The 144,179-nt window shown below is 33.6% G+C and overlaps 3 protein-coding genes across 10 annotated transcripts; 1 reads left to right on the forward strand and 2 right to left on the reverse strand.

Annotated features, from left to right (window-relative positions):
* Positions 1-9,848: 9,848 nt before the first annotated feature.
* LOC123535485 (coiled-coil-helix-coiled-coil-helix domain-containing protein 2-like) lies at positions 9,849-18,001 on the reverse strand. The gene is made up of 4 exons (XM_045318192.2): positions 17,839-18,001; positions 13,530-13,689; positions 11,952-12,165; positions 9,849-10,190 (listed from the first exon to the last, which is right to left on the reverse strand). Exons 1-4 carry the CDS (start codon positions 17,868-17,870, stop codon positions 10,180-10,182), a joined length of 417 nt encoding a protein of 138 aa, XP_045174127.1. The 5' UTR covers positions 17,871-18,001; the 3' UTR covers positions 9,849-10,179.
* A 122-nt stretch (positions 18,002-18,123) lies between these two features.
* LOC123535484 (leucine-rich repeat-containing protein 74B-like) lies at positions 18,124-92,164 on the forward strand. 8 transcript variants are annotated; one of them, XM_045318191.2, is made up of 17 exons: positions 18,125-19,064; positions 22,991-23,032; positions 63,938-64,127; positions 65,996-66,028; positions 69,122-69,157; positions 74,494-74,666; positions 75,009-75,116; positions 75,851-75,944; positions 77,060-77,109; positions 77,728-77,895; positions 78,811-78,926; positions 79,284-79,362; positions 80,438-80,533; positions 81,290-81,532; positions 83,583-83,615; positions 86,210-86,295; positions 88,855-92,164. In XM_045318191.2, exons 1-17 carry the CDS (start codon positions 18,750-18,752, stop codon positions 88,946-88,948), a joined length of 1,956 nt encoding a protein of 651 aa, XP_045174126.2. In that variant the 5' UTR covers positions 18,125-18,749; the 3' UTR covers positions 88,949-92,164. The 8 variants fall into 8 exon arrangements, with proteins under 8 accessions (XP_053374992.1, XP_045174126.2, XP_053374993.1 ...); XM_053519017.1 differs by lacking the exon at positions 83,583-83,615 and having other exon boundaries at positions 18,124-19,064; XM_053519018.1 differs by lacking the exon at positions 22,991-23,032 and having other exon boundaries at positions 18,126-19,064.
* A 35,939-nt stretch (positions 92,165-128,103) lies between these two features.
* On the reverse strand, positions 128,104-131,235 carry LOC128545977 (uncharacterized). The gene is made up of 2 exons (XM_053519025.1): positions 131,120-131,235; positions 128,104-130,498 (listed from the first exon to the last, which is right to left on the reverse strand). Exon 2 carries the CDS (start codon positions 130,432-130,434, stop codon positions 129,010-129,012), a length of 1,425 nt encoding a protein of 474 aa, XP_053375000.1. The 5' UTR covers positions 130,435-130,498; positions 131,120-131,235; the 3' UTR covers positions 128,104-129,009.
* Between the last annotated feature and the right edge of the window lie 12,944 nt (positions 131,236-144,179).

The following is a 144,179-nucleotide window of genomic DNA, read 5'->3' on the forward strand; positions in this document are numbered from 1 at the left end:
TTTTTGTTACTATACTGTATACATACAGTCTATATACATACAGTCCACATAATTATGCAATCTTGTGTGCGTCAAATTGCAATGTACTGTGTCAGTGCATGTGGGGGGTACATTCATCACCTTTAGTGATAGCTCTAGTTCATATCAGAAGTAGTAAAAATACATTTTTTGAACCCCAGAATCAAAATTTTCTTCACGCTGGAGGCCCGCACCTACCCCAAATGAATGTAAATTAACACGAGTGTTTTTGTCAATGTTCAAAAAAGTATATACATGTACTGTGGTTTATGAAAGTAGTTTGGATTCAGTAGGTGCATCTTTAGTGCATTCAATTGTGAACAGTGAAATGTTGTTTATTCCAGTGCAAAAGCCCCTTTTTTGTCCCAAAAGCTCTTTTTTTTCAAGGTTTGTAGCTTACATGAACTTCCTCTTTTTTTTGTACTTTTCTCCTACTTTTTTTGCCACATTTATTCCTATTTTTCTCCTACTTATTTGTAGTGCCTGACTAGAAAGCCAGTTTCTGTTTTACAAGGTAAAAATGGTTTAATGTGTACATATTTCAGGAGATAGGAGATGCTTTGTGACGTGTTAGTTTCCTGGCCATTCCCATGATTTACTGTAAAAGCAGAAATTTTTGCGAGGGATTAATTTTCGCTATATTCTCGAGACCTAAATCCCGCGAAAATTAATCCTCACGTAAATATTCGCCATGAAAATAATGCTGATTCAAGTTTTACAATTTCGCGAATATTAAACCTCGCGAAAATATATGCTTTTACAGTAACTCAAAGAAAGGGGTTGGCTGGCCTGTTGTTTAAGTGTAATTCATACTCTGTCTTATCTTTATATAATAACTGAAACAACTGTTCAGAGGATGTAAAACGCTCATTGTTCACTCGCCAGCTTTACATCATTCATTTGTATTATTCATCAACATAGGTAGATGAAAGTGTTTCAAAAACATTAATTCCAATTCATAAGAGAGGTTGCTATTTATCATACTTGTGTGTTTACATACTGTAAAAATATGTATATGTTGTACAGTAAATGTCCACTGAATCTTACCCAGCCAGTTTCATTGAGTTTTTACTACATGTTTAGCTACATATTTAAGACTTGAGCTTTAGGTTTTACGAGCACTTGTTGAATTTGTACCACTAAATTTTGTTGAAATTTTTATTGTTCTTAATTTTGACACCTCCGAGGCTTATTGAAATGATGAATGAAATTCTTCTATACTTGTACAAGTATGAAAACACTTCCTCTACATTTTTAGCTCGACTATTCGAAGAATAGTCTAGCTATTCTACTCACCCTGGCGTCGGCGTCGGCGTCACACCTTGGTTAAGTTTTTGCATGCAAGTGCATACAGCTATCATTTAAAGGCATATAGCTTTGAAACTTATTTATTCTTTTTTCTAGGTCAATTACCAACCTCACTGGGTCAAGTTCCATAACTCTAACATGTATTTTGAGCAAATTATGACCCCTTTTGGACTTAGAAAATTCTGGTTAAAGTTTTACATGCAAGTTACTATCTCCAAAACTAATGCAGATATTGAATTGAAACTTCACATGCGTCTTCGGGGTTATAAAACTAGTTGATAGCACCAAGTCCCATAACTCTGACCTTCATTTTGGCCAAATTATGCCCCCTTTTGGACTTAGAAAATTCTGGTTAAAGTTTTGCGTGCAAGTACATACAGCTATTACTAAAAGGCATATAGATTTGGAACTTATTTTTTCTTTTTCTAGATCAATTACCTACCTCACTGGGTCAAGTCCCATAACTCTGACTTGTATTTTGGCCAAATTATGCCCCCTTTTGGACTTAGAAAATTCTGGTTAAAGTTTTGCGTGCAAGTAAATACAGCTATTACTAAAAGGCATATAGATTTGAAACTTACTTTATCTTTTTCTAGATCAATTACCTACCTCACTGGGTCAAGTCCCATAACTCTGACATGTATTTTGGGCAAATTATGCCCCCTTTTGGACTTAGAAAATCCTGGTTAAAGTTTTACATGCAAGTTATTATCTCCAAAACTACTACAGATATTAAATTGAAACTTCACATGTGTCTTCGGGGTTATAAAACTAATTGATAGAATCAAGTCCCATAACTCTGACATGTATTTTGGGCAAATTATGCCCCCTTTTGGACTTAGAAAGTCCTGGTTAAAGTTTTGCGTGCAAGTACATACAGCTATTACCAAAAGCATTTAGCTTTGAAACTTATTTTTTCTTTTTCTAGGTCAATTACCAACCTCACTCGGTCAAGTTCCATAACTCTTAACATGTATTTTGAGCAAATTATGCCCCCTTTTGGACTTAGAAAATTCTGGTTAAAGTTTTACATGCAAGTTACTATCCCCAAAACTAATGCAGATATTGAATTGAAACTTAACATGTTTCTTCGGGGTTATAAAACTAGTTGATAGCATCAAGTCCCATAACTCTGATATGCATTTTGTTCAAATTATGTCCCCTTTCGAACTTAAAACTCTTTTGATATTTAAAATTTTGGGTAATAATTTCCTGCTTCTCTGACAATATTTCGAATAGTCGAGCTTGGCTGTCTTACGGACAGCTCTTGTTACGAAGTGGACTCGTATCAGCACTCAGCAATTTCTGTGCGATTACATTTTCTCCGCATCATACTTTGGCATTTTATTGGTGGTCACCAGCTCACTAAATTTTGTACTTGCTGGGAAATGTCTCATTACCATAAGAATACAGAATTAAGTGGAAATTGCTGATTGTTGTTATTGGTCCACTACATTAACCCTTACCCTGCTAAATTTCTACAATGAACTTGTCCATCTCCCAGTTTGGACAGTACCATTAACTGTTAAAAGGGGTGCTTACCAAAAAGATACTGGCTGGATAGCGAACAGTGCATATCATGATCAGACTGCACAGATGTGCAAGCCTGATCATGATCTGCACTGGTCGCAATAGCAGAACCAATAGTGTACAGCATGTTGAGGGTAAATGTAAGATTCTTCATGCATTGTGGACAGCCAGTTGGGCATTGCAGATTTTCATTAACAGGTCCTCTATCTTTTAAAAGTTGATATTATTTATGATTATATGATATGAACTTCAGTTTAATTCCTTCTATTTAACCTTCATAATGTGCTACTCTCAGTAGATACTTTGCAGATGCGAAAAGTTTTCATGTCATTAAGTACTGCATAGAACATTATGATTTTATTTCAATTTTACTTTCTGTTAACAATTAGTATCAAATGACATTACTTTCTACATTTGAATAAATTTGATATAAATATGGAGAGGTGCTAGTTCAACTTACATATTAAGGGCTGTATTAATTGCTAATCTGACAAAATGCTAGCAAAATAAATTATCTCTGTTAAAAACAAGATATTTCATTTGCGATGTCCACTCGTTGTACATAGTATTGTTCTTTTAATGTGTCTCAATATGATAATGTTCAAGATCTTTCTTGCATATACAGAGTTTTATTATCTTTAAAGATGTACTATGCAGAACTTTTAAATATATTTTGTCATTAAATGTTGATATAATCTGTAAAATCCTCAACAAACAACTTGGTTATATACACTAACTGTGCATGTAATGCTACAGTCATAAATAGCAAATTAAGATCTTGTTAAAGAAACTTCCAAGTTTTTTTTATTTAGAGGCTGTACATACTAATACTGCGTTTACTTATTAGTAGGGGCCTCCATGGTCGAGTGGTTAAGGGCACTGACTTCAAATCACTTGCCCCTCATCGATGTGGGTTCAGGCCTCACTCAGGGCTTCGAATTCTTCGTGAGGAAGCCATCCAGCTGGCTTAAGGAAGGTCGGTGATTCTACCCAGGTGCCTGCTCGTGATGAAATAATGCACAGAGGGGCACCTGGGGTCTTCCTCCACCATCAAAGTTGGAAAGTCGCCATATGACCTATAATTGTGACGGTGCAACAATAAACCCAACAAAATGAATAAATATAGAGGATATTACAGGAGTGTCTTTTCATATTGAATTTATTAAATGATTTGAATAAAGTAATAAAATGCAAGGCTCTACCGAGCACTTTATCTGTTTTATTCGAGTTTAATAAATTCAGTGTGGAAATATTCTTTTTATCACATGTTAGCTTTTCCTGCTGAAACATCAAAAATTCTTCTTTCTTTTATAAACAAGTCAGTTTGACCAAACGACGTCAGCATCAAAGCTTTATTACACTAGTGTATTATCATTTTTATGTAATGGCTTTATTTAACTCTCGCGACATCAAACGTGATAAAAATACTTATTAGTGTGTAGTACTGTTTGTTTATATTTTACATAGACTGTGTTCAAATGTGAAGTTTTGGCATAATATACCGTATTTTCCCGTATTAAGGCCCCCCCTCTAATTAACGCCCCCACCCGTTTTGGAGGGGAAAAAAGTCAACAAGAACGAAAAAAAAATCACCTACCTCATTTTTATAAGTCAACATAATAAGTTATTTACAGTATGTATCCAATGTATTAAGAAATAAACACACTTTTAAACAGTCCATGTACCGTAAATCCAAAACGTTTATACTAAGTACGGTACGTATCCAATCATCAAATAGAAAATTAAATGGTAAATCCATTTTTGATTTGTTTTTGCACCACCCGCGCACAAGCTAAATTTGCGGCAAAGTGTTAACCTTTTCTTCGGCAGTTTTAATAACTTTTAATTTAAAAGCTGGCACATAAGCAGCGTGTCAAACCACTGGCATTGTGTATTGCTACCCGCATGTACTAAGGAAAATATTATCGGAGTACACAGCTGTTTGGGTATGATGACGTAATGTGTAATGTCGCGAGCGTGTCACGGAATACATGAGGTACCGTATTTAAATGCATAATTTTAAGACACACTGCATTAAATTGGATGCCAAATAATTACGTTTTGGGGGAATTAAACAACACAGAAACACTTTACAGTTGGTTTGAACGATGTTTTTAAGTTTTGTAAAAATTTTCATTTTTTATTTTTTTACCTCAAATGAACGCCCCCTCTTTGGAAAATGTAACGCCCCCGGGGGCGTATATTCGGGAAAATACGGTATCTCTAAAGGTGAACCTAATGAAATAAAATGTTTAACTTGTACATAATGTGAATATATGTATATGTGTATTTTTGTATTAAAATGAACAGGTTTGTTAGGCTAATGTGTAAGATTACAGTATTGAAGGTGGGGTAATGTTCACCATGTTTTTACACCCTCACGAAAAAGGTTTCGGGGTGTATATCGGAGTGAGCTTGTCGGTCGGTCTGTCTGTCTGTCTGTCAGTTAGTTTTCATAGTTTCCGGGCAAAAATCTTGAAAGGCTTGACAGATTTAAATACATTTTGGTATACAGGTGTAACATCATAAAATACAGGTCAAATTCAATTTTGCCTACAAACCACTATTTTTATCGAGCCCGCTTGCGTCGACACTTTTGGCTGGTCGGTGTATGTGTGTATCCGATTTTGTCCAGACCGTAACTTTGACATGCATGGACCAATCTTGTTTATATTTGGCTTGAATGTTTACCTCAATGATAAGGAGTGTCGTTCTCAAACCCCATGTTCCTATCTTAAAGGTTTGAAGTTTGTCCGGAGCATTTCTTCATGCATGGTGGGATTTTGATGTAACTTGGCATGAATGTTCACCATTATGAAACAGAGTGTCATGCGCAAGAACCAGGTCCCCAGGTCCAAGGTCAAGGTCATTCTTAGACAGCTGGTGGGCTGGACATTCTGCCCTTGGGCATATTTGTTTTACATAGTTATGGCCCCTTTCCAACTTAAAATTTGCCAAACTCGTGGTTCCAGACAATAACTCCTGAAAGGCATGACAGATTTCAATAATTTTTGGTACACAGGTGTAACATCATAAATAAAATACAGATGAAGTTGTACTTTGCCTAAAACCACAATTTTTGACATAGTTATGGCCTCTTTCCATTTTAAATTTGCAGATTGGCCCAATATGTGGTTTCCGAACTCATGAAAGGGTTGACAGATTTAAATAATTTTTTTATATGCAGGTGCACCTCCTTGTGGCCATTTCTTTCTTATGGTTGCCATACTTCTTTGACAATATGGTATTGTGGGGGTATAATACTATTATTCGTCACTCTTGTGACAGTTCTAGTTATTTTTGCTAATATTCATTAAAATTGCCACTCGCGAATTTCAAAATATTTGTCCTAAAACACAAACATTTCGCAAATTTGTAACATGATTAAGTTTTCTAACCTTGATATTGCTAAAAAAAGCCTACTCGAAAATTATCCAGTCTGCGATAGTAATTCCTGTACTGAACTATGCTTTCTTTAACATTGCTATCTTCTCAACTATCAAGCTACATTTTCAAGAGGCAGATGTACGAAATTTAAACTATTCTTCAATTTTGTTCTAGTCATTCATCAGTGTTGATCATATTTTGAATGCGAGTTCAGGTGAGCGATGTAGGACCATCATGACGCTCTCTCCATTTCTTTTTACATTATATCTTTAGCATCACTCTTAGTCTTACTGTTAAAGATTATACATAAATGGATGAAATTATTCTTTACTGTTACAAATTATTTTACACATACATTGATGAATTTTATATGATATTATGCCAAATTATATGCAACCTACAGAACTGAATAAATTATTTTTAGACAATATCCGAATGCATTTTTATGCCCCCACTTTGGGGGGTGGGGGGCATATAGATTTGCCCTTGTCCGTCCGTCCTTCCGAGAATGTTATGTCGCGCCTAGCTCCAAAAGTATTTGACGTAGAGTCACAAAACTTTACAGGAATGTTGGTCAGCATGTGTAGTTGTGCACCTGGGGTTTCGCGTCTGGATTCATTCATTCATGTAGAAGTTATGGCCCCTGACTTTGTAAAAATTGGTCATTTTAGTGTTGTGTCGCGCCTAGCTCCAAAAGTATATGACATAGAGTCACAAAACTTTACAGGAATGTTGGTCAGCATGTGTAGTTGTGCACCTGGGGTTTCGCGTCCGGATTCATTCAGTCTTGTAGGAGTTATAGCCCCTGAATGTTAAAAATTGGTCATTTTAATGTTGTGTTGTGCGTAGCTCCAAAAGTATTTGACTTAGAGTCACCAAAGTTTACAGGAATGTTGGTCAGCATGTGCAGTTGTGCACCTGGGGTTTCGCGTCCGGATTTATTCAGTCTTGTAGGAGTTATAGCCCCTGACTTAGTAAAAAATTGGTCATTTTAATGTTGTGTTGTGCGTAGCTCCAAAAGTATCTGACTTAGAGTCACCAAAGTTTACAGGAATGTTGGTCAGCATGAGCAGTTGTGCACCTGGGGTTTCGTATCTGGATTCATTCAGTATTGTAGGAGTTATGGCCCCTGACCTGGGAAAAAATTGTCATTTAAATGTCATGTAGTGGGGGCATCTGTGTCCCATGGACACATTTCTAGTTCATCTATCATTTGAATAAGCAAAGTGAACGACAAGTCTTTTTTTCCTTTATATATTTTCACACCTGGAAGCTAAGCAATTTTTTCCACTGCAGAAAAGATATTTGTAACTACATATTTTCAAAGAAAGTGATTGGGACATTGGAATAGGCTCCATCCCACACATTTTGTGTCTGGTCCATAACTCTCCCCATCAAGGAAACTTAATATTTGGCCCATATGTTCTCCATAGAGACAATATTGAGACCCCAGACCCATAAGTTTGAAGTCAAGGTCAAACATGGGGTCAGATGCTTACCAGGTCTGTTTTGTGTTAGTCCTTTCTCAAAATCTGAATCCTGCAATTACTTCAAAAGTTGTATTGTATTTTAGTGAACCTTTGTATGCTGATCAAGTCCTCCAAGTCTATTTCTTAGCAGTTATTTCCTTCAGTTATCATTGACCAGAGGAATGTTGAAACAAGTTTCATTAAGATTGGGCCAAAATTGTGACTTCTAGAGTGTCAACAGTCAAATTGTTGACGACAACGGACAACCACTGACGACGACGGACACGGCGATCACAAAAGCTCACCTTGAGCACTTTGTGCTCTAGTGAGCTAAAAATTGTATTTTACAGAATATAAATTAAACATAATATTACATTAGACCGATAAAAAAAGAAAAAGCTAAATTTTTAAATCTATAGGAAAATAAATACAGAACTTCAACTGCTAAAACGTAATTTAACGGGTTTTTAGCTCAACTGAGCACAAAGTGCTCAAGGTGAGCTTTTGTGATCACACTTTGTCCGTCGTCGTCAACAATTTGACTATTAACACTCTAGAGGTTACAATTTTGGCCCAATCTGAATGAAACTTGGTCAGAATGTTTCCCTCAATAAAATCTTGGACGAGTTCGATATCGGGTCATCTGGGGTCAAAAACTAGGTCACCTGGTCAAATCAAAGGAAAAGCTTGTTAACACTAGATTATCTTGATGACCTCTAGGCCAAGTTCGAATCTTGGTCATGTTGGGTCAAAAACTAGGTCACCAGGTCAAACCAAAGGAAAAGCTTGTTAACACTCTTAGAGGCCACATTTATGAAAATATCTCTATGAAACTTGGTCAGAATGTTAACCTTGATGATCTTTAGGTAAAGTTCGAATCCGGGTCACGTGGAATGTGACCTACTGACCTACTTTCTTGTTTTTAGCTCGACTATTCAAAGAATAGTCAAGCTATTCTACTCACCCTGGCGTCGGCGTCACACCTTGGTTAAGGTTTTGCATGCAAGTACATACAGCTATCATTTAAAGGCATATAGCTTTGAAACTTATTTATTCTTTTTCTAGGTCAATTACCAACCTCACTGGGTCAAGTTCCATAACTCTAACATGTATTTTGAGCAAATTATGCCCCCTTTTGGACTTAGAAAATTCTGGTTAAAGTTTTACATGCAAGTTACTATCTCCAAAACTAATGCAGATATTGAATTGAAACTTCACGTGTCTTCGGGGTTATAAAACTAGTTGATAGCACCAAGTCCCTTAACTCTGACCTTCATTTTGGCTAAATTATGCCCCCTTTTGGACTTAGAAAATTCTGGTTTAAGTTTTGCGTGCAAGTACATACAGCTATTACCAAAAGACATATAGCTTTGAAACTTATTTATTCTTTTTCTAGGTCAATTTCCAACCTCACTGGGTCAAGTTCCATAACTCTTAACATGTATTTTGAGCAAATTATGCCCCCTTTTGGACTTAGAAAATCCTGGTTAAAGTTTTACATGCAAGTTACTATCTCCAAAACTACTACAGATATTAAATTGGAACTTCACGTGTCTTCGGGGTTATAAAACTAGTTGATAGCATCAAGTCCCATAACTCTGATATGCATTTTGGTCAAATTATGTCCCCTTTCGAACTCAAAACTCTTTTGATATTTAACATTTTGGGTAATAATTTCCTGCTTCTGTGACAATATTTCAAATAGTCGAGCTTGGCTGTCGTACAGACAGCTCTTGTTTAAGATACAGCCTTGAAATTTAAATGACATGTACAGTTTAGCACACCAATCTTAAAACTGACTTTCAGAGATGCAGCCTCGAAATTTGGATGACATGTACAGTTTTAAAGACTGATCTTAAAACTGACTTTCAGTGACCATAAATGTGACCTACTGACCTACTTTCTTAATATTTTAGCATCAGTTTGACATTTGAAACATGTAGTGCATATTACTCAGGTGAGCGATTCAGAGTCATGACCCTCTTGTTTTACAGTCATTACTAAAATCTTTCAAGAAATCATTTAGTCATTGTTACAATGTAACGGGCAACAAAAAATATATTCAACCAATTCCACACAAGTTACATGTACATATACATATTGTGCAAGGATCTGATATAAAAGCAAAACCTTGACTTTCGATGATTAAAATTCTGTTTTATTTCATTTATTTTCACCAGTAATTACTCAATATATTTATTAATTTCCAACACCTGTGTATTCCATATCTGTAAACATCCCACTATGATTGGTTGGTTGAATTAAGAAGATGTACAAGGTATGTCTTTAAAACAAAGCAAGCACAGCACAAGGTCTTTAAATAGTGTAACGGGCACTAAAACTTCATTTGAAATGTTTTCAATGTAGTACCATCAATCATTCAATGTGATTTTTTCGTTATGCACATACTCTGATGAAATTATCCATGTAGAGAAATCCCACTATTGTTTGTTGTATCTTCTTCACTTCATGACTGGCCTAGAACCAAGCAGAAAGAATAATTACAAATACATCTGGATGCAATCCAATATACAGGTAAATAAACTTAACATAAGCACAGTAATTGCGTAGCATTAATTTTTCAAGGTATATGGTAATATAATAAACCTGGTTATGAAAGTGTTGGGTCATTAATACAAAATACATGTATACAAAATATGTGATAGTGCTAGCTTTTATTAAATGTTAAGATAAAATATTTACTGTACTTGCAAAAAAATTTGTAAACATCAAATTTGAGTAACAATTTCACAGAGTAACAACATTATGGAAACAGCAGCACAAACATTTTTGCGGCCTGAAAAAATATTTTACAGTCACTACCAACATACAGAAAAGAAATATTTTGAAATCTTGGAAAACAGTAGATTTCATCTCACGATCTGTAACTTCCTAAGTTTCATCCTTTTTCTAACCTAAATTTTGAATCATTCAAGCTCTTGTGAACTGGCCTATTTTTATGCCCCTCTTCGAAGAAGGAGGGGTATATTGTTTTGCAGATGTCGGTCGGTCTGTATGTAGACCAATCCGTTTCTGGATGATATCTCAAGAACGCTTGGGCCTAGGATCATAAAACTTGATAGGAAGGTTGGTCATCACCTGCAGATGACTCTTATTGATTTTGAGATCTGTATGTCAAAGGTCAAGGTCACAGTGAACCTGAACAGTTAAACTGTTTCCGGATGATAACTCAAGAACGCTTGGGCCTAGGATCATGAAAGTTGATAGGGAGGTTGGTCATGACCAGCAGATGACCCCTACTGATTTTGAGACCAGTATATCAAAGATCAAGGTCACAGTGACCTGGAACAGTTAAACGGTTTCCGGATGATAATTCAAGATTGCTTGGGCCAAGGATCGTGAAAGTAAATAGGGAGGTTGGTCATGAACAGCAGATGACCCCTATTGATTTTGAGGTCAATAGGTCAAAGGTCAAGGTCACAGTGACCAGGAACAGTAAAAGGTTTTCCAGGCGATAACTTGAGAACGCTTGGGCCTTGGATCAGGAAAATTAATAGGGAGATTGTTAATGGCCAGCAGATGACGCCTATTGATTTTGAGGTCATAAGGTCAAAGTTCAAGGTCACATTGGCCAGGAACAGTTAAAACGGTTTCTGGATGATAACTTGAGAACGCTTGGGCCAACGGTCATGAAAGATTATAGAGAGGTTCATCAAGACCAGCAGATGACCCCTATTGATTTTGAGGTCAGTAGGTCAAAGGTCAAGGTTACAGTGACCCGGAACATTTAAACCGTTTTCAGACAATAACTTGAGAACACTTGGGCCTAGGATCATGAAACTTGATAGGGAGGTTGGTCATGACCTGTAGATGACCCCTATAGATTTTGAGGTCAGTAGGCTAAAGGTCAAGGTTAATTGACCAGGAACAGTTAAACCCTTTTCAGACGATACCTGGAGAACACTTGGGCCTAGGATCACTAAACTTAATAGGGAGGTTGATCATGACCAGCAGATGACCCCTGCTGACTTTGAGGTCAATAGGTCAATGTCACATTGAACATGAACAGTAGAACTTTTGTTTACAGTGAGCAAATAATTTCTGTTCCTTGTGCAATTACTGAATGCATTAAAGGGGGGGGGGGGGGGAGCATTTCGTGTTCAACGAGCTCTTGTTGACATCATAATTACTACAAAGAAATACTTTCATGTTTGTTTTGAAGAAATATTCATTAAGTCTGACCATTTCACAAGCAAAAATGATATTTTTCTCACTTACCAAATCTAACTCTACATTCCTTTAGAGCCTCATTAAATCCATAGCACATAGACAGGTCTGACTGATTCTTAGAACAGTTTATAAACTGATCAAGTTCATATTGGCAAGGGTTGTTGTATTGTTGTTGTTGTTGCTGTCCTGCTGGGGCTTGGTACTGCTCTACTGGTGCTTGCTGTCCACCACCCCCAGTCATTGCATGACCAATTGTGTGACCCTAGTGATAAAAAGAGAAAGAGAATAATTTCACATTTTTAGAAAGTTCTTTTCGTGGAAGTATTCAAGTATAACCATGTATCTTCTGAAAAATAATGGTTAACCCCCTCTATATAATAGTGTTATTTCTAGAGCTCAAAAAGGGCAGGGTGCTGCCAAAAAGGGGCAGGGTGCTGTCCGAAAGGGTCAGGGTTCCCTTTTAGATGTGAAAGTTACCATAACAGTAGTTGCATTTCTAGATGTCTATAGTTAATACATGTATGTATTCCATTTATCTTTATTGCACACTTAAAAGAAATGTCACAGAATAAAGTGCTAAATCTTCCCAAAACTAGTAACAAAGTTTACAAAGGCTTTTTACTTACTTTATAGTTTAGGTTAAACCATTCAAGCCTTTCTCTTAAAAATGTCACCAAGAATGTCAACTTATTCATATGAATGTGAAATAGTGGATGGCCTTAATATAAGCTTAATCTTGAAACCAAGATCATGTTGTAAACAACATAGTTAAAGGCCTGTTTCAGGTCACATTGTGAACTGATAATTATCAAAAGTCCTAATGTATTTATCAGGTCTTTCATCAATATTTCATTAACAGAAAAGTGCTATTACAGTAAGGTTAAAGTTTACTAAATCGCATATCCAAAATATACTATCCGGATACTGGTACACTTTCGGAATGTTGTCTGAAAGTAGTTTTTACTCAGTTTAAATGACCCACTTGGGTAAACCAGAGATAGTTCCACATATTTGATGTTTCTCATCAATTAAAATACACGGACTGTCAGCTTTTTTGAAGGAAATATGGAAAAATTGCATACGACATCGGGAGTAATAAGAGTCGTGAACGGACATTCTAAACTTTCTTTTACTTTCGATAATCATTAAAATGTGTGCATTTTCTAGTTTAAATTACAGTAGAATCAAACTGCATTGATATATACTTGATATACTAAACGACGGTCTAATTTAAATTTTGCCCGAAGAAATCTAGGGCACTTTTCACGTGCTCGGTAATCAGCTGGCAGCTTACGCACGCTTTTTTGACATTTCACAGGATCCATACTCTTTATCAATTTGTTTTAACACTTCATTGATTCTCATTACCTGTGTGCACTCGCCGTGACGTAATTTGCTGATCAAAAAATCGTCGAGGCATGTCAACTGGGAATTTGGCGGGATTTAGCATAAGATCAAAGGCAACAGGGCACATTTTACGGGCAGCGTGGCGGCAGTAAAAAGGGCAGGGCGGGGCGCCCCGCTGCGTCGCTCTAGAAATAACACTATATAAAAATTTTTTTTTGGATAAAACACATTTCTATTAAATTTTCTGATTGAATATCAAGTTCGGAAACTGGAACTTACCACAGCAGATCCGATAGCAACACCACCAGCAGTAGCTGCCATCTGTGCCATCAGACCTGGTTGTCTTGGCTGCATTCCTGCAGGAGCAGGTGGGTGGCTTGCTGGTGCGGGGGCTGGTACACGAGATCTTGGGGCAGGAGCTGGGGCTGGAGCTGGGCGTCTGTAAAACAACAGTAGTAGGGTTAATAAGTAAATTAAGTGTGAAAATCAATAAACTAAGGACCAGACCTGGAGTCAATTACTTTAAAATGTAAGTAATTAAATTACAATTACAGTGTGAAATGTTCAATTAAATTACAATAATCATTACATTGATTTTAGCAATGTAATTAATTAAATTACAATTACATTGCAAATTGTAATTAATTACTTTCAATAACAATACCAAACGTTGTAACAACCTAACATGCTTCTTAAATGAACACTGTAGCAATGTTCTTAAGTAAATTATAACATGGTGAAAGTTGTCCAAACAGTCTGTTACCTATAATGTATCAAAATGTAGCAAATATATGTATAATATATGTAAGAATCTTTCAGAATTTGGAACATTATAAAGTACCAATATGGTTCTGATTTACTCTTCTCAATATAAATGTAAACTAACAGTGACTTGTTGAATAACTGACTTAATAGCAAGCCAAAAAAAAAAAATTATAATAAACTGATAATTAACATTATTATAATGTATGTTACTATTTACAAACATAAACAATTAACTGATTAAATTAATACATTTTTCTAAAATGAAAAAAGACAAAAAAAAAATGTAAAAGGATCCCTAATGCAGCACCCAAGACGCATGACTTTGAGTATATGTAAACACTTCCCACTTAATTACCGTGAAAGAAGCATTTATGGAAAATAATATGTCATAACACTTAGCATCTGAACATAATAAGTGTTTGGTAATGTTCGTATGAAGTAAACACTGAGTAATTTTGTAACAAAATAAATAAAACTAAACACTGCCTGTGCAAGATCCAATGAAATGAATAGTACTAGAAACAACTGAATGTGCACAAGACACTCCTTCATCACTTTGAACAAAGAAGTATAAAATACACAGAATGGCAACAGGAGATAATTTTCGCATAAGCTCGTGTCACACGTTATTTTATTGAAGCGTTTGCGGACTTGATCACTCATGACCAAATCAACAGACACTTATTAAAGAAACACACTGGCGATACAGCCAGCACATAATTATTAAATAAACCGAATTTTCAAATGACTCTGTTGATTTCTCAGACTTCCAATAATAAATTCACTCCTTCCCCGTGTAGAAAATACTAATAACTTTAAAAAAACACCATCATCATAAAGAAACGATCTGATAGAAAGTTTTTCACTACACAAAATTTTATCCTTTTGCTGTCTGTTTTACACACCGATAAAACGAGATCTTATTCAGTTCCCATGTGATGTTGGCCAGATTTTCTCTATATGCATTTCAAGTTGCCGATCTATTTATTTTTATAGCTCTTTGCTTTGAAGATTATGTGTAGATGCTCAATTAAAAAATGTTAAGGCGTTTTTAGCTCGACTATTCGAAGAATAGTCTAGCTATTCTACTCACCCTGGCGTCGGCGTCACACCTTGGTTAAGTTTTTGCATGCAAGTACATACAGCCATCAAATAAAGGCATATAGCTTTGAAACTTATTTTTCTTTTTCTAGGTCAATTACCAACCTCTCTGGGTCAAGTCCTATAACTCTGACATGTATTTTGAGCAAATTATGCCCCCTTTTGGACTTAGAAAATTTTGGTTAAAGTTTTACATGCAAGTTACTATCTCCAAAACTAATGCAGATATTGATTTGAAACTTCACATGTGTCTTCGGGGTTATAAAACTAGTTGATAGCAGCAGGTCCCATAACTCTGACCTTCATTTCTGCCAAATTATGTCCCCTTTTGGACTTAGAAAATTCTGGTTAAAGTTTTGCGTGCAAGTGCATACAGCTATTTCTAAAAGGCATATAGATTTGAAACTTATTTTTTCTTTTTCTAGATCAATTACCAACCTCACTGGGTCAAGTCCCATAACTCTGACATGTATTTTGAGCAAATTATGCCCCCTTTCAGACATAGAAAATTTTGGTTAAAGTTTTACATGCAAGTTATTATCTCCAAAACTAATGCAGATATTGATTTGAAACTTCACGTGTCTTCGGGGTTATAAAACTAGTTGATAGCAGCAAGTCCCATAACTCTGACCTTCATTTTGGCCAAATTATGCCCCCTTTTGGACTTAGAAAATTCTGGTTAAAGTTTTGCGTGCAAGTACATACAGCTATTTCTAAAAGGCATACAGATTTGAAACTTATTTTTTCTTTTTCTAGATCAATTACTAACCTCACTGGATCAAGTCCCATAACTCTTACATGTATTTTGAGCAAATTATTCCCTTTTTTGGACTTAGAAAATCCTGGTTAAAGTTTTGCGTGCAAGTACATACGGCAATTACTAAAAGGCATAATTATAGATTTGAAACTTATTTTTTTTTCTAGATCAATTACCAACCTCACTGGGTCAAGTCCCATAACTCTGGCATGTATTTTGGGCAAATTATGCTCCATTTTGGACTTTGAAAATTCTGGTTAAAGTTTTACATGCGAGTTTCTATCTCCAAAACTAATGCAGATATTGAACTGAAACTTCACATGTGCCTTCGGGGTTATAAAACTAGTTGATAGCAGCCAGTCTCATAACTGATATGCATTTTGGTCAAATTATGCCCCCTTTTGAACTTAAAACTCTTTTGATATTTAACCTTTTTGGGTAATATTTTCCTGCTTCTGGGACAATATTTCGAATAGTCGAGCTTGGCTGTCTTACAGACAGCTCTTGTTAAAATATCAAATTGTACAAGTGCCAAACGATAAAACATTCAAGTGCCTAACGATAAAACATTCCAAATTTTACCTCATTAAAACTTTATACAATGACAGATGTTTAGAGATGGAGGGCAGAGATTAAAACAAGCACAGTGATAAATACTTTGAACGAGTCAACTGCAGCGTGCGACAGCGGGCAACATGTCCAACTGACCTACTATTCTAGGGAAAAACTGACCATTTAAAAGAATCTTTGAATGTGCCGATGTGTCTGAAGCTGAATATGTTATCACAACCATGCCTTATTCTTGGATCAGCTGGAATTATTAAATTCTTTTCCGAATATATTGCTAAGTACTACAAGATGGTCAATCTTGAAGAACATTATTAAGCGGACTCTAGTTCTTCTTATCTCCAAGGATGGCCAATTTAGATCTGTTAACATTGGAAACTGAGCTTGTATTATTATAGCTATAGGAGAGATCATGTTTGTATACAAATCCATTGCATTTTCTATTTTTAGCACTGATAATACAGAGATTGGATGGGCAGACGTCGAGCGTCCATGTTTTTGTAAACAGTGATGTTTTTCTAATGGCTTAAACTTCCTTAAAACACAAATTATATCAATAATTTTTTGATCAGTGGAAAGGTTATAAAACAAGCAATTTATTAATAACTTTTAATTATTATTTTGAAGTAAAATGGATTAATTATGAACGCTTAACTTACAGTGTTTTTCTAAAAAGTTTGAACATCGCTACACCGCTATTAAAATCATATGACATTTAAAATGGTAATTCATTTTAAAAAAGATAATTGCATAAGAAAATATGAAAATTGTAACCATTTCAAAACTTTTTGAATTTTTAAAATCCTTAAATAAATGAAAAAGTTATTAAAAATTAAAAATTCTGATCCCATACATAAACAATGTAAAAACAATTGTTTTGCCAACCACCAGATAAACAGGTGTTAATGCGTGACATCATGGCGATCTGTCCTATTTGTGACAAATCTAACAGCCCTTCTCTGAACTATCTCAATCTGAACTATATGGATTTTAGTATGTGGGTCCCAGTTTAAGTTAAAAATAGATTCAAAACACATAAGAAAATCTGTATCACAATGGACAAATGTACAAGCAAAAAGGGTAGGTTTTTGACAGCTCAGCCTGACAAACCAATTTCTGTGAATATATCCGAACTGTGTGTATCCTTATATCCTAACAGTTTACAAGATAACTTCAGGTATTCAGTGTTGATCTGAAGTTGGATATTATACAGAGTTAAAAAAGTTTGGTAAATTTAAATGATATTTACAATTTAAACATTTAATACGAGTTAAATATAAAATTGCATAACCAATTTGTTATCGACGGATTTACGCAACACGTTTTTGAGTGTCCTTGATTTTGCATCTCTCAAAACCTCTAAAAATTACTATGTTACAAGCAGCAGAAAGCCCTTACCCCATGCCGCCTGATCTTCCACGTCTAGGCATAATTGTAGCTATTCAGATGTGTTTATCTTTTGAAATGTGCAAGTTTTTTGGTCTATAATCGAAATTTCGTCAGTCTCCTTCAAAAGTTTGTTTACAATGCCACTGCAGAAAAATCTAGAACGTTTTCTGATTGGTTAAAAATAAAATCGGTGTCTTTCTACGCTTGATGATGAGAATGCGTCTGTAGTATAAGGACGACAAGTACTCGAGCATGTAATCCCCAATAATTATTATGCCATCAATGTTTAATCCGGATTAATCGTGCGTGTCACGATTGTGCAATAAATCAAAAGGCAGACAAGATCAGTCGAATACACTAAGTGAACTTCACACTTTAATCTAAAATGTAACAGGCCGTTAATTGGAGAAAAAAGAAAGAAAATGCCCTTAGCAACACATGACGCTAAAATGTCAAAATTTACAAGATATGATATTTAGCCTACAGTTTAAATAAACCGTTAATGTTTTTAAAAAAATAAAAAAAAAAATGCCTTATAAAAGTGTAAACTTGGATTGTCCAATAACCTGATAAGAAATTGGTATGCTATTATTGGATTTTATTTGACAACTATTTAATTGAACAAACACTCATTCTTTCGGCTGTTTAACTTCAGATACTATCAGATTGAGGGAGTGACAATGGTAAACTGTGTGTCTATGGATATATTGTTTTGCACAAAATATTAGCCTATAAATTAATGTTTTGCAGTAGAAATACTGGAAGTGACCATGATATTTGATCAATACTGTAGAGCTTTATCTTTTTTGATTTGATACTTGGACTATTGATTTTGTAATACAGCTTTTGATTATAAAAGTGTCAAGATTTTATCAGTCTGATAAAGAAAGAAAAGCTTTCTGATTACCAGAGATAAAAAAATGATGGATGCTCAGAAAAACTTAACAGTCTCTAGAGGTCAACCTAAAGAAAGTAAAAGACAGTGCAGGCACCACCATGGTAAAAGAAAGCCTTCAATTGAAGAACCGACCTCTCCACCAAGTCCGGTAAATGAGGAATCAGTTAGTGTTGACATTTTGAAACTTGATGATAGGCCTACAACAAGTTCTAGTGAGAAAAGATCACCATTGTTGAGTATTTCACCAAAACCTGTTAGTCGCAGACCTGACAGCAGACCAAGCAGTACTAGATCCACCTTCGAACACATACCTGGTACAAGACCTGCAAGCAGGAGGGTAAGAGTTTTGTTTTTAGTTTTCCTCTTAAAGTGAAATATCCCTCTAAAACTGAAACCCCAAAAAACCTCCAAATGGAACAAGCCTACTGTGGTCCCGAAATTTGGCCTTTTTTTATTAGAAAATATCCCTGTAAATCAGAACCCCTTTACTCTGGAAATTGAACATTCCAGACTGAAACCTCTATTTATCATCACAAAATTACCACTGAAATCAAACAATTTTAAAAGAAGTCAGAATTTTGGCACTTAACTTCTTCATGTTTACCAGAATGTATTCTGTTTGGTAGCACATGTGGGTAAAAACTGTAATATATTCAGTGCTTTTCATATGGTAACTAAACAAGATCAAGATTTAAAATGAATCAGGCTGCTTGGTAACTGTTTACTATTTATGTAATATAGTACTAATACACATTTCACTGACAAAACCTCTCTAACAGAAAACCTCTCCAAACTGATCTCCTGCTCTGGTCTGAAGGCTGTTCAGTTAAGGATTCCACTTTAATCAGTCATGGCGAAAGAGTTTCAAGACTTGTCTGACATTTGGTCCGACGACCAAGAACAACCCATCTCGATCTAATGGAAACTTGTCTGACCGAAAACACGTCGTGAACTGTAAACAAAAATGATAAGATATGTTAATAGCCAATATTGTTATGATGTTTTGCCAGAAGTAATGAAAAATGAATATGATAGTGTGTAACAGACATTTCAGTGGTAGTAAAAGCCAACACACTCCATACCGTATCGAACATACGGTCCAACACCACAAACATCCGTGTTTGACCTAGCCATTTTTGTCAGACAGGTCTGACAGTCCGATGCGATTTAGCCAGGACTGCTGTTATTCAGTCCTATTGTTTATTTGTACTTACACAGCCTTTGCAAAACTGTAGGAAAGAACAATATTAATACATTTAACAAGGAAAGGCAATCCTAATGTAGAAGACAGTGTTAATTACTGAGGCTGTAATCAGATCTGATGTGTGAAATAACAACTTAGAAAATTAAAACATCCATGTACATTTCATAAAGAAAATTAACAACTCTTTTTTCAAGTTGCACCAGCTTAATTAAAAAAAAAAAAACTGATTTGAGTTAAATCAATATTCTTGCTGTAAATTCAAGTGCTTTGTAATATTGTCTATTGACTTTAGTACGGCTGGCGTAATTCATTTGTTTACCATACACAGGTATGATTTTGATAAACAATTAAATTTAGTATTATAAAGGAACATTAAAAAAGGGGAAAAAAGAAACATGCTGAGATTTTTGTAGAAAAACATTGCCCATAATTAATGTATAGATGTAATTACTTATATTGGTTTTAACTTAGAAAAAAAGAGACATCAGCTGTGATTAAAAGATACACTAGGTCTTGTCTTTGAAAATTACTTATAGAATCTGTTTGTGAACTTAACACACAGGAGAGCTAATGAAAAATAAATGACCTACTCTTTTTGTCATGTGTCACATAAATTATTTCTTCTATTATTGATACAAAGTTTTCATTATTATTAATTTTTTTAAATGAGTTATATTTCATGACTTGATTACTACATTTTTGATTTAGCAATTAAATGTTTTAAATGGAATGTGTTATGGCTTTCAGACTATGCTTTAGACACCATTCACTGACATAAAATTCCATTATATTACATTAAATCTCTATAGAAATTACATAAAGAGACCTTTATTTATTCTAAACATTATGTCTATAACAAATAGGCCAACCTTTCAGCAAATAGATGTATGTTTACCTAATACCATGTTATAATGTGGATTTACCTTATCGAATAATGGTTTAAAATGAAAAAAGATGAATGAAATTGTTTGAAACTTTAAACAAAACTTGTAAAACAGAAGAAAATTGTCGAAGTTTAATGCCTTTAACCGTTATCCTGCTAAATTTCTATAATGGACTGGTCCATCATTCAATTTGAGCCGTACCATTTATTATTCAAATGGGTGTTAAATGAAATAGCGAACACTGCACTGGTAGCAAAGACAGAATCACTTGCCGCCAGCAGACTAAAGGTTAAGGAATTTGCCACCAGTGATTAACACCAAACTATAAAGGTTAGGATTATAAATTTGAGAAGTATTTCAGACCATGACTCATGTACATTGTTCTTTGTAACAACTTTATACTATACCCCTGGTGTCCGTTAGCGATTTCGTGCCACTCTGTAACTCTTGAACCTCTTGAAGGATTTTGAAGAAACTTTACACAAATGTTCACCACGTTGAGACGACTTGCTGAGCACATGTTCTAGATGGCTTACTACAAGGTCAAGGTTGCAATTAGGGGTCCAAGGTCATATGACTTTCAGTTTCATGTGTATATTGCTCTGCATTGCGGTGCTCTTGTTTGACAGATCCCTTTTTCGTTTGCTTACAATAATTTTTAGCTCACCTGAGCACAAAGCTTCTGTGATCGCCCTGTGTTTGTCGTCCGTCGTCGACAGTTTGACTGTTTACACATTAGAGGTCACAATTTTGACCCTATCTTAATGAAACTTGATCAGAATGTTACTCTCAATAATATCTTGAACAAGTTTGATATTGGGTTATATGGGTTCAAAAACTAGGTCACCAGGTCAAATCAAAGGAAAAGCTTGTTAACACTCTAGAGGCTACATTTATGACTGTATCTTCATAAAACTTTGTCAGAATGTTAACCTTGATGATTTTAAGGTCAAGCTGGAATCTGGGTCAGGTAGGGTCAAAAAATAGGTTGCCAGGTAAAATCAAAGGAAAAACATCTCTAGAGGCAACATTTATGACATTATCTTCATGAAACTTGGCCAGCATGTTAATCTTGATAATCTTTAGGTCAGATTTTAAATCTAGGTCAAGTGGAGTCAGAAACTAGGTCACCAGGTCAAATCAAAGTTAAGGCTTGTTAACACTCTAGAGGTCACATTTATGACTGTATCTTAATGAAACTTGGTCAGAATGTTAACCTTGATGGGTCAGGTGGGGTCAAAAACCAGGTCACCAGGTCAAATCAAAGGAAAAGCTTGTTAACACTCAAGAGGCCACATTTATGACTGAATTTCATGAAACCTGGTCAGAATGTTAACCTTAATGATGGTCAAGTTTGAATCTGGCTTATGTAGAACATGACCTATTGACCTACTTTTTTTGTATTTTAAGGTACAGCATGACATGTACAGTTTTTCACACTTATCTTAAAACTGACTTCAGTGACCATGAATGTGACCTACTGACCTACTTTCTTCAGGTGAGCAATACAGGGAATTCAGGGCCCTCTTGTTTTATTGAACTACTTCCTTTTTATGTTACTATAAATACTAGCTTATTTAGTAATTTTTTTATTATTGGCCATAGGGAAAAACCAAGACCACTTTTCTTTGGTACCACATGGATGGTACCTCCAATTTTTATATGCCCTTCTCTGAAAGAGTGTGGCATATTGTGTGAACACCCATGACGGATGGGCAGGTGGGTGGCGGTCAGCGTCCAAAAGCATGTCATCTCTCTAAGTCAAACAGTTTTCAACTTACTGATAATGTTTGTGGGCATAATATCTTGGATAACAAGACAAATAGCCCCATCCTCTGATATAACCCTTCGGCTGTCACACTCTTGAAGACTGTACCTCTGAAACCTTGTAAACATTTGAAACACAAGACAGTAATGCATTTATGACCATTCTTTTTTCTTAAATGTAATATTTTAATAAAGTATAATTATGATTTTTTAAACTAAATCCCAATTTAGATGTGTTAAAATCAGTTGCAATGGCCCCATCCCCAAATCACTGGGAAAAAAACACTCAGAAATTAACCCTTATGTTGAATAATTATGAAATGAAATACATGTATATGAATAATTTTTATTTTTCTGTTGGTATGATTTAATTATATAATATTATGTGATTTTCTGTTGATTTGGCAGACAGTCCCAGAATCCTGTGGAAAGCATCTCTCTACAACTAGTGTAAGTCTAGATGTGTTCACAATAATATAATTGTTTTTTGGAATTATCCATTGTTCATTAGCTTTGAAGATATATTGTTTTCATGGTGATGATAAAACTTAATAAAAGTGAGAAGGGATGAAAGTATTCACAAGCCTTTCGGGTGCAAGTATTCTTCAAGACTTTCAGCTGATCTCTTAATTATTACTCTGCAGATATACTGCAGATATATTTAAAACAGGGGTCGTCACTATTACCGGTATATGTTTTTCATAAATATAATTATACTGGTACACTCAAGGACATTAAAAACACCCTATCTATGCATTTAGATATTACAAATTTTAGTGCAACTGCTAAATTGATTTTTCCTTATTAATAACTTGAGAATTACTTTAAGCATGTCTGTTATTTTTTTGCATAAAAAAGGTTCACTGTGAATATCTCTAAAATCCTTTAAAAAAACTGAAAATACAACTTGAAGTTCACAAAAATCTAAAAAGCTGATGAAACAATGGATTAATGAATTGTTTTGCACTAACAGTTGTTGAGTTTTGTTCACAAACTAGAGTTGTTCACATGCAGAAATTTGAAAAGCAGTTACTTTACAAGTCTCCGACTTGAAATAAATGGTGAATGGTTGTGTCTTTCATACCATTGGCAGTCATTTAGCTTGCCACTTGTGGACAAAACCAGACCAGGTTTCTAGGTACCCTTAATCCTGATTATTTATTAAGTGCTTGAGCTGTAGTTTCTAATCTTAAAAGTGTCGAAAAACTGCCTCTATTATAAATGCTGTTATGGTTTGACCAAGTTGAAATAAAGCAGCTCAAAGTTCATGTTTGAATTTATGCCTTGTTATCCAAACAAAAGTTATCAATATTTATTTATTCTATTTGATAGAAGTTTTCAATATTTGAAGTAGTTCTGATCTAGCTCATTCAAATTAAGGTCATATAGACACTGAATTAAGGTAATAGTATGGCCATTTTGTACGCAGCAATTAGGGATCATTTCTGTGGAATCATTAATATTGTATGGGGACTAATTTTCGAGGATTTCATGGTTGATTTAACCCGCGAAGTTAAAGCCAAACAATCGATCTTCATTTTATTTTCAAATATTAAAATCCATGAACTCATATCCCCACAAAATAGCTGTTTTGACGAAAAACGCAATTAAAATTCAGTGACAGTGGAATCAGCATTTCTAAAATGGACAGGTCTGTCATTCAGTTTGGACAGTAACATTTATTTTTCGAAGGGGTGTTTCCTGAAAATTTACAGACTGAATAGCGAACAGTGCAGATCATGATCTTTGCTGGCTGCATGATCTTGGTCTGTACTGGGCCCAGTTGTTCGAAACTTTAACAGGGGATTAAGCTAACGGTTGATTAACTTTTAGGATTAGTTTTCGACATTTTAGAAGACTTAGAAAAACATGTATGAGTTAAGAATTATGAAATTCGATAATTCTTTACAATAAAATCAAAACATCATACTAGTGTTTCCCACCAAGACTAGCGTTTTGAATCAAAATTAAACCAGTGGTTGGTTTAACAGCCGGTTAAAGTTTCGAACAACTGGCCCCTGGTCGCAAAGGCAGAATCACTTGCTGCCAGCAGGCTAAAGATTAAACATTGGGAATAGTCTTATTCTGTCATCAATCAGTGAAACAGTGAAACACTGTGCAAAGAAATATTTCAGTATTTGATTGTACCAGTATTTTTTCTGGGAACCATAGGCTATGTTTCTCATCTGTCAGTTCAGATACCTAAAAAATCAGTTATATTAAAACAAAATAACTATAGCTTCCTAAAATGTAACAGCAGTGAGAATCCGGAGATAATACCTTTCGAGACATTGTAATTTAATGTATAAAAACATATTAACAACTGGTGGATGCACCATTAACCTTAATTCCAGATGTGTATAACTTCTTTTTTTTTTCATTTTGAGAAAAACAGGTTGAAAGAATTGACTGGAACATACAATGGATGAGTTTGTCGTTTGTGGTACAGCGATTTACCCTCTTCATGTTAGAGATATACATGCATATAAGATAGTGCATGTTGTAGAGCGTTCGGAGACGAATCCAACGATACCAAACACTCCAATTTGTCAAAAATGAACTTGTACGCTTCTGGAATTAAGGTGACGCATTTACTGACACTAAAATATGGATGACATCAAAAAGGGCCTTTCAAACCATTTGCTGAGGTTCCAAAAACATCTATTTACGGTCCATATTTGTTACAATTCTAGTAGAAGTTGAAGGTATTCTGCTGTCATTTTCTGTGTTAGAAAAAACATACTTATGCCTTTTGGGATATCCTTAGTATGGCTGTAAGGAAAAAATTTTTTAAATGAGTGTTTTTTTCTGGATTTTTAGCTCACCTGAGCCAAAGGCTCATGGTGCGCTTTTGTGACTGCTAAATGTCTGCCATCCATAGTCCGTCATGCGGCATGTATCTGTCAACAATTTCTAAAAAAAATCTTCTTCTCGAAAACCACTGGGCAGAATTACACCAAACTTCACAGGAATGATCCTTGGATGGCCCCCTTTCAAAATTATTCAAAGAATTGAATTCCATGCAGAACTCTGGTTGCCATTGCAACCGAAAGGAAAAACTTAAAAAATCTTCTTGTCCAAAACCGCAAGGCGTAGAGCCTTCATATTTAGCGTGTGATATTGTCCAAATTGTGCCCCTGGGGTGAAAAGAGGCCCCTCCCCGGGGGTCACAACCTTTACATAGACTTCGTTATGTAAGGAAAAGACTTAAAAACTCTTCTTGTCTAAAACCACAAGACCTAGGCCTTTGATATTTGGTATGTAGCATTGCCTTGTGGTCATCTAACAAAATTGTTCAAATTATAACACTGGGGTGAAAAGAGGCCCAGCCCGGGGGTGGGGGGAGGGGTGGTTGGGTCTCAAGTTTTACATAGACTTATAAAGGAAAATTTTTTAAAAATCTTCTTGCCTTAAACTACAAGACCTAGGCTTTTGATATTTGGTATGTTGCATTGCCTTGTGGTCCTCTACCAAAATTATTCAAATTATGACCCTGGGGGAAAAAGAAGCCCAGCCCTGGGTGTCCCAAATTTAACATAGACTTATATAGGGAGAAAAAAATCTTCTTGTTTGAAAGTTCAAGGCCTAGGCCTTTGATATTTGATATGTAGCATTGCCTGGTGGATTTCTAACAAGATTGTTCAAATTATGCCCCTGGGGTGAAAAGAGGCCTCGCCCTTGGGGGGGGGGGGGGCACTTGTTATATCATTATATAGTAATAAATACTTAAAAAATTATCAGATTATATTTCCTAGACTGTTTAAGGATGACATGGTGTAATAGGCCTCAATTTCTCAATTGCTTAAAAATGTCAAACGATAGAAATAAGGTGCATATTGACAAGTAATACTGTGACAGAAGTTCTCAAAATAAAATTCCTTTAGATAACCTTCACTGATAATTTTAGTTTTTCATGAGTTATCTCCCTTGAAAACTAGATATTTGTATCAGAATCATATAATGCAGCTTTCTGCCACAAAATATTCTCAAAACTCAAGTTCAGATTCTCATAATCAAAGAAATTATATATTTCCCTTAGGCGTCAGTGTTAACTTCAATACCAATTATTTACCCAAAAAATGATAAAATTTGAAAAATCTCTCGGTGAAAAGTTTTTAATTTTGAATGTCTTTAAAGTGGCCAAATTTCATTTAAATATTACCGTCCAGTTAGAAGATATGAACTGTTGCTATTACACCATGTTATCCTTAATTATAATTACCTGATGACCACAAGCGATTGGGGGTCACTTGACTGTGACCTTGCCCCACTGACCTACTTTCTCGTTTTTTAAGATACAGCCTTGAAATTTGGATGACATGTACAGTTTTGCACATCGATCTTAAAACTGACTTTCAGTGACCATGAATATGACCTACTTTCTAATATTTTAGCATCAGTATGCCATTTTAAACTTGTGGCTCATATTACTCAGGTGAGCGATTCAGGGTCATCATGACTTAATATGTCCTTACAAAAACAGCTGCTTGAGACAAAAATAATGATAAATTTAAAATGCATTTTAAGAAATATGTTTATCCTTTCCACACCTGTTACAAGTGACTGATGGCCCAATCATACTTCCGTAGAATCAACATAATTGTAGCATGAAAGTCATTTTGAAAATTGGGAAATCATTAATATTGCTTGTGAATTGACTTTCATTTATTATCTACAAAACTGAATCCCAGCAAACGTCATTTTAGAATTAAGAATTAAATCCATGAATTCACAATCATCCCCTGGCGAAATAGCTGTTAATTGGCTAAAACCACAAAATTCAGTGCTATCGGTGAATTGAATTTTTCTATGAAACAATGTTCAATGAAATATTTCAATATTTAATGACTGGTACCATGTCTGGAGGCAAAGTTTCTTGTCTGACATGACATTTTCTCATTTTAGGTGTACATTAAAATGTAATAACTAGCTTGTAAACTGTTACTTTATCAACAACAGCAGTGAGGTACCCACAAATGATTAGATTGAAACAGTGGAACAATCATCTGGTCGTCACAGTTTTGATAAACAGTTGCTGATTACTGTTCTATGATTATAATATTATAATAGATTCATGGTCACTAGCTATTATTTTCTAGGTTCTAAAGGCACTAGCTGACCTACAGATCAATAATCAACTGATTTTAAATTTTACCATATTCATTTTTTTGTCATTTTTTTGTAACCAAAACAGATTTAAGTAGTGCCTCAATATTGCCATACATTGCGTTTCGGTTTTGTCTGAATTTATGGCTTTTAAGTTTAAAAATATTTTAAGTTTGAGTCTTATAAATCATCATGCCGCAATATCTAGAAAAACTGAAGTGTTGTCAAGTTTTTAAGAATGATATCATTTTCTCGTTACAGTAATTATTTTTTTTAAACAACAATGTCAGTTTAATTTGGGGGTTTTATTGTACTGCAAGATAGTTCAATATTTAAATTATGACTCAAGGTTATCAGTTTTCTCAAAGATTTAGTGGTGTATATCTTGCAAAACATCTAAGATTTAGGGGTGTATATCTCAGCTCCTTGCATGTTGTGATGTGTTGATCACATTAATAATGTAGGGAGAGTAGATTGTTTCCTCAGCTCAAGTGCACTCCATGGTCACAGAACGTCTCCTGATACAACAGTTTATCTTCATGTTATCTCACAATAGCATTTATTTTTTTATTACCTTTGATCTACCGTAATTGTTCTAATAAATTTACCAAACATTCTTTTGTTTCAGCTTACGTCACAACAAAGAGCATCAATAACAGATCAGATTTTCATCAGAAAGCAGTGAAAATGACACCCCATAATTTTCTGCAAATGATCTGTTATTGTTGCCCTTTATTGCTGCTAGATATCATAGTTCTTTTCTGAAATCGTAAAATTTTATTGTCTTGAAATATTTTAATTGTGTGTGTGTCGATTATGACTAATTTTCAGACACAGTCTTCGCAGAAAATTGAGGCCAAGAAATTGACACTTTTGTATCTCCTGTGTAACATGACAGACATCATGAGGACATCTCTTTATTAGTCTGTTTAAGTTGTGTTTTGACACAAGATAAATGATGTAAAGATGAACGATTTAGCTTGTTTTTGGCACCTTTATCTCTCTTTAAATTACCACAAAAATTTGGCTAAATTTATCAGTCTTTTCTTACCCAATAAGCATTCAGGGTAACTGTGAATATAAATTATTTATTACATTTTAGATTTTATCACCCATTGAAATGTTATATATTTATACACTTTGTAAAAAATTTCCCTTTTATGCAAATACAAATGTTTCCATCCTACGTTTGACAAAAATTTCATCATAATCTAAAACAATTTTTTAACACTTTTCAGCCAAAGCTCTTACTACATGTATATCTAAACACAAGGCAATGCAGTCTGTTTAGACAATTATAACTGAACAATTCGCTTCTTATATGTAACATTTTGATAAAAGATGCTACTTTAGTTTTGTTTGATATTTCCTGTTCTTCAGTCATTTTGGCAAGATTTTCCTCCTTTTAAGGGCCTCGACCCCTTTTACCCTCAAAGCAAAAAAACATTGTATATTACACATTTTAATTATACATGTAGTTTTGTTTTAACATGTTTGTATCACTGTTGTAGCGACTGCAGAATCCGTCTGGATATGTTGATGCCCCTAGAGGTTCAACTGATATTATATGTTAACCCTATATGTTTGATCTTACACTGAAACAATTAAATATGCTTTATAAATGGTAAATATGGTAATATTGTTGTCTAGTAGCATTTGATATGGGAAGCACTCGAGATTGTTTTACTGTAATAAACATGAATCTCCTTCATAATTTATTACAACTTCTGTTACCATGAACCACTACTGTTTTGGCGTTATAAACACAGCCCAAACTAATCTCAAACATTTTCATTAAAATATTTCTTGTCATATACAAAAGTATGTAATTTAGAAATTGCGATCGTTCTTGTTTTTGATAAATTGGTTTTGGAGGAACAGTTATTTTTAAAATTTGAAAAATAAAATACCTATTTGTTCAAAACATAAAATATTGTAAAGTGACAATATTTGTTTCTGAGTTTTTATATCTAATCGACAAATGGAATTGTATTGAATGGAATATTCTAGTGATTGGATTTGAACTTTTAGCGGGTACATATTTTAATGTTATTTTTAAAAGACGCAAAATAGCTTTAACAAGATGAGCGAGACAGAAAATGTTGCTGAAATGCTCGAAAGACGGAAAAGTTACCTTCTCAATAATCGTATTATAATGAGCACACCAAGAGTATCATTCAAACAACCCAGAGATGTTAAGGTAAGAATCACATTCATTATTTAGGCACTGTTATAGATTTTTTTTTTTTTCACAAAAAAATACTTTTTTCTCACAAAAATTTTTTTTTTTTGTTCTAGGAAACAAATAAAAGTTAAAAATCAACTCTCTTAATAATTTTTTTTAAAAGGAATAAGGTACATGGAACAAACAGACAAGATGGGTCAAGTTTCAATACTTTTAATATAATACCGACGTTTCGACTATTTATAAGAATAGTTGACTGAAGTGCAGTTTCTGCTTTTTTTAAGTGTCATGTGACTTGGTCTAGTTTTAGAAATATTGTCAGAGTTTTTCAGTTGATTTCATTACATTTACATGTATATTGTTGAGAGATATGACAATAAATATTTGTGAAAAGGTTTGAAACTGTCTTACTTTATTATTATATAATAATTTACTGGTTTTGAAAATATCATAAATTGAATATAATTATGTCTCCTACCACACAGTGGTGTGGGAGACATATTGATTTACTCCTGTCTGTGTGTCTGTCTGTCACAAAGCTTGTCTGCACTCTAAGTCAAACATTTCTCATCCGATCTTCACCAAACTTGAACAAAATGTGTTTGCCAATAAGTGCTCGGCCAAGTTCGATAAGTAGCCAAATCGGCCCAGGCACTTCGGAATTATGGCCTTTGAATTACCAAAAAACGCTCAGATTTCTTGCGCATTTTTGGCACCAAAAGGAACCGTATACTACTTATCCAATCAAAAATGCGCATGCACTCTAGTAGTATAGGAGTCTTTTTGGGGCCCTTTATATACATGCTCTAAGTAAACAGTATATATAAAGACTGACTTACTATTTAGATGATTAGGCAGTTGTGGGAGACATACGCTTTTCTCAAAAGCAGCTCTAGTTTTTGTTATATTATTGTTATATTATGTTGATCTGTTATTTCTGGAGCATTTGCAAAATTGTCTCTTTCGTCTGTACAGATGGTTACATTGCTGTCAATTTCCCCAGGGTCTTGTGACATTTGTGAATTGTTGCATAGAGAGACATTTGTGAATTGTTGCATAGAGATAGTGGTAAGGTGATAGGGGTTCTCCCACTGACATCTCTTGTGTGATTTTGTCACAGTCTAAAGACGGCTTGAATTTACTGGCAAGCCAGTCTTCTTCTGGCCTCAACTATGTGGAACTTCGGAATGAGAAAGGGAGATACCCAATTTTTAATCGGTTTGGCGTCCTCCTTTTTAGCTCACCTGTCACATAGTGACAAGGTGAGGTTTTGTGATCACCCTTCGTCCGTCGTCCGTGTGTCCGTCAACAATTTCTTGTCTGCACGATAGTGGTTTCATTTATGATTTTATTTTAACAAAACTTGCACACAACTTGTATCACCATAAGATCTCGGTTTCTTTCTTGAACTGGCCAAATCCCACTTGTATCACCTTTCTTGAACTGGCCAGATTCCATCATGGGTTCTAGAGTTATGGCCCCTAAAAGGTCCAAAATTGGCTATTTTGGATTTTGATATAGAGACTTCATTTATGGTTTGATTTGATACAAACTTCTAAAATATCTTCAACAACAATAAATCTTGGATTCCATGACGAATCTGTCAGATCCAATCGTAGGTTCCAGAGTTATTTTATATCTGATTACCTCCCCAGATTGTAATCAAAATGGATTTAAATCAGTAAGTACTTATAGGACTTATTTGAAATTTCATTATTGTCATTAGTTGGACTGAGACAATCAGGGTAGATGACTATGGACTGATTTTATGTCAAATTACCTCCCTTTATTTCAAATTAAAATTGGAATATCTCCGTAACTAATGAAGATACTGATCTGAAATTTCATTTATGTCAACAGATGGTCTTGGACAATCAGTGAAGATACATATTGACTAAATTTATGACAAATTACCTCCCTTTATTTTTCATCTAAATGAATACACCTTAGCAGCTTCTAATGAGATTGGTTTGAAACGTTATTTATGTCTTCCATGGTAAGAAATAGTCATATTAGATAGCTCTTGATATAACATTTATTGATATGAATACTTTACTTATATAGTGTTATATAGGCTTGTACTCTGTATCTTCTACATGCATAAACCAATGCATGATTACCTCCCCTGATTTTAATAAAAATGGATTTATCTCGGTAAATATTTATAGAACTCATTTGAAATTTCATTATTTTCTTTAGTTGGTTTGAGGCACTCAGGGTAGATAGCTACGGACTGATTTTATGTCAAATTACCTCCCTTTGTTTCAAATTAAAATGGGTGTATCTCAGTAACGAAATTTCGTGGGCTGAGCGCGAAACTATTGTATCTTGTTCTTTATTCATATACAGTTACAATAGTTTCGCGCTCAGCCCTCGCAATGAAGATACTGGTTTGAAATGTCATTTGTGCCATCAGATGGACTCGGAAAATCAGGGTAGATAACTTTTGACTGAATTTATGACAAATTACCTCCCTTTATTTTATGTAAACGAATATATCTCGGCAGCTTCTAATGAGATTGGTTTTAAATGTTATTTAAGTCTTCCAGGGTAAGGAATAGTCATGTTAGTACAAAAATGCAGCATTTGAGCCTAGGACCCTCAATTTTGGTATGGAAATTGGCCCTGACTAGGTCAAAAGGGACTGTTACAAGAAAATGTTTATCCTGATGATATTTAATGTATATGCCTATGTGCTCTATGTCAAAACTTGATCATAACATTTTGAGCAATGGTACTCAGGTGAGCGATACAGGGCCATCATGGCCCTCTTGTTTATGATTCTTGTTTTTTTTAGTTGTCTGGAACCGTTTCATTTCTATCCCATGGGTATTTCTGCAATGTCTTTGTAAGTCATAATGGTGTCATGTATGTCAGCTCATAGTAATAGCAAATATATCATAAATGTTACCATTTTTGCATGGGTTCTGTAGTGCCTATTTATGTTTGATAGTGATCCTTTTATGAATTTGTTGCATATCTTGCACTGGCAAAGGTTTTTATTATATAAGGTATTCTGTGTAAGGTTTGGATGGAGCAGGCTTCTATTTGGTATAAGTTCTTTTCATCTTAATTCCCTCATCCATTTTTGAATTAGATTGAGTCCCTTTGGCGATTTTGTTTTGAAGATTTCTGTTATAATAGTAAGTTTCTTCGGTTCTGAGGTGAGTATTTGTATTTTTTGGGCGTTGTCAGGAGTACCGTGACTTCAACGTCATTTATGTCATGTTCGTTTCTTAATTAATACACCAGTTACAATGTCATAGTGTCAGAAAAGAACCTTAAATTGATATGAAATATTTCAATCAATTTTTAATTATTAATCTATCAGTTTTTTAACAGCATTTGTACATTAAATTCAGACATAGAGAACTTTTAAAAGAATAGAGTGAAATAAAAGTAATCCCTTTTAATTTAAACAATTTGAAACTATTTGTTGATGCAAAATATTTAATTTAGGCTTAACAAAGACTCAGGGTGCATAAAGATTAAATTTCAATTACATTTCTAATTAACATTCAAATTCTCGGCTTTTCTAATTTAAATGCTAATGTTAAATGATAAAAATGTATATAAGCTGTTAAGTTTATTGTGTACACTATAAGAATTAAGTTATACATTCAAAAAATTCATATAAATTGTAACAGACAGTGTGAAATTGTTATGTCTGGCATAAAATTGAATCAGTATAAACAGAATCGAAATTTCAAGTACATAAAATATTACGGATTACGAAGCCTCAGACCGTTTGGCCATTTATAGCTGGATTGAGAAACATTCCTGTTAACAGTTAAGCTAATTGATGCTAATTGACATTTTTTAAAACTGTGGTAATGCCAGTGTCTTCTGATGAAGTCTTTTCGTTTCATCTATTAATGGCAGCTAGTACAGTTAGAGAGCAAAAAAAGTGTGATGTCCAAAATATATTGACATTTTTCACTTGAAGTTTAAAGCAGAAATATTGTGAAAAAAATTGTGCATTTTTTTCGTGTTAAAAATAATATAAATCATCAGTTAATCTATATTTAAACTTTTTGAAGACTTTTAATGATTAACAGATTGAACTGGCTTTATACGAACCAAGGCTAACAGGGTAACGTACACCTTAAACGGTCCTAATTGGTAAGATAGTAACTTTAAATTGTAAATCACAAGTATTTACAGATAGTATTCAATGAAAATGGAGTGCCTTTGGTCCGAAAGATGATTAAAATGTTTCCTATATTTGATTTTTTGAGTAAACATGAAGATTAATTGAGATCGTTTGTTGACTGGAATGTCAGAATAATGAATTTGTTTACATTTAAAAAGCTTTGATGTGTTTTACGAGCTTTGGTATTGACTAGTTTAATAACGATTTTAAAAAGGAGTCAATTTTCTGTCACATATTGGAATTGTTGTTGAGGAGACCAACAGATTTGTTCAGTGGAAATGTCTCCAAAATTTTGAGGATTATTTAAAATTCCTTTCTTGTTTGTTTATTTTTCTTTAAGCTTCGAGTATTAGGGATCTAAAATGTGTTTAAGTTACCATATATGCAAGGATGTTTAATATGTATACAATTAAACATCAACTGCTTCTTCAGTTAAAAAAATAAATACTGTATTAAAATACTTAAAACGATTCAATTTGTTTTAAATTTTATTTAAAAAGAAACAATTTATTTACATTACTTTTAAAGCAGATTATAGTGTAGTATTTGACATAATATTATGTTCCTGGAAAAATGTCAGTTGGTGGTCGTGGATGGAAAAATGTAGACATTATTTTATAAAGTCTTCATTCTACACTTTCCTAAAATTTGAAATGTTTGAAAATCCATAGGTACTGTCAATGTGAATTAACAAGGTTTGTTTGACTTAGAAATTTTCTTGAAATTGAGTGACGTATCTATGTATGCTGTTTTGTGAACTAACAAATTAACTGGACATGTTTCATTCGATCATAGAAGTTTCATAGTGATATACAGTCAGACTATCAGCCAGTCAGGGAAGAGACACAGTCTATCTGCTGAAGGCAGGTGACTGCATGCTAAAAGACAAGTTGAAATCAGAACAAAAAGTTAATTTTGGAATTAAGTTGACTGACTGCTTAAGGCAAGTGGCTGTTTAACACAGGTGGCCAATAAGGCAGGTTTAACTGTATTTTAAACAAGATCTGAAACATGTTTAAGAAGAGATCGAAACAGTCATCACTTTCGGCGGATGGAAGTCAAGAACGTTCATACCAATATCACAATGTTGGCAACAAGAAATTTGTAGCTGTAAGTATTGATTATTACTCAGAGTCCATACAAGACATTGTTACTTCCTCTCAGTACAGTAGACACTGCCTCCATGTATAATTTGGGCTGAATTTCTGTTGTGATTATTTTTAGGTTTGAATCTTGTTGTGCGATATTTATATCTCGATCAACAGTAAAACTATGATATATTTTACTTGTTATAGAAATAGAACTGGACAAATTATACCATAGCTGTCAAGGTCTTAAGGTGTGTAGGAGTGAGATGGGGTTCAAAGAGGCGGTTGCCCCTTGGTTATGGGTTCTGGGGGACGAAAGTCCACAGAAGCTGTAGACACCCGAAGATTGATTTTGGCTATTTTTCATACTTAAAATTAGAAATAAATTGCCACTTACGAGTTTGAGTTTGGTATGAAATATTGTATTGGAACTTGGTGTGAAGGTTTCTATGCTTTCTTACAGAGAAAGGCTTGGATTCAATTTGGGGTCAAGGTCACTGTTACTAAAAAGGGAAAATCAATTTCTAGCCAATTTCTAGCCAGTCATTTATTAAAGTTTGAAGTGATATTTTTGTATCAAACATAGTATATATATTATAGCAGGCTTATATGAAATCTTTGAGATTCTGAAACCAGGGTTAAGATCAGGTTACTTAATTAAAATATCAGAGTAGAATCTCTAGCCTTCTGTGTGCCAGCTGGATGAGTGATACCCATGACAGAATAGATTATATATGCCTTGTGGAGGTTTAAAACCACAATGGTGACAGCGCAAGAGATTTGAAATGACCACTTTAAATACCATGACATCAGAGACCCTCTCATTAACAGAGAGAAGTTCAAACTTAATCAGAAGTTTTAGTGATATGTTTTTTTTTAGCATATATAATATATAGTCACCACCTTGTCTACCATTACACTTCTTGTCTGAGGAGGATACCGGTAACTCAGAAAGTATTGAAGGTACCAAGTTGTTACTTTATACAATGATAGAGCTCATTGAGAGAAAGTGCAGTGACAATGAACCATAAACTCCAGGTGGTCCTATTTATGAATTATCTCCCTTTTTTGAAAAACCTTGTCCGGGGCAAAACTTGAATACTAAGTACAGTATTGACTGCGTACTTTACATATTGATGTCAGTGTGAGGGAGTGCAGTGACAAGGAACAATAATGCTAGGTGGTGCCATTCCAGTTTTAAAAATGATTTTTAAATTATCTCCCTTTTTTGAAAACTGGAATGCTATGTATGGTATTGACTTGACACTTTACATATTCATAAAGGTCAGTGATAGAAAGTGCAGTGACAAGGAACCATAACTCTAGGTGGTCCCATCTTTGAATTATCTCCTTTTTTGTTAATGTTTTTCAAAAGCATGACTCCTATCCTGAAAACCCTTGGATGGAATTTATTCAGGGTACAGAACCAATTCTTTATAATACTTTAAAAAAGGTATAGGTTCTGTCTTGATAGTGTATATATTTGCTTTAAATTCATTTGGTGACCCTACTCAAAGTCTGATAAGAATTACTGTTGTGCTACTTTCAGACATTTATAACATTACCCACAACTTCTTGTCACATAACTTCATCAAATATCAAGTCTACTGTTTTGTTCTGCAATAAATAAATTCATTTTCAAATAAAATACATGTTCTTCATTTGTTATTTTCCCATCTCACAGATACATTTCTTCTTAACACAACCTCCGTGACTGAAACACAGTAATTTCGGGGAGCCTAATGTTTAAGATTTTTATACAAGGGTAGTTAAAAGAAAGGAGTATTTTGCCTTCCACTATTATTAAGTCTGTAAAATTGTCAGTGCCAGAAGCAAGTCTGTTGTAAAAATTCAGTAACAGAGAAGTAATCAAATTTATAGTAATTCAAATGTCAGATTTACAGATCTCTTCATATTTTATTGCCATTTAAAGTTTAATGTCAAGGGAAGTAACTGTATATTGGAATGCAGCTATTAAGCATTAGTAATATTACTTCCCTTAATTTAAAGATTGAGGTTTAGACATTAAAGAATTTAACTAAATGTGGATGTATTTATTTAAAATATTATTCATTTTTAAATTGTTTAGAAATGGAAAACATTAGTCAAACATGAAATCACTTATTTTGCATAATTCTGTAAAATAAGACATTTTCCTAAGGGATATTTTTTGCTATATAATGATGATGACAATCAGATTTTGGTCAACCAGTGGATTTCTTCAGAACTGATCCAATTGCATGATCATTTAGACTTATTTATGTTCACCGAGTTGTTAATACACCTCAGATTTTCACTGGAATTATTTTTAAAATTTAATTTTCCTATCATTGTTCAGGTTGCCCAACCAAGATAGCACTTAACTGTATAAAAGTTGTCAAAGATTTGCATTGACAAGTACATATTTTGCCAGAATTAATTAGAAATGCAATTTTGTAAAATTATTATTACCTGCCTTGTCTGTCTTGTTTGCGCAACCAAGATAGATTGAAAATAGATGAATTATGAAACTTGCCTTTTGTTTCAGGTTGTTGAAATATCCCAGCATTAATCAAAATTAATGCAAATGTAAAACTAGAAATGGTATTGAAATCAAAGAAGTAGTCCACTTTTTAAATACTTTTATAAGAATTAAGGGAAGTTAAATTACAAAATTTCATAAAAAGTAGCAAAACACAGTCACATTTTCAATACAGATCAAACTCTATTCAATAGGTCTTTTTGTTCCTTAAATAAATCTAACAGAATAATTATGTAAACTGAAAAATTTTGTTCAAATGTGATTGACCACCTTTAAATTGCAGTTGCATGCAGTATTGATAACATGTCACAACTTAAAACAAGGGCATAGCCAGTAACATGGTAACCACAGTAAGAGCGCTAATAACCACTTAACACACACCATTGCTGTTTAACCCTTACACTGCTGAATTTCTATAATAAACTTGTCCATCTTTCAATTTGGACAGTGCCATTAATGGATGTCACCAGGATTCTGCACCATTCAGATTTGTTACTAATAATTATACTGAAAGGATTCAAGTAAAGTGCAAAAAAAATAAAGTCAATTGAGAAATTGGAATGAAAGAAAGAAACAGCAGGGAAAAAAAGTTTTGTAATGTTAGAAATTGAATTGTATGAACATTTTCTCTCTTCATTGAATTAAATATGATATTGATAACACATACTCAAACACTTCCATTGAGCAGAAATATAAATTTTGAATATATATCTAATGGTCCGTACCTGCTGAACAAATTTTAAAATTCAAATTATTTATGATCTATATGATAAATACCTATCATCTTTTTTATAAATATCTATCAGATATTTAGTGAATATCTATCATTGATTTTTTTTATTGATTAAAACTTAATGCAGGTAAAATTACTCTTTTTGCGAGAAGTTATTAAAATGTTTGATTATACAAACTGTTGATTTCAATGGTAATCCGTTAAATGCTGATGAAAGAATTATTAATATAAAATACAAAAAGGTCATAATATTTATTAGCCTTTCACTAAGAGGCTTTTCAATAATTAAATGGTAATATTTTTGTATTGTTAATAAATCCAATTGAGAGAGAATTAATATATTAATAGATAAGCATGTTTGTTTGGAGGCCCTGAAGTAAAACTTTTAAATAATGGACATCAGGTTCTATTTTGGCTGTTTATAATAAGGTTGTGGATCAGCTTTCATACTTGTGTGGGTATGTGATATTGGTATGGGTATGTGGTGCGATGTATGATGTAAGGGTATATGTACATGGTATGGCTACAGTGTTTTTATACTGGCACGTATGAGGGTGTATGTGGACTGATATAGGTATTTGATACAAGCACAATGGCATGTGTAAGGGTATGAATACCAATCAGGGCTTTTTCCCCTGCTAATCTATCTCCCGTAAAAGGAGGCAGTCTCAAAGCAACAAGTATGTGTTTTTCCCAATTTCTGAACTTTAAATTCCCAAATGAATGTAAACTTCCAGGATTTTTGCTGTTTTACAATAGTTTTACTACTACTTTATCTGTTTTTATTTTGGTTATGTAAACAACATGTTATAATAATTATACTGTTGATCAATTATTAATATGAAGTAAAGCAGCATGCCTCCAGATCATTCCACAACAACAAAAATTTTATTTTTTTAGATGTCTTGAAATAAATGCTATATTTCTTAAGAAGGCTTTAAAACTTAATTACTGACAAACTTTATGTTACGGAAACACATGAGAATTTGCTGTTTTTTTTTAACTTTTTATGATGAAAATCGAAAAGCGTTTGTCACGCTTTTACTCAAGGTAAACTGTCTCTATTATAAATATCTATAATTATTTTGAAGTCATTATTCACTACTTCAGCTATAGCGCTATTGGTTATGACGACGGAAAAATGTCTTTATTGCCGCGGCAGTCCAGGGTTCGATTCCCGTCGCGGTCATATTTTTTTCTTGATTTGGAACTTTTAAAATATTTTAGAAACAAAAATTCATATTCTAATGTTCATAATATGACCAAACATACTTCAATTTGAAAGAAAGATTATTTTTTAGCCAAATCTGGAGGCATGCTGCTTTAAACCCCATACTTGAAAATATTGTACTTTATATTCGATCATTATGGTAACTTTCAATTTTTCCCAATTAAGACAATATAAGAGAGCCAGCCATTTTCCCAATTCCACCGGTGTTGGTGATGGAAAAAAGGTCTGCAAGAATGTGTAGTATTTCATTATAATAGTAAGCAAAATTTAAATGAGGTGTCAAAATTATATATAATATATTATAAGAGCAATTGAACAGAATTTAACTGTACACATTAAAAATTTTAACTTTGAAGATTTTTGTACATTAATTTTATTCTATTAAATTTTCAGAATTTGCATATTAATACTAAGATATATAAGTATTTAGGTGGTTTGAGTATTCATCAGGGCCTCACATTTTATTAACATGTCTTCATGATTTCATATTAGCTGATAAAATAATCTGAATTAAAAGTCTGGACGTTACTTTTCATGGATTAACATACCCAAAATTCATTCAGTTGGTAATTTTTTGTCTAGATAATAATTTTTTCATTGAGAAGAGATAGTACCTGCGTTGTTTTTTTGAGATACGTGTTTGCCGAGGATCTGAAAGATAGATTTGTTTTTGTTCAAGTTTTAATGTTGACTTTGATCTTTTATTAATGGGATTCCTATGCTAATGCAGTGTTTCCGCAGTGAAGTACTTTCACCAGGAACTCTATTGATATATATCTAGAGACAATTTCATTGATTTAAGCCTAGATAAAGTGACAGTTCACCAGTCGAAGATCAATGGTTGTTATGTACGAATGTTTTAAAAACTTAATTGCATTTTATTGATAAATAAACAAAGCAAAAAAAAAAATGTCTATGCACATTATCAATATCAATTACCAATTCACTAGTTGTTATATGTCTGTAATACGTTTCGGTCATTAGCAGATCTCTACATTAATATTTTATGTTTGAAAACACGTTTAATTATGTATGAAGGATTTATTTAGCTAAACGTCTTAAGACTTTTCATGTTTGTTTTGAAAAATGATGTTTTTCAGTCCGGTGGATGCTTTTAGAGTATGAAAAGGCTTTAGGTATCAACTTTAATTAAGTGATTTTTATTGTAAAAGTTCATCTGGCTATTTTGGAAGTGGATCTTTAAAACTGGATGATTGTTATCATACTTATTAAGATCCTTCTTGTGGACACGAGGTTGTCTTTTATATCTTAATCTTCAGTTGGGTTAATCATTCAGAGAATATTGTGTAAGTTTGTAAACACAGTCACCCCAAAGACATACAAATTCAACATTGGTCAAATTCAGTGGATCTTTTTTTTTTTTGACATTTTCTGTGTGGAATATGTATATTGGTGTAAAACAGGGCAGTATGAAGCATTGTTTACAATAGAGTTGAAAATTAATTAAGAATTATAAAAGAATCATGCAGTACAAAGTTGATCAATATTTGAGGAAAATGGATCTATACGTTTTGAAAGGATAGCGTAAAATCTGTAGTAGCGAATACAGAAAAAAATTAGAACAATGGAGGTTATAATGGAAACGTCTACCCCAGTTGATGACATGTACGAGGAGAGGTGTGTGAAATCAGCAGGTGCTCGTGTGTTTATTACTGATTTAGATTTACACGACAATGATGATGATGTAACTGAAGATCTTATTGACAAGATTTCTATTGAAAATAATTGCTTTCCTGTAAGTATATTACATTATAATGTCTCAGGTGATTTCTAGATGTAGAGGTTTTCTTAATTTATCCAGTTATTTGTAGTAACTTGGAGTTAATAAAGAGTTATGGCCCTTAGAGTTATATATCTAAGATTCCTGAATATCAGTCTGTGTTTATATAAACTTAAATTAATTAACTTAGATTATGTAGAAAACTTTAAGCTTATTTGAATATTGCTACTGGGAAGAAAAGCATCACATGACGAGATATAGCCATATCAAAGGGTGGAATCAAGGGAGACAATTTTCCATGTTTTGTCTTGTGACAGAACGTTGAATCTGTCTCTTACATTTGATGTCAACCCACTTCTGACTAGTGTCAGATTAAGGAACTCATTAAGCCTTTTTTATTTTTGTCTTCAGTGCATTTTAATATCTGTTAATGCATTTTTATACCTGGAGCTGAAAAGTGAGAGCTACCTTGACAGAACAGGGGAGGTAATTTAGAAAAAATAAATTGCAATTACTTTAACCCTTAGCCTGCTAAATTTCTATAATGGACTGGCCCATCATTCAATTTGGGCAATATCATTTATTATTCGAAGGGGTGTTTACTGAAAATTTACTGACTGAATAGTGAACAGTGCAGACCATGATCAGACTGCACGGATGTGCAGGCTGATCTTGGTCTGCACTGGTCGCAAAGGCAGAATTATTGCCGCCAGCAGGCAAAGGGTTAATTGTCATATCTTAGTCAATTTTGATGAAATAAGCTGCCATATGCTCTTGATGATTCTTCAATATCATAAAAAAAATGTCGGTTGATAGTCTGGTAAGAGGAAATGAGATTGTGGCCTTATAATATAATTCAAACATGCAACTGCAAAAATGGGCAACTCCACCAGGTCACATGTTTGTTAACTCTATAGCTGAGGTTCTTTATTTTGATGTCAGTGAATTATTTGAGAAAGCACTCATTAGAATTTTTGCAAGCTTGCTCAGTGTACTTGGATTCAAAAAACCTTTAGATAGAAACTGTTGTCCCTTAACCGAGTCAACGACTGTGTTTTAAGTATAATGTACTAGTTAATGCTTTGGAAAGTTAAATATTTTCTATTGAACAATTTTGCTTCTTAATGGTTGCCTGTTGCCAAAAAATTGTCATCAGTGATTAAACGGTTCTGTGTTAAGGGTGCATTGATAACCAGGACATTAAATTTAAATCGGGTAATCAATTTGTCGTTTAATCATTGATTAAACAGTGGGTATGCGGTTTGTGGGAGGTAGAGAGGAGTACACCTGGCAGACAGATTTCACCCACACTGTGACAACCATTATGAGAATAGCAGACATTTATTAATAGTCTTTTTGCGTATTGTTACTTCAACCCAATTTATTTTCAATCTGAGTTGCAGCTTAAGCATCTGTGCCCTAGTAGCTGCTCTCCTGGGAAAAAAAAGCAGTCCTATGTGCTTCATGAAGAAGCAAAGTTCAGCTTGGAGGTTGTGACCCCAACTGGGATTGAACTTGGGACATTTGGGATCAAACAGTGGGCAACTTAAATATATCCTAGCTCACCTTCAGTATCCTTTAGCTCACCTCATAGTGAGCTTTTACAATCATTGTCTGTCTTTAATCTTTATATATAGCCTGCTCAATTTCTAAAATGGTCTGGTCCGTCATTCAGTTTGGGCAATACCATTTATTATTTGAAGGGGTGCTCACTGAAAATTAACTGACTTAATAGCAAACAGCGCAGACCATAATCAGCCTGCACATCCGCACTGGTTGCAAAGGCAGAATCACTTGCCGCCAGCAGGTTAAAGGCTAAAGAACACATCTCCTGAACCACTTAACCAGTTTCAATCAAACTTCACTGGAATGTTCCTTTGATAGTCCCTTTTAGAGTCTTCCAGATATGGGTCATCTGTGCAGAAATCTGGTTGCCATGGCAACCAGGAAGAAAACTTTTTAAAAATCTTCTCCTTAGAAACCATTGGCACAAATTCAAAATAATTCCACAGAATTAATTGTTCCTTGGGAGACCCTCTGTCAAATTTCTTCAAGTTATTGTGATTATTTTGTCTAAAATCATGGCAGCCAGGGGCCCGACTAGACTTCTCTCCCAGTATATGGCTATATGAAAAACTTTGAAAATCTTCTCAGAGACTGCTTGTCTGATTTCAGATAATTCACCAATAATTTCCCTTTGATGAACCTAAGATTTAACAATTTGTTCAATCCAGCTTTGAATCTCAGGTGATCAATTTGAAACCACCACGGCTTTCTTGTTATTGATACAGACAATTTCAATACCATATAATACTAGGACTGAACTCTGCAAAATAGCGAAACATAATGTTAAAACTTTGATTATTGTTGGGTTTTTTTGCAAAATGAAAATTGAAAATAGTGATAGAAATCAGTTATTATTCACTTTTTGATTATTCATCCTTTAAGTTACAGACGTTCTTGATAGAATGTCTTTCAAAAATACTTGGTATGACAAAGATTGCAGTGAATTGAAACTCAAAATGAATAAGCTTCTAAGAAAATTCCGCACTAGTAGAAGCATTAATGACCTTAATTTATACATGGGCTGTAAAAAAACAATATAAAGCATTATGTAAAGAAAAGAAAAAAATGTATAAAAATCAGTGTCTATATAAACTTGAAGCTTCTGTCAAAAATTCTTAATTGTTTTAGAATAAGCTCAGGAGTAATGTAGGCAGTGGGAGTCATACTCCGAATATTACTTCTAGTCAGTGGTTTGAACATTTCAAACAAGTGTTTAGCTGTGATCCAGAAGAAAATGATGTAAATGCAGAGATATTTGTTGAAAATATAACTATGGATGAAGTAGAAGATACACTGTTTAATAACGATATAACTGATGATGAAATTATTGAAGCAGTTAAATCTCTTAATCCAAATAAAGCTTCGGCAGGCAATCTTATAGCAGAACATTTTATTTATGGAATAGAAATCTTATTACCATATATAAGGAAACTTTTTAATAAAATATATAGATCTGGTCACTTCCCATCAACTTGGACTAAGTCTATAATAATTCCTTTGCATAAAAAAGGTAACATTGATAATCCTGATAATTATAGAGGAATTGCTCTTGTTGATATTTTTAGTAAAGTGTATATAAGTATATTGACTACACGAGTAACTTTTTACTGTAATGCATTTAAAATAATCACCGAAGCACAGGCTGGTTTTCGCTCTGGATACTCTACTATTGATAATGGTTTTGTTTTATATTCTATAATTAGTAAATACCTAAGTATGAGGCGTAAAAAGTTGTATGTGGCCTTTGTTGACTTTAAAAAGGCATTTGACTCTGTTCATAGATCAAAATTATATACAGCATTGATTCAAAATGGTATAAAGGGTAATCTGTTGAAATCAATTGTAAGTATTTATCATTCTGTAAAAGCATGTGTAAGAAGTAATGCATCATCAACTGCAACATTCGATTGCCCCCTTGGTTTAAGACAAGGTTGTAAACTTAGTCCAATTTTATTTTGTCTATTTATAAATGAGTTAGATAATGTAATCAGAAGTAGTGGAATTCATGGCATACAACTTTTACCAAATGATGTTGAAATTTTCTTGTTGCTGTTTGCTGATGATGTGGCCCTAGTATCTGATACTGTTAATGGATTACAGAGGCAACTTAATGTCTTACATCAGTACTGTTTAGAGTGGAAATTACAGGTTAATGTTGACAAAACTAAAGTTGTTGTATTAAAAAATGGTGGTACTTTATCAAAAAATGAAAACTGGATGTATGATGGCCAGACCATAGAAACTGTAAATGCTTTTAGTTATGTTGGTTTAAATTTTACCTGCAGATTGTCATTGTATAAAATGTCTGAACATATGGCACTTAAAGCAAAAAAAGTGCTCGTATCCCTTTTAAAGAGTATGTATAATTTGTTACCAATGTCTTATAAAACTTTCTTTAAGATTTTTGATGCTAAGATATCTCCGGTTTTACTATACGGTTCAGAACTTTGGGGCTTAGAAGTCAGGGATTGTATAGAACGTGTTCATGTATATGCTTGTAAAAGGTATATGAATGCACCATTGTATGCTTGCAATGCTGCTGTTTTAGGTGATTGTGCCAGATTTCCTATGTATATATGGGCTTCAAAGAGATGTATAAAATTTTGGATTCGTATTGTTAATATGCCTGAAGATAGATATGTTAAGAAATGTTACAATATGCTTAAACACTGGGACCATCTTGGTTATAAAAACTGGGTTACTACATTGAGAAATAATTTGTATAGAAATGGCTTTGGATATATATGGGAGAAACAAGCAATAGATAATCCAAATGTATTCTTAAAACAATATACAACTAGATTAAAAGATCAATATTTACAAATTTGGAACGTTGAAATGGTTAACAATAAGAAACTGGTATTATATAAAGGGTTTAAGCAAAGATTTGTTTTTGAAGATTACCTTGAACACATAGATATTGTTAAATTCCGACGTAGTATTGTATCTTTTAGAACATCATCTCATCAATTAATGATTGAAAAAGGTAGATATATGGGCTTATCAAAAGAAACCCGTTTTTGCATTCATTGTGATCATGTTATTGAGAACGAGTTTCATTTCCTGCTGGAATCAGGGGTGTAAAATTCCACTCGCCCGCTCGCATTGGCGAGTTAAAGTATGGATAGGACGAGTGGATCTCGCTGTATACTCGACCGATCGGGCGAGTGGTTTTTACGTCGTAGCTTTTTAAAATGAAATTCAGAAATTACATCTTGAAAAACCTCAACAAACTTTGAGATAGTTCAGTTGCTACTTTGATTGACTGGAATTTACCCGCGAATCGTAAAGATATCAAAATGTCATGCCAGTAATTGTCCATTCCGAGAGCACGTGCGACCTAACGTAATATCAGATTTACATCTCCGTTACTTTTGTTTATCGACACGTACAAAAAAAACGTGCGTAGTGCATTCATTTTTTAACATTATCGCTTCAGTTTTTCAACATCGCTTGAGAAGTAATACAATTTGAAATGTACTAAGATTTCCATAAAATATCGACGGAAATGTAAGCAAATTTGTATGAAAACGGTCGAATTTTCATATAATCATTTGTTAAATTTCAAACAGCGCGATCTTAATTACTGATTTCTTTCTAAGAGAAAATAAGTGATACATACTATGGGCATAAAATTCGGACTTTTGACCGGAAAGAACAAAAAACAGAATTAAAATATCTTAAATAATGAAAAAGCGGCAGTAATTTAAATACATTGAGTAAAACGATTTTTTTTTTTTGGTAAAAAGGTCTCGTGGACGTAAATAGAAATGTAGTTTTAAAATAAAACAAAATGATGTTGTTGCGGTTTTTAATAGTTTTAAATGAATCTTTGTACATGTATTTGTTTTTATAAAATATTCTTCTCAAACGATAATGTAAATTCCTTGAGGGCAAATAGGTCACATGGCGCAAAAACTGTAATATGACGTAATGCCATGACAATCTCGTGCAGCAATACCGCTTTGATCTCCACTTCAGATGTCATGATACCGACACACCTCTTTTAGCTCTTTGAGAGGATGTTAATTGATGATGAAAACAGGCCAATTACTTAGTTTATCAACAGAATAATTACGGATGATTGTCAACTTTTTTTTTTTCGTTTTCAAGACGGGTAGGTGGATGATGATTACTGTGTCCATATTTTTAGGACACTTTTCAAAATAATTATTTTTCAGGAAATAAGTCTTGAGAAAATGAAAATAACTGATGTTTAATACTTTCCTGACACTTTGGGAAACTACGGCAGGTGTTAGACTGTGATTATTTTTACTATCGATGCAGTTATTATGGAAAGCAACTTGGTGGTGGAGATGACAAAATTAGTGAAAGAAAAATGTCTGGGGTGAAAAGAAAATTTAAGAGTAACAAAAACGGATAATCAAAAAGGAAACATAGTGTACGAGCTATGTGTTATGTTTGAAATTTGCTTGTACATTATTCTCCTTCCATTAAACGTGACAGTATTAAAAATGTCAATTATTAGGGCGAGTGACTGTCCACTAAGGGCGAGTAGATTTTACCAGCTACTAGTCCTGCAGGGCGAGTGGTGTGAAAAAGAATTTTACACCCCTGGGAATGTCCACTTTATGAGATAATTCGCATAAGATATATACCTGATAAGTTTTGGCGCCATCCAACTATACACAAATTTAATGTTTTAATGTCTAGTAAGAATTGCTTGTTACTGCGTAACCTTTCACAGTTTATATATTATGCCATGAAATTACGCTCTGAAATAATATCGTAACTTTAAATTATTAGGTATGCAATGTAACCTAGCACAGTGTATATTTATAATGTCATGTAATTTTGTTTAGATATCTTGTCATCACTTACGTTTTGTTTAATTATTTAGTTTTGTATTACCATATACCTTTACCTGAACATTTTGTCATGACAACATACACATATTTTATTATCTATGCTTGTATTATACTATTGTGTATGGGCCGGTGGCCTTAAATGCAAATAGATAAAGATAATTAATCTAATTTAAATATTTGACCAAAAAATAGAAGTTTTATATACTTTGACCTGTTAAGTAGCAAATATAAATTAAAAGAAGTCTGAATACCATAAAATATAAGTAAATAAAGTGCTGTTAAAAAGTCTTTGACCTTTGATGATTTTGTATCTTATAATTGATTTAAAATGTAAAACAACTTTATATATATTAATCAATACTTTGATCCCCTGTGAGTTGAGCAGTTTCAAAGAGGTTTTGAGTTGTCTGTATAATTAAGATCTCCGAGTCAAGCATTCTTTAGCCAACTGAATGCAAGACCAAGTGGAGTGAATATTAAGGTAAACATTGATATATGTACTAGTTATTCATTTTCAGCTCAGCTGTTTAGATACCATCAATGTCCATGGCCAGAGCTTGGTTTTAAAAAAGGTTTTATGCACTTTCAATTTATCTCTCTTGTTACTTGATTGATTTGGTCCAGACTTAAATTATTCTTTCTCATCATTTTCCACATCATATGACACAAGGGCCACAAGTCTTGAGCAAGTTTTTCATGAATTATGTCCCCTTTTTTTCACAGAATTTCAGGTATATGTTTTGATCCACTTGCACTCTATCTCTGTTCTCACTGAATGTATTTAATTCAGACTTAAAAATTGAAATAGTTCAACACTTAGTCATATGACACAAGGGCCACTCATAACTCTGGCACCAGTATATTGGGAATTATGTCCCCTTCCGACTTAGAATTTTAGATTGAAGTTTTTATGATCTGTTATACTGGAGAATGCTGTATATTGTGCAGCAATTATTATGCCTTGTCCAGATAATGTCTTAAAACATTGGTATCTTGCCAGAACTAGCAAAAATGTATCATTTTAGAAGTGAACTTGGGCATGTATTCAGGACTTGTATATACCTTACCTCTTTTAGGAGTTATGGCCCTTTGAAATTTTACAGATTGCCATATATTGCTCAGTACTAATATAAATCTTGTCTAAATGACATCAAACTGACATCAGTGTGTAGATAATTTTCATAAAGCAAGTATAGAAGATAGGGTTTAGAATCAGTGGATTAACCAGTGCAAAAATGCTTGATTGTTGATTAATCATGACAAAACTAAGATACATCATGATTAGGCAATGATTTAGGTAGTTTTGAACATAATATCAAAGAATTGTCAGCTTATTTATCATAGTTCTGTCTAACTAGAAATCATTCATCATGCACATTTATAGTATATAGTGGAAATTTTATTTGGCTTATTTTATATGAGCATTACTTGGATGTTGATGAAGTTTTGGCCACTCACTGTATACATTGTTCTAACAGTCCTTAAAAGGTTTGTGTCAATTCTTGAAATGTCCTGAAAAAGTCTGAACATCCAGGAAAGTACCATAATGAATTTAAAGGTGATTAATCAGATTTTGGTCAACTAATGGAATCATGCATGCATTTACACGTATTTGTATTCACCAAGTTCTTAATACACATCAGAATTTCAATGGAAGTATTTTTAATATTTGCATGAACTTCCTATCCTGGTTGCCCAACAAAGATAGCATTATTTCAGCAATAAACATATTTTGCCTACGGAATAATATGAATATAAGCAATATTGTATTAAAGTTGACAAAAATTTGCATTGACAAGTACATATTTTGCCAGAATGAATTAGAAATGCAAGTTTATAACATTATTATTACCTTTCATTGTCTATCTTGGATGTGCAACTAAGATGGATTGAAAATAGATGAATTCCAAAGCTACATGCCTGTTATAAAACTTGCCTTTGTTTCAGGTAGTTGAAACATCCAGTATTTTTCAAATGCAAATGTAAAACAAAAATTTTACTAAAATCAAAAGAAACAAACTTATATTAAAGGGAGGTAATTACAAAAGTTCATAAAAATAATATAGTATACATTTCCAATAGGGGTCTGACTCTATATAATAGGTCATTTTGTTCCTTAAATAAATCTCTAACAGAATTTTACGTCATAAAATGTTGCTCAAATGTGATTGACCACCTTTAAGAGGAAAATCTTTACAAAGTCCTAATTTTTGCTTGGTTTGTCTGAATCCAGAAATTATAGCAATGGTTTTAAATGGTATTGCAATAATTATTGATCTTCGATGTAAGATTATGGTAAGATTTATGGGTGTGCTGCATTAAAATTTCAGTGCTAATGCTTATATGAGCCGTGCCATGAGAAAACCAACATAGTGGGTTTGCGACCAGCATGGATCCAGACCAGCCTGCGCATCCGCGCAGTCTGGTCAGGCTCCATGCTGTTCGCTTTTAAAGCCTACTGGAATTGGAGAAACTGTTAGCGAACAGCATGGATCCTGACCAGACTGCGCGGATGCGCAGGCTGGTCTGGATCCTTGCTGGTCGCAAACCCACTATGTTGGTTTTCTCATGGCACGGCTCATATAATATTGAAGAACATATGAATAGCATTAGCTTTTCAAGTGCAGTTTTATCCTTTGATCACTGTAAACACTGAGCTTTTACAAAAACTTTTATTAAGTAGTAATGTTTTGGTCTCATTTAACCTATCATCTGTCACTATGGCAATTATAATAACTCTTATGTAATCTTATAATCAAATCCAGTAGAAGATCCTTTTGAAGCCCTAAGTATAGAATGTAAGCAATCGAAATGTTCAAAATGTTGAGTCTGTTCATTAGAGGTAATGAAATCTGCAACACTCCTGAGTCTGCCCCATACACCGACATGAGTCCTTTTTGTTGCAAGCGGCTAGAAGTAACTTTGTATTTTGTAGTGATAGATAAAGCAAGTTTGTGGGAGATTTATTTTCAATGTGTATTCTTAGTTATGTTACAGCGTTCTGTAAATAATCTTATACCTCATTTAAGTTTTCATATTTGACAACTTCGATCTGTTGGAGATGTGCAGTAAAATTACTGATATACCAGTATATTATGATTTTGTTTAAAAAAAAAATATATGAATATCAGTGTGAAATTTCCAAACCAGTATGCTTTGGGAGAACAGTGTTTCAGTTCATTTATGGATGAGATGTAAAACATACACAATGAACCAAGGAAATGAAATATTTTTAACTTCATAATATCAGCTGCTGCTCTGCGTGAAATAAGCAGTTGAGTTTGGGAGATTTTCAGCTTTTCCCGCAGGTCCAATCTTTTTGGCTGTTCTAAATAGTATGCATAAACGCTTAGCCAGTTGACCAATCTTGTCACCATTGATTTCACTTTATATATGTATTTGCAGAATTTTCCATAACGTAAAACAATGGTACATGTAAAGAACTCTCTTTATTCACAATGCCATGTGTGTTGTTTGCAAAATGGCAATCGAAAGAAAACAATGTTCATTTGCAGACAAAAAACTGATAATACATTATACCCATAAAATGCAAGTTACCTGTGCTGCATCTATGATAATAATTCTTGGAGCATTTAAACGGGGAAACAGGGACTTGTTGTCAAATGATATGTACAGCAGATATGTTACTCAGTTACTCCGATGTAGCATTTTGTATGTTTTGGAACATAATTGTAGTCTTACGTTAGCTTGTTCAGTGTGTGTTGTAAATTTCTTCATGCATATATTTGATATTTTCTTTAGTGTACCAAGCTTTGGTGCTGTTACAACAGATAGACAAAAAGAAACACATACTTTGGAGTTCATTTGAAATGTTATATTATATCACAGTTCAGCGTTTCAGATAATATACACATCTCTAATGTCTTCTTTCCTAACAGATTTGATGTCCTTCCTGTTTACTTGAAATAAAAAATTTAACATTGTCTGTAAGTATTGGTCTAGCACTTGTAAATATTCTGCATAGATCTGTTTCAGAAAATTTATTTTTGGTGTCCGAACCTAAATAGAGATATAGCATTTTTTTGTAACACTTACCATGATGGGTGAATGGAAAACTGTCGTAACTCGTATTAGATAAAGGAGTTATTTTTGTAACTGTCCATTCAGTATTGACTGGTTGCGACTTGACAAGCGTCACAGTTGACAACTTTCCCACATGGAGTGAAGGATGAGGGGTGAATGAACTTGGACATAAATTCCTATATTGAATGATCACCAAAAAACTTTGATCACTTGATTCTGCTCTCCACCTATTGCCATGGTGTAGCAGTATACATAAGATATGTCAAACTGGTCCTTTAAAGTTTTTTTCCTTTTCCTTGGATCAAACGAATGATGTGTAGGTTGATACCCTGAAACTTATGGTCTAGATGTTGTGGGCTCGAATCCAGGGGAATCAGCATGCTCAATGTGACTGCAGTCTCCCTATTCCATTACCAAGGCACAAGCGCAGGACAGAAGTCCAGGAAGCTGGCATTGAGCATGGTTAATATAAGTCTTGAAAACTTTTCTCTACAGTCACTGCAAAATAATAACCAGGGTAGAAAATATAGCATTATACTGTATGCAAGGACAATAAAAATCTGTGACTTCCCAAATCAAAGGGAAGTAATTCTTACCAAAGTAGGTTTATTGAATGGTAAGAAATCTGTAAGAATTCTGTCTTGGAGAACATATTTTAATCAAGGAAAAAGTTGCAAAATTAGTGTTGGGTATTGTTGAGGCTGAATACCATAAAGCCTTGTGAAAGCTATATCAAGAGCAATATTTAATATATCTCAAGAAAGAGTCCCATGGTTTAATTCATGATCAATATATTATCATTGATTTTTGCCTTTTTCTCTGTAATTGAGTGACATAGGTTAATATTAAATAAAAAACAGTATGTCAATTTATTTGCTTTAAATGAAACTTTTGTAGCAAGTTCGAAAATCATTAGAAATATCATTTATATAAAAATAGAGGGTTCATTGTAGATAAAATGAGTAGATTTTATAAAATGTTTGTTCTATTTTTGAAGTTTTTAAAGAGTTTTTCAGTGTCAGAGGTCTTAAAGGATTTAATTTTGTAGAATAAATTACATGTATGCAAACAGTTATTAAAACTTTTTTTCTTTTAATGTTTTGTAATGCTATTGAAAAATTCCTTTGTAATTAAAGAATTTTAAAAAAGGACAGTGAAAACTACATCAGGGAGTTATATCGGGATGAGTTTTAAGGATTAAACGTTGAAGTACGAAGTTTTAATAGGATAAGTAAACTAATGTTGAAGAGATGCAATTTAAACCTATCACTTAGACACTTATTTCTGTGCCGACAAAAATGTTTGAACATCGAAATATTATTTATTTTACTGTTGGCTTAGGATATGGACGGAGGTTACTGAACTTAAAACTAGGTTCCTAGGAAAATATCGTTTATATGAAATTGTTCATTAAATGTTACTGAACTCACTGTTATTTCGATCACACCTTTTTTTATTATGAAGAAGGCACTAAAATGTATAATTTTTTCACATCATCATGGTATTAATTTTTAGAGGACATTTTAAGTGAGTTGACTTTTTTATGGAGTATGTACTCGTCTATGTATCGCATCATGTTGGAAGACTTTTCTCATATTAAATCAGATTTTTTTAAGCGGATATATCAGATGGGATTGATTTAATTGAAAATGGAGACTTACTTCGGACAAGCTGCTTTCAGGGCTACTCTCAGACCAGAAAGGATATTGAATATTGACAAACGGAAGGTACTTTACACTGTTCAGTGATTATTTTTGGAAGTAATTAATTACGTTATAGATAAATAATATTTATGTAAAGATAAAACAGTTTCTTCTGTAAGAAAGACATCGCTAAAAAGACTTTTTTACAGTGAAACATTAATTGATGGCTCAAGCGTATTAGCTTACTGAAAATCATGTGGTCCCACACCAATCACTGCATGGCCTAATTAACTTGAGCATTTTGCTCATTGGTCCCCGTGCAACCTTGAAAATAATACATGGCTTGTTTTATTGTACCGTTTTCTTCTGCAATATATGACCATTTTGTGTCAGTTCGTCGTAAAACCCAACTCAGTCTTACTTTCAACTTGGTTGTACAGTGTACATGTTTTGTGTAATTTGAAATTTAGCTTTTCTTTTCTGTTTAATTGCTATATTTTCATCTATAAAAAGCGCTTGATAGATTTGAATAATGTATAGATAACAAAGGAAAACTCTTATTACAGAAAAGCCTCGGAACCAAAGGAATACTCTGTTTTGGAGAGTTTATGGGTTCCAAGAGTTCTTCATGCCAGTTATTATAAACACTTCAATATAGTGATCAGGAGTATAGAAATTCTTTGATTCTTGTAAAAGACCAACCAACCTTTGACAAATGTTAAAGGAAGCATTTATCAGAAATAGGATTTAACAAGAAATAAATGTATTTTGTGTTCATAACAGAAAATGTGGCAGCCATTTTATAAAGACATAATTATTGTTATGAGTCTTTAACCTTTAGCATGCTAGATAAATTGTCGTCTGCTGGAAATTTCGTCTGCTAAAATTGTAAAGTTCATTCAATTTGCTCCAAAATTGGAAGAAATATTGTCAGAGTAGCAAACAGCTTGGAACCTGATCAGACGCCGATTTAATCGGCGTCTGATCTGGTTCCAAGCTGTTTGCAAAGGCTGTTTAATTCGCCTGCAGCAGGCTAAGGGTTAATGGTGTTAAGTATGGAAAACACAAAAGGTGTGTTACAGTTATTTTTACAGGAAGAATCATTGTCACAGCATTGATCCCTACTGTATCTTAGTGATCAACAATTAATGAAATGCTTGCAATGTTCAGAGTTTATCTTAACCAAATATTTATATACAGATCTTTCAGTATAAATATATTAAATTCAGCTAAAGTGTGAAGTGTTTGGAAAACAAATATCCTGTAATAACTTTCTTGTGTCAATTTGAACATGTTTGATCATTGAGGGATAATCCAATATTTCTTGTTCTAATTGAAGATCACTTTGACAATTATTGATATACGGTGGCACAAAAGGGACATGGAAGATATAAATTATTTCGCATTTTGATTTTGCATGCATTCTCATTTAAGCATGTTCAAATAGAACCACATAAGTGCAAAAAATGGTTTAAGACAGGGTCTTACATTTTGAGAGAAAAAATTCAAACAGCACCAAATCATAGAAACAAAATGTTGTTTCACATGAAAATTGAACAGCACATTAAACATGCATATTACTCTACACAATAGCTGTCAGTTTACATCTACATTGTCAAACTGTCAACATTTTTTTTTTTATAATTTATTTTTCAATCTTCATACATTTACAAAATATGATGACTTGGACAAATGTTTTTAACAATAGATACAAAACATGTATTTTATGGTCATCTAATTAAACAAACATTTGTAGTAATGGATGTCACAAGAAGACTTTTTCTATATATATATTTTTAGATGAAAAAAATTAGAGAACAAAACATCTAAGAGAGAAAAAAGTTAAAAAGAGTAGATATTATTGGATGTTTAGATCGTCTCCAAACTCATATAATTGTCTAAGAATTGTAATGGTTATTTATGCTACAATCATGTAAAAATCAATTTGTAGGCACACTGTCTAGAAAGTATCATTTTATTATATAGATGAAGAATAAAATATGTAAGATATTTTCTTTTTTTTTTTATTATTATTATAGCCAACAGCATCTACATTCATACCTCAAAACCAGACCATTTGATATTATGTTGGTTTATTTTGTCATTTGATAATGCAATTTCTTTTTCAAGTTTTATCCTGATTTTAAGATATGATATGAAACTGTCAAAACTGAGTGTTTGTTTTCTATTTTTGATTTGAAAAATGTAAGATTTCATTAGAAATATTATAAAGTTTATCACATTTTTTCGTTTTACGTTCCTTTCAGCGATACCAAAACTGACTACCTCTAAGCTAAATTGTGTTTTGAGATTTTTCTTGTCAAGGTACATATGTAATTTGTTCCATAGTTGTTGTACACAGTTACATTCCCAAAACATATGTTCTAATGTTTCAACATGCATATTGCAGAAATAACATAAATTTGATTCTGTTAATTTGTATTTAAATAATGATTTGTTTGTTGGGAGAATTCTCATCAGATGTTTGTATTGAAAACTTCGTATTTTTGTATCTATTGTTGCTTTCTGTGTTTGCATGTATATGTTTGACCAACAAGAGGGGTTCTCTGATATAATCGCTGACCATTTCATTTCCGACTTAATTATTGGTTTTGGTCTGTTTCTTCTTTGCGTGTCGTAAAGTAGTTTATTTGGTTCTTTTGTCTTTCTTAATTTATCTATAAGTAATTCATTTCGTGCATAAGATATATTCTCTTGCTTAAGCACCTGTTTAACAGTTTGTGGAATGCTTGCTATAAGATTGTAGTACTTCAAGAATTGATTGTTTTCTATATTATATAAAATTTAAATTCGTCAAAAGTATAGAAAGCTTTTGTTCTGTAATCAAATAAATGTTCCAAATGCTTTATTCCCTTTTCGTACCAGTCTTTATAGAAAAATGTTTTATTTTCAAGTTTTATGCTTGTGTTATTCCATATTACCTGTTTACTTATGCTCTTATTGTTGTCCTGTGTATTAATATTTACCCAAGCTGTCAATAAATCTTTCATGAAAATGTTGGATTTACATATAGTTTCAATTTCTTTCTGAGAGTAATTACATTCAAATAAAAGTTCTCCTCCAACATTAGATAATAATGTACTATAAAAGATCTTCCATTGTCCTTGGTTGCTTTTATCTATTATCCTTCTGATCCAACAAGCTTTTATAGCATTTATGAAGTAATCTAGATTTATCATTTTTATACCACCCATTTTGTAGTCCAGTATAATAATCTCCCTATTAATTTTATCTGGTTTATTATCCCACAAGAATTTAAACAATTGTGTTTTAATCTCTTTCATTACTTCATTTGATGGGTTTGGTAACACTGTAAGAGGGTAAATTAGTTTTGGTAAAGCTAATGATTTTATAACAGTTACTTTTCCAAGTAGTGTTAGTTTTCTATGTTCCCATTGTTTTAAACAGTTAGTAAAATTTTGAATCTTGGGTATCAGGTTTAACGTTATGCTGTCTTTTTTATCATTTGTAAATATCATTCCTAATGTTTGAGCTGACTCGGATGTCCAATTAAACATTTTATCTTTACAGTACTGGAGGTTTGTATCTTTTAATGATCCTATCCTTAGTATGTTAGTTTTGTTGATATTAAGTTTCAATCCAGATATACACTCGAAGTTCGATATAACATCTATTAGTTGTTCAAATGAATGTTTTGCACCATTATTGATAAAGGTTGCATCATCTGCAAACAGGGATTGTTTTATTTCAACATTATTAACTGTTATGCCTTTTATGATCTCATCAGTCTCGATATAATTTGAGAGGATTTCAATGCAAATAATGAATAAGGAAGAGGAAAGAGGACAGCCTTGTCTCACTCCACGTAGTATTGAAAAGGGTTTTGATAGATAGCCATTATTTATTACCATACTGGTTATATCATTATAAAATAATTTTACCCACTGTATAAGAGAATCACCAAAATTGAAGTGTTTTAAACACCTTATCATAAAGTTATGATCTAGTGTATCGAAAGCTTTTTCGAAATCTGCGAACAGTAAAAGTCCTGGTATTTTATTTTGTTGTGCGAAATCTATTATTTCATATATTAACCTAACATTTTCCCCTATATATCTGCCTTTTATGAATCCTGTCTGTGCACTGCTTATGATAGAATTGATAATCTTTTTTATCCTGTTTGCTATGGTTTTGGCGGCAATTTTGTAATCTACATTTAATAGACTTATAGGGCGCCAGTTACTCAAAATTTGTGTGTCTTTATTTGGTTTCGGCATAAGCGAAATAATACCTTGTTTCTGCAAACTAGTCAGATGTCCGGTGTTGTAAGAGTAGTTAATAGATTGAATAAAGTACGTTTTAATCTCTGTCCAAAATATCTTATAAAATTCAACAGACATGCCATCTGAACCTGGACTTTTTTGATTCTTCATCTCCTTAAGAGCTTCGAAACATTCATTTTCGTTTAATATCCCTTCACATTTTTTTTTTCGTTTTCATTTAAAGTTCGCGAATTGGGTCTAAAGAAATCATAATCACAAGTTTTGGATTCTTTTTTGTTATATAGCTGTTTATAGAATTCTGCTTCTGCCTTTAAAATTTCATTTTGAGAAGTTATTTCTTTATCGTTGATTTTCAATTTGTATATTGTTTTTTTTTCTGCGTTTCTTTTTTCTAAGGCTGCAAAATATTTTGTATTTTTTTCATTTCCTTCAATACTTATTGCTTTTGCTCTGATCAACATTCCATTAATTCTGTTATCAATGATTTGATTTAATTCCTGCTGTTTTTTGTCAAGTTCTTCCTTTAAAGTTTTTATATTAATGCTATTATTATTTTCGCTTAAAATCTTTTCTTCCAATACTTCTATATTTTTGTTTATTTCTTTTTCAATTTTATTTTCTTCTCGTTTTCTATGGGTGGAATATTTTATTGTTTGATTTCTTATAGTGCCTTTAATGACTTCCCATAGAATGTTTGGGTTTGCATCCTTATTAATTGTTACGGTTTCTCGAATGGCATTTCTTATTATTGATTGATATTCTTTTTCAAGTAAAATGCTGTTGTTTAATTTAAAATAACCAGGGCCTTTTTTTGTGTTAATAAAATCCAATTCTAGTTCAACCAATGAATGGTCTGTTTGGTAGCCTGGTTGTATAGTGCAATTTTTGACATAGTGCGTTAAACACTCAGATAATAAAAAATAGTCAAGTCTACTGGAGATGATTGGAATTGTATTTGAATGCCATGTATATTGTAATTTTGATGGATTACATAATCTCCAAATATCTATTAAGTTTCCGATGTTAATGATATCATTTATTTTCTGTCTGCAGTTTTTATGGCTATCAATCTTTCCATTTCTTTTGTCAGTATTTGTATTCAATATGGTGTTAAAATCACCACCAATTATAAAATCTTCCTCTAAGTTTTGACTAATTTCTTTCTCAATAATCGTAAAAATATCAGCTTTATCCTCATTCGGCCCATATACATTCATAATATTAATTTGTTTTTCGTTTATAATCATGCTAACAATAATCAATCGCCCTTCAAGTAATTCATGATATGTTAAAATATCTCCTGTAAAGTTACGATTAAAAAGGATTGCTACCCCTTCACTATTGCTTTTGTCCCCACTAAAAAAAGATTTTCCCTTCCATTCCCTTTTCCATTTTTCAGCTATATGTGTAGATGAATGTGTTTCTTGTAATAAGCAGATAGAATATTTTTTAGATTCTAAATATTGAAACACTTGTTGCCTTTTCCTAAAATTTCCTAATCCTCTTACATTGATTGAGCAAATCCTAACCGTCTCGAAACTTAGTAGGTTTTTTTTTTTGATAATTAGACGTTTGGAAACGATCATACATCCACAATGTTTTTTCATGGTTTAAATTAGGTTCACTGTTGAGCCAATGCCATATCTACTATCTAAGTGAGTTGAGCATTTAAACCATTTAAGAATATAATAAAATTGTTTCTTTTGTTTCTGTAACATATCCTATAAATTACATAATTTTTTTTAGAGAGAAGATTTATTATATCATATTCGAAGATATTTTTCATTTTATAACGAGAACAAGTATATATGTTTTAACTAAAGGTTTTGATAGGACTTCGTTTTTAAGATTTGAAAACGGTTTACATAATATTACTACATGCATACTTAAGAAACAACTTTTTTTCAAGTAATATATATTACTAATTTTATAATACATCCGTTTTTATGACTGAAAAAGATTTAGGTAACATATCAGGCATGTAAAATTAAAATTAAAACAAAATATGTTTCAATTATTTGACCTTGACTATAGTTGCTTAACACTATATTGAGTTTCAAGTAACAAATTACGATAGTAACAGAGATATTTGACTTTGTTAAAGGCTTAAATTAAAACTTCCCGAGATTTAAGGGACATATCTCTGTCATACTCCAAAAGATTCTCAATTAAAAAGGGGTATAACTCTGTAAGAGATCCAATTAGAGTTATTATGATGTATACTTGGTTGCAGATAACCATTCTTAATTTCCAGTCAATAGCTTTGATAGCAGCAGTGATAAAAATGTATTTGACTGTATCCTAAACTTTAACAATGGCAATGCCACAATGAGTGCAAATAGCTCTGCTTTTTCTTCAACAAGTTGAGCTGAAAATTTGTGCATAATGTTACAACACTGAAATACCCACAAATGCACATGATATCACAAGTACTATATCAAAAACACCTTTTTAAGTTCTATTAAAAAACTTGCATATGACAGTACTATATCATATATGACAGGCATTTTTTAAATTATATACTATTATATATACATGATTTTACCATGAAAATTTGTGTATAATGTCACAGTACTGAAACACATACAAAAGTATTCGATATTACAAGTACTATTTAAAAAAAACCTTTTTAAGCTCTATTAAAAACTTACATAATATTATGACATTTACTATGTGACAGGCATTTTTTTTTTAAATTGTATAATATTATATATGAATTTACCTGAAAACTTGTGCATAATGTTACAGCACTGAATTACATACAAATGTACGTGATATTACTAGTACTATATAAAAAAAACTTTTTTTAAGTTCTATTATAACACTTACTTATGACAGTACTATATGGCAGGCATTTTTAAATGTTGATATATTATATATACATGATTTTACCTCAACATTTGTGTATAACACAGTACAGCACTTAAATACATACAAATGTACGCGATATTACAAGTACTGTATCAAAAAGCCTTTTTAAGCTCTATTATAAAACTTACATATGACAGTATTATATGACAGGCATTTTTTAAATTGTGTAATATATACATGATTTTATCACAGTACAGCACTTAAATACATACAAATGTACGCGATATTACAAGTACTGTATCAAAAAGCCTTTTTAAGCTCTATTATAAAACTTACATATGACAGTATTATATGACAGGCATTTTTTAAATTGTGTAATATATACATGATTTTATCACAATATATTAAAAAGCTCGATTGTTCAGGCCAAAAATGTATTTTTTGACATCGCTAATTTTACCATTATAATAATACTTTCTACGAGGGTATTACAAAAATTTAATCACCTATTTTTTAACTTAAGAAAGTATGGTCATGATATTTATATTTTAAAGTAATATAAAATATGTCAATAAGAACTTTTTGACTTGACTAGCATAACACTGATATCACAAATGACGTCACATACCTGTCTTAAAACATTGCATATCAATATGGAAAATACTGAAAAATTCAGTTTAAGTTCAGCTTAACAAGGTTTTTAATTAATATCATAAAAAAAGATTGCTATCTTTTGACTTGACTAGCATAACACTGATATCACAAATGACGTCACATACTTGTCTTAAACCATTGCATATCAATATGGAAAATACTGAAAAATTCAGTTTAAGTTCAGCTTAACAAGGTTTTTAATTAATATCATAAAAAAAAGATTGCTATCTACACACATTATTCAAAAATGTATTTATTCAGACATCACAAAAGACGTCACGTACTGTTATGATAATTTGCGTATCAATTTTGGAAATATTTACAGTTTCAATAAACATAACTAGAATTGATATTTTTACCGTTAAAGTGGTAAAGAACTTTGGTCGTGGTAAACATGACACTAACACCGCAAATGACGTCACTTACCGTTGTGAAAATTCGTGTATCAATATAGAACATATTGAAAAACCTCAATATGCATGACTGTATTTGTACATTTTATTGTTAAAGTGATAAAGAATTTTGGACTTGGCAAACAATGTCACTGACATCAAAGACTGACGTCACATACTGTTATGAAAAATTGTCTCTATCACTATGGAAAATACTGAAAAATCTCTTTAAGCACGACTGTAGTTGAAAATTATCCTAGTAGAGTGATAAAGAACATTGGGCGTGGCATACACGTCATTGACATCACAAATGATCACTGACATCAAAGACTGACGTCGCATCCTGTTATGAAAATTTGCCTCTATCACTATGGAAAATACTGAAAAATCTCTTTAAGCACAACTGTAGTTGAAAATTTTCCTAGTAGAGTGATAAAGAACATTGGGCGTGGCATACACGTCATTGACATCACAAATGACGTCACGTACCTTTATGAAAATTTGCATATTAATATGGGAAATATTGAATAGTTTCAGGTTCCATTGAACTTAGCAACGTTTTAATTTAGAAACTAATAATGAATGTTATCTTCATACCTCGTCTAAAGATATGTTTTATCGGGACATCACATATGATGTCACAAACCCTTTAAGAAAGTTCGCATATCAATATGGAAAATATTGAAAAGTTTCAGTTTCTATTGAACTTAACAGAGTTTTTAATTAAGTAATAATTAATGTTATTTGCACATATCGTTCAAAAATATATTTTATTCGGACAGGTAACTCTCTGAGTTTATCTGTATGTTGATTCTGAGCACTCATTGTGCTTTTAACTTGGCAAGCAGGAAAATTTTATCTACAATACCGTATTAACTGTATTTTCATGTCAACATTTACCATGACTTGACTTTACTGATATATACATTGAATTCCAGAAAAGGGCTGCATAAAGGGGTCACACTTTCGGACAGTTCAGCACCTTTAAAAACTCACCATTTTCAAAGAACTGTTACATATTATCTTTGTTTCAATGCTTTGCAATAATGTCCCAGTGCAGAAATTTCACATTTATAACTAGGTTGAACATAGTTTGCAGCAATTGTTTATTTTAATTTCTTTACAAATGATATTTATCTTGGAAGGGAGACAACTATTTGAGAATATTTTAAGTATCCTTCTTACAGAACAGTGTATGGCAGAACATGTAATTGGTCAGGTAGATTGTTGGTAAAGATGTGTGTTTATCAAATATTTCTGTGTTTTGAAGATATACTCCTAAACCTTGAGTGTTTCAGAATCTTTGTCAGTGCCATTAACAACATTTTGCACTGAGGGAAAAAATTGCCCCATATATTTCAGGAGGCATTATTTGAGAATTTAATGACCCTTTGACATGAAGTTCCATTATTATCAAGAAATAAAACAAGGCTTGTTTTTTTCAGTGAAGTACCTGTAGAAAAAAGAAATTTAGAATGGAAAAATAACAAAAGGAAATGAACCTAATTTAAGCTTTATTGTGAAATCTTCTGACAAAGTTTATCTAATATATTGTAATAATAACTTGTCCTACATTAGAACAAAGGTCTGAACTTTGCAAATAATTGCAAAAAAGTAAGCACATACCTGTATTCACCAGCAGAGATGTTTATATCTCACACAACTTACTCATTTAGATATAAGATTATCTGGAGGTTTACAGTATTAGTGTTATATACAAAACTAGCTAAATTTCTAAAATGGACTTGTCTGTCATTCAATTTGCGCAATACCATTTATTATTCAAGTGGGTGTTTACTGAAAATTTACTGACTGAATAGCGAATAGTGCAGACCATGATCAGACTGCACGGATATGCAGGCTGATCTTGGTCTGCACTGGTCACAAAGGCAGAATCACTTTCCACCTTTAATGGCATCAAAGAAATATCAGTTAACTGATTTATGACTGGCCCTTTCCTTGTGAAATTTCATGTATCAGTCTGAACAATGAATCAGTCAATAACCTAGAAACTTATTGAACTTACAGGATACACTTGAATTGATCTCATTTGATCCTCTTGAGAATACGAGATCTTGTGAATTGTCCTAAATATGAGAGTTTCAGATCTGCTTTATTGATACCAAAAAATATATTTCAAAACAGCCATGCATTAACCTATAGCCTGTAAATTTCAAAAATGCTCTGGTCCATATACATTCAATATGGGCAGTACCACTTCTTAATCAAAGGGGTAGTCACTGAAAATTTACTGACTGAATATTGAACAGTGCAGACCATAATCTGCCTGCACAGATCTTGGTCTGCACTGGTCCCAAAGGCAAAATCTCTTGCTGCCAGCTGACTAAAGGTTAATACATATTGATAATTCGTTTGCTTTCTGTGTCTTTCAGACAATCAGTAGAAGCAGTAACAGATCTCGGAAGTCACATGCTGACAGCTCCTCACATGGTTTGAATAGAGGTCAAAGTTCAGACAGTGATAGTGACCATGAAGAGGGCAAGGTTACAACCTTTGAACACGACTTCAACGCAGTTGATATCACAGATGAAAAAGCTTTTGATACAGATTTGGAAGTCGAAGGTATTAATATTTTTTGTTTAAAATTAAGTACATAATCTTGTGGATATTACAGATTGTCTGAACGATTCCACTGACTTAATGTAACAGTGTATAAGTACTTCACTGTTTCTTTGATGTGAATAGCTTTCCAGCTATTTTTACGTAGCAACTAAAAACCTCAAACTTCAGATTCATATCATTTTGGGTAAGAAAAATTTTGTACCATGACAGAAACACTCCAGCAAGTGATAGCTTATTTTAAACTATGAATTTGTTTTGTGGCAGCTATAGGAATTCATGTAGATAGATCTGAGTATTGTTTACTGCATGGAATTGTATATTTTTTGTTGATAACTTGTTTTGTTGTTGATATATTGAACGACATGTAGCAGCCCCTAAGTTACCGCATGTTGTGGATGGAGTACTGGATTTCCAAAGTTTGAGACTTGCATACAGTGAGCAGGCAGCATTGCTTAAAGCTGGTCAAACAGATCTCAGTATGAATAAGTGTTGTAGACTGTGTACATTTTTTTCAGACTGTGTTCATTTTATAGACTGTGTGCATTATATGTGCTTATTATAGACTGTGCGCATTTCATAGACTGTATGTTACCTACACTGTGTAAAATCTGCAGACTGTACAATTAATAGACTTTTTGTATTTTTTAGAAAGTATGAATTTTGTGTACCGATTATGTTTGTTCACTGTGTACAATGTTATTAATAAGTAATCTGTAGACTGACACTATTACTTTGGCCATTTTGTAGACTGTACTTCTTTTGCAGAAAATGTATGTTTGATCTCTACTTTGTAAAGCGCATTAAGAGCTTTATTTATTTTACTTTCAAGTTTCCACATAATAAATTTTATTCAATTTTAAGTTGTATTGTGATGGAACTGTGCAAGACAAATGAAAATGACATTGATGCACTGCAGATCATTACATATATGTATAGATCAAAACAAGAACATACCAGTTTTAACATGGGACCTCCGTGGCCGAGTCGTTAAGGTTGACTGTGAATCACTTGCCCCTCACCGATGTAGGTTAGAGCCTCACTCGGGGCGTTGAATTCTTCATGTGAGGAAGCCATCCTGAGCTGGCTTACGGAAGGTCGGTGGTTTTACCCAAGTGTCCGCTCATGATGAAATAATACACGGAGGGGCACCTGGGGTCTTCCTCCTCCATCTAAGCTGGAAAGTCAGCATAATGACCTATAATTGTGTCGGTGCAAAGTTAAACCCAACAAAAACAACAACAAAACAAAAACAGTTTTAACATTGAAGTCATTGTTATTTTAGATCTTGGGCTTGGGGCAGTTTTAACAATGTAATGAGATAGTTTTGCATTAAGCATTTCCAATGACATTTTCTGATCGAGAGTCCAGGGCTTTATATATTATAGTTTAGTGACCAGTCTGTAAATCCAGGATTTGATTCATTGTCAGTGTAAACTATATGGTCTCCAGTCAATTTCGAAAAAATGGGCTGCCATCTTGAATGGAAACAGACCAAATTATTCTCTGCTGCACAGTCTTGAAATTGAATTGACTAGATATAAGACTGGTCTTCAGAATTTGTTTTATTACAGGACATAAATGTTTTATTGTCAACAACTGAAGAGTTTTTGCATGCATGTTCAAGCATAGTTTGTTTTTTGAAAGTTCAAGTGGGCTTTTTTTGTAATTGTTTAGTCTGCCAATTTGTTTGTTATTTATGCCTGTTCTAACTGTCATCTGTTTTGGTTTCTATCTATTTCTACCAACTTATAAACCGACTGGAACTCTTTTATCCTTAGTAATATTCTCTGATGTATGAATAATATCTGCTGATTATTTTATTGATTCAGAAGGTTTTAAACATTTTGTATAATTTTCTAAATTGTTAGATTTAGTAGGACATTTTCTGGATGGTTCCTATGGTGAGAAATTGCACTGTGTGAATGGGATTAGGGTAAAACCCGGGATTAAGGTCTTCCTATATTATATTCTGTCATCATTTTTTAGCTTATAAAAGAAGTTATTGCCCTTGAAGTAATAGATATAATTTGTGCTTGTTTTGTCATAACTGTTTATTTTGACTTAGCCAATGTTTAGTATGAAGTTTTGTATTTACTTAAGACTGCTCTTTTACCTCACCTGATTGCAGTGCTCAAAGTGAGCGATTGTTTTACCCATGTCTGTCATCTTTATTGTCAATCATTTTAATGTTAACTCTGTAGAGATCACAGTTTCTGCCTAATCTTGAAAATTGGTCAGAATGTTCTCAGACGAGCTAAAGCTGGATCTGAAGTCTTAAACTAGGTCACTAGGTCAAATCATAGAAAAACCTTGTTAAGACTTTAGAAGCCACATTTTCCATGGTGCCTAATCTTTGTAAAACTTTGCTAGAATATTTGTCTTTGTAAAATCTAGGTTAAGATAAATACAAATGTACTGGGTTGCCTTAAACTAGGTCACTAGGTCAAACCCTAGAAAAGCATGTTTAACACTTCAGGCCACATTTTCTACTTAATCACCATAATTCTTTGTTAGACTGTTTGTTCCTATGAAATCAAGGATAATTTCAAAACTTGGTCATCCAAGATCTAAAACTAGGTAAAATCATAGAAAGAACATTTGTCAGAATGTTTGTCTCTGTGAAATCTAGGTCAAGTATGTCGAATCAGGTTGGAAACCATGTATTATAAGATAAAAAACTAGGTTGCTGTGTCAAATAATAGGAAAACATTGTAACACTCTGGAGGCCACATCTTGTACCTGATCTTCATACAACTTTGTTTGTTCCTGTCTATGAAATCTAGGTCAAATTTGAAACTGGATTATCTAAGGTCAAATCCTAGGTTTTTAGGTCAAATCATAGAAATACCTAGCTAAAACTTGAAAGACTTTATTTTTCTTTAGACTTGGTCAGAAAGTTTGTCTATTTAAATTCTAGGTTAATTTTGTAATTGGGTCACTTGAAAAAAAAACTAGGTCACTTGGTTAAATCATTGAAAACCTTGGTTAATGATCTACTTGATTTACATGAAACATGGTCAGAACATTTGTTTTTAATGAAATCTAGTTCAGATTAGATCCTAGGTTGCCTGGTGAGAAATATATGGCCTTCATGGTTCTCCTGTTTATCCTTTTGTTGAAAAGCAGTGGGCAAAAATTGATATGCAATGTAATAAGCTTCAAATATACAACAAGGTGCTTTTGTAATACCACATTATCCTGAATAAAGTTTCTTAGTTAAGCTGGCTGATTATCTAAAGCCTAGAATATTGTTGATACCAGGGTATATGAAAAAGCAGTGTAAGCATAAGAAGAGTTAAGTTAGGCTTCCTGGTTATGTAAGATTCAAGACTTTTGCTGATATCACAAGTTTAAGAAGCATATGTAAACATAAGCTTTCAGTTTTGAATGATCGGTTTTTGCATTTTTTTACTATTAGCAAACATCAAATATTTATGAACATTTTGCCATTATACTAAGTCTTGTTTCTGTATTAGATGTAATGTACAAACAAAATTCCTATTTTGAAATGTTTAATTTTCCAGTCTTGAGGTAGTTCTGTATGTTTGATTGACCGGAATGGATGGTGTGATGTCAGTTTAATACTGGTAAAAGCTAGAATGATGCCCATTATCAGTTATTCCTGTAGGGTACATGTTGATTGGAATGTGCCATATCCCATGTATTTACTGTTAAATTAGTGACCAACAGTAAGCGCAACTGTCCTTTTTTAATTTTGACAATAGATAATTTTTGATGTCAAATAAGTTAAAACGATAACATAAAACAAGCAGCAATCTAAGGATTCCAATAAATTTTAGACAAACCGTGAAAAATTAAGCACATGGACCTATACATTTTAATGTTGGTCATATGATTGAAAATAAGTAAATCTACAATTATGAAAAGTTTCATTAAAATCTGTGCACGGAGGGGCACCTGGGGTCTTCCTCCACCATTAAAGCTGGAAAGTCGCCATATGACCTATCATGTGTCGGTGCGACGTTAAATCCAACAAAAAAAAAAAAAAAAAAAAAATTCATTAAAATCTGTATTGTGGAATTTTTTATGTATGCGAAGATGTCATCTTAAGTGCAATTTTATCATAGAAACTCGTGAAAATTTAGTAAAGGACCAGTATTTTCGTATCAGTTTAGTATAAAATCAAGCACAGGTCCCTTTTCTTTTGGCTAAACAGTAAACTGCGTTCAGTTACAAGTTATTATGATGGTTTAAAAAGAAATGGTTTAATAAAATTTTATATTGTAAAACTGTAATTAATTACTTCAAACATGCAGAACTATCTTAATTACTCAAATCCTACTACTACCAAAATCACCCAAGTAACAGACTTACTTGGAACCCTATGTACAGTCAAACCTGTATTAAGCAGGCAACCAAGGGAGGGACACTATCGGGCTGCTCAAGGCAGGTTGATATCAGAACAGAAATTCAATCTGGGAAGTTAGCTGATTGTCAGCTTTTAAGGCGGTTTACTGCTTAGGGAGGTACAACCATTTATTTAGCTGAATATACCTTGTAGACCCCCATATTGTATACATGTGTATTTAGTTCCTATTAAGTTAATTATGTACTAGCAGTAGGTACATTACCATGTTCTTTGACTTGAAGTGGCTATACCTCCGAATGTACATCAGTATTTTTCTAAGTTGTCAAAATGACGATAAAATTTCAAAAAGGATAAATCAGTAATTTTGCAATTTGTGCAATATTTGGATGGTTTAAAACACAGCTACATTAATTTTCTTAAATTTCCATCCAATATTTAACCTGTGATTAACACAGCAGATAGGTACTATATTTATATTTTGCAAGATTTAAGTGTTTTATAGAAGAATTCTGTTGGTAATCACAAAATCAGTTTGTTCATATTTTTCATTTATAATTACTTACAAATAAAAGTTGCATCCAAATGTTAGAAAAGAAAGAAACCATCATCTGGAGGCACACCCCTTTATGTTTATATCCTAACTGTATTTTTATTTTTCCTCTAGATGCTCATCAGAGAATAGCACATTTGCTAACTTCAGGTAGATGTGCACTGCACATTTAATTTCCCATTCATTTTGTAGATATATTTTTAACTTATGCACCAATTTTAGCTTGTTCACTTAGGGTTTTTTTTTGGTATACTTCTTTTTTTTTTCTTGCACAATATTGTTTTATTTGTATTAGAAATGCACATACTTGTACATCAAATATTTTCAGGGTTTTTTTATGCGGTTGAATTTAAGGTATACTGGAAAATGACTTAATTGGTTAAAGTGTATTCTTTAAGTTTATGTCTTTTACACTTACACTGGTACATATTGATTATTAAAATGTTTTCTAACTGGATTGTTACCTTGGTAGATAAAGCACAGGACTTTGATCCTGGATCAGGCAAACAGTTTCAGTGACAAATTGACAGGTTACTCCTCGTTACCTTAGTAGTTAAAGCATTTGACTTTGATCTTAAATCAGGCAAATAATTTCAGTGACAAGTTAGACAGGTTACTCCCAGTTATCTCAGTAGTTAAAGTACAGGACTTTGATCTTGGATCAGGCAAACATTTTCAGTGACAAATTGACAGGTTACTCCCAGTTATCTCAGTAGTTAAAGTACAGGACTTTGATCTTGGATCAGGCAAACATTTTCAGTGACAAATTGACAGGTTACTCCCAGTTATCTCAGTAGTTAAAGCATGGGACTTTGATCTTGGATCAGACAAACTTGGATCAGGCAAACATTTTCAGTGACATATTGACAGGTTACTCCCAGTTATCTCAGTAGTTAAAGCATGGGACTTTGATCTTGGATCAGACAAACATTTTCAGTGACAAATTGACAGGTTACTCCCAGTTATCTCAGTAGTTAAAGTACAGGACTTTGATCTTGGATCAGGCAAATATTTTCAGTGACAAATTGACAGGTTACTCCCAGTTATCTCAGTAGTTAAAGCATGGGACTTTGATCTTGGATCAGGCAAACATTTTCAGTGACAAATCGACAGGTTACTCCCAGTTATCTTAGTAGTTAAAGTACAGGACTTTGATCTTGGATCAGACAAACATTTTCAGTGACAAATCGACAGGTTACTCCCAGTTATCTCAGTAGTTAAAGCACGGGACTTTGATCTTGGATCAGACAAACATTTTCAGTGACAAATTGACAGGTTACTCCCAGTTATCTCAGTAGTTAAAGTACAGGACTTTGATCTTGGATCAGGCAAACATTTTCAGTGACAAATTGACAGGTTACTCCCGGCAAACATTTTCAGTGACAAATTGACAGGTTTCTCCCAGTTATCTCAGTAGTTAAAGTACAGGACTTTGATCTTGGATCAGGCAAACATTTTCAGTGACAAATTGATAGGTTACTCCCAGTTATCTCAGTAGTTAAAGCATGGGACTTTTATCTCTGATCAGGCAAACATTTTCAGTGACAAATTGACAGGTTACTCCCAGTCCTCTGAGTTAGTTAAAAATGCCTATGAAATAATATATCCCAAGCAGTGATTTGTTGCTGAGTAAAATCGTTGTTTGGAGTTCAGATGGGAAGGAATTATTTCATGAGGACACAGGAGTGCATGTGAACGACAAACAATGATTTTAGTCAAGAGAAAAAAATCACTATTTGAGATATGTCATTGCAATTCTAACATGATATCAAGGATTATTATCTACATCCTTGGTGATATCCACAGAATAATAGCCTGTTTTATATGGATTTCTTTTCTAGCACGCCCCTATGACGTTCAGACACTGTGATGTAATTATTGTACCCCCCGACAACAAAGTTGTAAGGGGGGGGGGGTATACTGGTTTCAGGTTTTCTGTCTGTCTGTCTGTCCGTCCGTCTGTCTGTCTGTCCGTAGACACAATCTTGTGTGCACCATCTCTTCTCATCCCCTTGACACAATTTAATGAAACTTCACATAAGTGATCAGTAACAACAGTAGTTGTGCATGGGGCATGTTAGGTTCTTTCAGAAAAAACTTTTGCAGAGTTACAGGACTTTGTTTTTTGTCACTATACTATATACATAGACACAATCTTGTGCGCACCATCTCTCCTCATCCCCTTGACATAATTTAATGAAACTTCACACAAGTGATCAGTAACAACAGTAGTTGTGCATGGGGCATGTTAGGTTCTTTCAGATAAAAAAATTGCAGAGTTACGGGACTTTGTTTTTTGTTACTATACTATATACATAGACACAATCTTGTGCGCACCATCTCTCCTCATCCCCTTGACACAATTTAATGAAACTTCACACAAGTGATCAGTAACAACAGTAGTTGTGCATGGGGCATGTTAGGTCCTTTCAGAAAAAAAATTTGCAGAGTTACAGGACTTTGTTTTTTGTTACTATACTATGTACATAGATGCAATCTTGTGCGCACCATCTCTCCTCATCCCATTGACACAATATAATGAAACTTCACACAAGTGATCAGTAACAACAGTACTTGTGCATGGGGCATGTTAGGTTGTTTCAACGACAAAAATTGCAGAGTTATGGGACTTTGTTTCTTGTTCACATACTATGTACATGGGTGGTTTTCAAAATAATGAAGCAAAAGTGTGACATAGGGGTTGAAAATTCAAACTTATTTTTTAGGGTGGTCACCTATTTTTTATGATAGCAAATACTTCAAATTTGAAGGAAATAACTCTCGGAAAGTGTTGAGAAATGCCAATAAGAAAATATTTCAGCCTTTAATTCGAAAGTTCAGTGAATTTCCCGTAAGATGGGTGATAAATGTTGCAGTGTTTTATGACAAGGAAATATGTATAACAGTAATTTTTTAAACATAAATGATAAGTATGGGTGTATGTGTATGGTTTGAAACTTATTTACTCATATGTTTGTGGACATTGGTTTTTAAAATCACAATTTCTGCACAAATCTGACATGAAAATAAAACTTTACCTAGAAAAGTTGTTGCTAAATGCAAAATAACTAACATATAATTATAAAACCTATTTTTTTCTCTCACTTTGCATGTTTGTAAACCACATGCCAAATTTCAAGAATGTCCAGTAATTCTAATTTCTAGAATTGTCAACTCAAAATTGAGTTATTGTACAGATGCACAGGGGACACATACTGAAGATCAGTGTAATATTCATCCATTATTAGTTTTCTATTCATAAAAAGACTAATGGTGATCAACTTTAGACAAATACCATTAAAAAATTAATTTATTCCACAAAATAACTACAAAATTGAAAATTTTCACTACAAAAACATGAAAATTCAACTGAATGTAATGCTTTAAATGAAAAAATAAGTGACTTTATACATAACTAATACACTGAGATCATTTAGTTTACATGCAATGCTTATTCATAGTAGAAAAATGACAAAATGCCATGCATGATAAAATGGAATAGTAAAATTCATACATACTTTATAATGTTACTAAAAAGGGTGCACAGGGGACAAATTGTATCAAAATATTTATTCATAGAATATGTTCATGGTAAGTAAAATTCTTTTAACTACACAATATTTACTAGTGAACATTACATATTTAGGTAAACTTAGAGCTTAAGAAGCAATAAAATTGATGTTTCCACTTTTAAACTTGAAAATTGGCAACTTCAGAAATAAATGCAAACAATGAATTTTAAATTGTCCAGGGTTTCTTATATAATGCTAAATTATCAAGTAATGCCTAAATTTTGCTTTCACACTGCTAAGAATACAGAACTGCCACCACAAATTACAGTAATGCTATGAAAATTGATATATGTCAAAAAAGGGTGCACAGGGGACATCACTTTTGGCTCTGTGAATATTTAACAGTCAGTAATATGTGAAGTTGAATGCTGCTTTTGTATCTGTTGTAACTCCCTTTCAAGGAAAATAAAGTAAAATCCCATTTTATTTAAAGAATATAAGAAATCTGACACTTAACAACTAAAAAGGTGCACAGGGGACAGTTTTAGGTGTATAGACATCCATCAAGTTTCTGAGAAAGTTGATTTATTAAAGAAAAAAAATCATACTGTGTCTTCACAGCTGAAGGGATAAGGATCTTAGAAAAACATTAAGACTTTAGAAAAGTAATAGGGTTATGAAATTGTAGTGTTCAACATTTAAATTTTGTATTTTTTTCACTATTTTTTGTGAAGGGGGTTCCATCACAAGATGTGAAATATTGGTAACAATAAGATGTCGGTAATGAAAAGAAGTATTTTATTTAAATGTGCAGAGTTTAAGTTATACAAAAAAGCCAAAGCTGTAACAATAAAGCATGGTTTTAAAAAGTAAGCCACAGTTCAAAACTATACTTCATGTAAAATGTCACACTTTTTTGGGTGCACAGGGGACAAAATTAGCTATATAATTTAAAATAACTTTAAAACTGTTTGATTCATTAAGCTGAAATCGCACACATTTATTGACTACATTGATTTGGATATAATTTGCCCCAAAATGCATTCTAAAACTAAACTGAATTAAAGTAAGGTGAGAGAAAAGAAAAAGCTTCATTATTTTGAAAACCACCCACATACAGTCTGCATATGCAATCTTGTGCGCGCCTAATCTTCCGAACCCTTGCACACAATTTAATGAAACTTCACACAAGTGATCAGTATCAACTCTAGTTGTGCATGGTGCATGTTACGTTCTTTCAGATAAATTTTCTGCATAGTTATGGGACTTTGTTTTTTGTTACTATACTGTATACATACAGTCTATATACATACAGTCCACATAATTATGCAATCTTGTGTGCGTCAAATTGCAATGTACTGTGTCAGTGCATGTGGGGGGTACATTCATCACCTTTAGTGATAGCTCTAGTTGTTATATACAGACAGTGATTTTGTTGTGTAATAACACAGTTTCAGTCTTCTTTGCTTCATAGAAAAATATACAGGGTTGTGTTAGAAATTTGAATTACAAAACCTATTATCTTGTACTTTTGTAAAGGTGTTTCTTCAACTTCTGTTTGCAGTATGTTGGGGGCACATTTAATTGTTTTATATTTGTATTGTCAGTACTTATTTTTACAGTACTCACAAACATTTAAGCAATAGATATTGAAAGCACTTATAAAAGTCTTTTCATTTTGATTGATCACCTTTTATATTGACATATATACTGTCTGAACAGAGTTTGCATGTTTGTATTCAATATGATATAAAAACATAATACAGAGGTGGGTGAGTCAGTCAGAAATTCTGTTATGATAATTACAATTTTTATAAAGACATGCTCAGTTTGCATTTCGTGGAAGTATCCTAATTATAGAGACTATGTTGAAATTAACTTCTGCATTGTTAAATGATAATATTACCGGTAAATGTACCATTTAGTACATAATATTGAAGTTTTGGTGATATTTTACTCATTTTATGTTTTTAGATCAATCAACAACATATGATCATACGGGAAAGACTGCGTACATTGACACTTGTAAGAAGCTTGGTGTTGTTCCGGCCTCATACTTTCTACGGCACATGCAGGATAGACATTTAAACATGAGACATCATGGTCTAGGTCCAGCGGGAATGAGGGCTCTAGCGGAATCATTATCAGTAAGTTAAATAGGTGTTGTAGAGGATCATGTATAAAAAAACTTTCTATCTTGTATCATAGATTGTATGTAAATTTTGGCTGAAATTTCGGGAGAGAGTTATGTTTCTAGGTATACTGACACTCAAGATATTGGGATTGTGTAAGATATAATTCCTGTTGCTTTTAACATATTATATGTTACCATTTTGCCAAATCCAGAAACATGAGAATTCTACTTAAAGGCAAGTACTTCCATGTTATTGAAACGAGTAGAAAGCAATTTATGTGTAAATGTATTTATTTATATATTTGATATTTAGCTTATGCAATGTAGATCTAGACCTAATTATGTTTAATTTCAGTCAAATACGAGTGTGTTGGAATTAGATCTCAGTGACAACTGGTTGGGTGCTCAAGGAGGGTTGGCTGTTTGTGAAATGCTCAAAGATAATTGTTTTATAACGGAATTGGTAAGTCATACTAATTAATTCAACTGCCTTCAGTGTTTTTACATGGGGTAAGATCTTGGTAACAACTGGTTGAGTACTCAGGACAGTTTTACCATTTTTGAAATGCTCAGAAGATCAAAGAGCTGGTATTAAAGCTGTTTATAGTGAACTATATATAAGAACTACATTATATTTGTTATACAAAGCTTGTTGGTCTCGGGAGGTAAATATTTTATGAATTTTATTTAAATGAATGGAAAATATCTGTCTTTATGGAAAGGTGTTTGCTGTTTGGAGATGTGATAAACAGAGGCTATACTGTATCAAATTCTTCGAAATCCTCTCAGAGGGCTTTTTAAGTTGCTGACTTCAAACCACATACTAGTCAAAACTGTGAGCTTAAGCCTTGCAAGGGATCTAATTATTTCATTCAAGGAAGTCATCTGTATTGCTTATAGAAGGTTATTGGTCATACCAAGCTTGACTGTGCCTCAGTTGGTCATACCAAGCTTGACTGTGCCTCAGTTGGTCATACCAAGCTTGACTGTGCCTCAGTTGGTCATACCAAGCTTGACTGTGCCTCAGTTGGTCATACCAAGCTTGACTGTGCCTCAGATAATGCCTTTAGGGCACTTCAGGTCTTGTTTAATGCTGTGTCATTTAAATATTGAGATCCACCAGTTGTGAATGATTTCCAAATGGGTTACAGGGTAATAATAAACTTGCATTTTAAACTGTTTTGATGTTTATTTCAGAATCTGTCAGATAACAGACTTGGTACTGGTTGTGCTCCACATCTAGCTCAGATTATGCAACAAAATGTCACACTAACACATGTAACACTCTCAGGTAAGTAAATGTTCAAAATCGTATGGTATGCAGAATTTTCAATTTGACAAATATTTGTCATTAAGAACGTCACGTCACTTGCTTCAGTGATCAGTATTTCCCCAGTTATGGTCTCACAGATTAGAATCTTTCAACAATCTTATTTTCCTTTTCTCAACAGCTATCTTGCTAGTCTAAAATTCACTATCTGTCTTATTGGTCTTGACCTCACCATATATCTTGACAGGCAGACAGGGTGAATCTCACTATAGCTACCTTAATGTTCCTGAGCTCACCAAATATTAATGTTCTTGATCTCACCAGCTTTCTTTCCAATCTGAATTTCACTAGCTACTAAAATGTGCTTGATCTCATCAAATATCTCGCCAGTCTGTGCCTCATTAGCTACCTTAATGAGCTTATTCTCACCAGATATTTCACCAATATAAATCTCACTAGCTATCTTAGTGTTCTTGGTCTGACCAGTTATCTCCCAAATCTTAATCTCACTATAAACCAAGCTGTTTATGATTTTACTAGATATCAAGATCAAAGTGCTAATCAAAATCGCACTAGCTGCCAAAATGTACTTGATCTTATCAAATATCTCAAAAGTCCAAATCTCACTAGCGACCAAAATGTACTTGATCTCATCAGATATCTCAGCAGTGTTAATCTCACTAGCTACCAAAATGCTCATGGTTGTACCAACTGTCTCACCAGTCTGAACATTACCAACTGTCAGATATTTTGGTCCTATAATTTTGTTTCAGAATGTCACTAGCTGTCATATTGTTGATGAGTGTACCATCCAGCTTAGCACTCCAAATATCACCAATAACAATAAGTTCCGAACAATCAGAATAGTTTCCAATGTCTCACCAGCCAAGACCATGCTTAAGCAACCTTGGGACCACTGGCTCTTTCAACTGACAGATCTGTTGTGGTATTGCCAAATGTCTCATCACTTTTGATTGAATCTTCTGTCTTCCCAATCTGTGAAACCAATCTTTATCTCTCTAGAAAAATTGCCTCACCACCATCTTTTTAAGCTTTCCTACAACTATTTCAATTCAGTATTCTTGTGTAGATGATACAAGTCACAAAGGTCATTATTTTACAAATTATAATTTCAGGGAATGAATTTGATGACCATTCTGCTCCATATTTTGCGGAGGCCATTTTGGTAAGATACTTCTAACCATGTATAAATATTTCCCAAAAATGTTTTTTTTAAGTGAATATAAACTATAAATTCAACTTATAATGAATGAAATGTAATAATCATGGCATTGTTGTAGTGCTGGTATTCAATTATTGCTTTAATTAACACATAAATATTTTTTTTTTTGAAAATGAAGGTTTAGGAGGAGGTTGTGGCATTACAGGGAGTCCAATGCTGTCCCCACTAAGCACCCATTTTGCCTACCTTAATATACGAATAATTAAACAGTACTTTTTTACATGACCTTTTCAAAGTATTCTAGGGTAAAGAAGTTTTAAACCTTTAGCCCGCTGGCGGCAGATGATTTGTTTTTGCCACCAGTGCAGACCAAGATCAGCCTGCACATCCGTGCAGTCTGATCATGGTCTGCACAGTTCGCTATTCAGTCAGTAAATTTTCAGTGAACACCCCTACAAATAGTAAATGGTATTGCCCAAATTGAATGATGGACCAGTCCATTTTAGAAATTTAGCAGGGTAAAGTTTAATTTGCATATTAATATTGTTTCTTTTCTTTATTATTTGTTGTCTTGTACTTTTCTGGAATTAACATTTTTGTTGTTGTTGTTTTCTTTTTCAGAACACAACGAAAGTTCTGTATTTAAATCTAAGTCATAATAGTTTTGGTGATGTATCAGGAACCATATTGGGACCAGCTATAGCTGATAATAGCTGTATAAAGGAACTGGACTTGTCCTGGAACTGTATACGGAGAAAAGGGGCTGTTGCCATCACACAAGGCGTTAAGGTAATGTAAAAATAAACTGCTGTGACAATCTAAATAAGGAAATTGAATGGACTAAGATATTTTTTATGCCTCATCAATGAGAGGTGATAAGGATTTAACTGTTGTCAGTACATTTGTAGACTCAAATTTAAAATCTTAAAAATTTATCTTTCAGTGTTACCATATTTTCTGGTCCTATGAGATCTTGGAGAACATTCAATTTCACTAAATAGAATTGCACCTTAGCCGGTGCTAGGGATAGTGAGGAATTTTTAGTTTCACATTTCATTACCTCTAATGAACAGACACATTCAATCTTTGCCTGTTATTATGTTGCTTGGTTGCGTTTTATGCTTCCAAAGGATCTTTTCACAGATTTTATTGATGGAATACTTTCTAACTTCTACCAGCGATTAATGGTTTCATGAATATATATTTTTTAACATTTTGAAAAACTTTCTAACTCCTTTTAGCTATAATTGAAGCCTAAGCTTCAGTATTTTTCCATGCCATCATTTTGGCAGCTTTTTGCAAGTTTGTTCCCAGTTAAATGTTCATTAAAATTTGATATATTTTCAGTTTTACTCAAATGTTCATGGCCATTTATAAGTAAGAATGAGAATGTGGAAGCTCTGCATTGATAAATGTACACTTGTTCTTTCACTGATAAACTTTGCCCTCCTTAACACACAGGGTCACTACCCTGACTCATAGTATCTCCTTTCCTGGACTCTTTCATATTTCTGAATGCAAATTTAATAACCTTTTAATGTTTCAAACCAACAGTTTAACAGTTTTCATACTTAGTGCATTTTGTTTAGAATATATATTGTACATATTCATGACTATTAGGAAAAAATATTTATGAATGAAATTGTAAATATTGTTTTTGAGCACATTGTATAAGTAAATATGACATTTATAATGTATTTTCAGAACAATATATTTATGAAGAAGATTGACCTGTCTTGGAATGGGTTTGGTTTAGAGGGAGCAATAGGTCTTCAAGATGCATTGAAAGGAAACTCTGTTTTAGAAGAATTAGACATATCGTAAGATTGCCTTTCTTGGTTAAACTTAAATCTGATACCCCAAAGTCTGTTATAATAATAATGAATGCCTTGCCAGCCAGTAGTCAAAGCTATTGATAATGGTCTGCTTGAGCAATAGTTTTGACTATTTACTTACAAACCACTTTCTGACCTCAAGCAATAGTTTTGACTATTGACTTTCAAACCACTTTCGGACCTCGGGCAATAGTTTGACTATTGACTGGCAAGCCATTCACAAAGTATTTTATCAATTTTTTTTTACTTTAACTCATTAAAAATTTGATTGTTTTCTTCCAAAAATTTGTCTAAGCAGAGAGTTTTAATTTCTATCTCATTTTATGATAATTAACCTTTCAGAAACAATCGTATCACAGCTGAAGGTGCAGTTATTATTGGAAAAGGGTTATCAGTCAACGAAACGCTTACTACTTTAAAGGTATAGTTTACTCTCAGAAAAGGTCAGGTATGAATACCTCTAAAAAGTGATAGTCTGCGAGAAATCTTATAGGAGGGTATTTCCAAAATGCAGCACAGCATAAACAGATTTACTGGGAGTGTATTTTTGTACTGAATTCAGCTAGAGGCTAATTTTTCTTACCATTGTTGAGTTTGTTTTATTTTTACATTTGATTAGAAGGTAAATTTTAGTCAAAACTTATTACTTTAACCAATGAAAAATGGTGGCATAGAGATTTAACATGACTGCCAGATGGCAGAATTAGCACTGTTGTGAATATGAAATAGTTTGGTCAAACCTACATCATATTCAAAACTGTGCTGCAGACCAACTGACTAATACATGTATGTTACACAATTTTGGTATTCAGTTCAAATATTTATTGTGCATTTTAAATTCTGAATAAAGACCTCTTCAGATAAAGACCTTTTTTTGGTCTCCAAAGCTGGGTCTTTGTAAGACAAGATCTTTATATACAGGTTTGGCCATACAGTCAAACCTGTATTAACCCTTACCATGCTGAACACAATTGATTCTGCCTTTGCAACCAGGGCCCAGTTGTTCAAAAGTTTAACAGGTGATTAAGCTAACGGTTGATTAACGTTTAGGGATATATTTGGACATGTTAGAAAACTTAGAGAAGCAAATGCTAAAGGTAAGGATGTTGACCACAGAAAAGTCGTTACAGTTAAATCAAAACAGCATACTAGTGTTTCCCGCCAAGACTAATATATTGAACCAAAACCTAACCGACCGTTAGTTTAACAGCCTGTTAAAGTTTTGAACAACTTGGCCCAGTGTAGATCATGATCAGCCTTTACATCTGTGCAGTCTGATCATGATCTGCACTGTTCGCCATTCAGTCAGTATCTTTTTGGTAAGCTCCCCTTTTAACAGTTAATGGTACTGTCCAAATTGAAAGATGGACAAGTCCTTTATAGAAATTTAGCAGGGTAATGGTTAATAAGGGCTTGATCTTTTTCTTTTATAATTGCACAAGTTTCTATCTCACCTGTCATTTACATTGTTTCTGACTTGTTGTATTCCTTTCCAGATGGGTAAAAATCCTATGCAAAGTGCAGGATGTTACGGTATATGTGCTGCAATTTTACGCAATCCAAACTGTGTGCTCAAGGTTATAGACTTCAATGTAAGTATTTATACTGGGACATCTATACCTTGCAGTTTAAGGCACTTGCCGTCTGTATGGTAGCTTGTTTGTTTGTCTGGCCAAAAACAGTTTTAACTTTTAAACGTTCAAGGGATTCTAAGTAAACTTGCACAATGCTAAACTTGATGTTAAGGTTTGTCTTACATAGAGATGTGTTTGACCCTTGACGTAAAGGTCAAAGGCAAGGGCAGTGTAGCCAGGAAATTATTGCAGATATGTATCAACTCATCATTCACATTTCAAAGAAGAAATCTGTCCTGGTACTGAATCTGGAAAATTTTGATTAAGTTAAATGACAGCATTTCTGTTCCTGAAATACTGTATAAACACTATCAATGTTAAACAACAACAAAAAAAAACAACATTTAATGAATTGGGGATGTTTGTTTGTTTAGGTGTAAGATCAAAATATCTTTCACCAAGTGACCACCAGCTGCAATATTTTCACAAGTGAAAAATGATGATGTGGTATTTACAAGTCTAAGATATTTTTATCTTACATGTAAAACAAACAACTAAATTTTCATTTAATTTTTTTCAGCATTTTTAACCAAATCTTTAATAGGCACTGTAGGTCAATACATGTTAAAATATATATAATTGATTGATACTTTTCACTGTGAGAAATATTTAAAGTGGTTTTACTGAAATCGCCAGATATTTTTCACCCATATAATATTATTTACACAGTTTACTGAAAAACATGTTATAAAATGTGTGTTTTATATTTTATAGGATATACTGGTGAACAAAGATTTTGAAGATGTATTCAAGCAAGTTCAGGAACAAATTCCAGACATCCAGCTAACACATGGGGGAATGGAACCGCCCCCTAAGCCTAAAGCGAAAGTACACCCCATGGTCAAATTGGTGAATTACATAGAGAAGCATGAACTTAGACTTGTCGACTTCTTCAATAAGTTTGACAAAGACGGAAGTATGAGTGTAACACATGAGGAATTTGTGGAAGGAATTGAGGTATGTTACTCTGTTCATCCGTTCAAATAAATCTCATATCTGCTGTTTGATTTTTCTATTCTGTTACAAGGTTTTTCATTTATTTTGTTTTTGGACCTTCATGAAAATGTTGATATTTTGTATTCTAAAAGAGCTTAAAGACTAGTCATAGGAATACGTGTTTTTCAAGAAATGCATTGATTTATTTCGAATTTATCATCAAAATTTAGCTTTATTGGGTATTTCATTGTAAAATTCAGCTATGTAGGTCACCAAAAACAGTTTTTGAGTTCAAATTTTGTCCTCCATTTGTGTTGAATTCTTATGAAATTTGGGATATCTTTCTAGTTCTATCATAAGAATATATTTGGCAATAATTTTTGAAGATATTGTAAAAAAATAACGTTTTTACGAGCACAACTGGAGACCTTTAGAATGATGGTTAATTTACACTTGATTCTTGAAAAAGTTTAAAAACGGGGAAAAAAATTCAAAAATCCAGGTAACAGGATTGGTTGATCAAACAGTAGCTATGGAAAATCTAAAAAGATTTAAGACTACAACAGACTAAAACTGATTAGTTTCATTTTTTGTTTGCTGTTTATAGTTTTGCTTTTTTTCTTGTGTAAAGATGATTTTTTTGTGGTATTTGAAATCAGTCTTCCTTAGATAGGTTACCTCCCCTCGACATGCATGATTTTTGTACCTTAGTTCCTTACTTTCATATTTTGTTTGGTTCTTGTACATGTATGATATGACTCGTGTTCTGCCCATTTAATTGGACGATGGCTGAGCTTTTAGTATAGGTAGTTGATCAGTCGTCCATCGTCCATCCAGTAACAACATTTATCTTTAAATGACTTTTTTTTTGGACCGCTTTATGGATCTTCACCAGACTTGGTCGGAAGCCTAATTGCATGGACCTTTCTCACATTTGTGCAAATGGTTTGACTATACTTAAAAGTTGAAATTCTTTATATATCTTTATTTCATAGACCACTGGACAGATATTTACTACAGTTGGGTAGAAGAAATATCTTTTAAATTGGTTCAGATAGTTCCCTTTGGCTGCACTTAGGGGCTTTCAATGCTAAAACTCGAGAAACAAAAACACCTTTAAATGACTTTTTCCTTTGAACAATTTTATGTATTTTTACTAAACTTGGTCAGAAGCAAGGTCAAAAGGTCAATGTAAGATGAGCGGCTTACCATGACCTTCATGTAATACGTATGTATTATATTTTTGAAAAAGAGCAAAATGAAATTTTTGAATGTTGACTTAAGATGGTTTGTAGCATTTTTCAACTGATATCTAGCCAGTGCAAGGCTAAACCTACAACTTACTGTCAGACAATACTGTCTTGACCTGACGTAGCAAATTGACTATGACATCTTTTGAACAAAATCTTGATGCAAGATAGTTAACTAAACAATTGCTTTTCATCAAATAAGACATACCAGAATACACCCTATATCTTCAGTTGTGTTTTTATCGGAGAAAACTGAAAATCAAATATTTTGACAAAGTTTTAGGTTTCACTAGCTTAAATTTTTGAAGAATTATCAAATAAAAAAATACTTTGAATTTATTTCAGTAAAATTTAGTACACTTTTTATTTTGTTATTCCCATGAATTCGAATAGACATTACATTATATAATCAGTTTTGTTCAACTAGAAGTGATCCAGTAAACTTGTGTCTTGGACAACTGCCTTGAATAGGTTTTTCGAAAAATTCTTAAAACAACGATGAATGTTGCTATCTTAAGTTTATTGTATACATGTTTTAGGGGAAAACTTATTCTAAGTCTTTTTCATACATTTTTAATACTATGAATAACTGTATCCATTTTTTTATCTTTTCTATTTAACTATTCCCTATTTAGAAAATGTGTATACATTTGTATTTCATTTTTGTATGCATGATTTCCAGTTTGGCCATGATTTTTTAAGTCTTACAAATATAATACCCATAATGCACCATTTTGAGTTTTATTGGGTCACTTCTTGTGTAGTGTTTTCAACTTTTTTGTGTTATATTTATGCCATTTTGATTTGGACTTATTAAACAGACAGCCAGAGAAGCTATAAGAAAAAATGCACAGGTAACAAATCTTATTTCCATGGCAACAGGAAATTAAAACTGTTGCTATGGAAATGCTTAGTGTTGCTATGGTAACTGGAGCTTACACTTAATCAAATTAACACTATTTTCCTAACCTTTGTATCATGGCAGTCTAAATATCAGTGCCATCCTTTGAGAAATCTTGAACAAAACCAAGGAATGTAAACTATTTATAGGAGGGACACAAATTAAGGGGCCATGGGAAATATTATTTGAACAATATTTATAAATTATGATATTTTGATATTGAAAGACGAAACTTTGTACACAAGAACCGTGTCCAATCTACATTAACCTTGCACTGGTTCAGTATTTTTGTATATCAGAATACTAAAAACGCAAGCAGTTATTGTGCCATATCAGTTTTCTTGTTTGATATATTATATTCTTAGGGCTAGTAAAAATTTCACTGTATTAAAAAGTTAAACCCCAAGGACTAATCTTTTGTATAATTTCACTTATTTGCTGACTGTTTACTGTTTAGCATACGTATATTAACATAACAAATTATATGTATTAAGTGAAACCTAATAGCTCCAGCACTGTCGAATGCACTGTTAATGTTAGAATTAACATAAAAATCTCCTAGCATTAGTTTGAAAAGTATTGATATGAGCCGCGCCATGAGAAAACCAGCATAGTGGGTGTGCGACCAGCATGGATCCAGACCAGCCTGCGCATCCGCGCAGTCTGGTCAGGCTCCATGCTGTTCGCTTTTAAAGCCTATTGGAATTGGAGAAACTGTTAGCGAACAGCATTGATCCTGACCAGACTGCGCGGATGCGCAGGCTGGTCTGGATCCATGCTGGTCGCAAAGCCACTATGTTGGTTTTCTCATGGCACGGCTCATATAAAGGATATTACATATTGAATTTATTAAACAAGTTTGATAAAATAATAAAATGCGAGGCTCTGCCAAGCATTTTATTAATTTTATTCAAGGAGTTTAATAAATTCAATGTGGATAAATTCAACGTGGAAAGACACAAATGTAATATTCTTTTTATCACATGTAAACTTTTTCCTGTTGAAACATCAAAATTCTTCTTTCTTTACCTATTATAGACAAAGTAAATTCTACCTACGTCTCCTACAGATAAATGACGTCAGTGTCAAAGCTTTATTGCACTGGTGTATTATCAAATTTATGTAATGGCTTTATTTCGCCTCCCACGATGTCAAACATGTGATAAACTCGTATGATACTGTTTAGCATAAATATTAACAATTTCTTTTTGTATGTGGTGATGGGTAATGAATGAATTCACTTCTGATAAATTTAGCATAGATATTAACATAATTACTTATAATGTGGTGATTTGGTTTGTAGACTTTACATTTTGCAGGTATAATAAACAAAAACGTTAGCTTAGACAACAAGCTTTCAGCTTAAAATTGAATAAGATACCTCTATTCATCTCTGGAAAATTACTAATATTGCTGATTATCTTACATTTAAGCAAATTCTGTTGTCAGAGTAGATAGAAATAATATAACATCTCAGAATGTTCTTGTATTTCTTAACATGTTGGAACAATTTTCAAAACAAATGGCCATTTAACTATATATATATAACATTTCTTACTACAAGTTGTTTTACTTAACTGGAAATGACTTTACTTTCACATAAGATTAATTGTGCAGTAATTATGTTGTAAATTTCATATCACATTGCCCTTACAATGACTCTAGTTTGACCAAAATATGTCATCTTGGTATTTGTTAATCACTTGTTTTTGTCTCATTTTAAGTACAGTGAGTTCACCTCTTTATTAAAGTTGTTTGTTAAAATAAATCCAACCCACATGCACTCCAACTTGCTTAGTTGCCAGATAAAAGCTTAGTGCTTACAAGTCATATTTTAGCTTTTTATTGCAGCCATCAAAAAAACTTGAAATCAAGTTTTTTTTAAATAATTTTAAGTGCCTCATGCAGGCATACTGCCTATGACCTATACTGCTTTGCTTGGTGCCAAAAAATGTGAATTTATTTGACAAGTAATGCATTACGGTAAACTATTTGAATGTGTAAACTGAAACTTCTATTAATGTAAATTTTTATATTAATTTTATATCTTTATATTTCTGAAGATGAATTTTAAGGTAGCCGAAAGAATTTTATACATTTTTAAGTAAATCTAGCTGATAGAAAAAGTATTATAGCCTACTAGTTCCATGTGAAATAAGTCTTAAGAGGTATGATTCAAATTTTAAGGAATAGAAGAATTTAATTTATTTAAAGGGAATTGCTTTCAGGTTAAAATTCAGCTGCTTATTTTGAGTGTTACCATTATTTTTGCCTAGGACAGTTCCACTGGTACATTTCGGAATGTTCCTAAATTGACTTTGGGAACGCCTACCCTTCCAGTTATATAGAGAAAAAAATGAATGTTTTCTGTAATTATTAAATGGTTGATAAAATTATATAATAAAGATTTTATGTATCAGATGAAGCATACAAAATATTTAATAATATTTTAAAAGAAAATGCACCTTATTACCCGAGCATTAAAACATTACTGCATCTGTTCAAAAATTTGATTTTGATTTTAAAAATTAGCAGTTATGATTTCAGGAAACAGGTATAAAACTAAGTGATGGAGAAATTGAGGAGTTGCTAAATGAACTGGATAGAGATGGTGATGGGGAGATTAACTACAAGTAAGAATTTAATTAGGCATTCACCTGTTTATTCTGAAAATCTTCTGTGCAATTGGCCATGGGTAGAAATGTTTTATCTAAACATATTTATTTTACATTTTATATCCATTTCTGTACAAAAGCTCTTACCTGATAAGTTTACTCTGCTAAAACAATGATTATGTCTCCCCCCCTCTGGGGGAGACATATTGTTTTTGCCCTGTCCGTCTGTACGTCACACTTCATTTCCGAGCAATAACTTGAGAACCATTTGACCTAGAACCTTCAAACTTGATAGGGTTGTAGGGCTGCTGGAGTAGACGACCCCTATTGTTTTTGGGGTCACTCTGTCAAAGGTCAAGGTCACAGGGGCCTGAACATTGAAAACCATTTCCGATCAATAACTAGAGAACCACTTGACCCAGAATGTTGAAACTTAATAGGATGATTGGTCATGAAGAGTAGATGACCCCTATTGATTTTGGGGTTACTCCATCAAAGGTCAAGGTCACAGGGGCCTGAACATTGAAAACAATTTCCGATCAATAACTAGAGAACCACTTGACCCAGAATGTTGAAACTTCATAGGATGATTGGTCATGAAGAGTAGATGACCCTATTGATTTTGGGGTTACTCAGTCAAAGGTCAAGGTCACAGGGGCCTGAACATTGAAAACCATTTCCGATCAATAACTACAGAACCACTTGACCCAGAATGTTGAAACTTCATAGGATGACTGGTCATGAAGAGTAGATGACCCCTATTGATTTTGGGTTCACTCCGTCAAAGGTCAAGGTCACAGGGGCCTGAACATTGAAAACCATTTCTGATCAATAACTATAGAACCATTTGACCCAGAATGTTGAAACTTCATAGGATGATTGTTCATGTAGAGTAGATGACCCCTAATGTCTTTGGGGTCACTCCGTTAAAGGTCAAGGTCACAGGGGCCTGAACATTAAAAACCATTTCCGATCAATAACTTGAGTACCACTTGACCCAGAATGTTGAAACTTCATAGGATGATTGTACATGCAAAGTAGATGACCCGTGTCAATTTTGGGGTCATTCTGTTAAAGGTCAAGGTCACAGGGGCCTGAACATTGAAAAACATTTCCAGTCGGTAACTTGAGAACAACTTGACCCAGAACGTTGAAACTTAATAGGATGATTAGTCATGCTGAATAGATGACCCCTATCGATTTTGGGATCATTCTGTCAAAGGTCAAGGTCACACGGGCCTGAACATGGAAAACCGTTTCCGATCAATAACTTGAGAACCTCTTGACCCAGAATGTTAAAACTTTATAGGGTAATTGGACATGCAGAGTAATGACCCCAATTAATTTTGGGGTCACTCTATTAATGGTCAAGGTCACAGGGGCCTGAACATGGAAAACAGTTTCTGGTCAGTAACCTGAGAACCACTCAACCCAGAATGTTGAAACTTCAAAGGATGATTGCTCATGCAGAGTAGATGACCCCTATCGATTTTGGGGTCACTCTGTTAAAGGTCAAGGTCACAGGGGCCTGAACATTGATAACCATTTCTCATCAGTAACTTGAGAACCTCTTGATCCAGAATGTTGAAACTTCATAGGATAATTGAACATGCAGAGTAGATGACTCCTATTGATTTTTGGGTCAGTCTGTTAAAGGTCAAGGTCACAGGGGCCTGGTCATGTGAAATCATTTCCGGAAAATAAATTGAGAACCACTTGACCTAGAATGTTTAAACTTAATAGGATGATTGGACATGCAGAGTAGATGACCCCTATTTATTTTGGGGTCACTTGATCAAAGGTCAAGGTCACAGGAGCCTGAACAGTGACTTGAGAACCACTAGGCCAAGAGTGTTGAAACTTAGCGGGATGACTGGACATGCCAAGTAGATGATCCCTATTGCAGCCAACCATCAGTGTCTCTTTGACTTTCTCTCCTGACCCCTACTGACTTCTTGCCTATACCACTTTGCATTGGGGGAGACGTGCGCATTTTTGCAAAAGCATCTTCTAGTTTACAATTACTTTCTAGAGTTTTGACCAGTGACAGTTCCCACACTTGGCACTTAGATAAGGGATTGTGAAAACCACATTCAGACCTTGATATTCCCAGGTTTCAAATGTGCAACCTCTGGATTAGGAGTCTTAAGTTCCACAGGCCTGTAAATGAGTATCTTCAAATACATTTGTATGTCTTAAAGAGTATTCAACCTGCTACTAATGCAGCCCAACATGTAACCTTCTGTAACCTACCACAGCAGCCCAACATGTAACCTTCTACCACAGTGGCCCAACATGTAACCTTCTACCACAGCAGCCCACCATTTAACCTGCTGCTGCAGTGAAAATTCAGCTTTCTACTTAAGCAGCCCAGCATCCATTCTTTTACCACATCAACCGAACATTCAACCTTTTACCACAGCAGCCCAACATTTAACCTACCAAAGCTCCCCAAAATTTAATCTTCTGCTACAATAACCACACAAATTGTTTTTTAGCCCACTATTTGATGATTTTTTTTTTTTCCAGATTATTGTTTTTGCTATGAAATTTTGAACTATTTTCTGTAATTTTCAGTGAGTTGGTTGTGAGCCATGTAGACTTTCAGGAGAAAAGAGAACAGATAAATACAGTGCTTACAGTGATGCAACCACGACCTATGACCACATGACCTTGACCTGAAGGTCAAAAGTCAAGAAATTGTTCTTGTTGCCATAGTATTAAAAAACTAATCAAACTTTCCCTGACCATCGAATTTGCTTAAAACTTTGGTATTTGACATTATGTAGATTTTATATGAGGGGAAAATATGTTTAAAGTTGTTACTTTTCGTCAGTATAAATTTGTTGTTGACTAGTTTGAATATATTTTGTAATTTTAATTTAAGAGTTGTTGATACAACTGCACAAGTGTATGACTATGTGTTTATTTAAATATGGTTTTAACTACACATACTTTAGAGAATGTATGAACAGTAAAACAGATTGCTCTCAGTCACAAGGGGATAGGCAAAGTGCTCAGGTTATAAAAGGGTCATAGAAAATATATGGAATCTAGCCAGTGACAACTTGATCGCCCAGGGCAGCCCTGGTGCTTGCAGAGTCCTTAACCTTTAGCCTGCTAAATTTCTAAAATGGACTTGTCAATCATTAAATTTGAGCAGTATCATTTATAATCGAAGGGGCATTTACTGACTCAATAGCGAACAGTGCGGACAATGATCAGCCTGCATGGATGTGCAGGCTGATCTCGGTCTGCACTGGATGCAAAGGCAGAGTCACTTGCCGCCAGCAGGCTGAAGGTTAATGTTAAAGCTAGCAGTGTTTATCTGTAGTTATTTTTACAGTATAGTTATTTAAACGTACATCAAGTATTTAAGATACCTTCTGTAATGAGGTGACCATGCATTTTTACTATGAAAATTTAGATAAATTTTACAGATGTAGGTTTCCCCCTTTAGTTAAAGCAGTTTCATAGTCATTACCATATGATAAACTTTTGAAATGCATCCTTCGTGTTTTATCTTTTTCTCTCACTTTAAACAACATTCACATTTAAAACACATTAGCTATTGACTGCCAGATATTGAATATTTTGAATATCAGTGATATGTTAATAACATATTATCATGTTGAATATTCATGAAAAATTCATATGTATGCATATTCATCAATTCTTTGCATAATTATGTCACTATATTTTAAGATAAAAGTAATTCAAACAATTACTGAATAAGAAGATTCTACATTACCTTAATTATTTAGCATTTAAATCATCAGTAAGTTTTATTGTTACCGTATTATCATTGCTGTTAAACAGATTACAGTCAAACCTGTATTAAGGTGATTCTGCATGTTCTTATTAAAATTTTTTCTAAATTGTAGAATTTCATAGAATCAATGTTTTTTTTCAAAACATCAAGATATACTAAGAAATTTCCAGCAGTAAAAAAGTAGGGCCATATGCTTGATTTTTTTGCTAGACTGATTTGAAAAATTAGGATCTGTAAAGTTGTCATAGCTGAAGACATATACAGAAAAAAGCTACAACATATTTTTTATGAAACTTCACAGATTTAAATTTGCATATTGTATTTCATTTGGTTTAAGAATTCTATGTAATGTTTTATGCTTGTTTTTGGCCTATTTTCCTGTGATTGAATAGATTCTCCAAATTCAAACTAATTTAAATGACCTAATTTGGATGGTTTACACGTGTCAGTATTTTTGTTCATATAGTTGATCTTTTGAAAGATAGAAACATTGCCATTATACTGTGTTGGTGCCCCGTAAAACCCAAATAAATAAATAAATAAATTAAGATAAATACAATGGTTTCCATGTGGTGCAATTAAGCATCTATATACTGGATCCAGGCTTTATTCTGTGTTTTACTGATAAATGATGTTATGCCATCACTGCCAGTTTTTCAACATGCAGAAATACCTTTAACAGCCAGCCAAAAAAGCTAAATCGACACGGTAGCTTGCTGCCTGGGAGCTTAAAACAAGCGGCTGGTTATTACAGTTTACGACATAATATTATTGTGATTCTTTAAGACTTAGGAACTGATCTTAATAAATCGCTGGTGTGTAATTTGTGCAATTGACTGGTCTATAATTCAGGCTTAATTTTGCCTGGCTGAAGTCAAAATTTGAAGAAACAAATATGAAAAATTATTTCTGGTGTCTCTTATTGACTGGCTTGCTGCAAAAGAAGTGTCTATTATGTTTTGAAATGGCATTCTTTTTTTTACTGTACTTTGATTCCCTGCCTTACCAGTATTGTCAATATATGTATTGTTCATGTTTTGTTATTGCTTGAGCATTGTAGGGTAAATTAGCACATACTATGTTTTGTGTGTGTGTTCCATTTTTAGCCCGCCTGAGCCAAAGGCTCATGGTGAGCTTTTGTGACTGCTCAATGTCAGTCGTCCTTCCGTCAACATTTTCTAAAAAAATCTTCTTCTTGAAAACCACTGGGCAGAATTACACCAAACTTCACAGGAATGATTCTTGGGTGGTCCTCTTTCAAAATTTATAAAAAAAATGAATTCCATGCAAAACTCTGCCATGTGAACTTGAAGAAAAAAAAATAAAAATCTTCTTGTCCAAATCCACAAGGCTTAGAGCCTTGATATTTGGCATGTGACATCATCTAATGGTCCTCTATGAAAATTGTTCAAATTATGCCCCTGGGGTGAAAAAAGGCCCCGCCCATGGGGTCCCAAGTTTTACATCGACTTATATTGGAAAAAACTTCAAAACTCTTCTTGACTGAAACCACAAGACCTAGGCATTTGATATTTGGTATGAAACATTGCCCTCTGGTCCTCTACTAAGATTGTTGAAATTATTACCCTGGGTGAAAAGAGGCCCTGTCCCAGGGGGTCCCAAGTTTTACATAGACTTATATAGGAAAAAACTTTAAAAATCTTCTTGTCTGAAAGTGCAAGGCCTAGGTTTTTGATATTTGGTATGTAGCATTGCCTAGTGGTCCTTTACCAAGATTGTTCAAATTATGTCCTCGAGTTGAAAAGAGACCCCACCCAGGGGGTCCCAAGTTTTACATAGACATACAGGAAAAATCTTTAAAAATCTTCTTGCCTAAAACTGCAAGGCCTAGGGTTTGATATTTGGTATGTAGCAACTTAAAAAATGGAACTGTGTGCATGCTTATATATACCACTTTGATCACCATCTTGCTTTCATTTTTTGTGTTTGTTTATTGTCGTACTTGTTGTTTGTGCTTTTCATGATCAATGCATAATTTTGTACAAAAGCACAGAATGTGATAGAGAAATTTATCATAATACATATTATATGTTTACATTGAAGTAGTATTATTTATGACTGAGAAAAAAAGAAAATATATGTTGAGAAGTTTTATCATTTTTTGTTTCTTTTATCATTTCCGTGTAGATTCTAAGTTAACAGTCAGTTTTCAGATAGAAGGCGTTGGTTAGTTTTGAATGTTTTAATCTCGACAGTGTCTTCCCCATCAGTGCAAGCTACCAAAAAAGTATTGTGTTACAATAAGTTGTACCAAGATTCGTTCAGTAGCCATATAAGTGTACTTTACGTAGCAAAAAAAAAAACACCACGGTGTCATTTTTGCCTTGTCCAAAACATAGTTCTTTGAATATTTAAGGGGTATCTAGAGCTAAAAATAGAAATATCTTCGAATGACATTTTCCCTTGAATTGCTTTGTGGATCTTCACTAAACTTTGTCCATAGCACCGTTGTAGTATGGTCTCTCAAATTTGTTCAAACGGGGCATTTTGGCTTGTGTTATTATTTTTTTTTTGTACTAAACTCAGGCCTTGCCAGTCGACTCCATGGGTATAAAGGAATGTCTATGAATGTTTGGTGATACGTACCTCGGGCATTATGCAAATTGATATGCGCCAATTACTTTTTTTTTTTTTTTTTTGGAGAAATGAATTTTTATTCGTCTGAAACAATTCATAGCATAAGCATTTATAAGCCTGTTAAGGTCGTATCACGTTTTGAATTTCCGGTGAATGATGAGAAAAAACAAAGAATATTCAGTTCTGTCCGAACACCGTTATGTTATAATTCAACCAAAAAGTTTCCTTTGTCTACCAGAAAGAAACAATTCTTATACCTTAATATTGAGGTTTGGTACTTTTATTACAGACAATAAAATAAAACAATAGAAGTTCTTACGTGACTTTGTTGAGCTCAACAAAGCAATTTCAAGCACAAATATTAATTTGGAATGTAAAGTAAGTTACACACTACAATGTCCTACCAAGATACTTTCAAAAACAATGCATTTGCAAAATGGAGAGATAAAATAATTTTGACAGCTCTTGAAAACTGATGACAAATTTTGACAGGTGTATGATGACTCGTGACCTAATTAAAAATTTTCTGTTATTTCTAACTCACAGTTTGATTTTTTAAAAAATGGGTCTTCTATATTGTAGCTTACAACTCATGAATTAATACAATAAAAGAATATATTGTTACCTTACTGTCGTTTTGTCTATCCAAGTCACGTAAGAATTCCTATTGTTTCAGTCATTTGTCACAAGTTAGAGCAACTGACAGTGTTGCAATCATACCAAATACATCACTTATTTTCACATACATATTGAGGATTTATCTTATGAACACATGTATTGGAAACACAATTTTAATACCTATTGTGTATTGCAATAATGCTAAACTATCTCTGCCGTGACGTGCCCTTAAGTGGGTGTGTGCGGGAGGGGGGAGTGTACCTGTCCAACAGATCTCCTGATAGATTTAATTCATTTTGTAAATAAAGATTTACATAAATATTTTCATTGTGTATTGGTCTTGTCTATACAGTGGCATTTACAGGGAAGTCCTTTAACTTGACTCATTTTTATGCAAACAAAAGTAACGGTAAAAAAGAACTTTCTACGAATTTTAGCATTGGAGTTTTTGAATAAAATATTCTCACAACTTTACAAAAAGAATCGCCACCGATTGAAGGGATGGAAACTTGCACATTTGAAAATCCATTGAATTGATGTTCGGCTTTATCAGTTTATATAATTCAGTAAAATGTGTGCATGACGATTTGTTTTTAATAATAGACAACATCGTAAATTAGTTTATAGGCCTGGTAATTCTCACATTGAAATCTGTGAACACCTGGAGCTGCCTCCTGCTTAGTTGGTCACATCGAACGAATGTCTCGTGCGTATATTTGTCAATAATTCGGTATACATCTTACGGAACTGTACATGATCTTTCTATATTTGTATCATTGCCCGTCAAATTAATGTTAATGTTACAAGTCGTGACCATACCTATGATGACCGCTACGTATATAAAACATTGAAGTTTTTAATACCTGAGGTAATACAGTTAGTTTGTGTTCTCTGAGGGGAAAAAGACTAACGTTTTTATGTTCAGGTAAAGTTTTCCCTACTGGTCATATTTGTTTATGCACAGGATCTGCATAATTGAATTTCCCTTAACTAGACAGTATTCGGGATATATATACATATTTTGATAAACGTTAACGTGCCCAATTAAGGATTATAAGAAGTTGGAGATGGACAAAATGGCGTGCCAAGAGATCCAGCAGCAGTTGGTAGGAACTTGGAATTTTGACAGAGGAGAGAATTTCGAAGCAGCTCTGAGAGAAATGGGTAAGTGAATCATTAAATTATTTTCCGTTTCAGAACATTTTGCAAATGTATATGAGCCGCGCCATGAGAAAATCAACATAGTGGCTTTGCGACCAGCATGGATCCAGACCAGCCTGCGCATCCGCGCAGTCTGGTCAGGATCCATACTGTTCGCTAACGGTTTCTCTAATTACAGTAGGCTATAAGAGCGAACAGCATGGATCCTGACCAGACTGCGCGGATGCGCAGGCTGGTCTGGATCCATGCTGGTCGCAAACCCACTATGTTGGTTTTCTCATTGCACGGCTCATATTTATATCTTGTTCATGTTCGGTTCAATATATTAGACTTATTCTTCCGAAATATGTTTAATTTACTTTGGGTAAAAGATGTTCTACGATAACAGGCCGATTTAAACGGATTCCCATGAATGCAATAGTTCTACACAGAACATTTTCGAAAACCTTTCGTTTGGTATACAAGGCGAAATAATCAATCAAAGGAAAAACAACTTTTATCTTTTAATTCTTTAAAAATGGTAGATTTTATCCATATGCACTCGTAATGTGCGCGACATCTATGCTGATATTTTAAATGTATGTATTTTATTTCCAACTTGAAGCAGTACTGCTTTACTACGTATTTTACAAACTGGACACACTCATAATTTCGGTGGTATGTTCAGGACACACTTTTTTAAGTTAAATTATCTCGAGCTCTCAAAATAAGACGTGCGCTAGAGATAAGATGTCTAACAAAATCTGATTTTTTTCCCACTGAACCGCTTTTTTTTAAAGAACATATTTCATCTAAATTTTGTAACGTTTACATGCGTATGTAGACATGTCCATTTAGTAGCGATTAACGACTGTATCGGGGTGGAGAAATATGGGACTTGGACTTGTCTTCTATGACTTTGCTATCTGATAATGGCGATATAATGACTTGCTACAAACTTTAGTAGTGTTTATGTCTTCATATGTCTTCTTTTACAAGAACTTTATTTTTCTGCGTCTTTTGGCAATAAAACACCTTCAAATGTTTGGAAACAATTTTATATCCATCAACATTCAATAATGTCTCTGAGTTATTTACACATAGAAATAGAAGTGTTTTTTTCAGAAATGGGCGGAACCGTTATGACAATCGGCATTTTCCGTGGGATTACGTAATTACGAGCCGGGTACGTCTCAAGGACTGTCAAAATACTATCTTGTTGTTGGAACGATAGGACCTACTGTTTGTATTGTTAGATATTCTGCTTTTTGGTTGTCGAAGAAATACAGACAAATTTCCAATAATGCTGGTGCGTGAATATATACACATTTTATCAAGAGTTAATCTCTATAAACAAATAAAGAAAATATTTCTGGAACAGACTTAATTTTAAGACATGACAAGAGAGACCGATTACTGGGAAGCTCGGGTCAAGGTCATTGTTAGGGTCAAGGTCATTGTTAGTAAAAGCAGGAACATGATTTTCGTTCAATAATTTAGCTAGGAATGAGAAATTGTGACCAAATTACGTACATTTATGGCTTTCAGAGAGACCAAGTTTCAGATTTATTTTGGATTACTTTGGTCAAGGTCAAGGTCGCTTAACTTAAATATACTATTTTTGTTCGGTAACTTCATTTAGGAAAGAGGCATGTAGACTGAACTTGGTATGTAGGTTCGTTGTATTAAGATCAAGGTGCAGATGCATTTTTGATTGCTTTGGTCAAAGTCTAGGTCGCTGTAACTAAAATTATACTAACTATTTTTGTTCGATAACTTCATTTAGGAAAGGGGCATGTCGACTGAACTTGAACGTAGCTTCTTTGTATGGAGAGCAATGTTCAGATGCATTTTGGATTGCTTTGGCCAAGGTCAGTGTAAGAAAATGTTTTCAGTCAATAACTTCTGTTAGAAATGAGATACTTTTACTAAAATTATGTATACTGTATAAGCTTAATAACTTAAGAAAATGATGAGGCAACATTTATTTTGAAAACAAGAAGATCTTTTACTTGCAGGACAATATTGCCTTCTGTTAGGCTCTTGCACAAAAACAACTCTTCCGTGTGCGAATTAACTCCAATAACGACATGTTACGTTTTTTTCCAGGCTGCAATACTAAGATGATATTTCGTTCTAATTAATCTGACATTCAAAATTGCATGTTCTTGCATCTTCGTAATCCAAAATAATCTTTATAATCCAACGTGATTAGCAACTTAATCCCATGCAGCCAGAATTATAGAGAATGGCTGCTTCCTCGTTATTTCCTGCTAAAATTAGAATGCTAGTTAATTATCTGGAAAGGAAATTAAATGTTTTTATAATCTCTTGTTAATCCAATGCAGTGAAAACGTGTAACTATTTCTAGGTCCGACTTACCAATTCTCCTCTTTGAAAAGGTTTTGTGTATAATTCGTGGATACACGTGTTTTTATACATATTTAGGACACTCTACTTTTTAACTAGCGTAAAAAGTGAAAAAAGGTAGGATCGTTCTACTTTCTGTAAAATAACGCCGTCAGAATTACACTTCTGTGACTTGGTATTACTTTTCATTCTATTTCTCAAAATACAATATCAGATGCAAAACAATAAATCCGCAATGAAATTAAATAAAAAAGATACCTCTCTGACCATTCCAACTGAGAAAGAAAAAGTAAAATATCCCTTACAAATGGGTTCCGCATTTTTTTCCCTTCTTTTAATCAAGCTACATTTGTTGTCATTGTATAAAAGAACTCAGTAAACTCGATAAAAAGAACACTATTTACGTACAATAGTATTTACCCCAAAATAATCATATGTACGTACTCTTTCATTAGTTTGGACAATACCTTAAAGGCTCTTTTTATTACACCTTGCATTACGGTAAAGCTAGCATTTGGGATTAAATGGAATATTCGCAACCCTTTTAGGTCTGTAATGTTTTTATTTAGTTCTTTGAAAACAAAAATGATGGAGAAGAAGGGAAGGAATTAATGGAATAACCATACTGAGCGACTCCAATATTTCTACTTTTCCGACATCGAAAAGTAAAAAAAGGCGCGGGGTTGGTATAGTCACGCCATGTACCCGGATAATCTTAACTCTGTTCAGCGACCCTAACTCAGTGCCAACATGGCGAATATAAAGCCGATACAACTTTGTTTTCTGTGTAATTACAATGTATAAAGGAATGTTTCTGTTGTTATATCTATCTCCATTGATCAAGTGTATGTTTATTTCAAAATGCATCATGTTAAATATATCAACCCTTGTGTTTTCAGGTGGAAAAACGACGAACAAGAAAACTTTTTCAATGAAAACTTTTACAAAAAATCTTTAAAAACACTTCTATGCTTTTGATGCCTCGACTATTTTGTTGTTTGAAAGCAAAGATATACTGCTTTATAGGCCCGTTTACACTATGTTGTTAACCCACTACATGTTGACACAATACATGTTCAAATGTACTGACAGCGAGAAAAGGGATAAAAACCTAACTTTGAGTTGATAAAAACTGAACTCAGTTTACATGAGCAATGGATAAAAACCTAACTTACACGAAATTGCGTGACGGATAAACACCTAACTGACTAGTATTCTATAGAAATGAATGAGTTGACATGTAGATGGTGTGATTATTGTAAACATTACTTTATAAGCGGTATTGTCTTCAAACTTTGCATTAATTTTACAAGATGTTATATGTATGCCCACTACAGTCAAATATTTTTTCATAATTTTAATATTATGCAAATAGCAATGTTTGAAAAAATCTGGATAAACCCTCAAAAATAACTCAGTATAAAAGTCAAAATTATTATATTTATATAAGAAATTATTTAATACCACCGATGTTCGAAGTTCTGTAGTCTCCAACCCTCTCTCCCTCTCCCTCTCCCTCTCTCTCTCTCTCTCTCACGCGCACGCGCACGCACACGCACACGCACACGCACACGCACACGCACACACACACACACACACACACACACTGTTTCAGAAGAATTGTGTTTGTTTCAAATCTTGTATATCGTACAGTGTAAGAGATTTTTATAGAGGTGCTAATGGAATATTTTTGAAATTGTTTAAATGGGATTAGATTTATGATTAATTATTAAATATGATATTTTTTCAGACGGTAAATAGGGAAGAAAAGTGTGTGTGTGTGTGGTGTGGTGGGGTGGGGGAGGGATGCATGGACTGACGGGACAGGGGTGTGGGTATCCTTACATTTTTCACTTGTCCACGGAACTTAAAAATCCACTTGTCCATAGTCAAATTTCACTTGCTCTGATTTGTAATATTAAACCTTCATGAAAGCGCAAATAGACTGGAGATCGAGTTCTTTATTTAGGACAATGAAAAGAAAAGCATATCACAGTAACTGTGGTAAAAAATAAGCTGTTGAAATATTTGCCTTTTAACGTTTATAAAAGTCTGAAATCGCGTAAGCAGTGTTCGGGATCTTTTGAGGTCATGCCCGAAACACTGCCCACGCAATGTTGCAAAGCCAGATGAATTCAGAGAAAGACTCTTAAAACGTTCCGACTTGTTTTAGTCATACTTGCGATCTCTGTGTGCTTTTGATTTTAATTTGGCTGACTACTGGCTCAAATATTTCCTATGACAGTGACTTATTGTCTCCGCAGTTGGAATTCTACTTACAAACTGGTCATAATACTTTTTTAAAGTTGTTTACGTTTCTGATGTCTTTAAATGTCCTTTTAGTTCTCTGTGTGCAACCCTTGTTTTCCTTTTTTTAGTTTTAGTTAAAGAATGCTATATGCTGATGATGCAAATATTTTTCTTCAGCTACTTTAAATAGTTCTTATGTTCCCTTTAGCATGTATATGATTTCTTCTTTTATGCTTTTTTTAAATGCATGTTGTAAAATGTGACTCTTCTTATTTTTGTGTAGTGTCAGCTAATCTTTTTTTATGTTGCTTTAAATGTGCTAAATCTGTATGTGGTAAATTACTTTTCCCTTTTATTTGCTAGTACCTAAGTGCTATTTTGTTTTAATGCGCTGTAACATGTATGTGATAATTTGTGATTTGTTTCTTATCTACTTAGCGCCAGGTGCTTTATTTGCTTTAATGTGCTTTAACATATTTGTATTTTATTACAGTTGATTTACTTATGTTGAGCTTATTTACATGTGTTTGTCGGAAAATAACTTTAAGCTAGTGTTATATATTTATACTTATCCGACGTTAAATAAATCTTCTTGTATCTAAATCTTCTCTGATATTTTATCATAGTCATCGAGTTACAGTGTGCGCGAGACCTAGTCAAAGAACCCATTATTTTTATCACCCCCATTATGGCCCCATACACTTGAAGCAACACACAATCTAAATGATATTTTATGTTTTCTCATTTTATACCTGAAATAGTATTCTTGTCCGCGGACACACAGAATGAAAAATGCACTTGTCCGCCGGCAAAAAATTCACGAGTCGGATAAGTTGGACATAGGAATCCCACATCCCTGCAGGGGTGGGTAGATCAAAGAACTTCGAGCATCAACAGTCCATAAAAAGCACAGACGAACAGCCGTTTTCGTTTGGTTAGGTGTGTATCCATTCTAAGTTCGTATTTATCCAGCACTGTTTCCTATACCAGTTAGGAATTATCCGCAAATTTAAACCCACCTCATAATCAATACAATTTTTAAGCTATAAAAATAGATTTCAAACTTTGATACTGTTAAACATTGTCAAAGAGATATTTATGGAACTAATACATTTAATAAGTAAGGTCTTACTGCAATTTCTGGTACTTTAAAACAGTTAGAAACATAAAACATGTTCATTTTGAAGACTTTTTGAGTACATTTTAATGAATTCCAGCCACATAATGTGACATTTCGATTGAAATATTTAGTACACAAAACATGTTATCAATACAGGATATTATGACTATCAAAAGTTTTACGCTAACATTGCATACTCACATAAAAACATGAAAAAAGACAAGGAAATTAACTACATACATCGTCTTTCTGTCAGCCATGTTGGCACTGAGTTAGGGTCGCTGAACAGAGTTAAGATTATCCGGGTACATGGCGTGTATAGTGGTCATCTATAAAGCACTTTAAGGATGTAGGAACGAATTGTTTCTAACGTTAAGAATTGTTTCATACTCTGTGAGCTTGAAGAACATTAGTTTCCAAGACAAACTAGAGAAGAAAAAACACAGGTCATCGAACTCGTTTTAATTTTATATAGGACATTTACTTCACCCGCTGCATTTCTGAACTTTTGTAAAATTGAAAAAAATTGTGATACCGTATAAAACATATAATATCCCACTTACTGTTATAGGGATTTCAGGTCTTGCAGGTTAATATGAATACAAAGTGGTGTCAGTATTATATAAGCAGAAATGTCACTAACAAATCTCTTTCATTTTTGCATGTTGACATGATTACCCCACCCACTTTATTTTCAATGGAAAAAGACGTATTTAGATCTAAAAAAAGTCTAACGTTAAGATTTTCAAAATATTTTGCAGCTTTAATGGCACACAAAAAGGCTTCAAAATGGAAGAAAAACAGGTGGGTTCACCGTGCATCTAAGAGATTTATTAAGAAAAAAAACCTGTTAATTTATATTTTCTGGATAAGTTAAAGTGCTATATTGAAAACTTTTATTTCATTTATAGCATATCATAATATGTATCAGTCAGGAAAGTATCAAAACCAAACCTGATCTACTTTAATAGATATTTGAATTACCTACCCCTACTCCATTTTACGTCAATTTTAGGCTACCAGCTAAAATAAGGGTGATTTTTTTTTTCGCATAAAGTAGAATCTGTTTGGTTAAATGGCACATTATTAGCCATATTTTGATTATTTAGCATTAATTTTAGGCAAAACTTTTATTAGAAAACAATATTCGAAGAAACATTTTTCAAAACGGTGGATATCCTGAAAAAAAAATGCTCGTACATCCTTAAGCACTGATTTTGATCTCAGTCAGTGACTTTAGCTATTCGGCCTTTTAAAGGAAGTGGTGATACAGTGGACAAGGTATCGGCAGCTAACTGGTTAGTCGAGGGTTGGAGCCCCGCTGGGTTACGACCTCACATTCTCATGTAACATCAGTAGGGGACTCGAGAGTGGTTCATATAATCAAATATTTATGAGCTGTTAAATTGAACTGACCTAAGGAGAACGTACAGCCCTGACGCTAAATAATCCTCAGTTAAAACATATTAAAATGTGCAAGCATGTTGCTGTTTTACAAAATAAATCATTTTGTTGAAACAGACCTAAGTTAATATTATATTCAGCTTTTACGACTTAAACTATCGAGGGCACGAGGAAAATCAATAAAAAAAAAAAAAAAAAATTGGTCTTAAAGTAACTATATTACTGCACAAATATCAAAACAATTTGTCACCGTGTTTGAATATAATCTTTTGCATCTAATATATTGTATCAATATATTATATCTAAATCTCGAGCATAGATAATTCATGATGTTATTCTCTTGACATTTCTACTTTCTTCCTACTTGTCTCCTAATTTACGTAGCTGTCAAGACACATCTGGTGTCAGACTTCACAAATGTTTCACACTGTCGTAAAATGAAACGCCAGCAATTCGCAATATATAACTGAAAAACAGATACTAGTATTCTTTAATATATTTTGTGCGCCACGAACGACTAGAAAATCGCTGCCATATATTTGACTAGGATATCATTGCCATATAATCTGTGCTAGCACATCATTGCCATATATTTTGTGCGCCGCAGTCGATATACAAATCGTCGCCTTATTTCCACAATGCACTAAGTGCATTTTTTGCAATTTTGGGAAATGCAAATCGAAAGTTTAGGTATCAATAACTTTGCAACTATTTGGTCAAAAAAATTGAAAATTTCAGAACTTGTTTAGTTTATATTCTTTAGACCTACGTAAAAAAATTCAAAAGAAATAGTAAAATAGAATTTTAGGAAATTAAAGAAATGTTTTTAAAAAATCACATGAAAATGAATATTATAGTATTGAAAGTTAATTCCAAAATGCAACTTCGAGTTAGGCCGTTGTGGAATGAAAATAACTTTCAGAAATAGGTAAAATTGCCTTGCAAACTGTCATTTTCGATGTTTAACACTGACTAAAAAGGTTAAAAACATTATTGCGATGAATATTCACACAGAGTCATATTGAAGTCTTAATGAAAACTGAAAAAGCCCTATTCAGTAACGTTCAAGCATTACTTCTTACAAAGAACTATTGAACTTTCTATAATGCATTACTCCGAAATGATCTCCTTACAAAAAATCAACAACCGATACTGAAGCATAACTATTGAATGACTTTCAATATTCAATGAAACCACTGTTACCTGCGAAACTAACATTCATGAAATAACTTCCATCTCACCAAAAGGACGTTGTATACCAATCTATAGACTTTAGGCCTATAGATTTCACCATTACCAGAATCAGCCTTTAAAAACGTAATTATGTAACTATTGATCAATTTTAGAACAAAACATGGAAAGTATGAAACTTTATAGATAGTGCAGATATTTAAAATGACTCCTTAACACAAATCCGCAATAGCAGTATGAATACTGCATAATTTCCAAGTACAATACCTTAAATTTATAGAAATTTTAAGGTATACTTTACCCAAATTTCATACAAATACTGCATACTATTTATGTACATATAAAATCAACAAGTTTATGTGTATGAACAGTACTATGCATTAAGACAAAAATAGTACACCCTGTGCACTGGCACCAGATCAGAAAGAAAATTCCTCCGTACGTGTTATACCCTACCCCTAGGTATTCTATAAGAACCATGGTCGTGAACGGGAAAATATACTAACCCGTTTCAATCGCGCATTTCATACCTAAAACAGGCAGTGCGGTAAATGTGTACTATGGATATCAAACAAGTGGTAATTTATCTTCCATTGTGTACCGGTCACATTTTTTCAATACATCTTATCTTAGAAAAACAACGCGTAGTTTATAGTAATTTCAACATTACACAAAAAACTTGCTTGAACTTCCCTGGTGAAGTTCCGTTCTAGATTACAAAACCATTCTGATTGGCTGTTGTGAAAATGTATGTCAATCGTCATTTTACTACACGTGTTCGCTAAAATGTGAAAATGCAGCAAAATGTGCAAAATGAATAAAATATACAGAACAGATGCAGACCAAAGTACGATTTCAAATTAAAGATCATATACAAGATGAATTTCATTCATCATTTCGAGTTTTAGTGTAAAAGTGTGATTTTTTTTAAAATCTGTTTTTGTTTGTTTACGTTTCGCCAAACATGTGCGCACTGCCGTGACCTCTAGACCGGATGTTCATTAGGGAAGTTCAAGCAAGTTTTTTCTGTAACGTTGACGAAAGCATAAAATATGTTGATAATCTCAGAAATATGGAATATTGAGACAGTGTGACTGGTGCACGATGGTAGATAAATTATCGCTTGTTCAATATACTAGGTACCTATTCACCGAACTGCGCGTTTAAGTTGAGAAATGTACGATTGAAACGGGTTAGTGCACTTTCCCATTCATGACCATGGTTCTTATAGAATACCTAGGGGTAGGGTATAACATGTCCGGAGGCATTTTCTTAATGATCTGGTGCCAGTGACCCTGTGTACATGTAAAGCTGAATACAGTATAAATGTGCATGTCCACTAAAAACACAGAATGCTTTTTTAAACAGTCAACTGTAGCTACTCCAGGACATTTTGATTACAACCATTGCCAGTGTCCTAAATGTTTTAGATATATTTAAGAAACATTAGACTGTATGCTTCTTGAAACAGTAAAGTATTTTAAATGTTACTTTGGACACTATCAATTTTTTTTGGTATTAAAATGGGTTGGACAACAAAACTTCTATAATATCTCATCGTTATCGTTTTATGAATTATGAATCTTTTCAGTGCAAATGTAATTATGTAATTCTTATTTTGGGACCAAAGTGAGTTCGACATGATGGTTGAATGCTCCAGGACCTGTTAACTAAATGTAATACTAATACTAAAACACTGGCTATCTCATTGCTTCTTCGGCCAGCCGTTGGCATGATATGCAGTTTTATCAATAGAAAAATAGGTCTGCCAGATTGTACATGTTCAATTTTCTTTTGCTGAAAAAGTCTTAAAAATTTGCCCGTAGTAACAGAAAGGACATTATCTAGATAAAAACATATAACCAAACTGTTTGTATTATTTCTACAAGCCTCTTGCTCACCCTTTGTATCGATTTTGTCCTGTAAGTATTGTTCATATCTATGTCTAATGCTTTCATCTATATGCTCAAAGTCATCAGCCATCGATCTTCACAAGACTTAGTGTCACATTTGTCTTTCATAGGTATATTGAATTCTATTTTATGTTTTGGAATTTTCAGCAGATTTAATCCATTCTATTGGCATTGAACAACATATGTCATACATCTCAGCCACTGACAAACATTCTAGGTATTCCCTTTGGTAAATATAGTGGTTCGGTATGAATTCTAAAATCCTTTGGTCATTAACCCCACAAAAGTTCTTGATCAAAAGTGAGAACTGACCGTTTAATGGACACTATTGTTTCTCTATTATACACTATATATACCTCTAATAAAAACAGTAAAACACTAGTCTTACACTGAAAGTACAATCGAGTATCCGAAACAAAAACCATCTGAAAATATTTTATACACATTAACATTGAGTTTGCCTCAAAGGTTGCGCTCTTTTGGCAAAAATTATATATACACCACTAATTTATGAAATTGTAAAAAGCAATAAATGGCAAGTAAATATTCTCTGTTTGCAATAAATAATCTGCAATATCTGTTTCAAAGTATGTACCTTTTTAGTTGAAACTTCGCCATGTTCCTCATATTGTTGTCACGTGATGTGATATGACAATATCATTGGCGTTTCAATATGCGGCATTGTGGAAATAACCTGTAGTGTTTTCAACGACTTAGGGCTTTGTGGAAATGCGATTTACTCTAGTTTTATACGTTCCACAAGGAAACAATCAGGATATTATGATAGAGCTCGGCGAGACGAAAAAAATGATACCAAACACTCCAAATTGACCAAAATTGACATATGGCATTGTGGAAATCAAGCGACGAAATGTAAAGGTCCGTCTACATACTACAAGGAAATCTTGTAGGGCCCATTAGTCACTAAATAATTTATCTCTTGTACAAGCCATTAGTGCTTTGCAATATTTCTTGAACTTGGAACACACATTAATTATAAATACATTAATTATAAATGGAGGGAAATCATGACAGGTAAATAAAAAAGATGGTTGAAATAATACAAGGTGTTTATAAAGATAAAATATTTGGACATTTAAAAAAATGAATCATCTAGTTGAAGTTATACATATCCAGTTGAAGAACAAAGTTACTTAAAAGATATTGTTTCAGGAAATATGATAAAACAGTCATATTTTGTTAATATGTGACCTTGTGAGAAAAATCATTGATAATGTGAAAATACTTTTTGAGAACTTGCTCTTCCACTAGAGTACTTAATTGATAAAATTTTATTATTGAATTATATAAACTTGGCTTTTGAGCATGTCATTCAATTCAAATAGAATTGTTTCTGCTGTCCACACTGCCATGTTTATTTCTTAAATTATCAAAGCCCAGCATACAATGATGGTTTTATTAAATCTCAATACACATTTAATGAAAAAGTGTAAACAAAATACCATACTGGGCAGGTGCTCCTCATCAAAAACCCTTTATCAGAGCATTTGACAGCACTACCATCCAAGAAAAATAGGATGAATTCTAAACGCTACAAGATCTTGTAGATGAAAATTATCTGGAAGCTGCCACTCAAAAAAGATACTAATGGGGGACACAATGTACTGCCTTCACTATACAAGTTGCTGTGATTTATGTCTTGTGCAAGTTTTCTTGAATAATGTAGACGAGCCTTAATAATATATGCTCCACAAGTGACTGTATTTCATTTGTAAATGTCAGCGAGCAATGAAAACAAAGGAAAATAACTGGGATATGTTACATATATGTGAAATTGTAAGTTTAAACATACTAGCATAAACAGTGTAAAATATATATTAATTACTTTTAATATCTGGCAATTATGAAAGCAATTAAAAGAAAAAATAAGACCTGTAATAAAGAGGACTCCATTAAACAAAGGTATGGTACATCAGTTCTGGTTTCTGAAAGTTACAAAACTATAAAACAATTTTAACCCATCTGTAAACTTGTAGCTTCATATAGTTGTCATACCGTTTCCAAATAGACAGTTATCTGATGAGCACATACAGACATCTAATTGTGTCTTCCTGGAAAATTTTCTTTATAATTTAGACTTGTACCAGCAATGATCAGACACCTGATCCCACATCTCGCAGACATTTCCGTAATTATTTTGTTACATAAATTAATTTCCCAAACAGAAAAACTGTTATCATATCGACCAAAAGGACTCTGCTGGGATGTTTTTTTTCTAATAAATTATCCGAGGTTTCTATTCCATACACGAGTAAAAAACGTGCAAGGCATATGTGATAACATTTTATCAATATCTCCCAATAGTCATTTCTTGATGCTTCAGTATTAATCAGCTTTGTGTATGTTGTTTTTTTTTCTCATATTGACATCAAAGATCAAATTTTACCATTGCATATAATGCATGATTTGCTGATTTTCTGTTCAACTGCGGATTTCATCAGTCTAGAACAACTGAGAATTTCTTAACCTATACCCAGCTAAATTTCAAAAATGGACTGGACCATCTGTCAGTTTCGGCAATACCATTTATTATTCGAAGGGGTGTTCACTGAAAATTTACTGACTGAATAGCGAGCACTGCAGACCATGATCAGCCTGCGCACGGATGTGTAGGCTGATCTTGGTCTGCATTGGCCGCAAAGCCGGCAGCAGGCTAAAGTTAAATGACCCACATCAATAAAACTATAAATGCCTAAAGTAGTCAGTTCACAGTGAGCTGCTACATTGCAAAGGAATTACATTCTATACATAGAGCGTGACGCTACTACTTTACGTTAGTGCGCCAGTATGAAAATGTTACCATAGTGTACACAGGTAAACAGTCTATTTTAAAAATGTGAATTTTGCGATTATATTTACATTTCTTGTTTTGCCTTTATCGTATGTTGCAAACAACTAATGGAGTTCCATTGTGTCAATACTGGAAACGATGAAATTAACTCGATATTTTGGATGCGCATGCGCGAAAATTTATTTCCTTTACTAAGAATCGTGCCGAATGTAAATTCATCTATAAGGAGCAAAACGGAAAGGAAAGAAAGACCGGCTAGGCCGTTCAAGACGCTGGAAAATACAGACGGAATAAAAACTCTTATCTCACCTTTAAATGATTTATTACTGGAGTAATAAAGACATTATACCAGATTTATATAGCTCCCTTTTCATGATAAATACGTTCATAGGCGCTTTACATGGCCTTAGTTGCATGATAAATCTTCTTATGGCCTTGCTTCAGTAAATCCCTTCATAATGTTTTTGTTCGATGTCTCGGACTACAGGTAACTCGAACAAATTTTGCTGTTTGCGTCGAGTTCGAGCAAACGATGTATGACTGTAGTACTGTAAAGTAAATGAGTAGCCGAAGTCTTCTGTTGTTAATGTACAGCACCGTGAAATAGTAGAACAAATTAATAGCCCAAGAATATCTAATTCAGGCAAAACAAGTTGTATTCAATGATATGTCATATTTATTGTCGCGGGTGCTCAGAATTTAGTTGCTATGCTCTCTAGTACATATACTTTTGAATTTATTGCCATACAATTTAAATGTTTGATAGGGAAACTCATTGGAAGTAAACATGTATATAGTAACATTTCACAAATGAATACTTTAGATGTGGTATTGGATATAAACTAATGGTTAGACCTAATATTTCAAGACGCGGACCACTGTGTCTCACAAGCTTTTCGTAACTAAAAACATATAGACTGTATAATTCTGTATAAAACAGTATTTTTTTTAAACTTCTCTTCAGTGGCCTGGTGCGAAAAAAGAATGTTTTACTTATAAAATGTAATTCTGACATTTAGAGAAATAAGAAAAGTGAAAACCTTGTGAACACAATGTTGAATTATCATCTCAGAAACAATGAATACATTTCAGTTTAAAGTGGCTTTGAGACAGGTAGAGGAATAAACACACGGTGAGGCAACACTTACTATTACATGGAAACTGCGTCTGTTTAGTTTGCAAGATAACATGCAAATAGTTTACTGCTACCAACCAATAATCATTAGCACGTCTTGCCTTATTTGTGCTCGGCGTATTAATTTTGCTTATTAGCTAGTTTGTCATAATTATTCCAACCGCAGCAGCTACATAAAAACGCAATACAGCGCATACAGTTAATAAAACCTACCCTTGTTGTTTTACGACTTAGACCACGTTAGAGGATGACTTAAATTCTAAGGAAACGACGTAAACAGCCTTCTTAACAGAAAAAAATACATTTATTGACACAACAGAAACTACTGAAAGGAATGCTTATGTTTATACTAGAAACTGAATTTTAAGCTGTATGAATTCGACGACTGATATTTCCTAGCTAATAACAAACAATAACAATAATACTTACTGATTACCAAGATGTATTCGCCATTTACTTCTAATCTCTCATGAAATTAATTTGCCTGGTAGTTCATATAGGAACATTTGCTTATTTTTCAGAATAAAAAGCTTATATCTAATAACAAGGTTTTACGATTCTGGCATTGTTTACTCAAGTGTCAAACTAGAAACGTTCGAACAGACATTGTTTGGGTTTCAACTCCCCGCTGGTGTTTTTGCCACTGACATTTCCAAACGGTGCTCTGCTTCGTTCCTTAATGTTTTCGTTTAGCTCTCGTCTACGTGTTTTACTTTTTCCAAGTAATTTATGTACATATTAATTAGGTACACATACATACATTCAATACATCCGTGTTACGGTTTGAGGGGAATTGGTTTCCAGATCGTGGCTTTTCCTAAAGGGTCGGTAGAATTATAAAATGGTCTTATTAAGCAAGTTAAATATTTCAATATTTTGAAGCATACTGTATGATTTTATAGCATGGTGGAAAATGGTTATTAGACTTCATTGTAGCAGTTCTTATTGGCCAGCGATAAGAAGCCGCTTTGATATTTGTAATATCTTTCTGGCATGGTCGTCAGAAATTTCAAGGTGTTTCTTGTGTTGCTCTGTCTTCTCCAAGGCATTATGTATATGTGTGTTTGCTTCGTAAGTTTTCTTTGTATTTATATTTACACGAGTATGTCTTTACTGCTTATGTGGTGTCTTTTGTTACCATTACGTGTATAAGTATTTGACTGGCAGGAGTTACTTATACAATACTGACAATACTGACAAAATGCTACCGGAGTGACTCAATCAGAGATAGGCTGTTTTCAGTCATTAGTATCTGTATTGTCATTTAGCTTTTGCAACTGATGGGGATTAAGAATAAGTGTTGTTGCACCACTAATACGTCTTCACGCCACGGTGATGTTTTTGTGCAATTGACATACCCCTCTATGTTCTCTTATATGGTTATTTTGGCGTCGTAGTGCATTTGTTTATTTTGTGTTTACGGATACAATTAAAAGTGGTTAACTATTACTTTCATTTTTGTACTAACATGTGTATAGGACACATATGTATCTTATTACTGAATACATTTTAACACATGTTGGTTGTTTCTGTAAATTCAAATTTCTTCGCTACATTATACACAGGTAAATAAATTCCTATTTATCTGATAGCATGCTTATACACACACATGCACACTCTGCTTAAGACGTTACGTTTTTAAACGCTTTGACGTTACAGGGATTACTTGGGGTGTTTGGGCTACAGTTTTCATAAATCATATTGTTCCGATATTTAAAAGAAATATTTGATATAGATGTCAAATGATGCTTATTCAATCAAATTATTTATCAGACAGTGAATTATATTGCAATGTTCGGATACAATTTTAATGCGTATACGTTATCTAGTTTTCAAACATAACGTCGACGTTACATTAATTTCACGGTTGTGACATTTCGGCTAGATTTTGCAATTTTCATGTGATAAATTTAATTTATATTCAACGTTAGACTTATGCATATCAATTTGCAGACAATTGTATGTACTTTCAGACTGTAGTCGCAGATTTGTAAACAAATACATATTTCTGTAAATATTTCGGCACGTAACAACTTCGTAATTTTATTTTTTGCATTTTTTGACACCTGTGACATCAAGGCTAGATTAAAGTATACATATATTAAACGCCATTATCCAAGTTAAAACAGGACAACAACTTACTAATTCAAAAGTAGAATTTATGTACTTTTTGTCAAAATAAATATTATAGAAAGCATACAATAGTTAAAGAAACTACAGAAGTTTTAATAAATCCGGTCGAGGAAAGACATAAAATCTTACGTTTTCAGTTGGAACTGTCTTTCGCTTCCGATTTGTTACAGAAAGTATTGAAAAGCAAATGACTGAAATGACGTCAAATATAGTTGACGTCACGTCACCGAGTCTTCTTATTTGACGGAAAAAAATAATTTTATGAATTAACTAAGCCGTTATGTAATGCGCATTGGTAAATTCTGTTACATCTTACATGACGTTTTTGTGTTCTTTTCTATTATACTATGTCGAATTAAATTTTTACTAATTATTTAACGCAGATGTGATCACATTTACCAACAGGGCGATTGTTTTGCCTTTCTTGTGATATAAGCATATAAACAACCGTATTTCTAAAACGAATTTCATGAAACTTTGAAGTGTAAGAAAATTACAAATTCCCGATATTCGCTAACAACGTACGCAACGTCTTAAGCAAAACGTAAAACTGTCTCTTTGATAAATTTGAAAAAAACATATCAAAATTTGAACTTTCTTGCTGAAAGGTCTTTAGCACTAACTGCTTTTCAACTACTCCAACATAAAGTGTGATATTTATGAACATCTGTCTTCATTTGTTTAAACATATCGTATGTATATACGAATTCAAGCTTTTCATGACTGCATTGTTCGTCGTCAGCTTGAATGCGTCTAAAAGAGTCAAACTACTCTTGGGAACATCTTCTTCGGAGACTGAGTCAAAAAGGGCTTTAAATCCGGGTAAAATATCCACGAAGTCCGGCACGCGAAGTTCATAATCACTTATGAAAAACATTCGTAGTTCATTAAATTTGATTGATGTATATAGTCGTGTCATAAAGTACGTATACATTATTGATAGTGGAATTCTGTCAAACCATTTCCTGGCAGCAAACCCAACGTTGTAAGTGCCGTTGTTTTTATCATGTAAGATGAGACCAGTTGTTTTTCAGCGTCATGTCCTTCATAGAACCTCACAAATCGAATGAAATTCGCAAACGTTTGATCTAACATCTCACTAGCTTCCTGTAAATTGTCAATATACTGATCTCTATGATGTTTCAGGCAGCGAATTGCGATCTTAACTTTTGATTCATAATTAAAACTTTCCATCAATAGATGTTCAGTGTAAGATGTTGAAACCCTTCATTGGCATGAATGAGCTCTGTCAGATGTATACGGAGTTAAATGGTACCCATCTCTGTCAAGGGCATTGGTGAGCGTTTGAGAGATACAACCATCTTCTAATATCCATGTATCGAGACAAGCCTTCCAGTTGTCTACTTTATTACAGATTGTCAAGTCAACACTTATTTTCAGATTCTTGTACCTTCTTCCATGCCAGTTGAACTCCAGTGTTACGGCAGGACCATGGATATATGTCGGCTCTTCGCCGAAGGTTAGATATCTCGGTAAATCGTCTGATGTGAATGCCCTAACCACTTTAAGAACAGCGGAATAAAATGTGTTCTTCACTGAAATACGATTAGTTAGATATTCAGGGTTTCTCTCTGTACCAACTTGCTTCATCCAAGCATCGACGTGTTCATCCATGTCACACAATGTCTTTCCAACATACTGAATCTTCCGTCTACCAGGTTTTCCCTGTGGTGTTTTCCACAAATTCCATGTTCCGTTGAAACCTGTAGATCTAACTATGACATCTTCTCCTTCTTTTAGTTCAACCAGTTCTGCCAGAAAATCGAACTCGTCGGAAAGACCGATCTTAAGTCCGTCATAAAAGCTTCCTACTTTTCGCAATCTCAACGTTAGTCGTTTGTCTATTGATTTTACTCTTTCGAGTATAGTAGTAATTGTTTTCTCTATAGATCTTTGAATTCTTCGTACTTCCGAGTCTTTGTTTACTCTGATTCTCTGATCTGTAGCTACAAGTTCTTGCGATAATTTATCCATCACTTTTAGATCGTTAAGTACCTGGTAAATGTGATCTTAATGTAGATTTGTTTTCTCCAGGAAGCTGTAGATTCTAATAGAATTATCCAATTACAAAAATATCTTCCCGATCACATATTAGCAAACTTAATATTGGCTACCATAGAACTCGTTATGTTTTTACTGTCTATAAGATTGAAAACGTTGGAAACGTAATAATTATGACGTATTTTTATTGCGGATTCAGTCTTCTTTGTTTAAGGTAGTTCTGCACGTTCGGATCGAAGTTCTTTCTACAATGTAGAATTTGATTAAACTCTGATTTTTCAAAACTTCAGAATATAATTAGAAAATTCAGCAAATAAAAAATGGTCGTGTGCTTGATTTTTTGCTAGAGAGATTTGAAAAATTTCAAAAATTGCAGTTGCTAGTAATTTTGCAAAGTTTCTACATGCATTTAATCTAAGTTTTATACCCATTTCTGTTTTACATATGTTAAGTATCCGACTTCGGTGATTATTGCCCAAGTCAAATAATTTTCCTTTAAAACGTTTTGTCGTGCGAGGCAATTTGTACAAATGATAACATAATCATGTAATGTATCAAACAGTTATCAATTACTTATTTTACAACTACTTAACTATTTGAATTTTATGTAATTCTACCTTATTAAATATATAATCAGTACACGAATCGTTAGCTGTCGTCAACAGCACGGACACTATCTGGCACAGAGGAGTTTGCCGGCAGGTAAACGCCAGTCTGATGTACAGGAATAGCGTTGTATCGTGAAATATAAACTTGTTCCTTTGTGGAATAATATTGCTCTCACGAAGTAGCACACTATCTCTCGAACTCGTGCATATTTCCCGATACAAACCGACTTTTAAAAGTACTTCTCAAGCTAGTTTGTGTTTCCATCTTGCATTGGTATCATGATCGGATTCTTCTGAGACAGTCAATCAGATTCTTATTATTCGGATGCATAATAATTTGAGAGCCGCCTCCGACTGCACTTTTATGTTATTGTTGAAAAAAATAGATGTACTTACCGTCTTAATAATCCTTTCCAATAAAATGTAGGCTGCTGAATAATAGTTTCTCAAGTTCTTTCAATGTTTGCTGTATAAAATATAGGAAAATGTTAAATAAATATCTTTTATATCTGAAGGTTAATATGCTATGATGCTAAAATAGATTTGTTAATACATTTTTTTTTCTGGAGCGGAAAACGGTTGAAGGCGTCTGGAATTCTTTAAAGTACAAATCGATTTTGAAAGAAATTTTGCTTACAGATATTTAAAACAATTTATTCGGCGACGCCGTCTAAATTCGTTTTCGTTACCTATGCCACGTGACTTCAGTTTGCAAATCAAACTACTTGATAATGCATTATAGATAATTTATCGAAACGGAAGATTTATGCAACACTCTGCCTGATTGGACGAGAGTGTCAATTTCTTTCACTCTGTTGATTGTGCTACGCTGAGTGAAATGTAGACAAAGCGTTTATCCTAAACGACGCTGTTCACAGTTTTAAAGCTAACTTTGGCTCAGTATATTTAGCAAGAATATTGATATAATCTCAAAATGATAAGTAAGTTTAATAAATATGATAAAAACCTGTTCAAATACCAACATATATCAAATTAAAGAAAGAGATGAATACGGTCTGCGTATCACATGAATAAGGGTATGATAAGAGTTTTTTTTATGTAGGGAAGTGCTTTTTAAAAGATTTTCCTTGTTACAATTGTCGTCTGTATATGAAAATGTTTCTTGCTTTTGTGACTTATTCAGATTGCATATTAAAATGAGTACTTGTTTGCTTTGATATATTTGTTATAAATTATTTAACTGATTTATTATATATGAATATTTTTCTTTAGTATGGTATGCAAATATTGAACTCAGCTGAAATCTGTTTTATTATATATAATGCTATATAATGACTGAATCTCATTACACTGAAATGAAGGTACGCTGCATACAGTTTATCTATGTGATATGACTACGGTCAAACTTTGCTTATGAAACAGAAATATTGAAATAATTACAATTGTATGTTTTGCTTGACCTTCACTTTTTTATAGGTGTGACGTCATTGTCCAAAGATTCATGAATAGCGAATATATATATGCTATTTGTTAAAGTGGGATCAGTTGGCCTATTTTAGAAATAAATAAAAATAATAAATAAAAAAATCCTTTAATTGATTTTTTCTTATGTATTCTAATCAAACTTGATTTGTAGCATCTTTATTAGGCCGGCAGCGAACTTTGTTCAGCTGGGATATTTGACCCCTTTTAGGGGCTGCTAGAGCTAAAACCTTTTCATTCTAGAGAATATAGTCTTTCTATGTACTATTTCATAAGTTGTAACCTTTATGGTTACCTAATTTTGCTAAAATATTCTAAATACTAAAAAAGCGATGTACTAATATTTTTATTTCATCTTTACCTTCCATTTCTGAGCATTTTGTTGTTTTTTCCTTGTTTTTTCGTTTTTCATTTTGCTTTTTTCCCTTTTCATGAATAACTAAGAATGTGTTACACATTAGTTTAACAGCCATCCATAGTATTGTAAATATTATCTTTCCGGAGGTTGACTCGATAAGTATTTCAATACTTCCGTCAATATCCTATTGCTTGTGTTGTTATGTCTGTCTGTATGTGTATGAATATATCTTGTGTAACATTTGCAATAAAATATTCTTAAACTAAACTAGAAATGCCTTTATACAACGTCTCATGAACAGCTTGGTGGATCTTTGTCATACTTGGTCTGGAGCATCATTATAAGGTCCTCTTCCAAATTTGTTTATATAGGAACTTGGGCCCTATTAGGGACCACTATAGCTAAAAGTAGATATGCCTTTCTTCGCATTAACCACTAAAATGTAATGGATTTTTATCAAACTCGACGTGTAACAATATCGTAAGGTCTCCTGCTATTTTGTTACAAATGGGGATAGGGACCAATTTAGCTAAAAATATAAACACGTTTAATGACCTCTTCTCATGAACCGCTTCATGAATCTTCATCAAACTACTGCTGTAATTATTCGTCTAAGGATAAACGAAACAAAATTGCAACCCTACGAAACCTTTGCGAAAAATTAAAAGAGAACCATTTAAATTGTTAAAGTGCGGTGTTTAGTTTTGCAATATGAAAGATGAATGTTAGATGAAAAATTCATAAACTTCTTTCCTTATTACAATTCGCCGACCATCATTTTTAAAGATATTTCTTGTTTTAGAAACGGTTGCATCCTTATGCGACATAAAATAAGTTCTTGACAAATAGGTCTTCACAATTTACACGAGGCTTTTCCTATCAAAATGCATATAGATATTGTCTTTGCTTTTCAACATTTAAATCTTGACAATTATTGTATTAACAATGATTTGTAGATCCGTGTTGTTGATGAAATATGGTACTATGAGTCATGTAAGAATGCGGTAGGTTTATTTTTGGCTATTGTATTGAGAATGTATCTAGACCATTGTCATTGTGACTTTGCAGGTTTTAGTTTTTCTTCACTGACAAAATGTCTACATGAGCGTAATTACTAAAATGCAAATTTCATGGGAGCATTTTCTGAAGGTGCTTTTTTTCAGAACAGATTATGTTTCTTATATGTACTCTTTTTAACTTTTTTCTCTCTTAGATGTTTTGTTCTCTAATTTTTTTCATCTAAAAATATATATATAGAAAAAGTCTTCTTTTGACATCCATTACTACAAATGTTTGTTTAATCAGATGACCATAAAATACATGTTTTGTATCTATTGTTAAAAACATTTGTCCAAGTCATCATATTTTGTAAATGTATGAAGATTGAAAAATAAATTATAAAAAAAAAAAAAAAATGCAAATTTCATGGGAGCATTTTCTGAAGGTGCTTTTTTTCAGAACAGATTATGTTTCTTATATGTAAATAACATCTCAATCTTTTTTTATTTTTGGTAGGAAGACTAATGGGCTATATATGGTTTTCATATCATTGAAATGCTATAAAGCACTGACAAATGAGGTGTACTGATTTAATTGTTGATATGAAATAAAGAGAGAACTGAATTAGTTTATTGTAACCTTAATACAGAAAATTGTTCGTTCAAATTACATTCTGTATCTATAATTCACTAAAATCATCTGGAAATTGGGGAGGATTGAATGTTTTCAGTTACTTTAAAATTTCGTATCATTGTTAAAAATTTGTACAAAAGTCATGATGTCTTCATCGGAAAATAAAATAATCAAGACGACAGACTGTAAAACTTATTTATAAACAAGTCAACGACGAAGGATTCGAAAATTGCAAAGATGAAATTCCTTTCGGTAGTTCCAAACGACACTAGTTCTTAGCTTGCCAAATTAAATTCTAATTGCTCGCACAGAAAGTAAGGTAAACACTCTATCAAAGGGATTCGATGACTTCGGTCTTTTCCGATGACCGTCCCGTCGAGACGGTCCGGAATAAGCAATATATTCATCATCGTCTTCAGTAATCGCCTCACTCTAGAAGAGTATACTCGCGATATTATGCTCCTGGTCAGTAACTTGAACCATTCAGCAATTCAAAGAAAGCGGTGGTACAGTGGACAAAGTTTCGGCAGCTCGACTTGGCCGGTCAAGGGTTGGATCCCCGCTGGTGCACGACCACACCTTTTCATAAAACATCAGTACTGCTTTTTTTCCAGTTAGCGGACTCGATAATGGTTCAAATTATTAAATAATTATATGCTGTCAAATAGAACACACCAGGGCAACTCTTTAACCCCAGATGCTAAATGATCCTAAGTAATAACGTTTGTTAACAACTAATAAACATATCTAAAAGTCCAAGAATTTTGCCCAATTTTTTACAAAAAAAAAAATCATTTTGTTGAAACAGACCCACGTAAATATTATATCCAGCTTTCGCGACCTAAAAGTACCGAGGGAACGTGGAAAACTATAAAGAATTAGTCATAAAATATCTTTGACACCTTGTAAATATCGAAACCATTTGTCACCGTGTTGGAATTAAATCTCTTGCATAAAACGATATTGCAGCAATATATCATATCTAAACCAGGAGCTTAGATAATTCATGAAGTTATTCCTTTTCTCCTACTTGTCTCTTAATTTACTTACCTGTCAAAACACATCTGGTGTCAATGAAATCTGTAGAAAGATTCTTTGGAAGCATTGAATGCAACCAAGCAAAATAATAGCAGACTCAGTTTAACTGATTCTGTTCATGAGAGGTATGGAAAGTGCAACACCCCTCACGTCCCGTAGCACCGGCTTAAGCGGAACTCTATTACACATGTATTGAAGGGACTCCATGATCATATTAAAAAGGACCAAAAAATATAACAACACTGAATTTCAAACGCATTGTAACTAAATTATTGAAACCGAATCGCCTGCAATATCATTCAAATCAACTGTATGTGGTATCGAAACCATTGGTCAACGTGTTGGAATGTAATCTCTTGCATCTTACGATATTACATATCATATCTAAATCCGGAGCATAGACAATTATTTCCTTGGCATTTTCTGTTTTACATCATACTTGTCTGCTAATTTACGTAGCTGTCAAAACACATCTGGTGTCGAACTTTACAAATGTTTCACACTATCGTAAACAGAAACACCAGCAATTCGCAATAAATATCTGCCAAAAAAAAAAAAAAAAACGAGGAAGAAATTCGTAACTTCATTATTTTCTTCAGTTGTTAAATTTATAGCGGTGCGTCTGTTTTAATATTATCAAGCATCAAACGGTGCGTATTGGTTCCACGAAACACAGAAGTTGGCACATCTGTCATATGAATTTTAATATCTTTGACATTCCAGTGTATTTGCGCCACAAAGGAATAGGAGATCACTGCTAAATAATCTGTTCTGCAAACGACTAAACTGTCATTGCCATATAATCTGTGCGCCGAGACCGAGCAAGATAGTATTGCTACATAGTCTGTGCGCCGCAATCGACTAAAATGTCAATGGTTATAATCTATGGGCCGCAATCGCCTAGGATGTCATTGCTATATACTTTGTGCGCCGCAATCGAATAGGATGTCATTGCTATAGATTCTATGAGCCTCAAACTAGAAGAATGTCATTGCCATATAATTTGTACTCCGCAAACGACTGCGATGTCATCCGTATAATCTGAGAGTCGCAAATGACTAAAATGCCATTGATATATGATCTGTGCACTGTAATCGACTAGGTCTTCGTTTCAACATTATATGTACGTCGCAAAGGACTAGGATATACTTGTCATATAATCTGTGCGCCACAAGCGACTAGGATATCATTGTGATATAAGCTGTGAGTTTTAAACGACTAAAATATCATTACCATATAAGCTGTACACCGCCAACGTCTAAAACATTGCTATATAGAATCTGTGCGCCGCTAACGACTCGCAATTGACTAGGATGTCGTTGCCATTTTATCCGTATTCCACTAACGACTAGGATATCATAGTCATATAATCTGGGCGCTGCTAACGATTAGCATGTAATATGTGCGCACCGAACGACTAGGATGTGATTGCCATATATTCTATGCTCTGCAAACGACTAGGCTATAATTGCTATATAATCTGTGTTCTGCAAACAAGTAAAATTTCATTGCTGTATAATAACTTTTGGTCTTCTGTCGGCTGTTTCGGCACCAACCTAGCACTAACCTTGCTGAAACATAATTTTGCGTGTGAAATCTGATTTGCCGACACTTCACCGATCCTAAACTGATTAGCTACCTCATGCAGTGTCATACTGTGATCTTTGTTGACAAGAACCTCAACATCCGCCACCTTTGCAGGGTCACTGCCTCAGCGGACCTCCCTGGCCTAGGCTTATCATTCAGGCTCGTCCTGTCCTCCCTTAACTTTGAAACCCAGCTGTAAAAGGTCGAACAGGTTATACATGCTTTAGAAAAAAAAATTCTGCAACCTTTGAAAAATGTGTCAAGGTTTCTCACCCTCTAAAAGCAGGAATTTTATTACAGATCTCTGTTCCTCCAACTTAGAGTACTTGGTAGTCAAAACACATAATTTCTTAAATGCTCATAACATCGTTCATACACACTTCTCCGGCACTGAAAATAAAGTGACCGATTTATATGCGAAAACAAGAGCTCAGCCAAGCGGGGCAATATACGCCCGAAGGGTTACATCAGAGGATGGGAGCAAAATTTAAAGAACTTGACTGTTGAAGCCACAAGGACAGGAACAACAAAGGGAAGAAATTCCAAAACAAATTCTAAGTCCACAAGCAAATCCTTACCAGGTACAGGTATGTCAAAATACACCTAAAAATACAGAGCAATACACAAAGCAAAGTCATATATGACCTTTTACCCCTAAGTGTGACCTTGACCTTGAAGCGAGTCATCCGAAACATACACTCTGTACGTCGTCTCGGTGTGGTGAACATTTGTGCCAAGTTTCTTTGAAATCTTTCAAGCAGTTCAAGAGTTACAGAGCGGACACGAAACAAACTGATATGACCTTTGTCCCCTAAGTGTGACCTTGGCCTTGAAGTGAGACATCCAAGACATGCGCTGTGCACGTCATCTCGGTGTGGTGAACGTTTGTGTCAAGTTTGCTTGAAATGCTTCAAGGGGTTCAAGAGCGGACACGAAATTGCTAACGGACGGACGGACGGACAGACGGACACCGGGGGTATAACATAATACGTCCCTTCGGGCGTTTAAAAATGTGTTGGTAGCTGCACGTGGAAAGTCAGGAACATGAAAAGTCCGGATATTTTCCAACTGCCCTTCGTATGTAGTGTATGTATAATCACTTTGTCAAGCTCCGATCAGACGACTTTCACGATTATATTTTTATTATATATCTATATTTCAAATATATCAAACAACCCTAGAGCCGAGTAGAGTCTATATTTCAAAATGCACTCATGGCTCGTGATCCCCTTATATTCTTGTTCATATGGTTCATCAGTTTGAAAGGTCATAGTATGCTTCAAAAATGCGGATTTAGGAATGACATTTATATTAATTGTTTTTTCCTATGTTGCAAACAACTTCTAAGAGTTTTATTGTGTTCATATTGGTAACAATGAAATTAGTAGGAACTTATATCTTGAGGTCCGGGTACTTTGTATTACTTATATAGTTCAATATGGGATACCACAAAAGAGAAAGAAAAGAAAGCATAGGAAGTTCAAGGCGCTAGAAAACAAAGAAGGAATAGGAACTGTTTACTCGTTTTTAAATGATTATTAATATTTTTGAAAAAACGAGGGATTAATAAAGGCATTGCCTTTGTTGTATAATTAATCCTCTCAGTAAATACCAGGCGTTACAATTAGCGAAATAATCCTGCCTGTCAATTTCATTACCGCAGGAAAAGTCACTTTGATTTCCTATGAAGTTTCTGCAGGAGCTATGGTAATTAGATAAAGGTCACGTCTGGTGACATTTGATTTATGTCGTCTGTTATTTATTGACGACACTTACTATACATTCCTTGATGGTAAACCGAATAAGTATTCCAAGCCTTCTGCTATTTATCAAATAATCAAGGCCTTTCCGTTGTTTATCGTCTACTTTACATGGGTTCAAAGTTCATGTGCGTAGGGATTGAAGCACAAGGGCGGCAAGTTACAAGAAGTCCTTGTTTTCGTTTTCATTCAAACATGCATTGAAATATGATGATAAAAGTATGCTGAACTTCTTTGTTCGAGCTGAAATGAACCGGGCGTCATGCGATTTTTACGTCATTATTTACGCCATAATATTATGTCACCGGTGTGCTCGGAATTTAGTTGCCAGGAGCTCTAGTACATACCGGTATAACATTGAATATATTGCATAACAATGTAAATATTTGATCGGGTAATGATTCAATTAAAACAAGGTGTTGTTTCCGTTGCAGTAGTCGCCTAATAAAGAATACTGAACGTTTAACAAAATGATAGTTCTAGAAATATACTAGAATGGTTCATATTTCTGTGTCTCAAAGTTTTTCTTAACTAAATGCATATAGGCTGTATAATTCAGATGAAAACAGTTTTTTTTATAAAACATTCTTTCCATGGTCTGGTGTGAAATATGATGCTTTACTCATACACTATGGGTGCAACGTGGGGTATTGTATCAGGCTTTTGTCGGCATATTTGCAGTTATTCACACAATTTTCTGAATTTATTCGAAAAGGATGTGCTAACTGGTACGTAACTCTTCATATTTTATTGTCTTAGAAAGCATATCATTTTCTAGGAAAATAGGTTAAAATCTAAACATGGGATATTTTCTAGGAAAAACAGCGTACGTTTTCCTCCTCTCTTATTGCATTTTCCAACACTTTCGTAATTTACAATGCTGTGTCCGGAAGTAGTTAACAATGATAAACCATCAATTTCATTTTTGTACTACCAAGTGTATGGGCCACACATCTTTATTACTGAATACACTATAACAAATATTGGTTGTTTGACAATCCATTGTTCTGTCAATGTCAGGAAAATAGTTGCTTAACTGCCTTGCAAAATGCTTATTTATTTGCATGCATTGCTTAAGCATACGAATGTGCTTTCCGACTTCTCCACCAGAAATTGTATTGGCTATGAACATCTATCTTCATTTGTTTAAACATCTCGTATGTGTATATGAATTCATGTTCTTCATCAGTGTATTGTTCGGTGTTATTTTTTATGCATCTTAACGATTCAAACTATGGTAAATCTTCTTCAGTGATTGAATCAACGTTCAGATTCTTCAGTTTTTAACCACTCGGGCAGACGCCCTCATGGTTCAATTCGTACGCATTTGAACTCTGAACCGTGGTAAATTAGACTATAAACCACTCGAAGGCCTTGATTATTTGTTAAGTAGCTAAAATTGTCTGCTATTTTCAAACAGTCAATGCTTTTGCGTTGTTTATCGTCTGCTTTACATCAGTTCAAAGTTCAGATGCGCAGGAATTGATGAACGGAGACAACCAACTACAAGAAGGTGTTGTTTATTTTCATTCAAACATGTCATTGAACTATGGTGATAAAAATACGCCCATCTGTTTTCGGTCCACGCGTCAACTGCTTTTTATCGCAGAATATACAACTCTTGATTTCTTTCTTTGTTCTAGTTTACCTAACTTTTTCAGACACCAAGAATATGATATAGTAGACCAAATTAATAGACTAAGAAGTCTGTTATTTATTTAAAATAGACTGGTAAATACGATGATTAATTTTCCAGACAGATATCTAGTACTGTAGAGCAAATAAATAGTCCAAGTTCTCTGTTGTTTATGTACAGCACTATGAATACTTTACTTAACAGTAGACCAAATTATTAGCCAAAAGTAATTAATTCAGGTAAAATAAGAAGTGTTCATGTCAAGTTCATTTTAACTTGTTAATTCTCGTGTTTTCGCTCAGCGGGCGGGGCGAAATGGCAGAAATCAGCCAACATATGATACGCTTTCCTTTGGGGCAACAGGTTGTAGACTTTATGATACCCACAGAAAGTAGCCGCTTTAATATCCGTCATACAAGTATCTGTCTGGCATGATCGTCGGACCTTTATTGGCATTTCTCATGTTGCTATGTCTTCTATACAGGCATTTGGTAAGATGTTTAAAGGAGTATGTCTCTGCTTTGAACATGGATATTTTGTTGCCGTTGTGTGTACAAGTACTGTTGAGAATAATTACTACCGGAGTCAATAATTTAGTGATGTAACGTGGATGGATATTGGACACAAATAGGCAAATCATTGCTTCTAGAAGATAAATCAAGGAAGTTCTTGGAAGTTCACTTTTACTTTAAAGTCACATTTATGTTTGCACCATATTTAGTATAAACCAAGTAACCAAGCAATACATTTAATATTTGTTCACTTTCATATCATTTTACAGGTTTCCAAAAGAAACTGCAAATTTCAAGCATATCATAATGCATATGCTTATGTAAATATTTGGAAAACGAGTAGGTCCGCCTTTCATCGGACAGAGTCTTTCATCGGACATATTCGCTCTGGCACTGATTTCAGAAACTTTCCTGTCTACACGCACCTCTCTGCAAGTTATTTACGCTCACTAGAGTTACACGGTGTATACAAAACGAACTCGGCCATAGTGACGTTAACTTTTGTCGGTATTTTGATTGGTTAAAAAAAAGGACTCACGGTGATGTCACTTCCTTTCTGACATCACTGCTAAACATCAGAAAACGTGAAACTTCGGTATCACAGTTTCATTACTAAGTTTGAATGTGTAACAATTAAAATTTAATCGAATTTATTTCCTGATAATGAAATATATATTTATTTTGCATTTTGTAACAAAAAACAATGGAAACGTTAGAAGAATTTATAAACATTTGAAAAATAAAACTGTCCGATACTACCCCCATGGAAAACGCACTTATATCTTACTCAAGGGTATCATCGGACAGCATGAATTATAGATCCGATTAATGCACCTGTCAATATTTTGCCCGCCCGGGGGAGCGGCGGGCATACACGGGACTTTAGACAGAAGACCATTCCCGACAGGCGGGAATTTGACAAACATTTGATGTACCAACCAGGCTCTAGGGTGGGATTTAGACAAAAAAGGTTGTCCCTAGGGTGGGGATTTAGACAACAAAATTTTTGAAATGTCAAATTCCCCCGGGTCGGCCCGCCGCCCCCCTGGGCGGGCAAAATATTGACAGGTGCATAAAGGTTGAATATGGTTCTAAGTAAAAGCATTTAACATTTAAGTAAAAAATTCACGAGGATTTTAATCATATTTTAAAATTATTGAGCTCTGCTTTGAGAAAACATTAAAACTTAACATAGCCTAACCTTAATGCATCGCCGAGCACAGTTTAAAACATTTTAAGAACTTCCAGTTATCTTTTTCCAGTCATCTTTTTTCTTTTAGGATACAATGAGTAGACCCCAGATGATGCCTGTAGTCTTGAGAGAAAGAGAAGTATTTGGCCGGACAAAACCCCTAAATTTACAAAATCAAGTAGAAAACTTTCTTCAAAAATTGTATGAACACGAATACACCTATGACCACCATTACATTTATGACATACTGGAGTACCTGAAGCAGAAAACTCATGAAAGTTACTTTTTAATGGTTATTGTTTGGGACTGTTGTTGCACCTCAAAAACTTACGAAGATTTTAGTATCGTTTGGGTTGCAAATAATTATGCAAAGAAAGTTAACGATTCCTACTTGTTTAAGTTGTGTGCTTGTGTTAGAGAAGAGTCTTTGTAAGAAAAAAATGAACTGTTATAAATTGTTCATAAGACAATAGATGTTGTAAGAAATGATAAAAAGTATTTGCCCATTAAAGCAGCTCTGGCTGAGTAAATCACTTCATTTGTTTCTATATTACAACAAGAACAACGACACAAACAACAATAGTAGTAGTAGTGGTAGTAGTAGTAGTAGTAATATTGATAATGATATCATTATTATCTTTATTATTATTATTATTATTATTATTATTATTATTATCAAAACGTTTTGTCTGAGTATTTCTTTAAAAAAAAGAAGAAAATATGAGTTTTCACAGAGCAGAGCTCATATTTTAAACTTCGTGTCATACTGAACCGGTCCGTCGTTGTGTTTACAGATCATGCCACATAAAAGTAAAGGCATCAGATGCCAGTACGACTCGAAAGATCTCGATAAAGCCGTCAGTTTGGTAAAATCCAAACAATTAAGTATAAGACAGGCTGCAAAGGATTTTTCTGTTCCAAAGTCAACTATAGCCGACAGGATTTCAGGGAGAGTACCTGAAGGCAGCACTCCCGGGAAACAGCCTGTCTTTCCCCTGGAGGTAGAAAATGAAATTGCACAAAAAATCAAGTCCGCAGCAAAGCAGGGCTTCGGTATCACACGAGCCCAGCTTTGCATGAAAGTGTCACGTCTGGCCCTAGCTATGAAAATTAAGACGCCGTTCAGAAACGGTATTCCGGGTAAAGACTGGGTAGACGGCTTCAAGAAACGTCACCCAGATTTATCGCTTAGATCCCCAACCCCCTTAAACTCGGTTAGAGCTAGGATGCTAAATCCACTAGTAACAAAGAATTATTTCTCCGATTTAGGAAGGGTTCTGAATGATCTTGGTCTACATTCTGCTCCCCACCGTGTATGGAACATTGATGAGACCAATGTCTCCCTAACACACAAACCTGCAAGAGTTCTGGCTCAATCCGGTCAGAAAAATGTCCCTGGTCGTGTAGGGAACTGTCGAGATGGTGTGACAGTACTGGCTTGCATTAATGCTGCGGGGAGAGACATCCCCCCTCTTGTAATTGTTAAGGGCCAAACTGAAAAGGCTGTGCGAGCGTATAACGTGAAAGATGGTCCTTTGGGGACAAAATATACTTATCAAAAGAAGGCCTGGATGGAGGACATCCTTGGGGTCACATGGTTCAAGGACCATTTTCTGAAACACTGTGGTCCCGAAAGGCCCCAACTCATACTTCTTGATAGCCACAGTTCGCACGAGACTCTAGATCTAATAGATTTAGCCAGGGAAAATAGTATAGCTTTATTTGCACTTCCTCCCCACACCACTCAGTATCTCAGTCCCTTAGATAAAACAGTATTTGGCCCCTTTCAACGTGAGTACAACAAAACATGTACTGATTTTATGAGTGATTCACCTAACAACATAGTTACAAAATGGGAATGGCCTAGGCTATTCAAAACAGCCTATATCAAAACTCTGACTGCTGAAAACATAATTAAAGGGTTTGATGTCTGTGGGATACATCCATTCAATCCTTCCCGGATCCCAGAAAGTGCATTTGCACCTTCCACCCCGTTCGACAGAATTCCCTCGGTGTCTGTGCAACAAGTGCAAGAAGCCACGAATCCAGTTGAATCACCTAATCACATTGTTTCGGTAATTATTTCTTTATTTTTCGTTTTTAAATAATATAAAAAAGTTTAAAATTGCTATATCATCCCGAAAATTCTAAATTAATATGTAAACCTTTCTAAAATAGCATGCAACCTAAAGCTGATTAACGAAATTACATATCGGCATTAATCAGTATCATAGTTCAAAAGTAACGTATTTTACTATTCACTACACCCATAAAGTATAGTTCTGAATTGCCATCCTGTGCGGTTTTAGTCTCCAATGTTAAGTTTATTATATTTCAACTTGCTGTCTAGCAGAAGTCGAGTGGTGTCCAAGTAACGTCAGAAACGAGTCCTGGCCCGAGTATTTCTCTACACACAGAACAGACTAGTCCTGTTCAGCAGAGTATTGAAGAAGTTGTCCAAGTTGAAATGTTTCCAGAAGATCTTGTTGTTACAGAGGAGAATCAAAATGTTTTGGGTAAGCACTTTAATAATGACTTTTTATCAATATATTTATGATAATATTGAAATTGAAAAAATATTATTACAAATTAAAGCAGAATGTAACACTATCAATATAAAGAAATTATTTAAAGTTAACGACAAGTTGTTATTTTTTTCCCGAACAATGTTTAACATTTTTGAAATGCCTTTATTTTGTTTCTTTTTAGACCTAGAGGATCCAAAAGTATTATTGGACTTAATTGCCAGTGGCCAGTTAGAAATTGTTCAACAAGAGGAACATGGCGTTGAAGCCGCCGATGAACCACCATCTGTGACATGGTCGGCGTCAGTGGACAGTATTTTTGAACTACCAACCCCAGCTACAACAAACACTGAAGAGGGTCAATAGGAAAAAATTAACAAGTCACAGGCTTTTGACATCTGATGATATTTACGAACAAAAAATGCAAGAAAAGGAAAATAAAATAAGACTAGAACTTGAAAAAGAGCAAAGAAAAGTTGCTCGAGAAATGAAAAGAAAAATTAAAAAAGAACAGCCGAAAAAAATGTCCAAAGAAACGCAACACAAATAAAATGTAACTGACATATATTGCCTGTTTATGTTTGGTTCATCCGAAAAAATGTCCAAAGAAACGCGACACAAATAAAAAAATGTAACTGACATATATTTCCTGTTTATATGTTTCATTAAAAAACACAGATCTTGTATTTTTTAAAAAACTTAAAAATGTCCGATGATCCCCTTATTGAATATATATGACCGATGATCCCCGACTTATGTGTCCGATACAAAGCTCTCCTGTCCGATTCAAGACGTTTCCAGAAAGCATCATTTTTGCCTTAATGACTGACTTAGATCCCCAAATAGGTTAGAAAAAGACGGGAAATTGCTTTCGGAAAGCACGGTTTAGGTACGGGATGTTACGGAACGAAGCGTAGATCAGTTGCTAATCCATATGTGGCCCGTTACGTCCGAAGGTGTCCGATAAATGCCGGACCTACTCTATAGTTTCGAAGTTTTATCAACAATATCTAGAAGTAGATTAACTATAAACATGCGGTTTGTTTTGTGCAACATTTATAACATTTTCTGTTGTTGCTTTTATTATTCTTTGTAAATACTTTGGAAAAACGTTTAAAAACTCGTGATCAGTGTATTAAACAATTCAAACATCACAACGGACTTTGAGGAGATGTTTATCAAAATGTCCGGTAATACCCCAATCGACGTTATAGTGGGTGAGGTACAGTTTCCTGTCATTATTCTCTGTACTGCGTATTTGCATTGTCATTTAACTTTAGACCATGGTTGGTATTGAGAATGAGGTTTGGCGCACCATTAATAGGTGTAAACTCCCAGGTGTTGTTGGCGGTGTCCCACTATGATCCTTTGTATGTTTGTTTTGTCTTTGTTGTCTATCGTTTTCATTTGTTTATGTTTTGTGTACATATACGTTATAGACACAACCACGCATACACTCAACAAGTGTTTCATCTTTTGTAATCATACATAAAATTAAGTCTACAACTTTGTTCGTTAAATTAATTAATTTCCACATAGTTCAATTATGTTGAAAATAAAGTTGTAAAGTATAACTGTTATATAATAAATGTAAAGTACCGGTATAACTGTTATAGAATAGATGATTGATACTATTTTTGAAACTGAAATAACCCATCAGAAAGGTGAAATCTGTTGGAATAATGAAAATTCTTGTTAGACAACATGAATTATTTTATTTTTTTCAGTTATAGAAGAGCATTTTCAAAATACAATGTAAAACAAAAAGTTTGATGTTCGTTGCATCAGATTATGTTTTGCCTATGACAATTTATTGCATTTAATTATAACCTTTCATGACAAACGGATATAATTCAGCTGAACCAGCACAAAAACAAACACCCTATGCACGAAACCGATATCTCATTACGTAAATGTTTTCATTGCTCTAAACTACCACAGTGTCAAATTTGAAAGCAATCTGTCACCATTTAAACTTACTTACTGAAACGTCTTTAACAGTGTATGCTTTCCAACTTTTCCACCAGAAATTGTAATGTCTATGAACATCGATCTTCATTTGTTTAAACGTATCGTATGTATATATAAATTCAAGCTCTTCATCACTGCATTGTTCAGTGTCAGCTTGAATGCATCTTAACAAGTCAAATTTTGGCACATCTTCTTCAGAGACTGAGTCAACAAGTGCTTTAAATCCGGGTAAAATTTCACCGAACTCCGGCACCCGAAGTTTGTAATCACTTATGAAAAACATCCGTAGCGCATTAAATTTGATTGATGTATAAAGTCGTGTTATAAAGTACGTATACATTATTGATATTGGAATTCTGTCAAACCATTTGCTAGTCAGTAACCCTAACGTTGTAAATGCTGTTGTTTTTATCATATAAGATGAGATAAGTTGTTGTTCTTCGTCCTCTCCTTGATAGAACCTCACAAATTGAACCACATTTGCAAATTTTTGATCTAACATCTCGGTAGGTTCAGGTAGAGTGTCAATATACTGATCTCTTTCATGCTTCAGACAGCGAATTGCGATCTTCACTTTTGATTCAGAATCAAAACTTTCCATCAATAGATGTTCCATGTAAGATGTTGAAACCCTCCATTGACATGAATGTCCTCTTTCAGATATATACGGAGTTAAATGGTACCCATCTCTGTCAAGTGCATTGCTGAGCGTTTGAGAGATACAACTATCTTCTAATATCCATTCGAAAGTATCAAAACACGTCTTCCAGTTGTCTACTTTAATACAGATTGTCAAGTCAACACTTAATTTCAGGTTCTTGTACCTTCTTCCATGCCAGATGAACTCCAGTGTTACGGCAGGACCATGGATAAATGTCGGCTCTTCGCCGACAGTAAGATATCTCGGTAAATCTTCTGATGTGAATGCCCTAACCACTTTAAGAACAGCAGAATAAAATGTGTTCTTCACCGAAATACAATCAATTATATATTCAGGATTTCTCTTTGTTCCAACTTGCTTCATCCAGGCTTCGTCGTGTTCATCTGTATCATCCATGTCACACAATGTCTTTCCAACATACTGAATCTTTCGTCTTCCGGATTTTCCCTGTGTTGTTTTCCACAAATTCCGTGTTCCGTTGAAACCTGTAGATCTAACTATGACATCTTGTCCCTCCTTTAGTTCAACCAACTCTGCTAGAAAATCGAACTCGTCGGGAAAACCGATCTTAAGTCCGTCATAAAAGCTTCCTACTTTTCGCAATCTTAACGATAGTCGTTTGTCTATCAATTTTACTCTTTCTAGTACAGTGGTAATTGTTTTCTCTATAGATCTTTGAATTCTTCGTACTTCAGTGTCTTTGTTAACTCTGATTCGCTGATCTGTAGCTATAAGTTCTTGCGATAATTTATCCATCACTTTTAGATCGTTTAGTACCTGGTAAATGTGATCTTAATCTAAGTTTGCTTTCTCCAGGAAACTGTAATAAAAGATAATTTATCCAGTTACACAGATATTTTTCCGAGCATATACTGAACATACAACCACTTGTTATATTTGCTCTATCCCGAAGATTGAAATTCCATGACGTTATCTTTTCTGAATCTTAAATATATTCAAACATTTGACTCGTTTCACTAACATATGAGCCGCGCCATGAGAAAACCAACATAGTGGCTTTGCGACCAGCATGGATCCTGACTGTTCGCTTTCAAAGCCTATTGCAATTAGAAAAACCGCTAACGAACAGCATGGATCCTGACCAGACAGCGCGGATGCGCATGCTGGTCTGGATCCATGTTGGTCGCAAAGCCACTATGATGTATTTCTCATGGCGCGGCTCATATATACAACTACTACTACATATACCATGACGTGCGTTACATGAGTCAGTCCTTAATAAAATACAAAGTGTATTATGATACGAGTTTTCTTTCGTTTTCAATATTTTAGTGTTTATTTACTCAATGGAACGAATTTGTTTAAGGTACAAAGTTAATGCGTTATTAAAAATTCATAACCGATTTACCATATATCTGTCTGATGTCACTCCTAGAGATAAAATGCTAAACGCTTATCCTATGATAAACAAAAACCTTACCTCCGTTCTTCATAACTCATAATTTTGTTTCCTATATATATATAGAACTGAACGGTTCACTGAGCTGGTTCTATTTATAAGGTTTTATGCTTACATAAAAGCTATAATTTGATCGCCTGTAAACTAGTAAATTAAAACGTAAGTAAGCTATTATTGGAAAAATGATATTCATATCGCACATTTATATCGTTTTTTTGAACGGTGGTATATAAAACCAATTTTATGAAAATTGATGTCTCAAATAGATCATAAGCCGCCAGTCAAAACAGTAGTTTACGTTGTTGATGAATTTTTCGTTTGTGGTAAACTCATCGAAGCAAATAAAAACGAATAATGAAGCGTAGATTCGAATGTTAGAAAATTTATAATTGCTAATAAATACATGCTTTTTAACATTCCAAAATTAGAACTTAGTAAATATTTTCGTTAAAATGAGATTTTTATTAGGGTTAAATATTTTACCTAATTTTAAAAGAATGGCCGGGGTAAACCTTTCTCAGTACAGTCCGGCGACTCGATTTGTTAAGATACAATACATCATGTTAAGAGTTCGAAAAGGTATCCCGTTTATGTGAAAATATAAAATAACAAAATCATTTAATTAAATGATTTTGAGTATTTACGTTGACGCAGAGAACCCAAACAAAGATGACAAAAGTAACCATAGGGTTTGTTACACTATTTGTACTCTGTATTAAGATAATTTACTTATTTTTCTCGCACGTAAAACGTTAAATAAAACAGAGAGAATCATTGATCTAATACTTAACACTAAAGAGAAGGATAACTTTAATTAATGCATTTTACTTAATATATGTGGAGTAGAGACTACTACATTTTCTCCATTCTATGTGAATATGTTGAGTTAAAAAATATAAATGTATTTCTTACAATTTGGTTGTTTTTGCTTGTTTTCCTCTGTTTTGTCCTCACTGATATTCTATATATTATTTAGTCTGGCTACCGCCTAGATAATCTTTTTTTTTAGAAAAAATAATTCTTTAATATATTCTGACTTCATCAGTCTTGGCTCTGATTATCTATGTCTACGTATGTTTTGAGAAGAAAAGGGACATAATTATACAAAATTTGAATAGCCTCAGGAGTTATCTCCTATGGACAAAACATACGGTCTGAACACAGACTATATTTTATCCAGTATTTATATATAATGATTTACCAATCGGGTGTTGTGGCCTTTTGGATCACAAGATTCATTAAGAACTGATATGTATATGTTGTATAAAGCTTCATCTAACGAAACGCATTTGGACTTTATATATTTACTATTAATAGCATTTAAATTTGGATCCAGTTCTCAACGACAACTTTTAAACCTCGTGAAGGTGTATATGACAATAAATATATGCTGAAAACAGTTCGTAGCATTCCAGAATTTGAGGTGTAACCGTAAACTTGTCACTGAGTAAACTTGATCATCGTTTAGTTTTTACATTTTCATTTTCTAGTTTTTATAAATAACATAAACCTTGCAAAAAAATTGCAAATGCTATTCATTTTGAAAAGTTTGTATATGCATTAAGTCCAAGTTATATTTCTGTCTTACATGTGTTAATGTTATCGACCTCGGTAATTATTGCCCAAGTCATATATTTACATCAGTGCTTTTTTGCTTAGAAACATTTCGTCGTGCGAGGCTGTTTGTACAAAATAAGTATATAATCATATAATGTATAAAACAATCATTACATACAATTTTCATATTCCTTTCAGTTATGACAGACCCTGAAACGGCAGTTCTTTTAATACTGACATGTGATTTTCATTTTTGGTGTGTGACGTCATTTGTGGCATGTGTTGTCACGTAAATATGTTTATTTTCAGTTTTACTCATTTACAGAATTGATATAACATTATAATGTGTGTAATGTGTGTATGCAAATATAATAATACCATTATTGTAATATCGTCTGTCACTTGTTGTTACCCGAGAACCAGATATTTCATTCTGAATCTACAGCCGGTGATAGATTCTTTTTTGTGCATACCGTATTTTACAAATTATAGAACACTACACTTCCATTGTAGCACTTTGTTTTATAAGTGCGTATATAAACAAAGCGCTGGAGATCAACGTTCGTAAACAGAAGTGTCGTCAGACGTGCAAGAACAAAGTTCCAGTTTAGTTTTATTGTTTTATCATTTTTAATATAGCGAAACGTGATAATTTTTTGTAAAATATACCATAAGTAAAAAGAGCAACTATCAGGACATTTGATTTTTATCGAATTTTACATTTATTTATTAATATAAAATCAGTGCACGAATCATAAGTTGTCATTAACAGGACGAGTCATCTGATATAGGGATGTGCCAGATGGGTTTTGCCGACCGACCAGAGTAAAATCATCGGAAACGCCACCCTGATGAGTAAGAACAGCTTAGCGTCGTGAAATATGCACCCGATTTTTCGTGAAAGAATATTGCACTCCTGAAGAAGCACGCTATTTTTGTGATAGAACTCATGCATATTTCTTGATACAGAACTACTTTTAAAAGTACGTCTCCTGCCAGTCTGTGTTTCCATCTAGAATTAACATCTCACGAGTGAATTCTTCAGACATTCAATCAGATAGGGGTAATTCAGATGAATATTAATGTGACAGCCTCCACCGAGCAAACTCTTGTTTTATTGTTAAAAAAGATGTACTCCTTCACCGTTATTGTATACCATTCCAATAAATATATATGGACTTAAATAGTTCTGAACTTACAGAGTATGTTGTAAAAATGTATCATGAATATAAAAATATGTGTTTTTATATTGATTAACAAAGTGGTGTGATGCTAAAATATGTGTGCAATGTTTTCATTTGTTCCAAAGCAGAAAACAGCTAAAGATAAAATCGTCCGTAATTCTTTTGATTTCAAAAGAAATTTTGCTTTCAGATATTTAAAACAATAGATTCTAGAATACATACGCATCCTCATGCGCAATATGATAATTTCTTGGGGAACAAAGATCTTCCAAAATTATCAAAGGCTTTTGCTGTCAAAATGCATTGTTAGATATTGTCATCGCTTTAGAAGATTTACATATTGAGAATTACTGAACAGACAATGATTGATCCGTTCATAGAATTAACTTCAGATACCATTGACTTTCGTCAGCACCAGCCAGTTTCTGTTTAACTTTATTCAGTTCGCTTCCTTAACTTTATTCGTATTTTAGGTGAAAACATGCATAAATCCGAAAAAAATCTCTCCTTTGTTAACAGCTTTACGTCTGTACGTTAAACGACATACTATTCTATCAGCAAAATGTGAAAATGTTATTTGAGCTGCACCAAGTGAAAACCGACATAGTGCATTTGCGACCAGCATGGTACATCAGGTAATCATACATTTCTCAGGCAGATGCAAAATGTTTTGTTTTTTTCTTTTTGTTTTTTTTTTTTAAAAAAAAGAAGTTTAAATGTAAAGGAAAACAACAACATTTATTTGATTAAATTGAAGCGGAAACGGTAAACATTTAGCATGTGTTTAAGATAAATTCTGGAGATCGTACTAAAAGTTCTTCCTGTACCTTTGTTAATGGAATGTGATTTACGCATGCACCGGTAACGAGTGTAATGTTAACAATGGACAGTATATCTTGGAATGAATTAATGAATGAATGTCTGTCTTAGTCATGATAGCGAATGACAGCGCATGCTAATGAATTTGTGTGTTTTTGTTTTGTTTTTGTTGGGATTAACGTCGCACCGACACAGTTCAGGTCATATGGCGACTTTCCAGCTGTGATGGTGAAGGAAGACCCCCAAGTGCCCCTCCATGCATTATTTCGTCACGAGCGGGCATTTGGGTAGAACTACCGACCTTCCGTAAGCCAGCTGGATGGCTTCCTCACACGAAGAATTCACGCCGCGAGCAAGGCTCGAACCCACATAGGTGAGTGGGAAGGGATTCGAAGTCAGCGAACTTAACCACTCGGTCACGGATGCCCTCTAATGAATTTGTGTAATGTAAGGATGCATTTAGCTTATAACTATTTTCCTCACCATTACAATGAAATTGGACAAAATCCACTTTTTGCCAGAAAGGGAGTTTAAAAATCACAAAAACACGCAAGAGGAATTTTGTCAGTTTTATCAAATAAAAATGCTGGAAACACTATTACATAATTTTTGTTTATACACGAAAATTGCCGTTAGCGTGAATAAGTCAATTCATGGATGATCAGGTGTACTCTGAACATGCTACTGTAACAAAATGGTTCTAGAAGGGTAGAGAAGAAGTGCGTCGGCTTTGCGCTGCCTTGCTATAAAATCTGCTGTTCTAGCGTTGCGGAAGTGTCCTCTTTATGTGTGAGAGGAAATGTGTTCAACTCTCAGGGCATATATTGAATATTTCCAGTCTGTTACAGCATGTATATTTGCGTGGTATCTGACCTTACCAATGTTCTATATATTTCAGCGAACAGTGTATCGGACCACTGTTTAGCAATCCAGATCTACAAGTCCAAGAAAAGTTTCATTTTCTTGATCACAAGATCTTCTTTTATCTGAATACTTCGTATGCTCATCACTTCATTTTTGTTTAAAATATCATAAACGCATTTATTTTTAGCATAATCACGTGCATTTCAAAGCTATTTAAGGACGTATGCTAGAATTTGGTGCGAACATTTTCCCAATAACAGAATTTCTTCAAACTTTGGATATTGAAGGACAATCATCTGAGAAACAAAAAAATGCAATAAAAATCATAGGTCACCGGTATCGAAAAAGAGTTATCTGCCCTTGAAAACGGCATTTCCCCCAAAAATGACGTTTTCAAGGGCAGATAACTCTTTTTCGAATCCGGTGACCTATGATTTTTATTGCATTTTTTTGTTTCTTAGATGATTGTCCTTCAATATTCAAAGTTTAAAGAAATTCTATTGTTGGGAAAATTTTCGCCCATCTCATATACAGGGAATTCTAGCGTACGCCTTTAACTTCATACCTATGTCTTGAATACATACGGTACGGTATCTACGATAGCACCTGTATTGGCGTTATTTAAATTATATATGTGATTTTGAACTTATGACCGGCATTTTTTAAACAGAGGAGTAATTATTTGTAAATATTTGTGAATTGATAGTGAAAGTTCAACCAATTAATACCTGAATGTGTGAAGAAATTGTCTGCTTTGTTATTAGAAAAAAAGGAAAGTCTAGTCTTAAGTAAAAGAGAGAAAGGTATAGAACATAAACCACATTTTTTCTGGCGTTCTCAATATTTGCAGAACTTATTCGCCACTGCTTAGAGTGTCCTGATAAATGTTATTACAGTCCAGACTAGTATTTATTACCCAGGTCAAAAATAATTTCTTCATTTCCTAGCTGATTACACGTGTAAGTCAATTTGTCTAAATAGTTTTATATGCAATAGATCAAACAATTACCGCACTTTTTAAAGTACTTCTCAAGTCCGTCTGGGTTACCAATTTGGAGTAATATCGCATGATCGCATTCTTCTGAATCTATTCATCAGATTCTAAATTCTCAAAAGAATATAATAATTTACATTTCTCCCCCGAGTGCACTCATATTTATGCTATTTTGTCTGGAGATATTAAAAGTACCCGCAAACTGGTTTAAAGTATATTTTATTGCTGTTCCAATCACATTATGGCTGCTACTTTCAGCGCGTATAATGTATTAACAAGTCAAATGGTTTATCGCGGCCAGAAATTTGTACAAACCGGACAGAAGTTGCGAAATTGTCATTTGTGCAGGAAAGAAGCGTTTACCATAATGTCCAGTACTGGACAGGTATAGTGACCATGCACGGACACAGCCAATTTTCTCAGAGGGGGTCCGTTCCCTGCCCCCACTCCCCCACCCTGGAAAATTTGAAATTTAGCACTTCATTTTTTGCATTCTGGGACAGTTTTATGGACTAACCTGTTAAATTTAGGAAAATGATAAAATCAAGCTTTCTTGAAGGTAAAAAAAAAAAATAAACAATGAGACAACCATTTCCAACATCTTTGGACGGTTCAAAAATCCCATGTTAAACATACGACAAAGCCCGAAACGCGTGAAAATGTTCCGAATGTAAATCGGGTGAAGTAAGCGCTCTATGTATAGAGTTAGATTATGCGTCTAGATTGATTAAACTGGGCGAGTCTACTTAGTTATTACTTGAGGATGAAAAAAACGTGTTTTTTTAAATGTTGCTCTTAAACAAGGGTGGCGGTTGAACTACTAAAAGTGCAACAACAGTTAATTCACAACAAATCGTACGGTATGTTTTATAATCAGTAGAAGCTAGTCGTATTTACGCTTATGAGACCTGTTTCACCCACAAGTAAAGAATTCACAGGTCCATCATGAAATATTTTCCCCAGCGCGCATATACTTGTCCTATTCAATATGATCGCGGCCTCCGCGATCAATAAGTTTAAAAAGGATATTTATAGATTTTATTAGTTCCACTGAAGAGGGAAATGCAAACAAATCGTCGTACATTAAGTCATTCAGTTACGTGCCGTGCCTCTTCAATGTGATCCACTTTATTTTCTTTTTTTCACATATTTTTGCTTGTCTTTATCAATCATTCCAAAATAATGATCATATATATAATACTTAAACGAAGTGATTTTTTTTTCTATTTTGCAGAAGGGTAAGTAATCAACAAATACTACTACGCCGGGCTAGTGTATTTTACTTTTCGTAGCATTGTATAAGTACTGTAAACATTTCCACAATGATTAATGAGACATATTTGTTTGTTCCGGTTTTATATGCTTTAACATCTAAACAGGTTTCAATACTCCACTGAACACCTGTTTCTTAGTCCATTAAACAGGTATCTTTCAAAATGCATTCCTTTGCCAAGTAATACTTATACTTTGTATAATAACAGCAATGTCATGGTGAAACCAAGTGCAGTTTGAAACCACCTTGCATAACATTCGCCGATTTTTTCTGATTGATATACAATGCATACGTAATATACTTTTCTCATATACTTTTAGCATTATAGTGCAAAAATATATGTCCTGTTCCGTTGTTGCTTAGTGTAGTAACAAGGTGACTGGGTACGTGCGTATCGTCAGGTATACATGCTTTGGTATTGTTTTAAAGCGCTCATAACTGATCTAGTCATTACCGTTTACTTTTGTATTTTACATATTTGACTCACTCCTTGTCTATATTTACCATTTCTAAAGTCCACTTTTTTTTTTCATTTATTCGGTATTACTGGTCAATGTATGTATTACGTATGTATTAGAGGTAATTTCCGCGTCTTGTTTAGGCGCACCCTACGGAGAAGTATTTTTCTTTATATGAACTGTGCTCACTAAGTGCTTTTAAGTACACACTACGTGTATATATAACAGTGTCTGAAAGGTTCAGACTAGTTGAAGAGACAGATATTCAGATACAAGAAAATCCGGGTACCAGACCCTAGCACTTTTTGAATAGACCCCTTGGTTCTTTAACGTGCCTGACAACCACCCAACAACAGCTCGTTTTACATTAGTTTTCAAAATACCTCCGAAATATGTCGACCTATCACGTAAATTCATACATCTTCTATTTCGTCTGAGTAAAAAAATATAACAAGTTTTTAACCAAATACTTCATGCACGTTTGAACGGTGATTTTTTTTATTTTTATAATAATGATGACAGCGTATTTATTTTACATTAGCAAGGATGTTAACTGTGTGAAAATAACAGTAATAGCAAATTTACCTGTGGAATGAAATTACATTTTATTCTCAGTAGAGTCAGTAATCTTGTTACAACGAATTATATTGATGTACAAAAAAAAATCTGCTTAGATAAAGTTATCAATCATGATGTTGAGTTAATGCCCCCTGTTTTTTCTATTGTGTTCAATAAATTCCCCATGATGTGTTCTACAGATTTGTCTGGTGTCTAATTGGAGATGGGATTATATTAATTATAGCATAGTTCCCGATTATGACGTCTTACCACTAACAAGCCTTACATTTTCGAGGAACATTGATGTCTGTAGTGAATAAGAACTTGAAACAGCTGTAACATGAATTGCAATTTTATTCATCGGTGGAGGAATTTACGTGAGATGTGTTTCTAATAATCAACGGGCCGGTACGTGGTTCGTGATTAAATCATATAAGAAAAACTTTAAAGTGCCACACAGGCATTGCACAAAGTTAGCTGATACACAAACATTTATATGAAAGTGCGTAACGAAATGTATCAAAGTTTTAGCCGAAAGCCTGTATATAAAATACGATATGGCATAATTCAAGTCAGTTTTAGCAGTTGTATTATATTGACAATTTCAGAAATAATTATTTACCTGTTTATATCCTCATCTTTCATCGATTTCATATCCAAACAAATTGAAATACTAAACAAATATATACTTGATGTATTAGTAAGCTACGTCTTATTAAATACATGAAGACGCCTTGATTCTGGTAAGAGGCTAACACAGGGTCTAAAAACTGTGGTATTTGTTAATATATTCTGTGAGCACACCGAAATTTGGTGAAGAATTATGTATTATGTTTTAGTTTGTGCTTTTAGTTACCAAAACGTATGTAAGAGATTCACGGGTGGGAACTCCTTTTATTTACACTGTCCTATGACTTTGGAACATGGTAGTAATAAAGAGTGAAAGGGTTTGTGCGCAATTAACCGGTTTAAGCTCCCGAGTGTTGTCTATGGTACATACATACATACATACATACATACTGGTGCTGTTGGGTTATGGTTTGCGAGACAGCGTTCTGGGAAAATGTTCCTATTCATACTATTTTGCGCCGACAGTCTGTAATACCGAATTAACGTTTCATAATTGAACTATTCTTATTGTTCCTTCCTACGTAATGAAATTGTCCCTGGTCACGTGATTTTTAGCTTCTAACGTTTCAGATTTGCAAGTGCTTACTTTTGCGTATTTTTTTACTCTTTCTGATTGTTTTTCGACTCGTAAATTTCTTTAAGTGTGCAGGTACTCGCTGGTGTAGTCGCGTGATAAAAATATCCGGAATTAAAATAGACTGCAAGACAAATGCTTCCAAATAGCATAATATGTACTGCACTTGCTTATTAACAACTTTGGATTATGATAAAACTGTTAATACTTAGATTAGTTCTTTAATAATTAAGTTTGCACCAAAAATGACAGAACATATATATTTTTCTCATTGCATTATTAAACATTTGTAACATTATGCTAAAACAATATCCCTTAAAAAGAATATTTCATATGCGCTAGAAGGAACCTTTTGGTAAGCTAAATCTTGTAGTAGAAATAAATACTGAAACAATAAAAAAAAATAAGGCTACATGCGTAAGACTCTTTCACTAGCTGAGGCTCGAGGGTTACAGATGAGACGATAACGAGGCTCTTCAAAAATACTCTCATCCTCAGCCTCAGCCATGAATAGGTTCGTTTCCTTCATATCTTATTCTACAAATACATGTAGTAGAAGGAATAATATAAAAATGAATCTTGCTTTTAAGCACTATTTTCTTATAGTAGCATAAGAGTTTTCGCACAAAGTCATAAATCTAGTTTATTAAGTCGTCGTTTACAGCATTAGAGTCATCCAACAACCTGGAGTGTAATACGAGTTTTGTCAGAAACCATTGAACCACCATTTATTTCCATGTAGTACACAAGACATTGCCGTTCTGCCCAATTTGTTCACGTGACTTTCCATTTCCCAAATGAAAAAAATATATATTCAGATTAAGACGCCATAATTCTCTGCTTTGCCTAATTCTATACAAAACTTAATAAACGTATACGTAAAAGAACATCCTCTGTCAGTTTGTGTTAGTAAGGAAAAGTAATTTCTAATGGATGTACTATTAGAATTTCCAGGAATAGTATCAATTATGCCGCCATTTAAGCACACGTTATATCATATCTTGGTGTACTTTAAAGGTTTATTATATCCTACTCACATAATTGTCTGCCTTTTATAAGAAATTTCCATAATTCGTTTTCTTCAATAAAAGTACGAATAGATCTACTTGCTTTTTATTGTGCTAGATCACGGACACAAATTCTGATTACATTTAGTTGTAGCAGACGACTGATAAAGGTCTGTCTAAACCCGTTCCAAATCTAATCAGCCAGTTTTCTTGTAATCGAAGTCGATGATTGCATTATTGTCTCTTTATTATACATGAATGAAGTTGTTAAAGTCAACACTTTCTGATAAATATGTGTTTTTACATTGACTAACCTTTTATCTACGCTACGTAACATTTCTTAAAACATACTGAAGAATTTGGCAAAAATCTATTCTATTATCTTCCCTTGTTTATTGGGATCAACGCTATACCTTGTTGTCTCCCTTCGACCGTCTACCTAAATATCGATCACTATCGGATATTTTTAGCGAGTGTTGCAGATCGTTATGGTTCGGCTATCTCCGCTTACCGTATCACGGGAGGTGCCGATCATAAAAAACAAGGATTATAGATTAGAGGTCTACTGTAAAAACGTAGTGGAAAGGGTGATTTATTTTACACCAATTTTAAGTACCGGTAAAACAACAACAGCAAATATAGTCATCAACTTGGTTTAATTCTGTTTTTCAATAATGTAAAATACGGGACCCAACGTTATTTAGTAAAGGCGAGCATAACATACATGTAGATGAAACAACTATTATCTTAAAAAATAGAAAACAGGAAAAAGTTATAATTTTTAAAAGTGCTTACAAACTTGACAATTTCATTTTCAGTTATTATAAATAGATGTGAAATGCGTTTTTTTTTTTTTATTATTATTACATTCAATGGAGTGAAAAGTTAAGTAATTAACCAATTTATTGCGGAGTGAAAGTTTAAGTAATAAATCAGTTGATTGCATTTAATCATATTTAACTTGTCAAAAATAATTTTGCTATGTAATATTTGAAAAACATATTGTCACACACTAAGGAAAAAGGAACAGAAAAACAAACTAGCAAACATACTTGACAATGTAAATGGTATCTTTTTATGACACCAGAGCCTGTTAATTGAAAGTGTGACCTATTTGCCCCCGAGCCAGTCATTGTGTAATAAAGTATGTGCGAATTATGACTTCTCAAAGTTTCTCAAAGGGACTGACTAACTGATTTAATAAATGTCAGATTTTTAAAATAAAAAGTTGAAAACCTAAGAACAAAACAAGCTCATCATAGCAAAAAGTATTTTAGGAAAGATTTAGGATAATGTGACACTAAAGTAGTGTAAATGTTATTCATAATAATTATCACGAATATTTTTACTAAATGAACAAGGGATTACAGATTTTTCATATCTTTTAGCGCGTGCTATACCTTCTTGAGATTAGCTGTGCATACATTAAGTTCAATTCAATTTCGATTTATTGCATAAATATAATGCCTACAGCAAGTGAAAGCATTATACGACATGGAGCAGAGAGAGTACATAATAATTTTCAGGAGAGACAATAAACCAAATAGCTATAAAAATGTATTTTATACTTCATTGACTAAACTTATAAATCAATAAACGACAATTTTTCACAATGTTGTCACAAAACTTTTATAGTATGATATTTTCACTCTAAGGCGAACCTTCGAACCTTTCACACGTGTTTTTAATATCGAACATTTAACCTGTGTTCAGGAAAAATACTGTTAATCAAATACAAGTAAAAACTCAATCACTGTCACATTATCTTATGTATCTAACAACATTTGTACTTGAAAATAAAAAAAATATATTTATTGTGTATTTAAGTCTCGTTCATTAAACATGCCCTTACGTAATCACCGGGAAGATTATTATCTGTGTAATAAAAAGACCTGATCGTCCCTAATCCCCTAATAAAAAGGTGTCGATAAGCAATAAACTTGTAAAAAGCTGTTAATTGGTAATAAGCAACTATCGAAAAGTGCTTTTATATGGCTGTTTCAGAGGCTCCAAAAACAATTTATTCAAAATGTTGTATCATATAAATTCTTAATAACATATTTATGGTTAAAACTTAAACTAAGGGGTATTAGTATAATTAAACGAATCTTTAAAATACTAGACAGTGGCTATATCTTTATTTCTTTTTTAAAAGAAATATATATATTGTTGCAACGTGCATCATGTCTTATGATTTTTTATTTATTAACATGATACGTCAGCATCTTTCCCTGTTACATTTATTTTGAGGAAAGCTAGTAATTCCCAAAAACTATGGTTCGCCTTAATATAACTGAAATTATTCCCGCACTGTTATTATCACTTCTATAATTATCTGCAATAATAAAACGTATTTTCCAAGTTGAACACCTTGTTAAATGATCACATACCGCTCCATCGTCACAATATCTTTGTCGTTAAACCAGATTAAGGAAATAATCATTTGGAATTATAGATAATTTACATGCACAAGCTTCTTTTCTAAATGTGTATAGCAAACAGTAAAATATAGACCAATTATATACTTTAGCTTATTTTCTAATTGTGTAAATCTAACTCATGAAATGATTATGCCCCCCCCCCCCCCCTCTCTCTCTCTCTCTTCGCTCTCTCTCTCTCTCTCTCTCTCTCTTATATTGATGCATGCAGTAAGAATTACCAATTGAAAATAATACTCTGTTGTAACAATCAGCTCTTTCTGTATCATCGGCAGCTAAACTTCGGGCAAGTTCGTGCGTTTCCGCACGCGTTCGGAAATACCACGGACACGTGCAAATAAAGAAATAATACAAAAATCACCAACTTTTAAACGTCTAGGGAAGCAAGAAGACATTAAAATAATTTCAAAATAAAAACATACATAAAAAATTTTTTGTCTGTAGAATACTTCAATAGGATAATAAATATTCTCAAATTATGAATAAAGTGGCTACAGGGGAAAGAATAAGATACGTATCAAAGGTTTTTGCTTATTTATTCAGTAACTATATGCCGTAAACATAGACTGATAGTGATGCTTTTTAACCGCCAAGGGAAGCATTAATTCTTCATTTTAGATAAATAACTTTTATATATTTGTAAAGAGAAAAGAATGACGAATACTTCAATAGGATAATAAATATTGTGTGTTCATTCTAATTAAAACAATATTTGTTCAAACTTT

Source organism: Mercenaria mercenaria, chromosome 12 (genome assembly GCF_021730395.1).
Source record: "Mercenaria mercenaria strain notata chromosome 12, MADL_Memer_1, whole genome shotgun sequence".
Lineage (NCBI taxonomy): Eukaryota > Metazoa > Mollusca > Bivalvia > Venerida > Veneridae > Mercenaria > Mercenaria mercenaria.

Coding starts and splice junctions, on each gene's coding strand:
- LOC123535485 (XM_045318192.2), bottom strand. CDS start 17,870: ATGCCTAGACGTGGAAGATCAGGCGGCATGGG. Junction 13,690..17,838: donor GGAAGATCAGGCGGCATGGG/GTAAGGGCTTTC, acceptor GTTGTTTTACAG/ACGCCCAGCTCCAGCCCCAG. Junction 12,166..13,529: donor TTGCTATCGGATCTGCTGTG/GTAAGTTCCAGT, acceptor TTTTATCACTAG/GGTCACACAATTGGTCATGC.
- LOC123535484 (XM_045318191.2), top strand. CDS start 18,750: ATGATGGATGCTCAGAAAAACTTAACAGTCTCTAGAGGTCAACCTAAA. Junction 74,667..75,008: donor CTCTAGCGGAATCATTATCA/GTAAGTTAAATA, acceptor GTTTAATTTCAG/TCAAATACGAGTGTGTTGGA. Junction 77,896..78,810: donor CCATCACACAAGGCGTTAAG/GTAATGTAAAAA, acceptor ATGTATTTTCAG/AACAATATATTTATGAAGAA.
- LOC128545977 (XM_053519025.1), bottom strand. CDS start 130,434: ATGGATAAATTATCGCAAGAACTTATAGCTACAGATCAGCGAATCAGA.